The sequence below is a fragment of the Ascaphus truei genome, chromosome 4 (genome assembly GCF_040206685.1).
Source record: "Ascaphus truei isolate aAscTru1 chromosome 4, aAscTru1.hap1, whole genome shotgun sequence".
In the NCBI taxonomy this organism is placed as follows: Eukaryota; Metazoa; Chordata; class Amphibia; order Anura; family Ascaphidae; genus Ascaphus; species Ascaphus truei.
In genome coordinates, this window is record NC_134486.1 from 159,430,618 (window position 1) to 159,574,796 (window position 144,179).

The window sequence follows — 144,179 nt, forward strand, 5'->3', positions numbered from 1 at the left end:
AGACTAGAAAGGCATTGTGATAAGCGTATCCCCGGTATAGTCAGGGGTTAATGGGAGTCGTCCTCGTCCCCCCAGTATACGCCCAGAACCATGGACCCGGTACTTGTGGTTCGGACTGTCTCCAACCAGCCATAATGTTGTGAGAGTGAAATTATGTCTAACTCCAGCTTTGGTACATTAGAAGCAACTCTGAAACTTAACCTAAGCGTTTTTCGAAGCTACTTTTTGGCTAACTTCTTATTGGAAGGTCTAGGAGCTCTGAAAATGAACGTGCGCGTCTTACACTCTTCCCGAGGGACTTAGAAGAATTTTGTGATATTTTTTATTAAAATGGTGTATAAGGGTTTATATATAAATATATTTTATGCACTGTATATGAGCTGGCGATTTCTAAGTCTGTGGTTCCGAGAGGGGGTTTCCAGGCTCACTAATAAAGGTCAAGCCACTTGGCTGCCAGAATGCCCTGCTTCAGCACAGACCAGAAAGGCATTGTGATAAGCGTATCCCCGGTATAGTCAGGGGTTAATGGGAGTCGTCCCCGTCCCCCCAGTATACGCCCAGAACCATGGACCCGGTACTTGTGGTTCGGACTGTCTACAACCAGCCATAATGTTGTGAGAGTGAAATTATGTCTAAGTCCAGCTTTGGTACATTAGAAGCAACTCTGAAACTTAACCTAAGCGTTTTTCGAAGCTACTTTTTGGCTAACTTCTTATAGGAAGGTCTATGAGCTCTGAAAATGAACGTGCGCGTCTTTCACTCTTCCCTAGGGACATAGAAGAATTTTGTGATATTTTTTATTAAAATGGTGTATAAGGGTATATATATAAATATATTTTATGCACTGTATATGAGCTGGCGATTTCTAAGTCTGTGGTTCCGAGAGGGGGTAACCAGGCTCACTAATAAAGGTCAAGCCACTTGGATGCCAGAATGCCCTGCTTCAGCACAGACCAGAAAGGCATTGTGATAAGCGTATCCCCGGTATAGTCAGGGGTTAATGGGAGTCGTCCCTGTCCCCCCAGTATACGCCCAGAACCATGGACTCGGTACTTGTGGTTCGGACTGTCTCCAACCAGCCATAATGTTGTGAGAGTGAAATTATGTCTAAGTCCAGCTTTGGTACATTAGAAGCAACTCTGAAACTTAACCTAAGCGTTTTTCGAAGCTACTTTTTGGCTAACTTCTTATAGGAAGGTCTAGGAGCTCTGAAAATGAACGTGCGCGTCTTCCACTCTTCCCGAGGGACTTAGAACAATTTTGTGATATTTTTTATTAAAATGGTGTATAAGGGTATATATATAAATATATTTTTTGCACTGTATATGAGCTGGCGATTTCTAAGTCTGTGGTTCCGAGAGGGGGTAACCAGGCTCACTAATAAAGGTCAAGCCACTTGGCTGCCAGAATGCCCTGCTTCAGCACAGACCAGAAAGGCATTGTGATAAGCGTATCCCCGGTATAGTCAGGGGTTAATGGGAGTCGTCCCCGTCCCCCCAGTATACGCCCAAAATCATGGACTCGGTACTTGTGGTTCGGACTGTCTCCATCCAGCCATAATGTTGTGAGAGTGAAATTATGTCTAACTCCAGCTTTGGTACATTAGAAGCAACTCTGAAACTTAACCTAAGCGTTTTTCGAAGCTACTTTTTGGCTAACTTCTTATAGGAAGGTCTAGGAGCTCTGAAAATGAACGTGCGCGTCTTTCACTCTTCCCGAGGGACATAGAAGAATTTTGTGATATTTTTTATTAAAATGGTGTATAAGGGTATATATATAAATATATTTTATGCACTGTATATGAGCTGGCGATTTCTAAGTCTGTGGTTCCGAGAGGGGGTAACCAGGCTCACTAATAAAGGTCAAGCCACTTGGCTGCCAGAATGCCCTGCTTCAGCACAGACCAGAAAGGCATTGTGATAAGCGTATCCCCGGTATAGTCAGGGGTTAATGGGAGTCATCCCCGTCCCCCCAGTATACGCCCAGAACCATGGACTCGGTACTTGTGGTTCGGACTGTCTCCAACCAGCCATAATGTTGTGAGAGTGAAATTATGTCTAAGTCCAGCTTTGGTACATTAGAAGCAACTCTGAAACTTAACCTAAGCGTTTTTCGAAGCTACTTTTTGGCTAACTTCTTATAGGAAGGTCTAGGAGCTCTGAAAATGAACGTGCGCGTCTTTCACTCTTCCCGAGGGACTTAGAAGAATTTTGTGATATTTTTTATTAAAATGGTGTATAAGGGTGTATATATAAATATATTTTATGCACTGTATATGAGCTGGCGATTTATAAGTCTGTGGTTCCGAGAGGGGGTAACCAGGGTCACTAATAAAGGTCAAGCCACTTGGCTGCCAGAATGCCCTGCTTCAGCACAGACCAGAAAGCCATTGTGATAAGCGTATCCCCGGTATAGTCAGGGGTTAATGGGAGTCGTCCCCGTCCCCCCAGTATACGCCCAGAACCATGGACCCGGTACTTGTTGTTCGGACTGTCTCCAACCAGCCATAATGTTGTGAGAGTGAAATTATGTCTAAGTCCAGCTTTGGTACATTAGAAGCAACTCTGAAACTTAACCTAAGCGTTTTTCGAAGCTACTTTTTGGCTAACTTCTTATAGGAAGGTCTAGGAGCTCTGAAAATGAATGTGCGCGTCTTCCACTCTTCCCGAGGGACTTAGAACAATTTTGTGATATTTTTTATTAAAATGGTGTATAAAGGTATATATATAAATATATTTTTTGCACTGTATATGAGCTGGCGATTTCTAAGTCTGTGGTTCCGAGAGGGGGTAACCAGGCTCACTAATAAAGGTCAAGCCACTTGGCTGCCAGAATGCCCTGCTTCAGCACAGACTAGAAAGGCATTGTGATAAGCGTATCCCCGGTATAGTCAGGGGTTAATGGGAGTCGTCCTCGTCCCCCCAGTATACGCCCAGAACCATGGACCCGGTACTTGTGGTTCGGACTGTCTCCAACCAGCCATAATGTTGTGAGAGTGAAATTATGTCTAACTCCAGCTTTGGTACATTAGAAGCAACTCTGAAACTTAACCTAAGCGTTTTTCGAAGCTACTTTTTGGCTAACTTCTTATTGGAAGGTCTAGGAGCTCTGAAAATGAACGTGCGCGTCTTACACTCTTCCCGAGGGACTTAGAAGAATTTTGTGATATTTTTTATTAAAATGGTGTATAAGGGTTTATATATAAATATATTTTATGCACTGTATATGAGCTGGCGATTTCTAAGTCTGTGGTTCCGAGAGGGGGTTTCCAGGCTCACTAATAAACTTCAAGCCACTTGGCTGCCAGAATGCCCTGCTTCAGCACAGACCAGAAAGGCATTGTGATAAGCGTATCCCCGGTATAGTCAGGGGTTAATGGGAGTCGTCCCCGTCCCCCCAGTATACGCCCAGAACCATGGACCCGGTACTTGTGGTTCGGACTGTCTACAACCAGCCATAATGTTGTGAGAGTGAAATTATGTCTAAGTCCAGCTTTGGTACATTAGAAGCAACTCTGAAACTTAACCTAAGCGTTTTTCGAAGCTACTTTTTGGCTAACTTCTTATAGGAAGGTCTATGAGCTCTGAAAATGAACGTGCGCGTCTTTCACTCTTCCCTAGGGACATAGAAGAATTTTGTGATATTTTTTATTAAAATGGTGTATAAGGGTATATATATAAATATATTTTATGCACTGTATATGAGCTGGCGATTTCTAAGTCTGTGGTTCCGAGAGGGGGTAACCAGGCTCACTAATAAAGGTCAAGCCACTTGGATGCCAGAATGCCCTGCTTCAGCACAGACCAGAAAGGCATTGTGATAAGCGTATCCCCGGTATAGTCAGGGGTTAATGGGAGTCGTCCCTGTCCCCCCAGTATACGCCCAGAACCATGGACTCGGTACTTGTGGTTCGGACTGTCTCCAACCAGCCATAATGTTGTGAGAGTGAAATTATGTCTAAGTCCAGCTTTGGTACATTAGAAGCAACTCTGAAACTTAACCTAAGCGTTTTTCGAAGCTACTTTTTGGCTAACTTCTTATAGGAAGGTCTAGGAGCTCTGAAAATGAACGTGCGCGTCTTCCACTCTTCCCGAGGGACTTAGAACAATTTTGTGAAATTTTTTATTAAAATGGTGTATAAGGGTATATATATAAATATATTTTTTGCACTGTATATGAGCTGGCGATTTCTAAGTCTGTGGTTCCGAGAGGGGGTAACCAGGCTCACTAATAAAGGTCAAGCCACTTGGCTGCCAGAATGCCCTGCTTCAGCACAGACCAGAAAGGCATTGTGATAAGCGTATCCCCGGTATAGTCAGGGGTTAATGGGAGTCGTCCCCGTCCCCCCAGTATACGCCCAGAACCATGGACCCGGTACTTGTGGTTCGGACTGTCTCCAACCAGCCATAATGTTGTGAGAGTGAAATTATGTCTAAGTCCAGCTTTGGTACATTAGAAGCAACTCTGAAACTTAACCTAAGCGTTTTTCGAAGCTACTTTTTGGCTAACTTCTTATAGGAAGGTCTAGGAGCTCTGAAAATGAACGTGCGCGTCTTTCACTCTTCCCGAGGGACTTAGAAGAATTTTGTGATATTTTTTATTAAAATGGTGTATAAGGGTATATATATATAAATATATTATATAAATATATTTTATGCACTGTATATGAGCTGGCGATTTCTAAGTCTGTGGTTCCGAGAGGGGGTAACCAGGCTCACTAATAAAGGTCAAGCCACTTGGCTGCCAGAATGCCCTGCTTCAGCACAGACCAGAAAGGCATTGTGATAAGCGTATCACCGGTATAGTCAGGGGTTAATGGGAGTCGTCCCCGTCCCCCCAGTATACGGCCAGAACCATGGACCCGGTACTTGTGGTTCGGACTGTCTCCAACCAGCCATAATGTTGTGAGAGTGAAATTATGTCTAAGTCCAGATTTGGTACATTAGAAGCAACTCTGAAACTTAACCTAAGCGTTTTTCGAAGCTACTTTTTGGCTAACTTCTTATACAGTAGGAAGGTCTAGGAGCTCTGAAAATGAACGTGCGCGTCTTTCACTCTTCCCGAGGGACTTAGAAGAATTTTGTGATATTTTTTATTAAAATGGTGTATAAGGGTATATATATAAATACATTTTATGCACTGTATATGACCTGGCGATTTCTAAGTCTGTGGTTCCGAGAGGGGGTAACCAGGCTCACTAATAAAGGTCAAGCCACTTGGCTGCCAGAATGCCCTGCTTCAGCACAGACCAGAAAGGCATTGTGATAAGCGTATCCCCGGTATAGTCAGGGGTTAATGGGAGTCGTCCCCGTCCCCCCAGTATACGGCCAGAACCATGGACCCGGTACTTGTGGTTCGGACTGTCTCCAACCAGCCATAATGTTGTGAGAGTGAAATTATGTCTAAGTCCAGCTTTGGTACATTAGAAGCCACTCTGAAACTTAACCTAAGCGTTTTTCGAAGCTACTTTTTGGCTAACTTCTATAGGAAGGTCTAGGAGATCTGAAAATGAACGTGCGCGTCTTTCACTCTTCCCGAGGGACTTAGAAGAATTTTGTGATAGTTTTTATTAAAATGGTGTATAAGGGTATATATATAAATATATTTTATGCACTGTATATGAGCTGGCGATTTCTAAGTCTGTGGTTCCGAGAGGTGGTAACCAGGCTCACAAATAAAGGTCAAGCCACTTGGCTGCCAGAATGCCCTGCTTCAGCACAGACCAGAAAGGCATTGTGATAAGCGTATACCCGGTATAGTCAGGGGTTAATGGGAGTCGTCCCCGTCCCCCCAGTATACGGCCAGAACCATGGACCCGGTACTTGTGGTTCGGACTGTCTCCAACCAGCCATAATGTTGTGAGAGTGAAATTATGTCTAAGTCCAGCTTTGGTACATTAGAAGCAACTCTGAAACTTAACCTAAGCGTTTTTCGAAGCTACTTTTTGGCAAACTTCTTATACAGTAGGAAGGTCTAGGAGCTCTGAAAATGAACGTGCGCGTCTTTCACTCTTCCCGAGGGACATAGAAGAATTTTGTGATATTTTTTATTAAAATGGTGTATAAGGGTATATACTGTATATAAATATATTTTATGCACTGTATATGAGCTGGCGATTTCTAAGTCTGTGGTTCCGAGAGGGGGTAACCAGGCTCACTAATAAAGGTCAAGCCACTTGGCTGCCAGAATAACCTGCTTCAGCAAAGACCAGAAAGGCATTGTGATAAGCGTATCCCCGGTATAGTCAGGGGTTAATGGGATTTGTCCCCGTCCCCCCAGTATACGGCCAGAACCATGGACCCGGTACTTGTGGTTCGGACTGTCTCCAACCAGCCATAATGTTGTGAGAGTGAAATTATGTCTAAGTCCAGCTTTGGTACATTAGAAGCAACTCTGAAACTTAACCTAAGCGTTTTTCGAAGCTACTTTTTGGCTAACTTCTTATAGGAAGGTCTAGGAGCTCTGAAAATGAACGTGCGCGTCTTTCACTCTTCCCGAGGGACTTAGAAGAATTTTGTGATATTTTTTATTAAAATGGTGTATAAGGGTATATATATAAATATATTTTATGCACTGTATATGAGCTGGCGATTTCTAAGTCTGTGGTTCCGAGAGGGGGTAACCAGGCTCACTAATAAAGGTCAAGCCACTTGGCTGCCAGAATGCCCTGCTTCAGCACAGACCAGAAAGCCATTGTGATAAGCGTATCCCCGGTATAGTCAGGGGTTAATGGGAGTCGTCCCCGTCCCCCCAGTATACGCCCAGAACCATGGACTCGGTACTTGTTGTTCGGACTGTCTCCAACCAGCCATAATGTTGTGAGAGTGAAATTATGTCTAAGTCCAGCTTTGGTACATTAGAAGCAACTCTGAAACTTAACCTAAGCGTTTTTCGAAGCTACTTTTTGGCTAACTTCTTATAGGAAGGTCTAGGAGCTCTGAAAATGAACGTGCGCGTCTTCCACTCTTCCCGAGGGACTTAGATCAATTTTGTGATATTTTTTATTAAAATGGTGTATAAGGGTATATATATAAATATATTTTTTGCACTGTATATGAGCTGGCGATTTTTAAGTCTGTGGTTCCGAGAGGGGGTAACCAGGCTCACTAATAAAGGTCAAGCCACTTGGCTGACAGAATGCCCTGCTTCAGCACAGACTAGAAAGGCATTGTGATAAGCGTATCCCCGGTATAGTCAGGGGTTAATGGGAGTCGTCCTCGTCCCCCCAGTATACGCCCAGAACCATGGACCCGGTACTTGTGGTTCGGACTGTCTCCAACCAGCCATAATGTTGTGAGAGTGAAATTATGTCTAACTCCAGCTTTGGTACATTAGAAGCAACTCTGAAACTTAACCTAAGCGTTTTTCGAAGCTACTTTTTGGCTAACTTCTTATAGGAAGGTCTAGGAGCTCTGAAAATGAACGTGCGCGTCTGACACTCTTCCCGAGGGACTTAGAAGAATTTTGTGATATTTTTTATTAAAATGGTGTATAAGGGTATATATATAAATATATTTTATGCACTGTATATGAGCTGGCGATTTCTAAGTCTGTGGTTCCGAGAGGGGGTTTCCAGGCTCATTAATAAAGGTCAAGCCACTTGGCTGCCAGAATGCCCTGCTTCAGCACAGACCAGAAAGGCATTGTGATAAGCGTATCCCCGGTATAGTCAGGGGTTAATGGGAGTCGTCCCCGTCCCCCCAGTATACGCCCAGAACCATGGACCCGGTACTTGTGGTTCGGACTGTCTCCAACCAGCCATAATGTTGTGAGAGTGAAATTATGTCTAAGCCCAGCTTTGGTACATTAGAAGCAACTCTGAAACTTAACCTAAGCGTTTTTCGAAGCTACTTTTTGGCTAACTTCTTATAGGAAGGTCTAGGAGCTCTGAAAATGAACGTGCGCGTCTTCCACTCTTCCCGAGGGACTTAGAACAATTTTGTGATATTTTTTATTAAAATGGTGTATAAAGGTATATATATAAATATATTTTTTGCACTGTATATGAGCTGGCGATTTCTAAGTCTGTGGTTCCGAGAGGGGGTAACCAGGCTCACTAATAAAGGTCAAGCCACTTGGCTGCCAGAATGCCCTGCTTCAGCACAGACTAGAAAGGCATTGTGATAAGCGTATCCCCGGTATAGTCAGGGGTTAATGGGAGTCGTCCTCGTCCCCCCAGTATACGCCCAGAACCATGGACCCGGTACTTGTGGTTCGGACTGTCTCCAACCAGCCATAATGTTGTGAGAGTGAAATTATGTCTAACTCCAGCTTTGGTACATTAGAAGCAACTCTGAAACTTAACCTAAGCGTTTTTCGAAGCTACTTTTTGGCTAACTTCTTATTGGAAGGTCTAGGAGCTCTGAAAATGAACGTGCGCGTCTTACACTCTTCCCGAGGGACTTAGAAGAATTTTGTGATATTTTTTATTAAAATGGTGTATAAGGGTTTATATATAAATATATTTTATGCACTGTATATGAGCTGGCGATTTCTAAGTCTGTGGTTCCGAGAGGGGGTTTCCAGGCTCACTAATAAACTTCAAGCCACTTGGCTGCCAGAATGCCCTGCTTCAGCACAGACCAGAAAGGCATTGTGATAAGCGTATCCCCGGTATAGTCAGGGGTTAATGGGAGTCGTCCCGTCCCCCCAGTATACGCCCAGAACCATGGACCCGGTACTTGTGGTTCGGACTGTCTACAACCAGCCATAATGTTGTGAGAGTGAAATTATGTCTAAGTCCAGCTTTGGTACATTAGAAGCAACTCTGAAACTTAACCTAAGCGTTTTTCGAAGCTACTTTTTGGCTAACTTCTTATAGGAAGGTCTAGGAGCTCTGAAAATGAACGTGCGCGTCTTTCACTCTTCCCTAGGGACATAGAAGAATTTTGTGATATTTTTTATTAAAATGGTGTATAAGGGTATATATATAAATATATTTTATGCACTGTATATGAGCTGGCGATTTCTAAGTCTGTGGTTCCGAGAGGGGGTAACCAGGCTCACTAATAAAGGTCAAGCCACTTGGCTGCCAGAATGCCCTGCTTCAGCACAGACCAGAAAGGCATTGTGATAAGCGTATCCCCGGTATAGTCAGGGGTTAATGGGAGTCGTCCCCGTCCCCCCAGTATACGCCCAGAACCATGGACCCGGTACTTGTGGTTCGGACTGTCTCCAACCAGCCATAATGTTGTGAGAGTGAAATTATGTCTAAGTCCAGCTTTGGTACATTAGAAGCAACTCTGAAACTTAACCTAAGCGTTTTTCGAAGCTACTTTTTGGCTAACTTCTTATAGGAAGGTCTAGGAGCTCTGAAAATGAACGTGCGCGTCTTTCACTCTTCCCGAGGGACTTAGAAGAATTTTGTGATATTTTTTATTAAAATGGTGTATAAGGGTATATATATATAAATATATTATATAAATATATTTTATGCACTGTATATGAGCTGGCGATTTCTAAGTCTGTGGTTCCGAGAGGGGGTAACCAGGCTCACTAATAAAGGTCAATCCACTTGGCTGCCAGAATGCCCTGCTTCAGCACAGACCAGAAAGGCATTGTGATAAGCGTATCACCGGTATAGTCAGGGGTTAATGGGAGTCGTCCCCGTCCCCCCAGTATACGGCCAGAACCATGGACCCGGTACTTGTGGTTCGGACTGTCTCCAACCAGCCATAATGTTGTGAGAGTGAAATTATGTCTAAGTCCAGATTTGGTACATTAGAAGCAACTCTGAAACTTAACCTAAGCGTTTTTCGAAGCTACTTTTTGGCTAACTTCTTATACAGTAGGAAGGTCTAGGAGCTCTGAAAATGAACGTGCGCGTCTTTCACTCTTCCCGAGGGACTTAGAAGAATTTTGTGATATTTTTTATTAAAATGGTGTATAAGGGTATATATATAAATACATTTTATGCACTGTATATGACCTGGCGATTTCTAAGTCTGTGGTTCCGAGAGGGGGTAACCAGGCTCACTAATAAAGGTCAAGCCACTTGGCTGCCAGAATGCCCTGCTTCAGCACAGACCAGAAAGGCATTGTGATAAGCGTATCCCCGGTATAGTCAGGGGTTAATGGGAGTCGTCCCCGTCCCCCCAGTATACGGCCAGAACCATGGACCCGGTACTTGTGGTTCGGACTGTCTCCAACCAGCCATAATGTTGTGAGAGTGAAATTATGTCTAAGTCCAGCTTTGGTACATTAGAAGCCACTCTGAAACTTAACCTAAGCGTTTTTCGAAGCTACTTTTTGGCTAACTTCTTATAGGAAGGTCTAGGAGATCTGAAAATGAACGTGCGCGTCTTTCACTCTTCCCGAGGGACTTAGAAGAATTTTGTGATAGTTTTTATTAAAATGGTGTATAAGGGTATATATATAAATATATTTTATGCACTGTATATGAGCTGGCGATTTCTAAGTCTGTGGTTCCGAGAGGTGGTAACCAGGCTCACAAATAAAGGTCAAGCCACTTGGCTGCCAGAATGCCCTGCTTCAGCACAGACCAGAAAGGCATTGTGATAAGCGTATACCCGGTATAGTCAGGGGTTAATGGGAGTCGTCCCCGTCCCCCCAGTATACGGCCAGAACCATGGACCCGGTACTTGTGGTTCGGACTGTCTCCAACCAGCCATAATGTTGTGAGAGTGAAATTATGTCTAAGTCCAGCTTTGGTACATTAGAAGCAACTCTGAAACTTAACCTAAGCGTTTTTCGAAGCTACTTTTTGGCAAACTTCTTATACAGTAGGAAGGTCTAGGAGCTCTGAAAATGAACGTGCGCGTCTTTCACTCTTCCCGAGGGACATAGAAGAATTTTGTGATATTTTTTATTAAAATGGTGTATAAGGGTATATACTGTATATAAATATATTTTATGCACTGTATATGAGCTGGCGATTTCTAAGTCTGTGGTTCCGAGAGGGGGTAACCAGGCTCACTAATAAAGGCCAAGCCACTTGGCTGCCAGAATAACCTGCTTCAGCAAAGACCAGAAAGGCATTGTGATAAGCGTATCCCCGGTATAGTCAGGGGTTAATGGGAGTCGTCCCCGTCCCCCCAGTATACGCCCAGAACCAATGACTCGGTACTTGTGGTTCGGACTGTCTCCAACCAGCCATAATGTTGTGAGAGTGAAATTATGTCTAAGTCCAGCTTTGGTACATTAGAAGCAACTCTGAAACTTAACCTAAGCGTTTTTCGAAGCTACTTTTTTGCTAACTTCTTATAGGAAGGTCTAGGAGCTCTGAAAATGAACGTACGCGTCTTTCACTCTTCCCGAGGGACTTAGAAGAATTTTGTGATATTTTTTATTAAAATGGTATATAAGGGTATATATATAAATATATTTTATGCACTGTATATGAGCTGGCGATTTCTAAGTCTGTGGTTCCGAGAGGGGGTAACCAGGCTCACTAATAAAGGTCAAGCCACTTGGCTGCCAGAATAACCTGCTTCAGCAAAGACCAGAAAGGCATTGTGATAAGCGTATCCCCGGTATAGTCAGGGGTTAATGGGAGTCGTCCCCGTCCCCACAGTATACGCCCAGAATCATGGACTCGGTACTTGTGGTTCGGACTGTCTCCAACCAGCCATAATGTTGTGAGAGTGAAATTATGTCTAAGTCCAGCTTTGGTACATTAGAAGCAACTCTGAAACTTAACCTAAGCGTTTTTCGAAGCTACTTTTTGGCTAACTTCTTATAGGAAGGTCTAGGAGCTCTGAAAATGAACGTGCGCGTCTTTCACTCTTCCCGAGGGACTTAGAAGAATTTTGTGATATTTTTTATTAAAATGGTGTATAAGGGTATATATATATAAATATATTATATAAATATATTTTATGCACTGTATATGAGCTGGCGATTTCTAAGTCTGTGGTTCCGAGAGGGGGTAACCAGGCTCACTAATAAAGGTCAAGCCACTTGGCTGCCAGAATGCCCTGCTTCAGCACAGACCAGAAAGGCATTGTGATAAGCGTATCACCGGTATAGTCAGGGGTTAATGGGAGTCGTCCCCGTCCCCCCAGTATACGGCCAGAACCATGGACCCGGTACTTGTGGTTCGGACTGTCTCCAACCAGCCATAATGTTGTGAGAGTGAAATTATGTCTAAGTCCAGATTTGGTACATTAGAAGCAACTCTGAAACTTAACCTAAGCGTTTTTCGAAGCTACTTTTTGGCTAACTTCTTATACAGTAGGAAGGTCTAGGAGCTCTGAAAATGAACGTGCGCGTCTTTCACTCTTCCCGAGGGACTTAGAAGAATTTTGTGATATTTTTTATTAAAATGGTGTATAAGGGTATATATATAAATACATTTTATGCACTGTATATGACCTGGCGATTTCTAAGTCTGTGGTTCCGAGAGGGGGTAACCAGGCTCACTAATAAAGGTCAAGCCACTTGGCTGCCAGAATGCCCTGCTTCAGCACAGACCAGAAAGGCATTGTGATAAGCGTATCCCCGGTATAGTCAGGGGTTAATGGGAGTCGTCCCCGTCCCCCCAGTATACGGCCAGAACCATGGACCCGGTACTTGTGGTTCGGACTGTCTCCAACCAGCCATAATGTTGTGAGAGTGAAATTATGTCTAAGTCCAGCTTTGGTACATTAGAAGCCACTCTGAAACTTAACCTAAGCGTTTTTCGAAGCTACTTTTTGGCTAACTTCTTATAGGAAGGTCTAGGAGATCTGAAAATGAACGTGCGCGTCTTTCACTCTTCCCGAGGGACTTAGAAGAATTTTGTGATAGTTTTTATTAAAATGGTGTATAAGGGTATATATATAAATATATTTTATGCACTGTATATGAGCTGGCGATTTCTAAGTCTGTGGTTCCGAGAGGTGGTAACCAGGCTCACAAATAAAGGTCAAGCCACTTGGCTGCCAGAATGCCCTGCTTCAGCACAGACCAGAAAGGCATTGTGATAAGCGTATACCCGGTATAGTCAGGGGTTAATGGGAGTCGTCCCCGTCCCCCCAGTATACGGCCAGAACCATGGACCCGGTACTTGTGGTTCGGACTGTCTCCAACCAGCCATAATGTTGTGAGAGTGAAATTATGTCTAAGTCCAGCTTTGGTACATTAGAAGCAACTCTGAAACTTAACCTAAGCGTTTTTCGAAGCTACTTTTTGGCAAACTTCTTATACAGTAGGAAGGTCTAGGAGCTCTGAAAATGAACGTGCGCGTCTTTCACTCTTCCCGAGGGACATAGAAGAATTTTGTGATATTTTTTATTAAAATGGTGTATAAGGGTATATACTGTATATAAATATATTTTATGCACTGTATATGAGCTGGCGATTTCTAAGTCTGTGGTTCCGAGAGGGGGTAACCAGGCTCACTAATAAAGGCCAAGCCACTTGGCTGCCAGAATAACCTGCTTCAGCAAAGACCAGAAAGGCATTGTGATAAGCGTATCCCCGGTATAGTCAGGGGTTAATGGGAGTCGTCCCCGTCCCCCCAGTATACGCCCAGAACCAATGACTCGGTACTTGTGGTTCGGACTGTCTCCAACCAGCCATAATGTTGTGAGAGTGAAATTATGTCTAAGTCCAGCTTTGGTACATTAGAAGCAACTCTGAAACTTAACCTAAGCGTTTTTCGAAGCTACTTTTTTGCTAACTTCTTATAGGAAGGTCTAGGAGCTCTGAAAATGAACGTACGCGTCTTTCACTCTTCCCGAGGGACTTAGAAGAATTTTGTGATATTTTTTATTAAAATGGTATATAAGGGTATATATATAAATATATTTTATGCACTGTATATGAGCTGGCGATTTCTAAGTCTGTGGTTCCGAGAGGGGGTAACCAGGCTCACTAATAAAGGTCAAGCCACTTGGCTGCCAGAATAACCTGCTTCAGCAAAGACCAGAAAGGCATTGTGATAAGCGTATCCCCGGTATAGTCAGGGGTTAATGGGAGTCGTCCCCGTCCCCACAGTATACGCCCAGAATCATGGACTCGGTACTTGTGGTTCGGACTGTCTCCAACCAGCCATAATGTTGTGAGAGTGAAATTATGTCTAAGTCCAGCTTTGGTACATTAGAAGCAACTCTGAAACTTAACCTAAGCGTTTTTCGAAGCTACTTTTTGGCTAACTTCTTATAGGAAGGTCTAGGAGCTCTGAAAATGAACGTGCGCGTCTTTCACTCTTCCCGAGGGACTTAGAAGAATTTTGTGATATTTTTTATTAAAATGGTGTATAAGGGTATATATATATAAATATATTATATAAATATATTTTATGCACTGTATATGAGCTGGCGATTTCTAAGTCTGTGGTTCCGAGAGGGGGTAACCAGGCTCACTAATAAAGGTCAAGCCACTTGGCTGCCAGAATGCCCTGCTTCAGCACAGACCAGAAAGGCATTGTGATAAGCGTATCACCGGTATAGTCAGGGGTTAATGGGAGTCGTCCCCGTCCCCCCAGTATACGGCCAGAACCATGGACCCGGTACTTGTGGTTCGGACTGTCTCCAACCAGCCATAATGTTGTGAGAGTGAAATTATGTCTAAGTCCAGATTTGGTACATTAGAAGCAACTCTGAAACTTAACCTAAGCGTTTTTCGAAGCTACTTTTTGGCTAACTTCTTATACAGTAGGAAGGTCTAGGAGCTCTGAAAATGAACGTGCGCGTCTTTCACTCTTCCCGAGGGACTTAGAAGAATTTTGTGATATTTTTTATTAAAATGGTGTATAAGGGTATATATATAAATACATTTTATGCACTGTATATGACCTGGCGATTTCTAAGTCTGTGGTTCCGAGAGGGGGTAACCAGGCTCACTAATAAAGGTCAAGCCACTTGGCTGCCAGAATGCCCTGCTTCAGCACAGACCAGAAAGGCATTGTGATAAGCGTATCCCCGGTATAGTCAGGGGTTAATGGGAGTCGTCCCCGTCCCCCCAGTATACGGCCAGAACCATGGACCCGGTACTTGTGGTTCGGACTGTCTCCAACCAGCCATAATGTTGTGAGAGTGAAATTATGTCTAAGTCCAGCTTTGGTACATTAGAAGCCACTCTGAAACTTAACCTAAGCGTTTTTCGAAGCTACTTTTTGGCTAACTTCTTATAGGAAGGTCTAGGAGATCTGAAAATGAACGTGCGCGTCTTTCACTCTTCCCGAGGGACTTAGAAGAATTTTGTGATAGTTTTTATTAAAATGGTGTATAAGGGTATATATATAAATATATTTTATGCACTGTATATGAGCTGGCGATTTCTAAGTCTGTGGTTCCGAGAGGTGGTAACCAGGCTCACAAATAAAGGTCAAGCCACTTGGCTGCCAGAATGCCCTGCTTCAGCACAGACCAGAAAGGCATTGTGATAAGCGTATACCCGGTATAGTCAGGGGTTAATGGGAGTCGTCCCCGTCCCCCCAGTATACGGCCAGAACCATGGACCCGGTACTTGTGGTTCGGACTGTCTCCAACCAGCCATAATGTTGTGAGAGTGAAATTATGTCTAAGTCCAGCTTTGGTACATTAGAAGCAACTCTGAAACTTAACCTAAGCGTTTTTCGAAGCTACTTTTTGGCAAACTTCTTATACAGTAGGAAGGTCTAGGAGCTCTGAAAATGAACGTGCGCGTCTTTCACTCTTCCCGAGGGACATAGAAGAATTTTGTGATATTTTTTATTAAAATGGTGTATAAGGGTATATACTGTATATAAATATATTTTATGCACTGTATATGAGCTGGCGATTTCTAAGTCTGTGGTTCCGAGAGGGGGTAACCAGGCTCACTAATAAAGGCCAAGCCACTTGGCTGCCAGAATAACCTGCTTCAGCAAAGACCAGAAAGGCATTGTGATAAGCGTATCCCCGGTATAGTCAGGGGTTAATGGGAGTCGTCCCCGTCCCCCCAGTATACGCCCAGAACCAATGACTCGGTACTTGTGGTTCGGACTGTCTCCAACCAGCCATAATGTTGTGAGAGTGAAATTATGTCTAAGTCCAGCTTTGGTACATTAGAAGCAACTCTGAAACTTAACCTAAGCGTTTTTCGAAGCTACTTTTTTGCTAACTTCTTATAGGAAGGTCTAGGAGCTCTGAAAATGAACGTACGCGTCTTTCACTCTTCCCGAGGGACTTAGAAGAATTTTGTGATATTTTTTATTAAAATGGTATATAAGGGTATATATATAAATATATTTTATGCACTGTATATGAGCTGGCGATTTCTAAGTCTGTGGTTCCGAGAGGGGGTAACCAGGCTCACTAATAAAGGTCAAGCCACTTGGCTGCCAGAATAACCTGCTTCAGCAAAGACCAGAAAGGCATTGTGATAAGCGTATCCCCGGTATAGTCAGGGGTTAATGGGAGTCGTCCCCGTCCCCACAGTATACGCCCAGAATCATGGACTCGGTACTTGTGGTTCGGACTGTCTCCAACCAGCCATAATGTTGTGAGAGTGAAATTATGTCTAAGTCCAGCTTTGGTACATTAGAAGCAACTCTGAAACTTAACCTAAGCGTTTTTCGAAGCTACTTTTTGGCTAACTTCTTATAGGAAGGTCTAGGAGCTCTGAAAATGAACGTGCGCGTCTTTCACTCTTCCCGAGGGACTTAGAAGAATTTTGTGATATTTTTTATTAAAATGGTATATAAATATATTATATAAATATATTTTATGCACTGTATATGAGCTGGCGATTTCTAAGTCTGTGGTTCCGAGAGGGGGTAACCAGGCTCACTAATAAAGGTCAAGTCACTTGGCTGCCAGAATGCCCTGCTTCAGCACAGACCAGAAAGGCATTGTGATAAGCGTATCCCCGGTATAGTCAGGGGTTAATGGGATTTGTCCCCGTCCCCCCAGTATACGGCCAGAACCATGGACCCGGTACTTGTGGTTCGGACTGTCTCCAACCAGCCATAATGTTGTGAGAGTGAAATTATGTCTAAGTCCAGCTTTGGTACATTAGAAGCAACTCTGAAACTTAACCTAAGCGTTTTTCGAAGCTACTTTTTGGCTAACTTCTTATAGGAAGGTCTAGGAGCTCTGAAAATGAACGTGCGCGTCTTTCACTCTTCCCGAGGGACTTAGAAGAATTTTGTGATATTTTTTATTAAAATGGTGTATAAGGGTATATATATAAATATATTTTATGCACTGTATATGAGCTGGCGATTTCTAAGTCTGTGGTTCCGAGAGGGGGTAACCAGGCTCACTAATAAAGGTCAAGCCACTTGGCTGCCAGAATGCCCTGCTTCAGCACAGACCAGAAAGCCATTGTGATAAGCGTATCCCCGGTATAGTCAGGGGTTAATGGGAGTCGTCCCCGTCCCCCCAGTATACGCCCAGAACCATGGACTCGGTACTTGTTGTTCGGACTGTCTCCAACCAGCCATAATGTTGTGAGAGTGAAATTATGTCTAAGTCCAGCTTTGGTACATTAGAAGCAACTCTGAAACTTAACCTAAGCGTTTTTCGAAGCTACTTTTTGGCTAACTTCTTATAGGAAGGTCTAGGAGCTCTGAAAATGAACGTGCGCGTCTTCCACTCTTCCCGAGGGACTTAGATCAATTTTGTGATATTTTTTATTAAAATGGTGTATAAGGGTATATATATAAATATATTTTTTGCACTGTATATGAGCTGGCGATTTTTAAGTCTGTGGTTCCGAGAGGGGGTAACCAGGCTCACTAATAAAGGTCAAGCCACTTGGCTGACAGAATGCCCTGCTTCAGCACAGACTAGAAAGGCATTGTGATAAGCGTATCCCCGGTATAGTCAGGGGTTAATGGGAGTCGTCCTCGTCCCCCCAGTATACGCCCAGAACCATGGACCCGGTACTTGTGGTTCGGACTGTCTCCAACCAGCCATAATGTTGTGAGAGTGAAATTATGTCTAACTCCAGCTTTGGTACATTAGAAGCAACTCTGAAACTTAACCTAAGCGTTTTTCGAAGCTACTTTTTGGCTAACTTCTTATAGGAAGGTCTAGGAGCTCTGAAAATGAACGTGCGCGTCTTACACTCTTCCCGAGGGACTTAGAAGAATTTTGTGATATTTTTTATTAAAATGGTGTATAAGGGTATATATATAAATATATTTTATGCACTGTATATGAGCTGGCGATTTCTAAGTCTGTGGTTCCGAGAGGGGGTTTCCAGGCTCACTAATAAAGGTCAAGCCACTTGGCTGCCAGAATGCCCTGCTTCAGCACAGACCAGAAAGGCATTGTGATAAGCGTATCCCCGGTATAGTCAGGGGTTAATGGGAGTCGTCCTCGTCCCCCCAGTATACGCCCAGAACCATGGACCCGGTACTTGTGGTTCGGACTGTCTCCAACCAGCCATAATGTTGTGAGAGTGAAATTATGTCTAACTCCAGCTTTGGTACATTAGAAGCAACTCTGAAACTTAACCTAAGCGTTTTTCGAAGCTACTTTTTGGCTAACTTCTTATAGGAAGGTCTAGGAGCTCTGAAAATGAACGTGCGCGTCTTACACTCTTCCCGAGGGACTTAGAAGAATTTTGTGATATTTTTTATTAAAATGGTGTATAAGGGTATATATATAAATATATTTTATGCACTGTATATGAGCTGGCGATTTCTAAGTCTGTGGTTCCGAGAGGGGGTTTCCAGGCTCACTAATAAAGGTCAAGCCACTTGGCTGCCAGAATGCCCTGCTTCAGCACAGACCAGAAAGGCATTGTGATAAGCGTATCCCCGGTATAGTCAGGGGTTAATGGGAGTCGTCCCCGTCCCCCCAGTATACGCCCAGAACCATGGACCCGGTACTTGTGGTTCGGACTGTCTCCAACCAGCCATAATGTTGTGAGAGTGAAATTATGTCTAAGTCCAGCTTTGGTACATTAGAAGCAACTCTGAAACTTAACCTAAGCGTTTTTCGAAGCTACTTTTTGGCTAACTTCTTATAGGAAGGTCTAGGAGCTCTGAAAATGAACGTGCGCGTCTTTCACTCTTCCCGAGGGACTTAGAAGAATTTTGTGATATTTTTTATTAAAATGGTGTATAAGGGTATATATATAAATATATTTTATGCACTGTATATGAGCTGGCGATTTCTAAGTCTGTGGTTCCGAGAGGGGGTAACCAGGCTCACTAATAAAGGTCAAGCCACTTGGCTGCCAGAATGCCCTGCTTCAGCACAGACCAGAAAGCCATTGTGATAAGCGTATCCCCGGTATAGTCAGGGGTTAATGGGAGTCGTCCCCGTCCCCCCAGTATACGCCCAGAACCATGGACTCGGTACTTGTTGTTCGGACTGTCTCCAACCAGCCATAATGTTGTGAGAGTGAAATTATGTCTAAGTCCAGCTTTGGTACATTAGAAGCAACTCTGAAACTTAACCTAAGCGTTTTTCGAAGCTACTTTTTGGCTAACTTCTTATAGGAAGGTCTAGGAGCTCTGAAAATGAACGTGCGCGTCTTCCACTCTTCCCGAGGGACTTAGAACAATTTTGTGATATTTTTTATTAAAATGGTGTATAAGGGTATATATATAAATATATTTTTTGCACTGTATATGAGCTGGCGATTTCTAAGTCTGTGGTTCCGAGAGGGGGTAACCAGGCTCACTAATAAAGGTCAAGCCACTTGGCTGACAGAATGCCCTGCTTCAGCACAGACCAGAAAGTCATTGTGATAAGCGTATCCCCGGTATAGTCAGTGGTTAATGGGAGTCGTCCTCGTCCCCCCAGTATACGCCCAGAACCATGGACCCGGTACTTGTGGTTCGGACTGTCTCCAACCAGCCATAATGTTGTGAGAGTGAAATTATGTCTAACTCCAGCTTTGGTACATTAGAAGCAACTCTGAAACTTAACCTAAGCGTTTTTCGAAGCTACTTTTTGGCTAACTTCTTATAGGAAGGTCTAGGAGCTCTGAAAATGAACGTGCGCGTCTTACACTCTTCCCGAGGGACTTAGAAGAATTTTGTGATATTTTTTATTAAAATGGTGTATAAGGGTATATATATAAATATATTTTATGCACTGTATATGAGCTGGCGATTTCTAAGTCTGTGGTTCCGAGAGGGGGTTTCCAGGCTCACTAATAAAGGTCAAGCCACTTGGCTGCCAGAATGCCCTGCTTCAGCACAGACCAGAAAGGCATTGTGATAAGCGTATCCCCGGTATAGTCAGGGGTTAATGGGAGTCGTCCCCGTCCCCCCAGTATACGCCCAGAACCATGGACCCGGTACTTGTGGTTCGGACTGTCTCCAACCAGCCATAATGTTGTGAGAGTGAAATTATGTCTAACTCCAGCTTTGGTACATTAGAAGCAACTCTGAAACTTAACCTAAGCGTTTTTCGAAGCTACACTGGCGACACACTTTATTCGAGCTCGGCTAGTCCCACGAATTCGGGTATACCCGGGTGTATTGAGGTTTGTGACTGTTTTCTGCCCGAGTGCATTGAGTTATTTTCCAGCAGGGATTGAAGCATTTTATTCCCACTGGCTGCAATACTGCACAGTACATATATATATACTGCATTACAATTCATGAATTTATGCCATCTGGTAGACACGCGAAGCATTGCAGCCTATTAAATCCTAATCATTATCATTTAACAGATCAGCCGCCCATCAGCCAGGCATGAACCCAGGCTGGGAAGGCAAATGCAACGGGGCTTGTCAGAGGTGAGGAGCGGCGCATTCCAGGTATCTGCCAGGTACATACCCGGTATTTGCTCGAATAAAGTGTGTCGGTGCAGTACTTTTTGGCTAACTTCTTATAGGAAGGTCTAGGAGCTCTGAAAATGAACGTGCGCGTCTTCCACTCTTCCCGAGGGACTTAGAACAATTTTGTGATATTTTTTATTAAAATGGTGTATAAGGGTATATATATAAATATATTTTTTGCACTGTATATGAGCTGGCGATTTTTAAGTCTGTGGTTCCGAGAGGGGGTAACCAGGCTCACTAATAAAGGTCAAGCCACTTGGCTGACAGAATGCCCTGCTTCAGCACAGACTAGAAAGGCATTGTGATAAGCGTATCCCCGGTATAGTCAGGGGTTAATGGGAGTCGTCCTCGTCCCCCCAGTATACGCCCAGAACCATGGACCCGGTACTTGTGGTTCGGACTGTCTCCAACCAGCCATAATGTTGTGAGAGTGAAATTATGTCTAACTCCAGCTTTGGTACATTAGAAGCAACTCTGAAACTTAACCTAAGCGTTTTTCGAAGCTACTTTTTGGCTAACTTCTTATAGGAAGGTCTAGGAGCTCTGAAAATGAACGTGCGCGTCTTACACTCTTCCCGAGGGACTTAGAAGAATTTTGTGATATTTTTTATTAAAATGGTGTATAAGGGTATATATATAAATATATTTTATGCACTGTATATGAGCTGGCGATTTCTAAGTCTGTGGTTCCGAGAGGGGGTTTCCAGGCTCACTAATAAAGGTCAAGCCACTTGGCTGCCAGAATGCCCTGCTTCAGCACAGACCAGAAAGGCATTGTGATAAGCGTATCCCCGGTATAGTCAGGGGTTAATGGGAGTCGTCCCCGTCCCCCCAGTATACGCCCAGAACCATGGACCCGGTACTTGTGGTTCGGACTGTCTCCAACCAGCCATAATGTTGTGAGAGTGAAATTATGTCTAAGTCCAGCTTTGGTACATTAGAAGCAACTCTGAAACTTAACCTAAGCGTTTTTCGAAGCTACTTTTTGGCTAACTTCTTATAGGAAGGTCTAGAAGCTCTGAAAATGAACGTGCGCGTCTTTCACTCTTCCCGAGGGACTTAGAAGAATTTTGTGATATTTTTTATTAAAATGGTGTATAAGGGTATATATATAAATATATTTTATGCACTGTATATGAGCTGGCGATTTCTAAGTCTGTGGTTCCGAGAGGGGGTAACCAGGCTCACTAATAAAGGTCAAGCCACTTGGCTGCCAGAATGCCCTGCTTCAGCACAGACCAGAAAGCCATTGTGATAAGCGTATCCCCGGTATAGTCAGGGGTTAATGGGTGTCGTCCCCGTCCCCCCAGTATACGCCCAGAACCATGGACTCAGTACTTGTTGTTCGGACTGTCTCCAACCAGCCATAATGTTGTGAGAGTGAAATTATGTCTAAGTCCAGCTTTGGTACATTAGAAGCAACTCTGAAACTTAACCTAAGCGTTTTTCGAAGCTACTTTTTGGCTAACTTCTTATAGGAAGGTCTAGGAGCTCTGAAAATGAACGTGCGCGTCTTCCACTCTTCCCGAGGGACTTAGAACAATTTTGTGATATTTTTTATTAAAATGGTGTATAAGGGTATATATATATAAATATATTTTTTGCACTGTATATGAGCTGGCGATTTCTAAGTCTGTGGTTCCGAGAGGGGGTAACCAGGCACACTAATAAAGGTCAAGCCACTTGGCTGACAGAATGCCCTGCTTCAGCACAGACCAGAAAGTCATTGTGATAAGCGTATCCCCGGTATAGTCAGGGGTTAATGGGAGTCGTCCTCGTCCCCCCAGTATACGCCCAGAACCATGGACCCGGTACTTGTGGTTCGGACTGTCTCCAACCAGCCATAATGTTGTGAGAGTGAAATTATGTCTAACTCCAGCTTTGGTACATTAGAAGCAACTCTGAAACTTAACCTAAGCGTTTTTCGAAGCTACTTTTTGGCTAACTTCTTATAGGAAGGTCTAGGAGCTCTGAAAATGAACGTGCGCGTCTTACACTCTTCCCGAGGGACTTAGAAGAATTTTGTGATATTTTTTATTAAAATGGTGTATAAGGGTATATATATAAATATATTTTATGCACTGTATATGAGCTGGCGATTTCTAAGTCTGTGGTTCCGAGAGGGGGTTTCCAGGCTCACTAATAAAGGTCAAGCCACTTGGCTGCCAGAATGCCCTGCTTCAGCACAGACCAGAAAGGCATTGTGATAAGCGTATCCCCGGTATAGTCAGGGGTTAATGGGAGTCGTCCCCGTCCCCCCAGTATACGCCCAGAACCATGGACCCGGTACTTGTGGTTCGGACTGTCTCCAACCAGCCATAATGTTGTGAGAGTGAAATTATGTCTAAGTCCAGCTTTGGTACATTAGAAGCAACTCTGAAACTTAACCTAAGCGTTTTTCGAAGCTACTTTTTGGCTAACTTCTTATAGGAAGGTCTAGGAGCTCTGAAAATGAACGTGCGCGTCTTTCACTCTTCCCGAGGGACTTAGAAGAATTTTGTGATATTTTTTATTAAAATGGTGTATAAGGGTATATATATAAATATATTTTATGCACTGTATATGAGCTGGCGATTTCTAAGTCTGTGGTTCCGAGAGGGGGTAACCAGGCTCACTAATAAAGGTCAAGCCACTTGGCTGCCAGAATGCCCTGCTTCAGCACAGACCAGAAAGCCATTGTGATAAGCGTATCCCCGGTATAGTCAGGGGTTAATGGGAGTCGTCCCCGTCCCCCCAGTATACGCCCAGAACCATGGACTCGGTACTTGTTGTTCGGACTGTCTCCAACCAGCCATAATGTTGTGAGAGTGAAATTATGTCTAAGTCCAGCTTTGGTACATTAGAAGCCACTCTGAAACTTAACCTAAGCGTTTTTCGAAGCTACTTTTTGGCTAACTTCTTATAGGAAGGTCTAGGAGCTCTGAAAATGAACGTGCGCGTCTTCCACTCTTCCCGAGGGACTTAGAACAATTTTGTGATATTTTTTATTAAAATGGTGTATAAGGGTATATATATAAATATATTTTTTGCACTGTATATGAGCTGGCGATTTCTAAGTCTGTGGTTCCGAGAGGGGGTAACCAGGCACACTAATAAAGGTCAAGCCACTTGGCTGACAGAATGCCCTGCTTCAGCACAGACCAGAAAGTCATTGTGATAAGCGTATCCCCGGTATAGTCAGGGGTTAATGGGAGTCGTCCTCGTCCCCCCAGTATACGCCCAGAACCATGGACCCGGTACTTGTGGTTCGGACTGTCTCCAACCAGCCATAATGTTGTGAGAGTGAAATTATGTCTAACTCCAGCTTTGGTACATTAGAAGCAACTCTGAAACTTAACCTAAGCGTTTTTCGAAGCTACTTTTTGGCTAACTTCTTATAGGAAGGTCTAGGAGCTCTGAAAATGAACGTGCGCGTCTTACACTCTTCCCGAGGGACTTAGAAGAATTTTGTGATATTTTTTATTAAAATGGTGTATAAGGGTATATATATAAATATATTTTATGCACTGTATATGAGCTGGCGATTTCTAAGTCTGTGGTTCCGAGAGGGGGTTTCCAGGCTCACTAATAAAGGTCAAGCCACTTGGCTGCCAGAATGCCCTGCTTCAGCACAGACCAGAAAGGCATTGTGATAAGCGTATCCCCGGTATAGTCAGGGGTTAATGGGAGTCGTCCCCGTCCCCCCAGTATACGCCCAGAACCATGGACCCGGTACTTGTGGTTCGGACTGTCTACAACCAGCCATAATGTTGTGAGAGTGAAATTATGTCTAAGTCCAGCTTTGGTACATTAGAAGCAACTCTGAAACTTAACCTAAGCGTTTTTCGAAGCTACTTTTTGGCTAACTTCTTATAGGAAGGTCTAGGAGCTCTGAAAATGAACGTGCGCGTCTTTCACTCTTCCCGAGGGACTTAGAATAATTTTGTGATATTTTTTATTAAAATGGTGTATAAGGGTATATATATAAATATATTTTATGCACTGTATATGAGCTGGCGATTTATAAGTCTGTGGTTCCGAGAGGGGGTAACCAGGCTCACTAATAAAGGTCAAGCCACTTGGCTGCCAGAATGCCCTGCTTCAGCACAGACCAGAAAGCCATTGTGATAAGCGTATCCCCGGTATAGTCAGGGGTTAATGGGAGTCGTCCCCGTCCCCCCAGTATACGCCCAGAACCATGGACTCGGTACTTGTGGTTCGGACTGTCTCCAACCAGCCATAATGTTGTGAGAGTGAAATTATGTCTAAGTCCAGCTTTGGTACATTAGAAGCAACTCTGAAACTTAACCTAAGCGTTTTTCGAAGCTACTTTTTGGCTAACTTCTTATAGGAAGGTCTAGGAGCTCTGAAAATGAACGTGCGCGTCTTCCACTCTTCCCGAGGGACTTAGAACAATTTTGTGATATTTTTTATTAAAATGGTGTATAAGGGTATATATATAAATATATTTTTTGCACTGTATATGAGCTGGCGATTTCTAAGTCTGTGGTTCCGAGAGGGGGTAACCAGGCTCACTAATAAAGGTCAAGCCACTTGGCTGCCAGAATGCCCTGCTTCAGCACAGACCAGAAAGGCATTGTGATAAGCGTATCCCCGGTATAGTCAGGGGTTAATGGGAGTCGTCCCCGTCCCCCCAGTATACGCCCAGAACCATGGACCCGGTACTTGTGGTTCGGACTGTCTCCAACCAGCCATAATGTTGTGAGAGTGAAATTATGTCTAAGTCCAGCTTTGGTACATTAGAAGCAACTCTGAAACTTAACCTAAGTGTTTTTCGAAGCTACTTTTTTGCTAACTTCTTATAGGAAGGTCTAGGATCTCTTAAAATGAACGTGCGCGTCTTTCACTCTTCCCGAGGGACTTAGAAGAATTTTGTGATATTTTTTATTAAAATGGTGTATAAGGATATATATATATAAATATATTTTATGCACTGTATATGAGCTGGCGATTTCTAAGTCTGTGGTTCCGAGAGGGGGTAACCAGGCTCACTAATAAAGGTCAAGCCACTTGGCTGCCAGAATGCCCTGCTTCAGCACAGACCAGAAAGGCATTGTGATAAGCGTATCCCCGGTATAGTCAGGGGTTAATGGGAGTCGTCCCCGTCCCCCCAGTATACGGCCAGAACCATGGACCCGGTACTTGTGGTTCGGACTGTCTCCAACCAGCCATAATGTTGTGAGAGTGAAATTATGTCTAAGTCCAGCTTTGGTACATTAGAAGCAACTCTGAAACTTAACCTAAGCGTTTTTCGAAGCTACTTTTTGGCTAACTTCTTATAGGAAGGTCTAGGAGCTCTGAAAATGAACGTGCGCGTCTTACACTCTTCCCGAGGGACTTAGAAGAATTTTGTGATATTTTTTATTAAAATGGTGTATAAGGGTATATATATAAATATATTTTATGCACTGTATATGAGCAGGCGATTTCTAAGTATGTGGTTCCGAGAGGGGGTAACCAGGCTCACTAATAAAGGTCAAGCCACTTGGCTGCCAGAATGCCCTGCTTCAGCACAGACCAGAAAGCCATTGTGATAAGCGTATCCCCGGTATAGTCAGGGGTTAATGGGAGTCGTCCCCGTCCACCCAGTATACGCCCAGAACCATGGACTCGGTACTTGTGGTTCGGACTGTCTCCAACCAGCCATAATGTTGTGAGAGTGAAATTATGTCTAAGTCCAGCTTTGGTATATTAGAAGCAACTCTGAAACTTAACCTAAGCGTTTTTCGAAGCTACTTTTTGGCTAACTTCTTATAGGAAGGTCTAGGAGCTCTGAAAATGAACGTGCGCGTCTTCCACACTTCCCGAGGGACTTAGAACAATTTTGTGATATTTTTTATTAAAATGGTGTATAAGGGTATATATATAAATATATTTTTTGCACTGTATATGAGCTGGCGATTTCTAAGTCTGTGGTTCCGAGAGGGGGTAACCAGGCTTACTAATAAAGGTCAAGCCACTTGGCTGCCAGAATGCCCTGCTTCAGCACAGACCAGAAAGCCATTGTGATAAGCGTATCCCCGGTATAGTCAGGGGTTAATGGGAGTCGTCCCCGTCCCCCCAGTATACGCCCAGAACCATGGACTCGGTACTTGTGGTTCGGACTGTTTCCAACCAGCCATAATGTTGTGAGAGTGAAATTATGTCTAAGTCCAGCTTTGGTACATTAGAAGCAACTCTGAAACTTAACCTAAGCGTTTTTCGAAGCTACTTTTTGGCTAACTTCTTATAGGAAGGTCTAGGAGCTCTGAAAATGAACGTGCGCGTCTTCCACACTTCCCGAGGGACTTAGAACAATTTTGTGATATTTTTTATTAAAATGGTGTATAAGGGTATATATATAAATATATTTTTTGCACTGTATATGAGCTGGCGATTTCTAAGTCTGTGGTTCCGAGAGGGGGTAACCAGGCTCACTAATAAAGGTCAAGCCACTTGGCTGCCAGAATGCCCTGCTTCAGCACAGACTAGAAAAGCATTGTGATAAGCGTATCCCCGGTATAGTCAGGGGTTAATGGGAGTCGTCCTCGTCCCCCCAGTATACGCCCAGAACCATGGACCCGGTACTTGTGGTTCGGACTGTCTCCAACCAGCCATAATGTTGTGAGAGTGAAATTATGTCTAACTCCAGCTTTGGTACATTAGAAGCAACTCTGAAACTTAACCTAAGCGTTTTTCGAAGCTACTTTTTGGCTAACTTCTTATAGGAAGGTCTAGGAGCTCTGAAAATGAACGTGCGCGTCTTACACTCTTCCCGAGGGACTTAGAAGAATTTTGTGATATTTTTTATTAAAATGGTGTATAAGGATATATATATATAAATATATTTTATGCACTGTATATGAGCTGGCGATTTCTAAGTCTGTGGTTCCGAGAGGGGGTAACCAGGCTCACTAATAAAGGTCAAGCCACTTGGCTGCCAGAATGCCCTGCTTCAGCACAGACCAGAAAGGCATTGTGATAAGCGTATCCCCGGTATAGTCAGGAGTTAATGGGAGTCGTCCCCGTCCCCCCAGTATACGGCCAGAACCATGGACCCGGTACTTGTGGTTCGGACTGTCTCCAACCAGCCATAATGTTGTGAGAGTGAAATTATGTCTAAGTCCAGCTTTGGTACATTAGAAGCAACTCTGAAACTTAACCTAAGCGTTTTTCGAAGCTACTTTTTGGCTAACTTCTTATAGGAAGGTCTAGGAGCTCTAAAAATGAACGTGCGCGTCTTTCACTCTTCCCAAGGGACTTAGAAGAATTTTGTGATATTTTTTATTAAAATGGTGTATAAGGGTATATATATATAAATATATTATATAAATATATTTTATGCACTGTATATGAGCTGGCGATTTCTAAGTCTGTGGTTCCGAGAGGTGGTAACCAGGCTCACTAATAAAGGTCAAGCCACTTGGCTGCCAGAATGCCCTGCTTCAGCACAGACCAGAAAGGCATTGTGATAAGCGTATCCCCGGTATAGTCAGGGGTTAATGGGAGTCGTCCCCGTCCCCCCAGTATACGGCCAGAACCATGGACCCTGTACTTGTGGTTCGGACTGTCTCCAACCAGCCATAATGTTGTGAGAGTGAAATTATGTCTAAGTCCAGCTTTGGTACATTAGAAGCAACTCTGAAACTTAACCTAAGCGTTTTTCGAAGCTACTTTTTGGCAAACTTCTTATACAGTAGGAAGGTCTAGGAGCTCTGAAAATGAACGTGCGCGTCTTTCACTCTTCCCGAGGGACATAGAAGAATTTTGTGATATTTTTTATTAAAATGGTGTATAAGGGTATATACTGTATATAAATATATTTTATGCACTGTATATGAGCTGGCGATTTCTAAGTCTGTGGTTCCGAGAGGGGGTAACCAGGCTCACTAATAAAGGTCAAGCCACTTGGCTGCCAGAATGCCCTGCTTCAGCACAGACCAGAAAGGCATTGTGATAAGCGTATCCCCGGTATAGTCAGGGGTTAATGGGAGTCGTCCCCGTCCCCCCAGTATACGCCCAGAACCATTGACTCGGTACTTGTGGTTCGGACTGTCTCCAACCAGCCATAATGTTGTGAGAGTGAAATTATGTCTAAGTCCAGCTTTGGTACATTAGAAGCAACTCTGAAACTTAACCTAAGCGTTTTTCGAAGCTACTTTTTTGCTAACTTCTTATAGGAAGGTCTAGGAGCTCTTAAAATGAACGTACGCGTCTTTCACTCTTCCCGAGGGACTTAGAAGAATTTTGTGATATTTTTTATTAAAATGGTATATAAGGGTATATATATAAATATATTTTATGCACTGTATATGAGCTGGCGATTTCTAAGTCTGTGGTTCCGAGAGGGGGTAACCAGGCTCACTAATAAAGGTCAAGCCACTTGGCTGCCAGAATGCCCTGCTTCAGCACAGACCAGAAAGGCATTGTGATAAGCGTATCCCCGGTATAGTCAGGGGTTAATGGGATTTGTCCCCGTCCCCCCAGTATACGGCCAGAACCATGGACCCGGTACTTGTGGTTCGGACTGTCTCCAACCAGACATAATGTTGTGAGAGTGAAATTATGTCTAAGTCCAGCTTTGGTACATTAGAAGCAACTCTGAAACTTAACCTAAGCGTTTTTCGAAGCTACTTTTTGGCTAACTTCTTATAGGAAGGTCTACGAGCTCTGAAAATGAACGTGCGCGTCTTTCACTCTTCCCGAGGGACTTAGAAGAATTTTGTGATATTTTTTATTAAAATGGTGTATAAGGGTATATATATAAATATGTTTTATGCACTGTATATGAGCTGGCGATTTATAAGTCTGTGGTTCCGAGAGGGGGTAACCAGGCTCACTAATAAAGGTCAAGCCACTTGGCTGCCAGAATGCCCTGCTTCAGCACAGATTAGAAAGGCATTGTGATAAGCGTATCCCCGGTATAGTCAGGGGTTAATGGGAGTCGTCCCCGTCCCCCCAGTATACGCCCAGAACCATGGACTCTGTACTTGTGGTTCGGACTGTCTCCAACCAGCCATAATGTTGTGAGAGTGAAATTATGTCTAAGTCCAGCTTTGGTACATTAGAAGCAACTCTGAAACTTAACCTAAGCGTTTTTCGAAGCTACTTTTTGGCTAACTTCTTATAGGAAGGTCTAGGAGCTCTGAAAATGAACGTGCGCGTCTTTCACTCTTCCCGAGGGACTTAGAAGAATTTTGTGATATTTTTTATTAAAATGGTGTATAAGGGTATATATATAAATATATTTTATGCACTGTATATGAGCTGGCGATTTCTAAGTCTGTGGTTCCGAGAGGGGGTAACCAGGCTCACTAATAAAGGTCAAGCCACTTGGCTGCCAGAATGCCCTGCTTCAGCACAGACCAGAAAGGCCTTGTGATAAGCGTATCCCCGGTATAGTCAGGGGTTAATGGGAGTCGTCCCCGTCCCCCCAGTATACGGCCAGAACCATGGACCCGGTACTTGTGGTTCGGACTGTCTCCAACCAGCCATAATGTTGTGAGAGTGAAATTATGTCTAAGTCCAGCTTTGGTACATTAGAAGCAACTCTGAAACTTAACCTAAGCGTTTTTCGAAGCTACTTTTTGGCTAACTTCTTATAGGAAGGTCTAGGAGCTCTGAAAATGAACGTGCGCGTCTTCCACACTTCCCGAGGGACTTAGAACAATTTTGTGATATTTTTTATTAAAATGGTGTATAAGGGTATATATATAAATATATTTTTTGAACTGTATATGAGCTGGCGATTTCTAAGTCTGTGGTTCCGAGAGGGGGTAACCAGGCTTACTAATAAAGGTCAAGCCACTTGGCTGCCAGAATGCCCTGCTTCAGCACAGACCAGAAAGCCATTGTGATAAGCGTATCCCCGGTATAGTCAGGGGTTAATGGGAGTCGTCATCGTCCCCCCAGTATACGCCCAGAACCATGGACTCGGTACTTGTGGTTCGGACTGTCTCCAACCAGCCATAATGTTGTGAGAGTGAAATTATGTCTAAGTCCAGCTTTGGTACATTAGAAGCAACTCTGAAACTTAACCTAAGCGTTTTTCGAAGCTACTTTTTGGCTAACTTCTTATAGGAAGGTCTAGGAGCTCTGAAAATGAACGTGCGCGTCTTCCACACTTCCCGAGGGACTTAGAACAATTTTGTGATATTTTTTATTAAAATGGTGTATAAGGGTATATATATAAATATATTTTTTGCACTGTATATGAGCTGGCGATTTCTAAGTCTGTGGTTCCGAGAGGGGGTAACCAGGCTCACTAATAAAGGTCAAGCCACTTGGCTGCCAGAATGCCCTGCTTCAGCACAGACTAGAAAGGCATTGTGATAAGCGTATCCCCGGTATAGTCAGGGGTTAATGGGAGTCGTCCTCGTCCCCCCAGTATACGCCCAGAACCATGGACCCGGTACTTGTGGTTCGGACTGTCTCCAACCAGCCATAATGTTGTGAGAGTGAAATTATGTCTAAGTCCAGCTTTGGTACATTAGAAGCAACTCTGAAACTTAACCTAAGCGTTTTTCGAAGCTACTTTTTAGCTAACTTCTTATAGGAAGGTCTAGGAGCTCTGAAAATGAACATGCGCGTCTTACACTCTTCCCGAGGGACTTAGAAGAATTTTGTGATATTTTTTATTAAAATGGTGTATAAGGGTATATATATAAATATATTTTATGCACTGTATATGAGCTGGCGATTTCTAAGTCTGTGGTTCCGAGAGGGGGTAACCAGGCTCACTAATAAAGGTCAAGCCACTTGGCTGCCAGAATGCCCTGCTTCAGCACAGACCAGAAAGGCATTGTGATAAGCGTATCCCCGGTATAGTCAGGGGTTAATGGGAGTCGTCCCCGTCCCCCCAGTATACGGCCAGAACCATGGACCCGGTACTTGTGGTTCGGACTGTCTCCAACCAGCCATAATGTTGTGAGAGTGAAATTATGTCTAAGTCCAGCTTTGGTACATTAGAAGCAACTCTGAAACTTAACCTACGCGTTTTTCGAAGCTACTTTTTGGCTAACTTCTTATAGGAAGGTCTAGGAGCTCTGAAAATGAACGTGCGCGTCTTACACTCTTCCCGAGGGACTTAGAAGAATTTTGTGATATTTTTTATTAAAATGGTGTATAAGGGTATATATATAAATATATTTTACGCACTGTATATGAGCAGGCGATTTCTAAGTCTGTGGTTCCGAGAGGGGGTAACCAGGCTCACTAATAAAGGTCAAGCCACTTGGCTGCCAGAATGCCCTGCTTCAGCACAGACCAGAAAGCCATTGTGATAAGCGTATCCCCGGTATAGTCAGGGGTTAATGGGAGTCGTCCCCGTCCCCCCAGTATACGCCCAGAACCATGGACTCGGTACTTGTGGTTCGGACTGTCTCCAACCAGCCATAATGTTGTGAGAGTGAAATTATGTCTAAGTCCAGCTTTGGTACATTAGAAGCAACTCTGAAACTTAACCTAAGCGTTTTTCGAAGCTACTTTTTGGCTAACTTCTTATAGGAAGGTCTAGGAGCTCTGAAAATGAACGTGCGCGTCTTCCACACTTCCCGAGGGACTTAGAACAATTTTGTGATATTTTTTATTAAAATGGTGTATAAGGGTATATATATAAATATATTTTTTGCACTGTATATGAGCTGGCGATATCTAAGTCTGTGGTTCCGAGAGGGGGTAACCAGGCTCACTAATAAAGGTCAAGCCACTTGGCTGCCAGAATGCCCTGCTTCAGCACAGACCAGAAAGGCATTGTGATAAGCGTATCCCCGGTATAGTCAGGAGTTAATGGGAGTCGTCCCCGTCCCCCCAGTATACGGCCAGAACCATGGACCCGGTACTTGTGGTTCGGACTGTCTCCAACCAGCCATAATGTTGTGAGAGTGAAATTATGTCTAAGTCCAGCTTTGGTACATTAGAAGCAACTCTGAAACTTAACCTAAGCGTTTTTCGAAGCTACTTTTTGGCTAACTTCTTATAGGAAGGTCTAGGAGCTCTAAAAATGAACGTGCGCGTCTTTCACTCTTCCCGAGGGACTTAGAAGAATTTTGTGATATTTTTTATTAAAATGGTGTATAAGGGTATATATATATAAATATATTATATAAATATATTTTATGCACTGTATATGAGCTGGCGATTTCTAAGTCTGTGGTTCCGAGAGGGGGTAACCAGGCTCACTAATAAAGGTCAAGCCACTTGGCTGCCAGAATGCCCTGCTTCAGCACAGACCAGAAAGGCATTGTGATAAGCGTATCCCCGGTATAGTCAGGGGTTAATGGGAGTCGTCCCCGTCCCCCCAGTATACGGCCAGAACCATGGACCCGGTACTTGTGGTTCGGACTGTCTCCAACCAGCCATAATGTTGTGAGAGTGAAATTATGTCTAAGTCCAGCTTTGGTACATTAGAAGCAACTCTGAAACTTAACCTAAGCGTTTTTCGAAGCTACTTTTTGGCTAACTTCTTATAGGAAGGTCTAGGAGATCTGAAAATGAACGTGCGCGTCTTTCACTCTTCCCGAGGGACTTAGAAGAATTTTGTGATATTTTTTATTAAAATGGTGTATAAGGGTATATATATAAATATATTTTATGCACTGTATATGAGCTGGCGATTTCTAAGTCTGTGGTTCCGAGAGGTGGTAACCAGGCTCACTAATAAAGGTCAAGCCACTTGGCTGCCAGAATGCCCTGCTTCAGCACAGACCAGAAAGGCATTGTGATAAGCGTATCCCCGGTATAGTCAGGGGTTAATGGGAGTCGTCCCCGTCCCCCCAGTATACGGCCAGAACCATGGACCCGGTACTTGTGGTTCGGACTATCTCCAACCAGCCATAATGTTGTGAGAGTGAAATTATGTCTAAGTCCAGCTTTGGTACATTAGAAGCAACTCTGAAACTTAACCTAGGCGTTTTTCGAAGCTACTTTTTGGCAAACTTCTTATACAGTAGGAAGGTCTAGGAGCTCTGAAAATGAACGTGCGCGTCTTTCACTCTTCCCGAGGGACATAGAAGAATTTTGTGATATTTTTTATTAAAATGGTGTATAAGGGTATATACTGTATATAAATATATTTTATGCACTGTATATGAGCTGGCGATTTCTAAGTCTGTGGTTCCGAGAGGGGGTAACCAGGCTCACTAATAAAGGTCAAGCCACTTGGCTGCCAGAATAACCTGCTTCAGCAAAGACCAGAAAGGCATTGTGATAAGCGTATCCCCGGTATAGTCAGGGGTTAATGGGAGTCGTCCCCGTCCCCCCAGTATACGCCCAGAACCAATGACTCGGTACTTGTGGTTCGGACTGTCTCCAACCAGCCATAATGTTGTGAGAGTGAAATTATGTCTAAGTCCAGCTTCGGTACATTAGAAGCAACTCTGAAACTTAACCTAAGCGTTTTTCGAAGCTACTTTTTGGCTAACTTCTTATAGGAAGGTATACGAGCTCTGAAAATGAACGTGCGCGTCTTTCACTCTTCCCGAGGGACATAGAAGAATTTTGTGATATTTTTTATTAAAATGGTGTATAAGGGTATATATATAAATATATTTTATGCACTGTATATGAGCTGGCGATTTCAAAGTCGGTGGTTCCGAGAGGGGGTAACCAGGCTCACTAATAAAGGTCAAGCCACTTGGCTGCCAGAATGCCCTGCTTCAGCACAGACCAGAAAGCCATTGTGATAAGCGTATCCCCGGTATAGTCAGGGGTTAATGGGAGTCGTCCCCGTCCCCCCAGTATACGCCCAGAACCATGGACTCGGTACTTGTGGTTCGGACTGTCTCCAACCAGCCATAATGTTGTGAGAGTGAAATTATGTCTAAGTCCAGCTTTGGTACATTAGAAGCAACTCTGAAACTTAACCTAAGCGTTTTTCGAAGCTACTTTTTTGCTAACTTCTTATAGGAAGGTCTAGGAGCTCTTAAAATGAACGTACGCGTCTTTCACTCTTCCCGAGGGACTTAGAAGAATTTTGTGATATTTTTTATTAAAATGGTATATAAGGGTATATATATATAAATATATTTTATGCACTGTATATGAGCTGGCGATTTCTAAGTCTGTGGTTCCGAGAGGGGGTAACCAGGCTCACTAATAAAGGTCAAGCCACTTGGCTGCCAGAATGCCCTGCTTCAGCACAGACCAGAAAGGCATTGTGATAAGCGTATCCCCGGTATAGTCAGGGGTTAATGGGGGTCGTCCCCGTCCCCCCAGTATACGGCCAGAACCATGGACCCGGTACTTGTGGTTCGGACTGTCTCCAACCAGCCATAATGTTGTGAGAGTGAAATTATGTCTAAGTCCAGCTTTGGTACATTAGAAGCAACTCTGAAACTTAACCTAAGCGTTTTTCGAAGCTACTTTTTGGCTAACTTCTTATAGGAAGGTCTAGGAGATCTGAAAATGAACGTGCGCGTCTTTCACTCTTCCCGAGGGACTTAGAAGAATTTTGTGATATTTTTTATTAAAATGGTGTATAAGGGTATATACAGTATATAAATATATTTTATGCACTGTATATGAGCTGGCGATTTCTAAGTCTGTGGTTCCGAGAGGTGGTAACCAGGCTCACTAATAAAGGTCAAGCCACTTGGCTGCCAGAATGCCCTGCTTCAGCACAGACTAGAAAGGCATTGTGATAAGCGTATCCCCGGTATAGTCAGGGGTTAATGGGAGTCGTCCCCGTCCCCCCAGTATACGGCCAGAACCATGGACCCGGTACTTGTGGTTCGGACTGTCTCCAACCAGCCATAATGTTGTGAGAGTGAAATTATGTCTAAGTCCAGCTTTGGTACATTAGAAGCAACTCTGAAACTTAACCTAAGCGTTTTTCGAAGCTACTTTTTGGCTAACTTCTTATAGGAAGGTCTAGGAGCTCTGAAAATGAACGTGCGCGTCTCTCACTCTTCCCGAGGGACTTAGAAGAATTTTGTGATATTTTTTATTAAAATGGTGTATAAGGGTATATATATAAATATATTTTATGCACTGTATATGAGCTGGCGATTTCTAAGTCTGTGGTTCCGAGAGGGGGTAACCAGGCTCACTAATAAAGGTCAAGCCACTTGGCTGCCAGAATGCCCTGCTTCAGCACAGACTAGAAAGGCATTGTGATAAGCGTATCCCCGGTATAGTCAGGGGTTAATGGGAGTCGTCCCCGTCCCCCCAGTATACGGCCAGAACCATGGACCCGGTACTTGTGGTTCGGACTGTCTCCAACCAGCCATAATGTTGTGAGAGTGAAATTATGTCTAAGTCCAGCTTTGGTACATTAGAAGCAACTCTGAAACTTAACCTAAGCGTTTTTCGAAGCTACTTTTTGGCTAACTTCTTATAGGAAGGTCTAGGAGCTCTGAAAATGAACGTGCGCGTCTCTCACTCTTCCCGAGGGACTTAGAAGAATTTTGTGATATTTTTTATTAAAATGGTGTATAAGGGTATATATATAAATATATTTTATGCACTGTATATGAGCTGGCGATTTCTAAGTCTGTGGTTCCGAGAGGGGGTAACCAGGCTCACTAATAAAGGTCAAGCCACTTGGCTGCCAGAATGCCCTGCTTCAGCACAGACTAGAAAGGCATTGTGATAAGCGTATCCCCGGTATAGTCAGGGGTTAATGGGAGTCGTCCCCGTCCCCCCAGTATACGGCCAGAACCATGGACCCGGTACTTGTGGTTCGGACTGTCTCCAACCAGCCATAATGTTGTGAGAGTGAAATTATGTCTAAGTCCAGCTTTGGTACATTAGAAGCAACTCTGAAACTTAACCTAAGCGTTTTTCGAAGCTACTTTTTGGCTAACTTCTTATAGGAAGGTCTAGGAGCTCTGAAAATGAACGTGCGCGTCTCTCACTCTTCCCGAGGGACTTAGAAGAATTTTGTGATATTTTTTATTAAAATGGTGTATAAGGGTATATATATAAATATATTTTATGCACTGTATATGAGCTGGCGATTTCTAAGTCTGTGGTTCCGAGAGGGGGTAACCAGGCTCACTAATAAAGGTCAAGCCACTTGGCTGCCAGAATGCCCTGCTTCAGCACAGACTAGAAAGGCATTGTGATAAGCGTATCCCCGGTATAGTCAAGGGTTAATGGGAGTCGTCCCCGTCCCCCCAGTATACGCCCAGAACCATGGACTCGGTACTTGTGGTTCGGACTGTCTCCAACCAGCCATAATGTTGTGAGAGTGAAATTATGTCTAAGTCCAGCTTTGGTACATTAGAAGCAACTCTGAAACTTAACCTAAGCGTTTTTCGAAGCTACTTTTTGGCTAACTTCTTATAGGAAGGTCTAGGAGCTCTGAAAATGAACGTGCGCGTCTTTCACTCTTTCCGAGGGACTTAGAAGAATTTTGTGATATTTTTTATTAAAATGGTGTATAAGGGTATATATATAAATATATTTTATGCACTGTATATGAGCTGGCGATTTCTAAGTCTGTGGTTCCGAGAGGGGGTAACCAGGCTCACTAATAAAGGTCAAGCCACTTGGCTGCCAGAATGCCCTGCTTCAGCACAGACCAGAAAGGCATTGTGATAAGCGTATCCCCGGTATAGTCAGGGGTTAATGGGAGTCGTCCCCGTCCCCCCAGTATACGCCCAGAACCATTGACTCGGTACTTGTGGTTCGGACTGTCTCCAACCAGCCATAATGTTGTGAGAGTGAAATTATGTCTAAGTCCAGCTTTGGTACATTAGAAGCAACTCTGAAACTTAACCTAAGCGTTTTTCGAAGCTACTTTTTGGCTAACTTCTAATAGGAAGGTCTAGGAGCTCTGAAAATGAACGTGCGCGTCTTTCACTCTTCCCGAGGGACTTAGAAGAATTTTGTGATATTTTTTATTAAAATGGTGTATAAGGGTATATACTGTATATAAATATATTTTATGCACTGTATATGAGCTGGCGATTTCTAAGTCTGTGGTTCCGAGAGGGGGTAACCAGGCTCACTAATAAAGGTCAAGCCACTTGGCTGCCAGAATTCCCTGCTTCAGCACAGACTAGAAAGGCATTGTGATAAGCGTATCCCCGGTATAGTCAGGAGTTAATGGGAGTCGTCCCCGTCCCACCAGTATACGGCCAGAACCATGGACCCGGTACTTGTGGTTCGGACTGTCTCCAACCAGCCATAATGTTGTGAGAGTGAAATTATGTCTAAGTCCAGCTTTGGTACATTAGAAGCAACTCTGAAACTTAACCTAAGCGTTTTTCGAAGCTACTTTTTGGCTAACTTCTTATAGGAAGGTCTAAGAGCTCTGAAAATGAACGTACGCGTCTTTCACTCTTCCCGAGGGACTTAGAAGAATTTTGTGATATTTTTTATTAAAATGGTGTATAAGGGTATATATATAAATATATTTTATGCACTGTATATGAGCTGGCGATTTCTAAGTCTGTGGTTCCGAGAGGGGGTAACCAGGCTCACTAATAAAGGTCAAGCCACTTGGCTGCCAGAATGCCCTGCTTCAGCACAGACCAGAAAGTCATTGTGATAAGCGTATCCCCGGTATAGTCAGGGGTTAATGGGAGTCATCCCCGTCCCCCCAGTATACGCCCAGAACCATGGACCCGGTACTTGTGGTTCGGACTGTCTCCAACCAGCCATAATGTTGTGAGAGTGAAATTATGTCTAAGTCCAGCTTTGGTACATTAGAAGCAACTCTGAAACTTAACCTAAGCGTTTTTCGAAGCTACTTTTTGGCTAACTTCTTATAGGAAGGTCTAGGAGCTCTGAAAATGAACGTTCGCGTCTTTCACTCTTCCCGAGGGACTTAGAAGAATTTTGTGATATTTTTTATTAAAATGGTGTATAAGGGTATATATATAAATATATTTTATGCACTGTATATGAGCTGGCGATTTCTAAGTCTGTGGTTCCGAGAGGGGGTAACCAGGCTCACTAATAAAGGTCAAGCCACTTGGCTGCCAGAATGCCCTGCTTCAGCACAGACCAGAAAGCCATTGTGATAAGCGTATCCCCGGTATAGTCAGGGGTTAATGGGAGTCGTCCCCGTCCCCCCAGTATACGCCCAGAACCATGGACCCGGTACTTGTGGTTCGGACTGTCTCCAACCAGCCATAATGTTGTGAGAGTGAAATTATGTCGAAGTCCAGCTTTGGTACATTAGAAGCAACTCTGAAACTTAACCTAAGCGTTTTTCGAAGCTACTTTTTGGCTAACTTCTTATAGGAAGGTCTACGAGCTCTGAAAATGAACGTGCGCGTCTTTCACTCTTCCAGAGGGACATAGAAGAATTTTGTGATATTTTTTATTAAAATGGTGTATAAGGGTATATATATATAAATATATTTTATGCACTGTATATGAGCTGGCGATTTCTAAGTCTGTGGTTCCGAGAGGGGGTAACCAGGCTCACTAATAAAGGTCAAGCCACTTGGCTGACAGAATGCCCTGCTTCAGCACAGACTAGAAAGGCATTGTGATAAGCGTATCCCCGGTATAGTCAGGGGTTAATGGGAGTCGTCCCCGTCCCCCCAGTATACGGCCAGAACCATGGACCCGGTACTTGTGGTTCGGACTGTCTCCAACCAGCCATAATGTTGTGAGAGTGAAATTATGTCTAAGTCCAGCTTTGGTACATTAGAAGCAACTCTGAAACTTAACCTAAGCGTTTTTCGAAGCTACTTTTTGGCTAACTTCTTATAGGAAGGTCTAGGAGCTCTGAAAATGAACGTGCGCGTCTTTCACTCTTCCCGAGGGACATAGAAGAATTTTGTGATATTTTTTATTAAAATGGTGTATAAGGGTATATATATATAAATATATTTTATGCACTGTATATGAGCTGGCGATTTCTAAGTCTGTGGTTCCGAGAGGGGGTAACCAGGCTCACTAATAAAGGTCAAGCCACTTGGCTGCCAGAATGCCCTGCTTCAGCACAGACTAGAAAGGCATTGTGATAAGCGTATCCCCGGTATAGTCAGGGGTTAATGGGAGTCGTCCCCGTCCCCCCAGTATACGGCCAGAACCATGGACCCGGTACTTGTGGTTCGGACTGTCTCCAACCAGCCATAATGTTGTGAGAGTGAAATTATGTCTAAGTCCAGCTTTGGTACATTAGAAGCAACTCTGAAACTTAACCTAAGCGTTTTTCGAAGCTACTTTTTGGCTAACTTCTTATAGGAAGGTCTAGGAGCTCTGAAAATGAACGTGCGCGTCTCTCACTCTTCCTGAGGGACTTAGAAGAATTTTGTGATATTTTTTATTAAAATGGTGTATAAGGGTATATATATAAATATATTTTATGCACTGTATATGAGCTGGCGATTTCTAAGTCTGTGGTTCCGAGAGGGGGTAACCAGGCTCACTAATAAAGGTCAAGCCACTTGGCTGCCAGAATGCCCTGCTTCAGCACAGACCAGAAAGGCATTGTGATAAGCGTATCCCCGGTATAGTCAGGGGTTAATGGGAGTCGTCCCCGTCCCCCCAGTATACGCCCAGAACCATTGACTCGGTACTTGTGGTTCGGACTGTCTCCAACCAGCCATAATGTTGTGAGAGTGAAATTATGTCTAAGTCCAGCTTTGGTACATTAGAAGCAACTCTGAAACTTAACCTAAGCGTTTTTCGAAGCTACTTTTTGGCTAACTTCTAATAGGAAGGTCTAGGAGCTCTGAAAATGAACGTGCGCGTCTTTCACTCTTCCCGAGGGACTTAGAAGAATTTTGTGATATTTTTTATTAAAATGGTGTATAAGGGTATATACTGTATATAAATATATTTTATGCACTGTATATGAGCTGGCGATTTCTAAGTCTGTGGTTCCGAGAGGGGGTAACCAGGCTCACTAATAAAGGTCAAGCCACTTGGCTGCCAGAATTCCCTGCTTCAGCACAGACTAGAAAGGCATTGTGATAAGCGTATCCCCGGTATAGTCAGGAGTTAATGGGAGTCGTCCCCGTCCCACCAGTATACGGCCAGAACCATGGACCCGGTACTTGTGGTTCGGACTGTCTCCAACCAGCCATAATGTTGTGAGAGTGAAATTATGTCTAAGTCCAGCTTTGGTACATTAGAAGCAACTCTGAAACTTAACCTAAGCGTTTTTCGAAGCTACTTTTTGGCTAACTTCTTATAGGAAGGTCTAGGAGCTCTGAAAATGAACGTACGCGTCTTTCACTCTTCCCGAGGGACTTAGAAGAATTTTGTGATATTTTTTATTAAAATGGTGTATAAGGGTATATATATAAATATATTTTATGCACTGTATATGAGCTGGCGATTTCTAAGTCTGTGGTTCCGAGAGGGGGTAACCAGGCTCACTAATAAAGGTCAAGCCACTTGGCTGCCAGAATGCCCTGCTTCAGCACAGACCAGAAAGTCATTGTGATAAGCGTATCCCCGGTATAGTCAGGGGTTAATGGGAGTCATCCCCGTCCCCCCAGTATACGCCCAGAACCATGGACCCGGTACTTGTGGTTCGGACTGTCTCCAACCAGCCATAATGTTGTGAGAGTGAAATTATGTCTAAGTCCAGCTTTGGTACATTAGAAGCAACTCTGAAACTTAACCTAAGCGTTTTTCGAAGCTACTTTTTGGCTAACTTCTTATAGGAAGGTCTAGGAGCTCTGAAAATGAACGTTCGCGTCTTTCACTCTTCCCGAGGGACTTAGAAGAATTTTGTGATATTTTTTATTAAAATGGTGTATAAGGGTATATATATAAATATATTTTATGCACTGTATATGAGCTGGCGATTTCTAAGTCTGTGGTTCCGAGAGGGGGTAACCAGGCTCACTAATAAAGGTCAAGCCACTTGGCTGCCAGAATGCCCTGCTTCAGCACAGACTAGAAAGGCATTGTGATAAGCGTATCCCCGGTATAGTCAGGGGTTAATGGGAGTCGTCCCCGTCCCCCCAGTATACGGCCAGAACCATGGACCCGGTACTTGTGGTTCGGACTGTCTCCAACCAGCCATAATGTTGTGAGAGTGAAATTATGTCTAAGTCCAGCTTTGGTACATTAGAAGCAACTCTGAAACTTAACCTAAGCGTTTTTCGAAGCTACTTTTTGGCTAACTTCTTATAGGAAGGTTTAGGAGCTCTGAAAATGAACGTGCGCGTCTCTCACTCTTCCCGAGGGACTTAGAAGAATTTTGTGATATTTTTTATTAAAATGGTGTATAAGGGTATATATATAAATATATTTTATGCACTGTATATGAGCTGGCGATTTCTAAGTCTGTGGTTCCGAGAGGGGGTAACCAGGCTCACTAATAAAGGTCAAGCCACTTGGCTGCCAGAATGCCCTGCTTCAGCACAGACTAGAAAGGCATTGTGATAAGCGTATCCCCGGTATAGTCAGGGGTTAATGGGAGTCGTCCCCGTCCCCCCAGTATACGGCCAGAACCATGGACCCGGTACTTGTGGTTCGGACTGTCTCCAACCAGCCATAATGTTGTGAGAGTGAAATTATGTCTAAGTCCAGCTTTGGTACATTAGAAGCAACTCTGAAACTTAACCTAAGCGTTTTTCGAAGCTACTTTTTGGCTAACTTCTTATAGGAAGGTCTAGGAGCTCTGAAAATGAACGTGCGCGTCTCTCACTCTTCCCGAGGGACTTAGAAGAATTTTGTGATATTTTTTATTAAAATGGTGTATAAGGGTATATATATAAATATATTTTATGCACTGTATATGAGCTGGCGATTTCTAAGTCTGTGGTTCCGAGAGGGGGTAACCAGGCTCACTAATAAAGGTCAAGCCACTTGGCTGCCAGAATGCCCTGCTTCAGCACAGACTAGAAAGGCATTGTGATAAGCGTATCCCCGGTATAGTCAGGGGTTAATGGGAGTCGTCCCCGTCCCCCCAGTATACGGCCAGAACCATGGACCCGGTACTTGTGGTTCGGACTGTCTCCAACCAGCCATAATGTTGTGAGAGTGAAATTATGTCTAAGTCCAGCTTTGGTACATTAGAAGCAACTCTGAAACTTAACCTAAGCGTTTTTCGAAGCTACTTTTTGGCTAACTTCTTATAGGAAGGTCTAGGAGCTCTGAAAATGAACGTGCGCGTCTCTCACTCTTCCCGAGGGACTTAGAAGAATTTTGTGATATTTTTTATTAAAATGGTGTATAAGGGTATATATATAAATATATTTTATGCACTGTATATGAGCTGGCGATTTCTAAGTCTGTGGTTCCGAGAGGGGGTAACCAGGCTCACTAATAAAGGTCAAGCCACTTGGCTGCCAGAATGCCCTGCTTCAGCACAGACTAGAAAGGCATTGTGATAAGCGTATCCCCGGTATAGTCAGGGGTTAATGGGAGTCGTCCCCGTCCCCCCAGTATACGGCCAGAACCATGGACCCGGTACTTGTGGTTCGGACTGTCTCCAACCAGCCATAATGTTGTGAGAGTGAAATTATGTCTAAGTCCAGCTTTGGTACATTAGAAGCAACTCTGAAACTTAACCTAAGCGTTTTTCGAAGCTACTTTTTGGCTAACTTCTTATAGGAAGGTCTAGGAGCTCTGAAAATGAACGTGCGCGTCTCTCACTCTTCCCGAGGGACTTAGAAGAATTTTGTGATATTTTTTATTAAAATGGTGTATAAGGGTATATATATAAATATATTTTATGCACTGTATATGAGCTGGCGATTTCTAAGTCTGTGGTTCCGAGAGGGGGTAACCAGGCTCACTAATAAAGGTCAAGCCACTTGGCTGCCAGAATGCCCTGCTTCAGCACAGACTAGAAAGGCATTGTGATAAGCGTATCCCCGGTATAGTCAAGGGTTAATGGGAGTCGTCCCCGTCCCCCCAGTATACGCCCAGAACCATGGACTCGGTACTTGTGGTTCGGACTGTCTCCAACCAGCCATAATGTTGTGAGAGTGAAATTATGTCTAAGTCCAGCTTTGGTACATTAGAAGCAACTCTGAAACTTAACCTAAGCGTTTTTCGAAGCTACTTTTTGGCTAACTTCTTATAGGAAGGTCTAGGAGCTCTGAAAATGAACGTGCGCGTCTTTCACTCTTTCCGAGGGACTTAGAAGAATTTTGTGATATTTTTTATTAAAATGGTGTATAAGGGTATATATATAAATATATTTTATGCACTGTATATGAGCTGGCGATTTCTAAGTCTGTGGTTCCGAGAGGGGGTAACCAGGCTCACTAATAAAGGTCAAGCCACTTGGCTGCCAGAATGCCCTGCTTCAACACAGACTAGAAAGGCATTGTGATAAGCGTATCCCCGGTATAGTCAGGGGTTAATGGGAGTCGTCCCCGTCCCCCCAGTATACGGCCAGAACCATGGACCCGGTACTTGTGGTTCGGACTGTCTCCAACCAGCCATAATGTTGTGAGAGTGAAATTATGTCTAAGTCCAGCTTTGGTACATTAGAAGCAACTCTGAAACTTAACCTAAGCGTTTTTCGAAGCTACTTTTTGGCTAACTTCTTATAGGAAGGTCTAGGAGTTCTGAAAATGAACGTGCGCGTCTTTCACTCTTCCCGAGGGACTTAGAAGAATTTTGTGATATTTTTTATTAAAATGGTGTATAAGGGTATATATATAAATATATTTTATGCACTGTATATGAGCTGGCGATTTCTAAGTCTGTGGTTCCGAGAGGGGGTAACCAGGCTCACTAATAAAGGTCAAGCCACTTGGCTGCCAGAATGCCCTGCTTCAGCACAGACCAGAAAGGCATTGTGATAAGCGTATCCCCGGTATAGTCAGGGGTTAATGGGAGTCGTCCCCGTCCCCCCAGTATACGGCCAGAACCATGGACCCGGAACTTGTGGTTCGGACTGTCTCCAACCAGCCATAATGTTGTGAGAGTGAAATTATGTCTAAGTCCAGCTTTGGTACATTAGAAGCAACTCTGAAACTTAACCTAAGCGTTTTTCGAAGCTACTTTTTGGCTAACTTCTTATAGGAAGGTCTAGGAGTTCTGAAAATGAACGTGCGCGTCTTTCACTCTTCCCGAGGGACTTAGAAGAATTTTGTGATATTTTTTATTAAAATGGTGTATAAGGGTATATATATAAATATATTTTATGCACTGTATATGAGCTGGCGATTTCTAAGTCTGTGGTTCCGAGAGGGGGTAACCAGGCTCACTAATAAAGGTCAAGCCACTTGGCTGCCAGAATGCCCTGCTTCAGCACAGACCAGAAAGGCATTGTGATAAGCGTATCCCCGGTATAGTCAGGGGTTAATGGGAGTCGTCCCCGTCCCCCCAGTATACGCCCAGAACCATGGACTCGGTACTTGTGGTTCGGACTGTCTCCAACCAGCCATAATGTTGTGAGAGTGAAATTATGTCTAAGTCCAGCTTTGGTACATTAGAAGCAACTCTGAAACTTAACCTAAGCGTTTTTCGAAGCTACTTTTTGGCTAACTTCTTATAGGAAGGTCTAGGAGCTCTGAAAATGAACGTGCGCGTCTTTCACTCTTTCCGAGGGACTTAGAAGAATTTTGTGATATTTTTTATTAAAATGGTGTAAAAGGGTATATATATAAATATATTTTATGCACTGTATATGAGCTGGCGATTTCTAAGTCTGTGGTTCCGAGAGGGGGTAACCAGGCTCACTAATAAAGGTCAAGCCACTTGGCTGCCAGAATGCCCTGCTTCAACACAGACTAGAAAGGCATTGTGATAAGCGTATCCCCGGTATAGTCAGGGGTTAATGGGAGTCGTCCCCGTCCCCCCAGTATACGGCCAGAACCATGGACCCGGTACTTGTGGTTCGGACTGTCTCCAACCAGCCATAATGTTGTGAGAGTGAAATTATGTCTAAGTCCAGCTTTGGTACATTAGAAGCAACTCTGAAACTTAACCTAAGCGTTTTTCGAAGCTACTTTTTGGCTAACTTCTTATAGGAAGGTCTAGGAGTTCTGAAAATGAACGTGCGCGTCTTTCACTCTTCCCGAGGGACTTAGAAGAATTTTGTGATATTTTTTATTAAAATGGTGTATAAGGGTATATATATAAATATATTTTATGCACTGTATATGAGCTGGCGATTTCTAAGTCTGTGGTTCCGAGAGGGGGTAACCAGGCTCACTAATAAAGGTCAAGCCACTTGGCTGCCAGAATGCCCTGCTTCAACACAGACTAGAAAGGCATTGTGATAAGCGTATCCCCGGTATAGTCAGGGGTTAATGGGAGTCGTCCCCGTCCCCCCAGTATACGGCCAGAACCATGGACCCGGTACTTGTGGTTCGGACTGTCTCCAACCAGCCATAATGTTGTGAGAGTGAAATTATGTCTAAGTCCAGCTTTGGTACATTAGAAGCAACTCTGAAACTTAACCTAAGCGTTTTTCGAAGCTACTTTTTGGCTAACTTCTTATAGGAAGGTCTAGGAGTTCTGAAAATGAACGTGCGCGTCTTTCACTCTTCCCGAGGGACTTAGAAGAATTTTGTGATATTTTTTATTAAAATGGTGTATAAGGGTATATATATAAATATATTTTATGCACTGTATATGAGCTGGCGATTTCTAAGTCTGTGGTTCCGAGAGGGGGTAACCAGGCTCACTAATAAAGGTCAAGCCACTTGGCTGCCAGAATGCCCTGCTTCAGCACAGACCAGAAAGGCATTGTGATAAGCGTATACCCGGTATAGTCATGGGTTAATGGGAGTCGTCCTCCTTCCCCCAGTATACGGCCAGAACCATGGACCCGGAACTTGTGGTTCGGACTGTCTCCAACCAGCCATAATGTTGTGAGAGTGAAATTATGTCTAAGTCCAGCTTTGGTACATTAGAAGCAACTCTGAAACTTAACCTAAGCGTTTTTCGAAGCTACTTTTTGGCTAACTTCTTATAGGAAGGTCTAGGAGTTCTGAAAATGAACGTGCGCGTCTTTCACTCTTCCCGAGGGACTTAGAAGAATTTTGTGATATTTTTTATTAAAATGGTGTATAAGGGTATATATATAAATATATTTTATGCACTGTATATGAGCTGGCGATTTCTAAGTCTGTGGTTCCGAGAGGGGGTAACCAGGCTCACTAATAAAGGTCAAGCCACTTGGCTGCCAGAATGCCCTGCTTCAGCACAGACCAGAAAGGCATTGTGATAAGCGTATCCCCGGTATAGTCAGGGGTTAATGGGAGTCGTCCCCGTCCCCCCAGTATACGGCCAGAACCATGGACCCGGAACTTGTGGTTCGGACTGTCTCCAACCAGCCATAATGTTGTGAGAGTGAAATTATGTCTAAGTCCAGCTTTGGTACATTAGAAGCAACTCTGAAACTTAACCTAAGCGTTTTTCGAAGCTACTTTTTGGCTAACTTCTTATAGGAAGGTCTAGGAGCTCTGAAAATGAACGTGCGCGTCTCTCACTCTTCCCGAGGGACTTAGAAGAATTTTGTGATATTTTTTATTAAAATGGTGTATAAGGGTATATATATAAATATATTTTATGCACTGTATATGAGCTGGCGATTTCTAAGTCTGTGGTTCCGAGAGGGGGTAACCAGGCTCACTAATAAAGGTCAAGCCACTTGGCTGCCAGAATGCCCTGCTTCAGCACAGACTAGAAAGGCATTGTGATAAGCGTATCCCCGGTATAGTCAGGGGTTAATGGGAGTCGTCCCTGTCCCCCCAGTATACGCCCAGAACCATGGACTCGGTACTTGTGGTTCGGACTGTCTCCAACCAGCCATAATGTTGTGAGAGTAAAATTATGTCTAAGTCCAGCTTTGGTACATTAGAAGCAACTCTGAAACTTAACCTAAGCGTTTTTCGAAGCTACTTTTTGGCTAACTTCTTATAGGAAGGTCTAGGAGCTCTGAAAATGAACGTGCGCGTCTTTCACTCTTCCCGAGGGACTTAGAAGAATTTTGTGATATTTTTTATTAAAATGGTGTATAAGGGTATATATATAAATATATTTTATGCACTGTATATGAGCTGGCGATTTCTAAGTCTGTGGTTCCGAGAGGGGGTAACCAGGCTCACTAATAAAGGTCAAGCCACTTGGGTGCCAGAATGCCCTGCTTCAACACAGACTAGAAAGGCATTGTGATAAGCGTATCCCCGGTATAGTCAGGGGTTAATGGGAGTCGTCCCCGTCCCCCCAGTATACGGCCAGAACCATGGACCCGGTACTTGTGGTTCGGACTGTCTCCAACCAGCCATAATGTTGTGAGAGTGAAATTATGTCTAAGTCCAGCTTTGGTACATTAGAAGCAACTCTGAAACTTAACCTAAGCGTTTTTCGAAGCTACTTTTTGGCTAACTTCTTATAGGAAGGTCTAGGAGTTCTGAAAATGAACGTGCGCGTCTTTCACTCTTCCCGAGGGACTTAGAAGAATTTTGTGATATTTTTTATTAAAATGGTGTATAAGGGTATATATATAAATATATTTTATGCACTGTATATGAGCTGGCGATTTCTAAGTCTGTGGTTCCGAGAGGGGGTAACCAGGCTCACTAATAAAGGTCAAGCCACTTGGCTGCCAGAATGCCCTGCTTCAGCACAGACCAGAAAGGCATTGTGATAAGCGTATCCCCGGTATAGTCAGGGGTTAATGGGAGTCGTCCCCGTCCCCCCAGTATACGCCCAGAACCATGGACTCGGTACTTGTGGTTCGGACTGTCTCCAACCAGCCATAATGTTGTGAGAGTGAAATTATGTCTAAGTCCAGCTTTGGTACATTAGAAGCAACTCTGAAACTTAACCTAAGCGTTTTTCGAAGCTACTTTTTGGCTAACTTCTTATAGGAAGGTCTAGGAGCTCTGAAAATGAACGTGCGCGTCTTTCACTCTTTCCGAGGGACTTAGAAGAATTTTGTGATATTTTTTATTAAAATGGTGTATAAGGGTATATATATAAATATATTTTATGCACTGTATATGAGCTGGCGATTTCTAAGTCTGTGGTTCCGAGAGGGGGTAACCAGGCTCACTAATAAAGGTCAAGCCACTTGGCTGCCAGAATGCCCTGCTTCAACACAGACTAGAAAGGCATTGTGATAAGCGTATCCCCGGTATAGTCAGGGGTTAATGGGAGTCGTCCCCGTCCCCCCAGTATACGGCCAGAACCATGGACCCGGTACTTGTGGTTCGGACTGTCTCCAACCAGCCATAATGTTGTGAGAGTGAAATTATGTCTAAGTCCAGCTTTGGTACATTAGAAGCAACTCTGAAACTTAACCTAAGCGTTTTTCGAAGCTACTTTTTGGCTAACTTCTTATAGGAAGGTCTAGGAGTTCTGAAAATGAACGTGCGCGTCTTTCACTCTTCCCGAGGGACTTAGAAGAATTTTGTGATATTTTTTATTAAAATGGTGTATAAGGGTATATATATAAATATATTTTATGCACTGTATATGAGCTGGCGATTTCTAAGTCTGTGGTTCCGAGAGGGGGTAACCAGGCTCACTAATAAAGGTCAAGCCACTTGGCTGCCAGAATGCCCTGCTTCAACACAGACTAGAAAGGCATTGTGATAAGCGTATCCCCGGTATAGTCAGGGGTTAATGGGAGTCGTCCCCGTCCCCCCAGTATACGGCCAGAACCATGGACCCGGTACTTGTGGTTCGGACTGTCTCCAACCAGCCATAATGTTGTGAGAGTGAAATTATGTCTAAGTCCAGCTTTGGTACATTAGAAGCAACTCTGAAACTTAACCTAAGCGTTTTTCGAAGCTACTTTTTGGCTAACTTCTTATAGGAAGGTCTAGGAGTTCTGAAAATGAACGTGCGCGTCTTTCACTCTTCCCGAGGGACTTAGAAGAATTTTGTGATATTTTTTATTAAAATGGTGTATAAGGGTATATATATAAATATATTTTATGCACTGTATATGAGCTGGCGATTTCTAAGTCTGTGGTTCCGAGAGGGGGTAACCAGGCTCACTAATAAAGGTCAAGCCACTTGGGTGCCAGAATGCCCTGCTTCAACACAGACTAGAAAGGCATTGTGATAAGCGTATCCCCGGTATAGTCAGGGGTTAATGGGAGTCGTCCCCGTCCCCCCAGTATACGGCCAGAACCATGGACCCGGTACTTGTGGTTCGGACTGTCTCCAACCAGCCATAATGTTGTGAGAGTGAAATTATGTCTAAGTCCAGCTTTGGTACATTAGAAGCAACTCTGAAACTTAACCTAAGCGTTTTTCGAAGCTACTTTTTGGCTAACTTCTTATAGGAAGGTCTAGGAGTTCTGAAAATGAACGTGCGCGTCTTTCACTCTTCCCGAGGGACTTAGAAGAATTTTGTGATATTTTTTATTAAAATGGTGTATAAGGGTATATATATAAATATATTTTATGCACTGTATATGAGCTGGCGATTTCTAAGTCTGTGGTTCCGAGAGGGGGTAACCAGGCTCACTAATAAAGGTCAAGCCACTTGGCTGCCAGAATGCCCTGCTTCAGCACAGACCAGAAAGGCATTGTGATAAGCGTATCCCCGGTATAGTCAGGGGTTAATGGGAGTCGTCCCCGTCCCCCCAGTATACGCCCAGAACCATGGACTCGGTACTTGTGGTTCGGACTGTCTCCAACCAGCCATAATGTTGTGAGAGTGAAATTATGTCTAAGTCCAGCTTTGGTACATTAGAAGCAACTCTGAAACTTAACCTAAGCGTTTTTCGAAGCTACTTTTTGGCTAACTTCTTATAGGAAGGTCTAGGAGCTCTGAAAATGAACGTGCGCGTCTTTCACTCTTTCCGAGGGACTTAGAAGAATTTTGTGATATTTTTTATTAAAATGGTGTATAAGGGTATATATATAAATATATTTTATGCACTGTATATGAGCTGGCGATTTCTAAGTCTGTGGTTCCGAGAGGGGGTAACCAGGCTCACTAATAAAGGTCAAGCCACTTGGCTGCCAGAATGCCCTGCTTCAACACAGACTAGAAAGGCATTGTGATAAGCGTATCCCCGGTATAGTCAGGGGTTAATGGGAGTCGTCCCCGTCCCCCCAGTATACGGCCAGAACCATGGACCCGGTACTTGTGGTTCGGACTGTCTCCAACCAGCCATAATGTTGTGAGAGTGAAATTATGTCTAAGTCCAGCTTTGGTACATTAGAAGCAACTCTGAAACTTAACCTAAGCGTTTTTCGAAGCTACTTTTTGGCTAACTTCTTATAGGAAGGTCTAGGAGTTCTGAAAATGAACGTGCGCGTCTTTCACTCTTCCCGAGGGACTTAGAAGAATTTTGTGATATTTTTTATTAAAATGGTGTATAAGGGTATATATATAAATATATTTTATGCACTGTATATGAGCTGGCGATTTCTAAGTCTGTGGTTCCGAGAGGGGGTAACCAGGCTCACTAATAAAGGTCAAGCCACTTGGCTGCCAGAATGCCCTGCTTCAACACAGACTAGAAAGGCATTGTGATAAGCGTATCCCCGGTATAGTCAGGGGTTAATGGGAGTCGTCCCCGTCCCCCCAGTATACGGCCAGAACCATGGACCCGGTACTTGTGGTTCGGACTGTCTCCAACCAGCCATAATGTTGTGAGAGTGAAATTATGTCTAAGTCCAGCTTTGGTACATTAGAAGCAACTCTGAAACTTAACCTAAGCGTTTTTCGAAGCTACTTTTTGGCTAACTTCTTATAGGAAGGTCTAGGAGTTCTGAAAATGAACGTGCGCGTCTTTCACTCTTCCCGAGGGACTTAGAAGAATTTTGTGATATTTTTTATTAAAATGGTGTATAAGGGTATATATATAAATATATTTTATGCACTGTATATGAGCTGGCGATTTCTAAGTCTGTGGTTCCGAGAGGGGGTAACCAGGCTCACTAATAAAGGTCAAGCCACTTGGCTGCCAGAATGCCCTGCTTCAGCACAGACCAGAAAGGCATTGTGATAAGCGTATACCCGGTATAGTCATGGGTTAATGGGAGTCGTCCTCCTTCCCCCAGTATACGGCCAGAACCATGGACCCGGAACTTGTGGTTCGGACTGTCTCCAACCAGCCATAATGTTGTGAGAGTGAAATTATGTCTAAGTCCAGCTTTGGTACATTAGAAGCAACTCTGAAACTTAACCTAAGCGTTTTTCGAAGCTACTTTTTGGCTAACTTCTTATAGGAAGGTCTAGGAGCTCTGAAAATGAACGTGCGCGTCTTTCACTCTTCCCGAGGGACTTAGAAGAATTTTGTGATATTTTTTATTAAAATGGTGTATAAGGGTATATATATAAATATATTTTATGCACTGTATATGAGCTGGCGATTTCTAAGTCTGTGGTTCCGAGAGGGGGTAACCAGGCTCACTAATAAAGGTCAAGCCACTTGGCTGCCAGAATGCCCTGCTTCAGCACAGACTAGAAAGGCATTGTGATAAGCGTATCCCCGGTATAGTCAGGGGTTAATGGGAGTCGTCCCCGTCCCCCCAGTATACGCCCAGAACCATGGACTCTGTACTTGTGGTTCGGACTGTCTCCAACCAGCCATAATGTTGTGAAAGTGAAATTATGTCTAAGTCCAGCTTTGGTACATTAGAAGCAACTCTGAAACTTAACCTAAGCGTTTTTCGAAGCTACTTTTTGGCTAACTTCTTATAGGAAGGTCTAGGAGCTCTGAAAATGAACGTGCGCGTCTTTCACTCTTTCCGAGGGACTTAGAAGAATTTTGTGATATTTTTTATTAAAATGGTGTATAAGGGTATATATATAAATATATTTTATGCACTGTATATGAGCTGGCGATTTCTAAGTCTGTGGTTCCGAGAGGGGGTAACCAGGCTCACTAATAAAGGTCAAGCCACTTGGCTGCCAGAATGCCCTGCTTCAACACAGACTAGAAAGGCATTGTGATAAGCGTATCCCCGGTATAGTCAGGGGTTAATGGGAGTCGTCCCCGTCCCCCCAGTATACGGCCAGAACCATGGACCCGGTACTTGTGGTTCGGACTGTCTCCAACCAGCCATAATGTTGTGAGAGTGAAATTATGTCTAAGTCCAGCTTTGGTACATTAGAAGCAACTCTGAAACTTAACCTAAGCGTTTTTCGAAGCTACTTTTTGGCTAACTTCTTATAGGAAGGTCTAGGAGTTCTGAAAATGAACGTGCGCGTCTTTCACTCTTCCCGAGGGACTTAGAAGAATTTTGTGATATTTTTTATTAAAATGGTGTATAAGGGTATATATATAAATATATTTTATGCACTGTATATGAGCTGGCGATTTCTAAGTCTGTGGTTCCGAGAGGGGGTAACCAGGCTCACTAATAAAGGTCAAGCCACTTGGCTGCCAGAATGCCCTGCTTCAGCACAGACCAGAAAGGCATTGTGATAAGCGTATCCCCGGTATAGTCAGGGGTTAATGGGAGTCGTCCCCGTCCCCCCAGTATACGGCCAGAACCATGGACCCGGAACTTGTGGTTCGGACTGTCTCCAACCAGCCATAATGTTGTGAGAGTGAAATTATGTCTAAGTCCAGCTTTGGTACATTAGAAGCAACTCTGAAACTTAACCTAAGCGTTTTTCGAAGCTACTTTTTGGCTAACTTCTTATAGGAAGGTCTAGGAGCTCTGAAAATGAACGTGCGCGTCTCTCACTCTTCCCGAGGGACTTAGAAGAATTTTGTGATATTTTTTATTAAAATGGTGTATAAGGGTATATATATAAATATATTTTATGCACTGTATATGAGCTGGCGATTTCTAAGTCTGTGGTTCCGAGAGGGGGTAACCAGGCTCACTAATAAAGGTCAAGCCACTTGGCTGCCAGAATGCCCTGCTTCAACACAGACTAGAAAGGCATTGTGATAAGCGTATCCCCGGTATAGTCAGGGATTAATGGGAGTCGTCCCCGTCCCCCCAGTATACGGCCAGAACCATGGACCCGGAACTTGTGGTTCGGACTGTCTCCAACCAGCCATAATGTTGTGAGAGTGAAATTATGTCTAAGTCCAGCTTTGGTACATTAGAAGCAACTCTGAAACTTAACCTAAGCGTTTTTCGAAGCTACTTTTTGGCTAACTTCTTATAGGAAGGTCTAGGAGTTCTGAAAATGAACGTGCGCGTCTTTCACTCTTCCCGAGGGACTTAGAAGAATTTTGTGATATTTTTTATTAAAATGGTGTATAAGGGTATTATATATAAATATATTTTATGCACTGTATATGAGCTGGCGATTTCTAAGTCTGTGGTTCCGAGAGGGGGTAACCAGGCTCACTAATAAAGGTCAAGCCACTTGGCTGCCAGAATGCCCTGCTTCAGCACAGACCAGAAAGGCATTGTGATAAGCGTATACCCGGTATAGTCAGGGGTTAATGGGAGTCGTCCTCCTTCCCCCAGTATACGGCCAGAACCATGGACCCGGAACTTGTGGTTCGGACTGTCTCCAACCAGCCATAATGTTGTGAGAGTGAAATTATGTCTAAGTCCAGCTTTGGTACATTAGAAGCAACTCTGAAACTTAACCTAAGCGTTTTTCGAAGCTACTTTTTGGCTAACTTCTTATAGGAAGGTCTAGGAGCTCTGAAAATGAACGTGCGCGTCTTTCACTCTTCCCGAGGGACTTAGAAGAATTTTGTGATATTTTTTATTAAAATGGTGTATAAGGGTATATATATAAATATATTTTATGCACTGTATATGAGCTGGCGATTTCTAAGTCTGTGGTTCCGAGAGGGGGTAACCAGGCTCACTAATAAAGGTCAAGCCACTTGGCTGCCAGAATGCCCTGCTTCAGCACAGACTAGAAAGGCATTGTGATAAGCGTATCCCCGGTATAGTCAGGGGTTAATGGGAGTCGTCCCCGTCCCCCCAGTATACGGCCAGAACCATGGACCCGGTACTTGTGGTTCGGACTGTCTCCAACCAGCCATAATGTTGTGAGAGTGAAATTATGTCTAAGTCCAGCTTTGGTACATTAGAAGCAACTCTGAAACTTAACCTAAGCGTTTTTCGAAGCTACTTTTTGGCTAACTTCTTATAGGAAGGTCTAGGAGCTCTGAAAATGAACGTGCGCGTCTCTCACTCTTCCCGAGGGACTTAGAAGAATTTTGTGATATTTTTTATTAAAATGGTGTATAAGGGTATATATATAAATATATTTTATGCACTGTATATGAGCTGGCGATTTCTAAGTCTGTGGTTCCGAGAGGGGGTAACCAGGCTCACTAATAAAGGTCAAGCCACTTGGCTGCCAGAATGCCCTGCTTCAGCACAGACTAGAAAGGCATTGTGATAAGCGTATCCCCGGTATAGTCAGGGGTTAATGGGAGTCGTCCCCGTCCCCCCAGTATACGCCCAGAACCATGGACTCGGTACTTGTGGTTCGGACTGTCTCCAACCAGCCATAATGTTGTGAGAGTGAAATTATGTCTAAGTCCAGCTTTGGTACATTAGAAGCAACTCTGAAACTTAACCTAAGCGTTTTTCGAAGCTACTTTTTGGCTAACTTCTTATAGGAAGGTCTAGGAGCTCTGAAAATGAACGTGCGCGTCTTTCACTCTTTCCGAGGGACTTAGAAGAATTTTGTGATATTTTTTATTAAAATGGTGTATAAGGGTATATATATAAATATATTTTATGCACTGTATATGAGCTGGCGATTTCTAAGTCTGTGGTTCCGAGAGGGGGTAACCAGGCTCACTAATAAAGGTCAAGCCACTTGGCTGCCAGAATGCCCTGCTTCAACACAGACTAGAAAGGCATTGTGATAAGCGTATCCCCGGTATAGTCAGGGGTTAATGGGAGTCGTCCCCGTCCCCCCAGTATACGGCCAGAACCATGGACCCGGTACTTGTGGTTCGGACTGTCTCCAACCAGCCATAATGTTGTGAGAGTGAAATTATGTCTAAGTCCAGCTTTGGTACATTAGAAGCAACTCTGAAACTTAACCTAAGCGTTTTTCGAAGCTACTTTTTGGCTAACTTCTTATAGGAAGGTCTAGGAGTTCTGAAAATGAACGTGCGCGTCTTTCACTCTTCCCGAGGGACTTAGAAGAATTTTGTGATATTTTTTATTAAAATGGTGTATAAGTGTATATATATAAATATATTTTATGCACTGTATATGAGCTGGCGATTTCTAAGTCTGTGGTTCCGAGAGGGGGTAACCAGGCTCACTAATAAAGGTCAAGCCACTTGGCTGCCAGAATGCCCTGCTTCAGCACAGACTAGAAAGGCATTGTGATAAGCGTATCCCCGGTATAGTCAGGGGTTAATGGGAGTCGTCCCCGTCCCCCCAGTATACGCCCAGAACCATGGACTCGGTACTTGTGGTTCGGACTGTCTCCAACCAGCCATAATGTTGTGAGAGTGAAATTATGTCTAAGTCCAGCTTTGGTACATTAGAAGCAACTCTGAAACTTAACCTAAGCGTTTTTCGAAGCTACTTTTTGGCTAACTTCTTATAGGAAGGTCTAGGAGCTCTGAAAATGAACGTGCGCGTCTTTCACTCTTTCCGAGGGACTTAGAAGAATTTTGTGATATTTTTTATTAAAATGGTGTATAAGGGTATATATATAAATATATTTTATGCACTGTATATGAGCTGGCGATTTCTAAGTCTGTGGTTCCGAGAGGGGGTAACCAGGCTCACTAATAAAGGTCAAGCCACTTGGCTGCCAGAATGCCCTGCTTCAACACAGACTAGAAAGGCATTGTGATAAGCGTATCCCCGGTATAGTCAGGGGTTAATGGGAGTCGTCCCCGTCCCCCCAGTATACGGCCAGAACCATGGACCCGGTACTTGTGGTTCGGACTGTCTCCAACCAGCCATAATGTTGTGAGAGTGAAATTATGTCTAAGTCCAGCTTTGGTACATTAGAAGCAACTCTGAAACTTAACCTAAGCGTTTTTCGAAGCTACTTTTTGGCTAACTTCTTATAGGAAGGTCTAGGAGTTCTGAAAATGAACGTGCGCGTCTTTCACTCTTCCCGAGGGACTTAGAAGAATTTTGTGATATTTTTTATTAAAATGGTGTATAAGTGTATATATATAAATATATTTTATGCACTGTATATGAGCTGGCGATTTCTAAGTCTGTGGTTCCGAGAGGGGGTAACCAGGCTCACTAATAAAGGTCAAGCCACTTGGCTGCCAGAATGCCCTGCTTCAGCACAGACCAGAAAGGCATTGTGATAAGCGTATCCCCGGTATAGTCAGGGTTTAATGGGAGTCGTCCCCGTCCCCCCAGTATACGGCCAGAACCATGGACCCGGAACTTGTGGTTCGGACTGTCTCCAACCAGCCATAATGTTGTGAGAGTGAAATTATGTCTAAGTCCAGCTTTGGTACATTAGAAGCAACTCTGAAACTTAACCTAAGCGTTTTTCGAAGCTACTTTTTGGCTAACTTCTTATAGGAAGGTCTAGGAGCTCTGAAAATGAACGTGCGCGTCTTTCACTCTTCCCGAGGGACTTAGAAGAATTTTGTGATATTTTTTATTAAAATGGTGTATAAGGGTATATATATAAATATATTTTATGCACTGTATATGAGCTGGCGATTTCTAAGTCTGTGGTTCCGAGAGGGGGTAACCAGGCTCACTAATGAAGGTCAAGCCACTTGGCTGCCAGAATGCCCTGCTTCAGCACAGACTAGAAAGGCATTGTGATAAGCGTATCCCCGGTATAGTCAGGGGTTAATGGGAGTCGTCCCCGTCCCCCCAGTATACGCCCAGAACCATGGACTCGGTACTTGTGGTTCGGACTGTCTCCAACCAGCCATAATGTTGTGAGAGTGAAATTATGTCTAAGTCCAGCTTTGGTACATTAGAAGCAACTCTGAAACTTAACCTAAGCGTTTTTCGAAGCTACTTTTTGGCTAACTTCTTATAGGAAGGTCTAGGAGTTCTGAAAATGAACGTGCGCGTCTTTCACTCTTCCCGAGGGACTTAGAAGAATTTTGTGATATTTTTTATTAAAATGGTGTATAAGGGTATATATATAAATATATTTTATGCACTGTATATGAGCTGGCGATTTCTAAGTCTGTGGTTCCGAGAGGGGGTAACCAGGCTCACTAATAAAGGTCAAGCCACTTGGCTGCCAGAATGCCCTGCTTCAGCACAGACCAGAAAGGCATTGTGATAAGCGTATCCCCGGTATAGTCAGGGGTTAATGGGAGTCGTCCCCGTCCCCCCAGTATACGGCCAGAACCATGGACCCGGAACTTGTGGTTCGGACTGTCTCCAACCAGCCATAATGTTGTGAGAGTGAAATTATGTCTAAGTCCAGCTTTGGTACATTAGAAGCAACTCTGAAACTTAACCTAAGCGTTTTTCGAAGCTACTTTTTGGCTAACTTCTTATAGGAAGGTCTAGGAGCTCTGAAAATGAACGTGCGCGTCTCTCACTCTTCCCGAGGGACTTAGAAGAATTTTGTGATATTTTTTATTAAAATGGTGTATAAGGGTATATATATAAATATATTTTATGCACTGTATATGAGCTGGCGATTTCTAAGTCTGTGGTTCCGAGAGGGGGTAACCAGGCTCACTAATAAAGGTCAAGCCACTTGGCTGCCAGAATGCCCTGCTTCAGCACAGACTAGAAAGGCATTGTGATAAGCGTATCCCCGGTATAGTCAGGGGTTAATGGGAGTCGTCCCCGTCCCCCCAGTATACGGCCAGAACCATGGACCCGGTACTTGTGGTTCGGACTGTCTCCAACCAGCCATAATGTTGTGAGAGTGAAATTATGTCTAAGTCCAGCTTTGGTACATTAGAAGCAACTCTGAAACTTAACCTAAGCGTTTTTCGAAGCTACTTTTTGGCTAACTTCTTATAGGAAGGTCTAGGAGCTCTGAAAATGAACGTGCGCGTCTCTCACTCTTCCCGAGGGACTTAGAAGAATTTTGTGATATTTTTTATTAAAATGGTGTATAAGGGTATATATATAAATATATTTTATGCACTGTATATGAGCTGGCGATTTCTAAGTCTGTGGTTCCGAGAGGGGGTAACCAGGCTCACTAATAAAGGTCAAGCCACTTGGCTGCCAGAATGCCCTGCTTCAGCACAGACTAGAAAGGCATTGTGATAAGCGTATCCCCGGTATAGTCAAGGGTTAATGGGAGTCGTCCCCGTCCCCCCAGTATACGCCCAGAACCATGGACTCGGTACTTGTGGTTCGGACTGTCTCCAACCAGCCATAATGTTGTGAGAGTGAAATTATGTCTAAGTCCAGCTTTGGTACATTAGAAGCAACTCTGAAACTTAACCTAAGCGTTTTTCGAAGCTACTTTTTGGCTAACTTCTTATAGGAAGGTCTAGGAGCTCTGAAAATGAACGTGCGCGTCTTTCACTCTTTCCGAGGGACTTAGAAGAATTTTGTGATATTTTTTATTAAAATGGTGTATAAGGGTATATATATAAATATATTTTATGCACTGTATATGAGCTGGCGATTTCTAAGTCTGTGGTTCCGAGAGGGGGTAACCAGGCTCACTAATAAAGGTCAAGCCACTTGGCTGCCAGAATGCCCTGCTTCAACACAGACTAGAAAGGCATTGTGATAAGCGTATCCCCGGTATAGTCAGGGGTTAATGGGAGTCGTCCCCGTCCCCCCAGTATACGGCCAGAACCATGGACCCGGTACTTGTGGTTCGGACTGTCTCCAACCAGCCATAATGTTGTGAGAGTGAAATTATGTCTAAGTCCAGCTTTGGTACATTAGAAGCAACTCTGAAACTTAACCTAAGCATTTTTCGAAGCTACTTTTTGGCTAACTTCTTATAGGAAGGTCTAGGAGTTCTGAAAATGAACGTGCGCGTCTTTCACTCTTCCCGAGGGACTTAGAAGAATTTTGTGATATTTTTTATTAAAATGGTGTATAAGGGTATATATATAAATATATTTTATGCACTGTATATGAGCTGGCGATTTCTAAGTCTGTGGTTCCGAGAGGGGGTAACCAGGCTCACTAATAAAGGTCAAGCCACTTGGCTGCCAGAATGCCCTGCTTCAGCACAGACCAGAAAGGCATTGTGATAAGCGTATCCCCGGTATAGTCAGGGGTTAATGGGAGTCGTCCCCGTCCCCCCAGTATACGGCCAGAACCATGGACCCGGAACTTGTGGTTCGGACTGTCTCCAACCAGCCATAATGTTGTGAGAGTGAAATTATGTCTAAGTCCAGCTTTGGTACATTAGAAGCAACTCTGAAACTTAACCTAAGCGTTTTTCGAAGCTACTTTTTGGCTAACTTCTTATAGGAAGGTCTAGGAGCTCTGAAAATGAACGTGCGCGTCTCTCACTCTTCCCGAGGGACTTAGAAGAATTTTGTGATATTTTTTATTAAAATGGTGTATAAGGGTATATATATAAATATATTTTATGCACTGTATATGAGCTGGCGATTTCTAAGTCTGTGGTTCCGAGAGGGGGTAACCAGGCTCACTAATAAAGGTCAAGCCACTTGGCTGCCAGAATGCCCTGCTTCAACACAGACTAGAAAGGCATTGTGATAAGCGTATCCCCGGTATAGTCAGGGGTTAATGGGAGTCGTCCCCGTCCCCCCAGTATACGGCCAGAACCATGGACCCGGTACTTGTGGTTCGGACTGTCTCCAACCAGCCATAATGTTGTGAGAGTGAAATTATGTCTAAGTCCAGCTTTGGTACATTAGAAGCAACTCTGAAACTTAACCTAAGCGTTTTTCGAAGCTACTTTTTGGCTAACTTCTTATAGGAAGGTCTAGGAGTTCTGAAAATGAACGTGCGCGTCTTTCACTCTTCCCGAGGGACTTAGAAGAATTTTGTGATATTTTTTATTAAAATGGTGTATAAGGGTATATATATAAATATATTTTATGCACTGTATATGAGCTGGCGATTTCTAAGTCTGTGGTTCCGAGAGGGGGTAACCAGGCTCACTAATAAAGGTCAAGCCACTTGGCTGCCAGAATGCCCTGCTTCAGCACAGACCAGAAAGGCATTGTGATAAGCGTATCCCCGGTATAGTCAGGGGTTAATGGGAGTCGTCCCCGTCCCCCCAGTATACGCCCAGAACCATGGACTCGGTACTTGTGGTTCGGACTGTCTCCAACCAGCCATAATGTTGTGAGAGTGAAATTATGTCTAAGTCCAGCTTTGGTACATTAGAAGCAACTCTGAAACTTAACCTAAGCGTTTTTCGAAGCTACTTTTTGGCTAACTTCTTATAGGAAGGTCTAGGAGCTCTGAAAATGAACGTGCGCGTCTTTCACTCTTTCCGAGGGACTTAGAAGAATTTTGTGATATTTTTTATTAAAATGGTGTAAAAGGGTATATATATAAATATATTTTATGCACTGTATATGAGCTGGCGATTTCTAAGTCTGTGGTTCCGAGAGGGGGTAACCAGGCTCACTAATAAAGGTCAAGCCACTTGGCTGCCAGAATGCCCTGCTTCAACACAGACTAGAAAGGCATTGTGATAAGCGTATCCCCGGTATAGTCAGGGGTTAATGGGAGTCGTCCCCGTCCCCCCAGTATACGGCCAGAACCATGGACCCGGTACTTGTGGTTCGGACTGTCTCCAACCAGCCATAATGTTGTGAGAGTGAAATTATGTCTAAGTCCAGCTTTGGTACATTAGAAGCAACTCTGAAACTTAACCTAAGCGTTTTTCGAAGCTACTTTTTGGCTAACTTCTTATAGGAAGGTCTAGGAGTTCTGAAAATGAACGTGCGCGTCTTTCACTCTTCCCGAGGGACTTAGAAGAATTTTGTGATATTTTTTATTAAAATGGTGTATAAGGGTATATATATAAATATATTTTATGCACTGTATATGAGCTGGCGATTTCTAAGTCTGTGGTTCCGAGAGGGGGTAACCAGGCTCACTAATAAAGGTCAAGCCACTTGGCTGCCAGAATGCCCTGCTTCAACACAGACTAGAAAGGCATTGTGATAAGCGTATCCCCGGTATAGTCAGGGGTTAATGGGAGTCGTCCCCGTCCCCCCAGTATACGGCCAGAACCATGGACCCGGTACTTGTGGTTCGGACTGTCTCCAACCAGCCATAATGTTGTGAGAGTGAAATTATGTCTAAGTCCAGCTTTGGTACATTAGAAGCAACTCTGAAACTTAACCTAAGCGTTTTTCGAAGCTACTTTTTGGCTAACTTCTTATAGGAAGGTCTAGGAGTTCTGAAAATGAACGTGCGCGTCTTTCACTCTTCCCGAGGGACTTAGAAGAATTTTGTGATATTTTTTATTAAAATGGTGTATAAGGGTATATATATAAATATATTTTATGCACTGTATATGAGCTGGCGATTTCTAAGTCTGTGGTTCCGAGAGGGGGTAACCAGGCTCACTAATAAAGGTCAAGCCACTTGGCTGCCAGAATGCCCTGCTTCAGCACAGACCAGAAAGGCATTGTGATAAGCGTATACCCGGTATAGTCATGGGTTAATGGGAGTCGTCCTCCTTCCCCCAGTATACGGCCAGAACCATGGACCCGGAACTTGTGGTTCGGACTGTCTCCAACCAGCCATAATGTTGTGAGAGTGAAATTATGTCTAAGTCCAGCTTTGGTACATTAGAAGCAACTCTGAAACTTAACCTAAGCGTTTTTCGAAGCTACTTTTTGGCTAACTTCTTATAGGAAGGTCTAGGAGTTCTGAAAATGAACGTGCGCGTCTTTCACTCTTCCCGAGGGACTTAGAAGAATTTTGTGATATTTTTTATTAAAATGGTGTATAAGGGTATATATATAAATATATTTTATGCACTGTATATGAGCTGGCGATTTCTAAGTCTGTGGTTCCGAGAGGGGGTAACCAGGCTCACTAATAAAGGTCAAGCCACTTGGCTGCCAGAATGCCCTGCTTCAGCACAGACCAGAAAGGCATTGTGATAAGCGTATCCCCGGTATAGTCAGGGGTTAATGGGAGTCGTCCCCGTCCCCCCAGTATACGGCCAGAACCATGGACCCGGAACTTGTGGTTCGGACTGTCTCCAACCAGCCATAATGTTGTGAGAGTGAAATTATGTCTAAGTCCAGCTTTGGTACATTAGAAGCAACTCTGAAACTTAACCTAAGCGTTTTTCGAAGCTACTTTTTGGCTAACTTCTTATAGGAAGGTCTAGGAGCTCTGAAAATGAACGTGCGCGTCTTTCACTCTTTCCGAGGGACTTAGAAGAATTTTGTGATATTTTTTATTAAAATGGTGTATAAGGGTATATATATAAATATATTTTATGCACTGTATATGAGCTGGCGATTTCTAAGTCTGTGGTTCCGAGAGGGGGTAACCAGGCTCACTAATAAAGGTCAAGCCACTTGGGTGCCAGAATGCCCTGCTTCAACACAGACTAGAAAGGCATTGTGATAAGCGTATCCCCGGTATAGTCAGGGGTTAATGGGAGTCGTCCCCGTCCCCCCAGTATACGGCCAGAACCATGGACCCGGTACTTGTGGTTCGGACTGTCTCCAACCAGCCATAATGTTGTGAGAGTGAAATTATGTCTAAGTCCAGCTTTGGTACATTAGAAGCAACTCTGAAACTTAACCTAAGCGTTTTTCGAAGCTACTTTTTGGCTAACTTCTTATAGGAAGGTCTAGGAGTTCTGAAAATGAACGTGCGCGTCTTTCACTCTTCCCGAGGGACTTAGAAGAATTTTGTGATATTTTTTATTAAAATGGTGTATAAGGGTATATATATAAATATATTTTATGCACTGTATATGAGCTGGCGATTTCTAAGTCTGTGGTTCCGAGAGGGGGTAACCAGGCTCACTAATAAAGGTCAAGCCACTTGGCTGCCAGAATGCCCTGCTTCAGCACAGACCAGAAAGGCATTGTGATAAGCGTATCCCCGGTATAGTCAGGGGTTAATGGGAGTCGTCCCCGTCCCCCCAGTATACGCCCAGAACCATGGACTCGGTACTTGTGGTTCGGACTGTCTCCAACCAGCCATAATGTTGTGAGAGTGAAATTATGTCTAAGTCCAGCTTTGGTACATTAGAAGCAACTCTGAAACTTAACCTAAGCGTTTTTCGAAGCTACTTTTTGGCTAACTTCTTATAGGAAGGTCTAGGAGCTCTGAAAATGAACGTGCGCGTCTTTCACTCTTTCCGAGGGACTTAGAAGAATTTTGTGATATTTTTTATTAAAATGGTGTATAAGGGTATATATATAAATATATTTTATGCACTGTATATGAGCTGGCGATTTCTAAGTCTGTGGTTCCGAGAGGGGGTAACCAGGCTCACTAATAAAGGTCAAGCCACTTGGCTGCCAGAATGCCCTGCTTCAACACAGACTAGAAAGGCATTGTGATAAGCGTATCCCCGGTATAGTCAGGGGTTAATGGGAGTCGTCCCCGTCCCCCCAGTATACGGCCAGAACCATGGACCCGGTACTTGTGGTTCGGACTGTCTCCAACCAGCCATAATGTTGTGAGAGTGAAATTATGTCTAAGTCCAGCTTTGGTACATTAGAAGCAACTCTGAAACTTAACCTAAGCGTTTTTCGAAGCTACTTTTTGGCTAACTTCTTATAGGAAGGTCTAGGAGTTCTGAAAATGAACGTGCGCGTCTTTCACTCTTCCCGAGGGACTTAGAAGAATTTTGTGATATTTTTTATTAAAATGGTGTATAAGGGTATATATATAAATATATTTTATGCACTGTATATGAGCTGGCGATTTCTAAGTCTGTGGTTCCGAGAGGGGGTAACCAGGCTCACTAATAAAGGTCAAGCCACTTGGCTGCCAGAATGCCCTGCTTCAACACAGACTAGAAAGGCATTGTGATAAGCGTATCCCCGGTATAGTCAGGGGTTAATGGGAGTCGTCCCCGTCCCCCCAGTATACGGCCAGAACCATGGACCCGGTACTTGTGGTTCGGACTGTCTCCAACCAGCCATAATGTTGTGAGAGTGAAATTATGTCTAAGTCCAGCTTTGGTACATTAGAAGCAACTCTGAAACTTAACCTAAGCGTTTTTCGAAGCTACTTTTTGGCTAACTTCTTATAGGAAGGTCTAGGAGTTCTGAAAATGAACGTGCGCGTCTTTCACTCTTCCCGAGGGACTTAGAAGAATTTTGTGATATTTTTTATTAAAATGGTGTATAAGGGTATATATATAAATATATTTTATGCACTGTATATGAGCTGGCGATTTCTAAGTCTGTGGTTCCGAGAGGGGGTAACCAGGCTCACTAATAAAGGTCAAGCCACTTGGCTGCCAGAATGCCCTGCTTCAGCACAGACCAGAAAGGCATTGTGATAAGCGTATACCCGGTATAGTCATGGGTTAATGGGAGTCGTCCTCCTTCCCCCAGTATACGGCCAGAACCATGGACCCGGAACTTGTGGTTCGGACTGTCTCCAACCAGCCATAATGTTGTGAGAGTGAAATTATGTCTAAGTCCAGCTTTGGTACATTAGAAGCAACTCTGAAACTTAACCTAAGCGTTTTTCGAAGCTACTTTTTGGCTAACTTCTTATAGGAAGGTCTAGGAGCTCTGAAAATGAACGTGCGCGTCTTTCACTCTTCCCGAGGGACTTAGAAGAATTTTGTGATATTTTTTATTAAAATGGTGTATAAGGGTATATATATAAATATATTTTATGCACTGTATATGAGCTGGCGATTTCTAAGTCTGTGGTTCCGAGAGGGGGTAACCAGGCTCACTAATAAAGGTCAAGCCACTTGGCTGCCAGAATGCCCTGCTTCAGCACAGACTAGAAAGGCATTGTGATAAGCGTATCCCCGGTATAGTCAGGGGTTAATGGGAGTCGTCCCCGTCCCCCCAGTATACGCCCAGAACCATGGACTCTGTACTTGTGGTTCGGACTGTCTCCAACCAGCCATAATGTTGTGAAAGTGAAATTATGTCTAAGTCCAGCTTTGGTACATTAGAAGCAACTCTGAAACTTAACCTAAGCGTTTTTCGAAGCTACTTTTTGGCTAACTTCTTATAGGAAGGTCTAGGAGCTCTGAAAATGAACGTGCGCGTCTTTCACTCTTTCCGAGGGACTTAGAAGAATTTTGTGATATTTTTTATTAAAATGGTGTATAAGGGTATATATATAAATATATTTTATGCACTGTATATGAGCTGGCGATTTCTAAGTCTGTGGTTCCGAGAGGGGGTAACCAGGCTCACTAATAAAGGTCAAGCCACTTGGCTGCCAGAATGCCCTGCTTCAACACAGACTAGAAAGGCATTGTGATAAGCGTATCCCCGGTATAGTCAGGGGTTAATGGGAGTCGTCCCCGTCCCCCCAGTATACGGCCAGAACCATGGACCCGGTACTTGTGGTTCGGACTGTCTCCAACCAGCCATAATGTTGTGAGAGTGAAATTATGTCTAAGTCCAGCTTTGGTACATTAGAAGCAACTCTGAAACTTAACCTAAGCGTTTTTCGAAGCTACTTTTTGGCTAACTTCTTATAGGAAGGTCTAGGAGTTCTGAAAATGAACGTGCGCGTCTTTCACTCTTCCCGAGGGACTTAGAAGAATTTTGTGATATTTTTTATTAAAATGGTGTATAAGGGTATATATATAAATATATTTTATGCACTGTATATGAGCTGGCGATTTCTAAGTCTGTGGTTCCGAGAGGGGGTAACCAGGCTCACTAATAAAGGTCAAGCCACTTGGCTGCCAGAATGCCCTGCTTCAGCACAGACCAGAAAGGCATTGTGATAAGCGTATCCCCGGTATAGTCAGGGGTTAATGGGAGTCGTCCCCGTCCCCCCAGTATACGGCCAGAACCATGGACCCGGAACTTGTGGTTCGGACTGTCTCCAACCAGCCATAATGTTGTGAGAGTGAAATTATGTCTAAGTCCAGCTTTGGTACATTAGAAGCAACTCTGAAACTTAACCTAAGCGTTTTTCGAAGCTACTTTTTGGCTAACTTCTTATAGGAAGGTCTAGGAGCTCTGAAAATGAACGTGCGCGTCTCTCACTCTTCCCGAGGGACTTAGAAGAATTTTGTGATATTTTTTATTAAAATGGTGTATAAGGGTATATATATAAATATATTTTATGCACTGTATATGAGCTGGCGATTTCTAAGTCTGTGGTTCCGAGAGGGGGTAACCAGGCTCACTAATAAAGGTCAAGCCACTTGGCTGCCAGAATGCCCTGCTTCAACACAGACTAGAAAGGCATTGTGATAAGCGTATCCCCGGTATAGTCAGGGATTAATGGGAGTCGTCCCCGTCCCCCCAGTATACGGCCAGAACCATGGACCCGGTACTTGTGGTTCGGACTGTCTCCAACCAGCCATAATGTTGTGAGAGTGAAATTATGTCTAAGTCCAGCTTTGGTACATTAGAAGCAACTCTGAAACTTAACCTAAGCGTTTTTCGAAGCTACTTTTTGGCTAACTTCTTATAGGAAGGTCTAGGAGTTCTGAAAATGAACGTGCGCGTCTTTCACTCTTCCCGAGGGACTTAGAAGAATTTTGTGATATTTTTTATTAAAATGGTGTATAAGGGTATTATATATAAATATATTTTATGCACTGTATATGAGCTGGCGATTTCTAAGTCTGTGGTTCCGAGAGGGGGTAACCAGGCTCACTAATAAAGGTCAAGCCACTTGGCTGCCAGAATGCCCTGCTTCAGCACAGACCAGAAAGGCATTGTGATAAGCGTATACCCGGTATAGTCAGGGGTTAATGGGAGTCGTCCTCCTTCCCCCAGTATACGGCCAGAACCATGGACCCGGAACTTGTGGTTCGGACTGTCTCCAACCAGCCATAATGTTGTGAGAGTGAAATTATGTCTAAGTCCAGCTTTGGTACATTAGAAGCAACTCTGAAACTTAACCTAAGCGTTTTTCGAAGCTACTTTTTGGCTAACTTCTTATAGGAAGGTCTAGGAGCTCTGAAAATGAACGTGCGCGTCTTTCACTCTTCCCGAGGGACTTAGAAGAATTTTGTGATATTTTTTATTAAAATGGTGTATAAGGGTATATATATAAATATATTTTATGCACTGTATATGAGCTGGCGATTTCTAAGTCTGTGGTTCCGAGAGGGGGTAACCAGGCTCACTAATAAAGGTCAAGCCACTTGGCTGCCAGAATGCCCTGCTTCAGCACAGACTAGAAAGGCATTGTGATAAGCGTATCCCCGGTATAGTCAGGGGTTAATGGGAGTCGTCCCCGTCCCCCCAGTATACGGCCAGAACCATGGACCCGGTACTTGTGGTTCGGACTGTCTCCAACCAGCCATAATGTTGTGAGAGTGAAATTATGTCTAAGTCCAGCTTTGGTACATTAGAAGCAACTCTGAAACTTAACCTAAGCGTTTTTCGAAGCTACTTTTTGGCTAACTTCTTATAGGAAGGTCTAGGAGCTCTGAAAATGAACGTGCGCGTCTCTCACTCTTCCCGAGGGACTTAGAAGAATTTTGTGATATTTTTTATTAAAATGGTGTATAAGGGTATATATATAAATATATTTTATGCACTGTATATGAGCTGGCGATTTCTAAGTCTGTGGTTCCGAGAGGGGGTAACCAGGCTCACTAATAAAGGTCAAGCCACTTGGCTGCCAGAATGCCCTGCTTCAGCACAGACTAGAAAGGCATTGTGATAAGCGTATCCCCGGTATAGTCAGGGGTTAATGGGAGTCGTCCCCGTCCCCCCAGTATACGCCCAGAACCATGGACTCGGTACTTGTGGTTCGGACTGTCTCCAACCAGCCATAATGTTGTGAGAGTGAAATTATGTCTAAGTCCAGCTTTGGTACATTAGAAGCAACTCTGAAACTTAACCTAAGCGTTTTTCGAAGCTACTTTTTGGCTAACTTCTTATAGGAAGGTCTAGGAGCTCTGAAAATGAACGTGCGCGTCTTTCACTCTTTCCGAGGGACTTAGAAGAATTTTGTGATATTTTTTATTAAAATGGTGTATAAGGGTATATATATAAATATATTTTATGCACTGTATATGAGCTGGCGATTTCTAAGTCTGTGGTTCCGAGAGGGGGTAACCAGGCTCACTAATAAAGGTCAAGCCACTTGGCTGCCAGAATGCCCTGCTTCAACACAGACTAGAAAGGCATTGTGATAAGCGTATCCCCGGTATAGTCAGGGGTTAATGGGAGTCGTCCCCGTCCCCCCAGTATACGGCCAGAACCATGGACCCGGTACTTGTGGTTCGGACTGTCTCCAACCAGCCATAATGTTGTGAGAGTGAAATTATGTCTAAGTCCAGCTTTGGTACATTAGAAGCAACTCTGAAACTTAACCTAAGCGTTTTTCGAAGCTACTTTTTGGCTAACTTCTTATAGGAAGGTCTAGGAGTTCTGAAAATGAACGTGCGCGTCTTTCACTCTTCCCGAGGGACTTAGAAGAATTTTGTGATATTTTTTATTAAAATGGTGTATAAGTGTATATATATAAATATATTTTATGCACTGTATATGAGCTGGCGATTTCTAAGTCTGTGGTTCCGAGAGGGGGTAACCAGGCTCACTAATAAAGGTCAAGCCACTTGGCTGCCAGAATGCCCTGCTTCAGCACAGACTAGAAAGGCATTGTGATAAGCGTATCCCCGGTATAGTCAGGGGTTAATGGGAGTCGTCCCCGTCCCCCCAGTATACGCCCAGAACCATGGACTCGGTACTTGTGGTTCGGACTGTCTCCAACCAGCCATAATGTTGTGAGAGTGAAATTATGTCTAAGTCCAGCTTTGGTACATTAGAAGCAACTCTGAAACTTAACCTAAGCGTTTTTCGAAGCTACTTTTTGGCTAACTTCTTATAGGAAGGTCTAGGAGCTCTGAAAATGAACGTGCGCGTCTTTCACTCTTCCCGAGGGACTTAGAAGAATTTTGTGATATTTTTTATTAAAATGGTGTATAAGTGTATATATATAAATATATTTTATGCACTGTATATGAGCTGGCGATTTCTAAGTCTGTGGTTCCGAGAGGGGGTAACCAGGCTCACTAATAAAGGTCAAGCCACTTGGCTGCCAGAATGCCCTGCTTCAGCACAGACCAGAAAGGCATTGTGATAAGCGTATCCCCGGTATAGTCAGGGTTTAATGGGAGTCGTCCCCGTCCCCCCAGTATACGGCCAGAACCATGGACCCGGAACTTGTGGTTCGGACTGTCTCCAACCAGCCATAATGTTGTGAGAGTGAAATTATGTCTAAGTCCAGCTTTGGTACATTAGAAGCAACTCTGAAACTTAACCTAAGCGTTTTTCGAAGCTACTTTTTGGCTAACTTCTTATAGGAAGGTCTAGGAGCTCTGAAAATGAACGTGCGCGTCTTTCACTCTTCCCGAGGGACTTAGAAGAATTTTGTGATATTTTTTATTAAAATGGTGTATAAGGGTATATATATAAATATATTTTATGCACTGTATATGAGCTGGCGATTTCTAAGTCTGTGGTTCCGAGAGGGGGTAACCAGGCTCACTAATGAAGGTCAAGCCACTTGGCTGCCAGAATGCCCTGCTTCAGCACAGACTAGAAAGGCATTGTGATAAGCGTATCCCCGGTATAGTCAGGGGTTAATGGGAGTCGTCCCCGTCCCCCCAGTATACGCCCAGAACCATGGACTCGGTACTTGTGGTTCGGACTGTCTCCAACCAGCCATAATGTTGTGAGAGTGAAATTATGTCTAAGTCCAGCTTTGGTACATTAGAAGCAACTCTGAAACTTAACCTAAGCGTTTTTCGAAGCTACTTTTTGGCTAACTTCTTATAGGAAGGTCTAGGAGTTCTGAAAATGAACGTGCGCGTCTTTCACTCTTCCCGAGGGACTTAGAAGAATTTTGTGATATTTTTTATTAAAATGGTGTATAAGGGTATATATATAAATATATTTTATGCACTGTATATGAGCTGGCGATTTCTAAGTCTGTGGTTCCGAGAGGGGGTAACCAGGCTCACTAATAAAGGTCAAGCCACTTGGCTGCCAGAATGCCCTGCTTCAGCACAGACCAGAAAGGCATTGTGATAAGCGTATCCCCGGTATAGTCAGGGGTTAATGGGAGTCGTCCCCGTCCCCCCAGTATACGGCCAGAACCATGGACCCGGAACTTGTGGTTCGGACTGTCTCCAACCAGCCATAATGTTGTGAGAGTGAAATTATGTCTAAGTCCAGCTTTGGTACATTAGAAGCAACTCTGAAACTTAACCTAAGCGTTTTTCGAAGCTACTTTTTGGCTAACTTCTTATAGGAAGGTCTAGGAGCTCTGAAAATGAACGTGCGCGTCTTTCACTCTTCCCGAGGGACTTAGAAGAATTTTGTGATATTTTTTATTAAAATGGTGTATAAGGGTATATATATAAATATATTTTATGCACTGTATATGAGCTGGCGATTTCTAAGTCTGTGGTTCCGAGAGGGGGTAACCAGGCTCACTAATAAAGGTCAAGCCACTTGGCTGCCAGAATGCCCTGCTTCAGCACAGACTAGAAAGGCATTGTGATAAGCGTATCCCCGGTATAGTCAGGGGTTAATGGGAGTCGTCCCCGTCCCCCCAGTATACGGCCAGAACCATGGACCCGGTACTTGTGGTTCGGACTGTCTCCAACCAGCCATAATGTTGTGAGAGTGAAATTATGTCTAAGTCCAGCTTTGGTACATTAGAAGCAACTCTGAAACTTAACCTAAGCGTTTTTCGAAGCTACTTTTTGGCTAACTTCTTATAGGAAGGTCTAGGAGCTCTGAAAATGAACGTGCGCGTCTCTCACTCTTCCCGAGGGACATAGAAGAATTTTGTGATATTTTTTATTAAAATGGTGTATAAGGGTATATATATAAATATATTTTATGCACTGTATATGAGCTGGCGATTTCTAAGTCTGTGGTTCCGAGAGGGGGTAACCAGGCTCACTAATAAAGGTCAAGCCACTTGGCTGCCAGAATGCCCTGCTTCAACACAGACTAGAAAGGCATTGTGATAAGCGTATCCCCGGTATAGTCAGGGGTTAATGGGAGTCGTCCCCGTCCCCCCAGTATACGGCCAGAACCATGGACCCGGTACTTGTGGTTCGGACTGTCTCCAACCAGCCATAATGTTGTGAGAGTGAAATTATGTCTAAGTCCAGCTTTGGTACATTAGAAGCAACTCTGAAACTTAACCTAAGCGTTTTTCGAAGCTACTTTTTGGCTAACTTCTTATAGGAAGGTCTAGGAGCTCTGAAAATGAACGTGCGCGTCTCTCACTCTTCCCGAGGGACTTAGAAGAATTTTGTGATATTTTTTATTAAAATGGTGTATAAGGGTATATATATAAATATATTTTATGCACTGTATATGAGCTGGCGATTTCTAAGTCTGTGGTTCCGAGAGGGGGTAACCAGGCTCACTAATAAAGGTCAAGCCACTTGGCTGCCAGAATGCCCTGCTTCAGCACAGACTAGAAAGGCATTGTGATAAGCGTATCCCCGGTATAGTCAGGGGTTAATGGGAGTCGTCCCCGTCCCCCCAGTATACGCCCAGAACCATGGACTCGGTACTTGTGGTTCGGACTGTCTCCAACCAGCCATAATGTTGTGAGAGTGAAATTATGTCTAAGTCCAGCTTTGGTACATTAGAAGCAACTCTGAAACTTAACCTAAGCGTTTTTCGAAGCTACTTTTTGGCTAACTTCTTATAGGAAGGTCTAGGAGCTCTGAAAATGAACGTGCGCGTCTTTCACTCTTTCCGAGGGACTTAGAAGAATTTTGTGATATTTTTTATTAAAATGGTGTATAAGGGTATATATATAAATATATTTTATGCACTGTATATGAGCTGGCGATTTCTAAGTCTGTGGTTCCGAGAGGGGTAACCAGGCTCACTAATAAAGGTCAAGCCACTTGGCTGCCAGAATGCCCTGCTTCAACACAGACTAGAAAGGCATTGTGATAAGCGTATCCCCGGTATAGTCAGGGGTTAATGGGAGTCGTCCCCGTCCCCCCAGTATACGGCCAGAACCATGGACCCGGTACTTGTGGTTCGGACTGTCTCCAACCAGCCATAATGTTGTGAGAGTGAAATTATGTCTAAGTCCAGCTTTGGTACATTAGAAGCAACTCTGAAACTTAACCTAAGCGTTTTTCGAAGCTACTTTTTGGCTAACTTCTTATAGGAAGGTCTAGGAGTTCTGAAAATGAACGTGCGCGTCTTTCACTCTTCCCGAGGGACTTAGAAGAATTTTGTGATATTTTTTATTAAAATGGTGTATAAGGGTATATATATAAATATATTTTATGCACTGTATATGAGCTGGCGATTTCTAAGTCTGTGGTTCCGAGAGGGGGTAACCAGGCTCACTAATAAAGGTCAAGCCACTTGGCTGCCAGAATGCCCTGCTTCAGCACAGACCAGAAAGGCATTGTGATAAGCGTATCCCCGGTATAGTCAGGGGTTAATGGGAGACGTCCCCGTCCCCCCAGTATACGGCCAGAACCATGGACCCGGAACTTGTGGTTCGGACTGTCTCCAACCAGCCATAATGTTGTGAGAGTGAAATTATGTCTAAGTCCAGCTTTGGTACATTAGAAGCAACTCTGAAACTTAACCTAAGCGTTTTTCGAAGCTACTTTTTGGCTAACTTCTTATAGGAAGGTCTAGGAGTTCTGAAAATGAACGTGCGCGTCTTTCACTCTTCCCGAGGGACTTAGAAGAATTTTGTGATATTTTTTATTAAAATGGTGTATAAGGGTATATATATAAATATATTTTATGCACTGTATATGAGCTGGCGATTTCTAAGTCTGTGGTTCCGAGAGGGGGTAACCAGGCTCACTAATAAAGGTCAAGCCACTTGGCTGCCAGAATGCCCTGCTTCAGCACAGACCAGAAAGGCATTGTGATAAGCGTATCCCCGGTATAGTCAGGGGTTAATGGGAGTCGTCCCCGTCCCCCCAGTATACGGCCAGAACCATGGACCCGGAACTTGTGGTTCGGACTGTCTCCAACCAGCCATAATGTTGTGAGAGTGAAATTATGTCTAAGTCCAGCTTTGGTACATTAGAAGCAACTCTGAAACTTAACCTAAGCGTTTTTCGAAGCTACTTTTTGGCTAACTTCTTATAGGAAGGTCTAGGAGCTCTGAAAATGAACGTGCGCGTCTTTCACTCTTCCCGAGGGACTTAGAAGAATTTTGTGATATTTTTTATTAAAATGGTGTATAAGGGTATATATATAAATATATTTTATGCACTGTATATGAGCTGGCGATTTCTAAGTCTGTGGTTCCGAGAGGGGGTAACCAGGCTCACTAATAAAGGTCAAGCCACTTGGCTGCCAGAATGCCCTGCTTCAGCACAGACCAGAAAGGCATTGTGATAAGCGTATCCCCGGTATAGTCAGGGGTTAATGGGAGTCGTCCCCGTCCCCCCAGTATACGGCCAGAACCATGGACCCGGAACTTGTGGTTCGGACTGTCTCCAACCAGCCATAATGTTGTGAGAGTGAAATTATGTCTAAGTCCAGCTTTGGTACATTAGAAGCAACTCTGAAACTTAACCTAAGCGTTTTTCGAAGCTACTTTTTGGCTAACTTCTTATAGGAAGGTCTAGGAGTTCTGAAAATGAACGTGCGCGTCTTTCACTCTTCCCGAGGGACTTAGAAGAATTTTGTGATATTTTTTATTAAAATGGTGTATAAGGGTATATATATAAATATATTTTATGCACTGTATATGAGCTGGCGATTTCTAAGTCTGTGGTTCCGAGAGGGGGTAACCAGGCTCACTAATAAAGGTCAAGCCACTTGGCTGCCAGAATGCCCTGCTTCAGCACAGACCAGAAAGGCATTGTGATAAGCGTATCCCCGGTATAGTCAGGGGTTAATGGGAGTCGTCCCCGTCCCCCCAGTATACGGCCAGAACCATGGACCCGGAACTTGTGGTTCGGACTGTCTCCAACCAGCCATAATGTTGTGAGAGTGAAATTATGTCTAAGTCCAGCTTTGGTACATTAGAAGCAACTCTGAAACTTAACCTAAGCGTTTTTCGAAGCTACTTTTTGGCTAACTTCTTATAGGAAGGTCTAGGAGCTCTGAAAATGAACGTGCGCGTCTTTCACTCTTCCCGAGGGACTTAGAAGAATTTTGTGATATTTTTTATTAAAATGGTGTATAAGGGTATATATATAAATATATTTTATGCACTGTATATGAGCTGGCGATTTCTAAGTCTGTGGTTCCGAGAGGGGGTAACCAGGCTCACTAATAAAGGTCAAGCCACTTGGCTGCCAGAATGCCCTGCTTCAGCACAGACCAGAAAGGCATTGTGATAAGCGTATCCCCGGTATAGTCAGGGGTTAATGGGAGTCATCCCCGTCCCCCCAGTATACGCCCAGAACCATGGACCCGGTACTTGTGGTTCGGACTGTCTCCAACCAGCCATAATGTTGTGAGAGTGAAATTATGTCTAAGTCCAGCTTTGGTACATTAGAAGCAACTCTGAAACTTAACCTAAGCGTTTTTCGAAGCTACTTTTTGGCTAACTTCTTATAGGAAGGTGTAGGAGCTCTGAAAATGAACGTGCGCGTCTTTCACTCTTCCCGAGGGACTTAGAAGAATTTTGTGATATTTTTTATTAAAATGGTGTATAAGGGTATATATATAAATATATTTTATGCACTGTATATGAGCTGGCGATTTCTAAGTCTGTGGTTCCGAGAGGGGGTAACCAGGCTCACTAATAAAGGTCAAGCCACTTGGCTGCCAGAATGCCCTGCTTCAGCACAGACCAGAAAGGCATTGTGATAAGCGTATCCCCGGTATAGTCAGGGGTTAATGGGAGTCATCCCCGTCCCCCCAGTATACGCCCAGAACCATGGACCCGGTACTTGTGGTTCGGACTGTCTCCAACCAGCCATAATGTTGTGAGAGTGAAATTATGTCTAAGTCCAGCTTTGGTTCATTAGAAGCAACTCTGAAACTTAACCTAAGCGTTTTTCGAAGCTACTTTTTGGCTAACTTCTTATAGGAAGGTCTAGGAGCTCTGAAAATGAACGTGCGCTTCTTTCACTCTTCCCGAGGGACATAGAAGAATTTTGTTATATTTTTTATTAAAATGGTGTATAAGGGTATATATATATAAATATATTTTATGCACTGTATATGAGCTGGCGATTTCTAAGTCTGTGGTTCCGAGAGGGGGTAACCAGGCTCACTAATACAGGTCAAGCCACTTGGCTGCCAGAATGCCCTGCTTCAGCACAGACAAGAAAGGCATTGTGATAAGCGTATCCCCGATATAGTCAGGGGTTAATGGGAGTCGTCCCCGTCCCCTCAGTATACGGCCAGAACCATGGACCCGGTACTTGTGGTTCGGACTGTCTCCAACCAGCCATAATGTTGTGAGAGTGAAATTATGTCTAAGTCCAGCTTTGGTACATTAGAAGCAACTCTGAAACTTAACCTAAGCGTTTTTCGAAGCTACTTTTTGGCTAACTTCTTATAGGAAGGTCTAGGAGCTCTGAAAATGAACGTGCGCGTCTCTCACTCTTCCCGAGGGACTTAGAAGAATTTTGTGATATTTTTTATTAAAATGGTGTATAAGGGTATATATATAAATATATTTTATGCACTGTATATGAGCTGGCGATTTCTAAGTCTGTGGTTCCGAGAGGGGGTAACCAGGCTCACTAATAAAGGTCAAGCCACTTGGCTGCCAGAATGCCCTGCTTCAGCACAGACCAGAAAGGCATTGTGATAAGCGTATCCCCGGTATAGGCAGGGGTTAATGGGAGTCGTCCCCGTCCCCCCAGTATACGCCCAGAACCATGGACTCGGTACTTGTGGTTCGGACTGTCTCCAACCAGCCATAATGTTGTGAGAGTGAAATTATGTCTAAGTCCAGCTTTGGTACATTAGAAGCAACTCTGAAACTTAACCTAAGCGTTTTTCGAAGCTACTTTTTGGCTAACTTCTTATAGGAAGGTCTAGGAGCTCTGAAAATGAACGTGCGCGTCTTTCACTCTTCCCGAGGGACTTAGAAGAATTTTGTGATATTTTTTATTAAAATGGTGTATAAGGGTATATATATAAATATATTTTATGCACTGTATATGAGCTGGCGATTTCTAAGTCTGTGGTTCCGAGAGGGGGTAACCAGGCTCACTAATAAAGGTCAAGCCACTTGGCTGCCAGAATGCCCTGCTTCAGCACAGACCAGAAAGGCATTGTGATAAGCGTATCCCCGGTATAGTCAGGGGTTAATGGGAGTCATCCCCGTCCCCCCAGTATACGCCCAGAACCATGGACCCGGTACTTGTGGTTCGGACTGTCTCCAACCAGCCATAATGTTGTGAGAGTGAAATTATGTCTAAGTCCAGCTTTGGTTCATTAGAAGCAACTCTGAAACTTAACCTAAGCGTTTTTCGAAGCTACTTTTTGGCTAACTTCTTATAGGAAGGTCTAGGAGCTCTGAAAATGAACGTGCGCGTCTTTCACTCTTCCCGAGGGACATAGAAGAATTTTGTTATATTTTTTATTAAAATGGTGTATAAGGGTATATATATATAAATATATTTTATGCACTGTATATGAGCTGGCGATTTCTAAGTCTGTGGTTCCGAGAGGGGGTAACCAGGCTCACTAATACAGGTCAAGCCACTTGGCTGCCAGAATGCCCTGCTTCAGCACAGACAAGAAAGGCATTGTGATAAGCGTATCCCCGGTATAGTCAGGGGTTAATGGGAGTCGTCCCCGTCCCCTCAGTATACGGCCAGAACCATGGACCCGGTACTTGTGGTTCGGACTGTCTCCAACCAGCCATAATGTTGTGAGAGTGAAATTATGTCTAAGTCCAGCTTTGGTACATTAGAAGCAACTCTGAAACTTAACCTAAGCGTTTTTCGAAGCTACTTTTTGGCTAACTTCTTATAGGAAGGTCTAGGAGCTCTGAAAATGAACGTGCGCGTCTCTCACTCTTCCCGAGGGACTTAGAAGAATTTTGTGATATTTTTTATTAAAATGGTGTATAAGGGTATATATATAAATATATTTTATGCACTGTATATGAGCTGGCGATTTCTAAGTCTGTGGTTCCGAGAGGGGGTAACCAGGCTCACTAATAAAGGTCAAGCCACTTGGCTGCCAGAATGCCCTGCTTCAGCACAGACCAGAAAGGCATTGTGATAAGCGTATCCCCGGTATAGTCAGGGGTTAATGGGAGTCGTCCCCGTCCCCCCAGTATACGCCCAGAACCATGGACTCGGTACTTGTGGTTCGGACTGTCTCCAACCAGCCATAATGTTGTGAGAGTGAAATTATGTCTAAGTCCAGCTTTGGTACATTAGAAGCAACTCTGAAACTTAACCTAAGCGTTTTTCGAAGATACTTTTAGGCTAACTTCTTATAGGAAGGTCTAGGAGTTCTGAAAATGAACGTGCGCGTCTTTCACTCTTCCCGAGGGACTTAGAAGAATTTTGTGATATTTTTTATTAAAATGGTGTATAAGGGTATATATATAAATATATTTTATGCACTGTATATGAGCTGGCGATTTCTAAGTCTGTGGTTCCGAGAGGGGGTAACCAGGCTCACTAATAAAGGTCAAGCCACTTGGCTGCCAGAATGCCCTGCTTCAGCACAGACTAGAAAGGCATTGTGATAAGCGTATCCCCGGTATAGTCAGGGGTTAATGGGAGTCGTCCCCGTCCCCCCAGTATACGGCCAGAACCATGGACCCGGTACTTGTGGTTCGGACTGTCTCCAACCAGCCATAATGTTGTGAGAGTGAAATTATGTCTAAGTCCAGCTTTGGTACATTAGAAGCAACTCTGAAACTTAACCTAAGCGTTTTTCGAAGCTACTTTTTGGCTAACTTCTTATAGGAAGGTCTAGGAGTTCTGAAAATGAACGTGCGCGTCTTTCACTCTTCCCGAGGGACTTAGAAGAATTTTGTGATATTTTTTATTAAAATGGTGTATAAGGGTATATATATATAAATATATTTTAAGCACTGTATATGAGCTGGCGATTTCTAAGTCTGTGGTTCCGAGAGGGGGTAACCAGGCTCACTAATAAAGGTCAAGCCACTTGGCTGCCAGAATGCCCTGCTTCAGCACAGACTAGAAAGGCATTGTGATAAGCGTATCCCCGGTATAGTCAGGGGTTAATGGGAGTCGTCCCCGTCCCCCCAGTATACGCCCAGAACCATGGACCCGCTACTTGTGGTTCGGACTGTCTCCAACCAGCCATAATGTTGTGAGAGTGAAATTATGTCTAAGTCCAGCTTTGGTACATTAGAAGCAACTCTGAAACTTAACCTAAGCGTTTTTCGAAGCTACTTTTTGGCTAACTTCTTATAGGAAGGTCTAGGAGTTCTGAAAATGAACGTGCGCGTCTTTCACTCTTCCCGAGGGACTTAGAAGAATTTTGTGATATTTTTTATTAAAATGGTGTATAAGGGTATATATATAAATATATTTTATGCACTGTATATGAGCTGGCGATTTCTAAGTCTGTGGTTCCGAGAGGGGGTAACCAGGCTCACTAATAAAGGTCAAGCCACTTGGCTGCCAGAATGCCCTGCTTCAGCACAGACCAGAAAGGCATTGTGATAAGCGTATCCCCGGTATAGTCAGGGGTTAATGGGAGTCGTCCCCGTCCCCCCAGTATACGGCCAGAACCATGGACCCGGAACTTGTGGTTCGGACTGTCTCCAACCAGCCATAATGTTGTGAGAGTGAAATTATGTCTAAGTCCAGCTTTGGTACATTAGAAGCAACTCTGAAACTTAACCTAAGCGTTTTTCGAAGATACTTTTAGGCTAACTTCTTATAGGAAGGTCTAGGAGTTCTGAAAATGAACGTGCGCGTCTTTCACTCTTCCCGAGGGACTTAGAAGAATTTTGTGATATTTTTTATTAAAATGGTGTATAAGGGTATATATATAAATATATTTTATGCACTGTATATGAGCTGGCGATTTCTAAGTCTGTGGTTCCGAGAGGGGGTAACCAGGCTCACTAATAAAGGTCAAGCCACTTGGCTGCCAGAATGCCCTGCTTCAGCACAGACTAGAAAGGCATTGTGATAAGCGTATCCCCGGTATAGTCAGGGGTTAATGGGAGTCGTCCCCGTCCCCCCAGTATACGGCCAGAACCATGGACCCGGTACTTGTGGTTCGGACTGTCTCCAACCAGCCATAATGTTGTGAGAGTGAAATTATGTCTAAGTCCAGCTTTGGTACATTAGAAGCAACTCTGAAACTTAACCTAAGCGTTTTTCGAAGCTACTTTTTGGCTAACTTCTTATAGGAAGGTCTAGGAGTTCTGAAAATGAACGTGCGCGTCTTTCACTCTTCCCGAGGGACTTAGAAGAATTTTGTGATATTTTTTATTAAAATGGTGTATAAGGGTATATATATATAAATATATTTTAAGCACTGTATATGAGCTGGCGATTTCTAAGTCTGTGGTTCCGAGAGGGGGTAACCAGGCTCACTAATAAAGGTCAAGCCACTTGGCTGCCAGAATGCCCTGCTTCAGCACAGACTAGAAAGGCATTGTGATAAGCGTATCCCCGGTATAGTCAGGGGTTAATGGGAGTCGTCCCCGTCCCCCCAGTATACGCCCAGAACCATGGACCCGCTACTTGTGGTTCGGACTGTCTCCAACCAGCCATAATGTTGTGAGAGTGAAATTATGTCTAAGTCCAGCTTTGGTACATTAGAAGCAACTCTGAAACTTAACCTAAGCGTTTTTCGAAGCTACTTTTTGGCTAACTTCTTATAGGAAGGTCTAGGAGTTCTGAAAATGAACGTGCGCGTCTTTCACTCTTCCCGAGGGACTTAGAAGAATTTTGTGATATTTTTTATTAAAATGGTGTATAAGGGTATATATATAAATATATTTTATGCACTGTATATGAGCTGGCGATTTCTAAGTCTGTGGTTCCGAGAGGGGGTAACCAGGCTCACTAATAAAGGTCAAGCCACTTGGCTGCCAGAATGCCCTGCTTCAGCACAGACCAGAAAGGCATTGTGATAAGCGTATCCCCGGTATAGTCAGGGGTTAATGGGAGTCGTCCCCGTCCCCCCAGTATACGGCCAGAACCATGGACCCGGAACTTGTGGTTCGGACTGTCTCCAACCAGCCATAATGTTGTGAGAGTGAAATTATGTCTAAGTCCAGCTTTGGTACATTAGAAGCAACTCTGAAACTTAACCTAAGCGTTTTTCGAAGCTACTTTTTGGCTAACTTCTTATAGGAAGGTCTAGGAGCTCTGAAAATGAACGTGCGCGTCTTTCACTCTTCCCGAGGGACTTAGAAGAATTTTGTGATATTTTTTATTAAAATGGTGTATAAGGGTATATATATAAATAAATTTTATGCACTGTATATGAGCTGGCGATTTCTAAGTCTGTGGTTCCGAGAGGGGGTAACCAGGCTCACTAATAAAGGTCAAGCCACTTGGCTGCCAGAATGCCCTGCTTCAGCACAGACCAGAAAGGCATTGTGATAAGCGTATCCCCGGTATAGTCAGGGGTTAATGGGAGTCATCCCCGTCCCCCCAGTATACGCCCAGAACCATGGACCCGGTACTTGTGGTTCGGACTGTCTCCAACCAGCCATAATGTTGTGAGAGTGAAATTATGTCTAAGTCCAGCTTTGGTACATTAGAAGCAACTCTGAAACTTAACCTAAGCGTTTTTCGAAGCTACTTTTTGGCTAACTTCTTATAGGAAGGTCTAGGAGTTCTGAAAATGAACGTGCGCGTCTTTCACTCTTCCCGAGGGACTTAGAAGAATTTTGTGATATTTTTTATTAAAATGGTGTATAAGGGTATATATATAAATATATTTTATGCACTGTATATGAGCTGGCGATTTCTAAGTCTGTGGTTCCGAGAGGGGGTAACCAGGCTCACTAATAAAGGTCAAGCCACTTGGCTGCCAGAATGCCCTGCTTCAGCACAGACCAGAAAGGCATTGTGATAAGCGTATCCCCGGTATAGTCAGGGGTTAATGGGAGTCGTCCCCGTCCCCCCAGTATACGGCCAGAACCATGGACCCGGAACTTGTGGTTCGGACTGTCTCCAACCAGCCATAATGTTGTGAGAGTGAAATTATGTCTAAGTCCAGCTTTGGTACATTAGAAGCAACTCTGAAACTTAACCTAAGCGTTTTTCGAAGCTACTTTTTGGCTAACTTCTTATAGGAAGGTCTAGGAGCTCTGAAAATGAACGTGCGCGTCTTTCACTCTTCCCGAGGGACTTAGAAGAATTTTGTGATATTTTTTATTAAAATGGTGTATAAGGGTATATATATAAATATATTTTATGCACTGTATATGAGCTGGCGATTTCTAAGTCTGTGGTTCCGAGAGGGGGTAACCAGGCTCACTAATAAAGGTCAAGCCACTTGGCTGCCAGAATGCCCTGCTTCAGCACAGACCAGAAAGGCATTGTGATAAGCGTATCCCCGGTATAGTCAGGGGTTAATGGGAGTCATCCCCGTCCCCCCAGTATACGCCCAGAACCATGGACCCGGTACTTGTGGTTCGGACTGTCTCCAACCAGCCATAATGTTGTGAGAGTGAAATTATGTCTAAGTCCAGCTTTGGTACATTAGAAGCAACTCTGAAACTTAACCTAAGCGTTTTTCGAAGCTACTTTTTGGCTAACTTCTTATAGGAAGGTGTAGGAGCTCTGAAAATGAACGTGCGCGTCTTTCACTCTTCCCGAGGGACTTAGAAGAATTTTGTGATATTTTTTATTAAAATGGTGTATAAGGGTATATATATAAATATATTTTATGCACTGTATATGAGCTGGCGATTTCTAAGTCTGTGGTTCCGAGAGGGGGTAACCAGGCTCACTAATAAAGGTCAAGCCACTTGGCTGCCAGAATGCCCTGCTTCAGCACAGACCAGAAAGGCATTGTGATAAGCGTATCCCCGGTATAGTCAGGGGTTAATGGGAGTCATCCCCGTCCCCCCAGTATACGCCCAGAACCATGGACCCGGTACTTGTGGTTCGGACTGTCTCCAACCAGCCATAATGTTGTGAGAGTGAAATTATGTCTAAGTCCAGCTTTGGTTCATTAGAAGCAACTCTGAAACTTAACCTAAGCGTTTTTCGAAGCTACTTTTTGGCTAACTTCTTATAGGAAGGTCTAGGAGCTCTGAAAATGAACGTGCGCGTCTTTCTCTCTTTCCGAGGGACATAGAAGAATTTTGTTATATTTTTTATTAAAATGGTGTATAAGGGTATATATATATAAATATATTTTATGCACTGTATATGAGCTGGCGATTTCTAAGTCTGTGGTTCCGAGAGGGGGTAACCAGGCTCACTAATACAGGTCAAGCCACTTGGCTGCCAGAATGCCCTGCTTCAGCACAGACAAGAAAGGCATTGTGATAAGCGTATCCCCGGTATAGTCAGGGGTTAATGGGAGTCGTCCCCGTCCCCTCAGTATACGGCCAGAAACATGGACCCGGTACTTGTGGTTCGGACTGTCTCCAACCAGCCATAATGTTGTGAGAGTGAAATTATGTCTAAGTCCAGCTTTGGTACATTAGAAGCAACTCTGAAACTTAACCTAAGCGTTTTTCGAAGCTACTTTTTGGCTAACTTCTTATAGGAAGGTCTAGGAGCTCTGAAAATGAACGTGCGCGTCTCTCACTCTTCCCGAGGGACTTAGAAGAATTTTGTGATATTTTTTATTAAAATGGTGTATAAGGGTATATATATAAATATATTTTATGCACTGTATATGAGCTGGCGATTTCTAAGTCTGTGGTTCCGAGAGGGGGTAACCAGGCTCACTAATAAAGGTCAAGCCACTTGGCTGCCAGAATGCCCTGCTTCAGCACAGACCAGAAAGGCATTGTGATAAGCGTATCCCCGGTATAGTCAGGGGTTAATGGGAGTCGTCCCCGTCCCCCCAGTATACGCCCAGAACCATGGACTCGGTACTTGTGGTTCGGACTGTCTCCAACCAGCCATAATGTTGTGAGAGTGAAATTATGTCTAATTCCAGCTTTGGTACATTAGAAGCAACTCTGAAACTTAACCTAAGCGTTTTTCGAAGCTACTTTTTGGCTAACTTCTTATAGGAAGGTCTAGGAGCTCTGAAAATGAACGTGCGCGTCTTTCACTCTTCCCGAGGGACTTAGAAGAATTTTGTGATATTTTTTATTAAAATGGTGTATAAGGGTATATATATAAATATATTTTATGCACTGTATATGAGCTGGCGATTTCTAAGTCTGTGGTTCCGAGAGGGGGTAACCAGGCTCACTAATAAAGGTCAAGCCACTTGGCTGCCAGAATGCCCTGCTTCAGCACAGACTAGAAAGGCATTGTGATAAGCGTATCCCCGGTATAGTCAGGGGTAAATGGGAGTCGTCCCCGTCCCCCCAGTATACGGCCAGAACCATGGACCCGGTACTTGTGGTTCGGACAGTCTCCAACCAGCCATAATGTTGTGAGAGTGAAATTATGTCTAAGTCCAGCTTTGGTACATTAGAAGCAACTCTGAAACTTAACCTAAGCGTTTTTCGAAGCTACTTTTAGGCTAACTTCTTATAGGAAGGTCTAGGAGTTCTGAAAATGAACGTGCGCGTCTTTCACTCTTCCCGAGGGACTTAGAAGAATTTTGTGATATTTTTTATTAAAATGGTGTATAAGGGTATATATATAAATATATTTTATGCACTGTATATGAGCTGGCGATTTCTAAGTCTGTGGTTCCGAGAGGGGGTAACCAGGCTCACTAATAAAGGTCAAGCCACTTGGCTGCCAGAATGCCCTGCTTCAGCACAGACTAGAAAGGCATTGTGATAAGCGTATCCCCGGTATAGTCAGGGGTTAATGGGAGTCGTCCCCGTCCCCCCAGTATACGGCCAGAACCATGGACCCGGTACTTGTGGTTCGGACTGTCTCCAACCAGCCATAATGTTGTGAGAGTGAAATTATGTCTAAGTCCAGCTTTGGTACATTAGAAGCAACTCTGAAACTTAACCTAAGCGTTTTTCGAAGCTACTATTTGGCTAACTTCTTATAGGAAGGTCTACGAGCTCTGAAAATGAACGTGCGCGTCTTTCACTCTTCCCGAGGTACATAGAAGAATTTTGTGATATTTTTTATGAAAATGGTGTATAAGGGTATATATATATAAATATATTTTATGCACTGTATATGAGCTGGCGATTTCTAAGTTTGTGGTTCCGAGAGGGGGTAACCAGGCTCACTAATAAAGGTCAAGCCACTTGGCTGCCAGAATGCCCTGCTTCAGCACAGACCAGAAAGGCATTGTGATAAGCGTATCCCCGGTATAGTCAGGGGTTAATGGGAGTCGTCCCCGTCCCCCCAGTATACGGCCAGAACCATGGACCCGGTACTTGTGGTTCGGACTGTCTCCAACCAGCCATAATGTTGTGAGAGTGAAATTATGTCTAAGTCCAGCTTTGGAACATTAGAAGCAACTCTGAAACTTAACCTAAGCGTTTTTCGAAGCTACTTTTTGGCTAACTTCTTATAGGAAGGTCTAGGAGTTCTGAAAATGAACGTGCGCGTCTTTCACTCTTCCCGAGGGACTTAGAAGAATTTTGTGATATTTTTTATTAAAATGGTGTATAAGGGTATATATATAAATATATTTTATGCACTGTATATGAGCTGGCGATTTCTAAGTCTGTGGTTCCGAGAGGGGGTAACCAGGCTCACTAATAAAGGTCAAGCCACTTGGCTGCCAGAATGCCCTGCTTCAGCACAGACCAGAAAGGCATTGTGATAAGCGTATCCCCGGTATAGTCAGGGGTTAATGGGAGTCGTCCCCGTCCCCCCAGTATACAGCCAGAACCATGGACCCGGAACTTGTGGTTCGGACTGTCTCCAACCAGCCATAATGTTGTGAGAGTGAAATTATGTCTAAGTCCAGCTTTGGTACATTAGAAGCAACTCTGAAACTTAACCTAAGCGTTTTTCGAAGCTACTTTTTGGCTAACTTCTTATAGGAAGGTCTAGGAGCTCTGAAAATGAACGTGCGCGTCTTTCACTCTTCCCGAGGGACTTAGAAGAATTTTGTGATATTTTTTATTAAAATGGTGTATAAGGGTATATATATAAATATATTTTATGCACTGTATATGAGCTGGCGATTTCTAAGTCTGTGGTTCCGAGAGGGGGTAACCAGGCTCACTAATAAAGGTCAAGCCACTTGGCTGCCAGAATGCCCTGCTTCAGCACAGACTAGAAAGGCATTGTGATAAGCGTATCCCCGGTATAGTCAGGGGTTAATGGGAGTCGTCCCCGTCCCCCCAGTATACGGCCAGAACCATGGACCCGGTACTTGTGGTTCGGACAGTCTCCAACCAGCCATAATGTTGTGAGAGTGAAATTATGTCTAAGTCCAGCTTTGGTACATTAGAAGCAACTCTGAAACTTAACCTAAGCGTTTTTCGAAGCTACTTTTAGGCTAACTTCTTATAGGAAGGTCTAGGAGTTCTGAAAATGAACGTGCGCGTCTTTCACTCTTCCCGAGGGACTTAGAAGAATTTTGTGATATTTTTTATTAAAATGGTGTATAAGGGTATATATATAAATATATTTTATGCACTGTATATGAGCTGGCGATTTCTAAGTCTGTGGTTCCGAGAGGGGGTAACCAGGCTCACTAATAAAGGTCAAGCCACTTGGCTGCCAGAATGCCCTGCTTCAGCACAGACTAGAAAGGCATTGTGATAAGCGTATCCCCGGTATAGTCAGGGGTTAATGGGAGTCGTCCCCGTCCCCCCAGTATACGGCCAGAACCATGGACCCGGTACTTGTGGTTCGGACTGTCTCCAACCAGCCATAATGTTGTGAGAGTGAAATTATGTCTAAGTCCAGCTTTGGTACATTAGAAGCAACTCTGAAACTTAACCTAAGCGTTTTTCGAAGCTACTTTTTGGCTAACTTCTTATAGGAAGGTCTAGGAGTTCTGAAAATGAACGTGCGCGTCTTTCACTCTTCCCGAGGGACTTAGAAGAATTTTGTGATATTTTTTATTAAAATGGTGTATAAGGGTATATATATAAATATATTTTATGCACTGTATATGAGCTGGCGATTTCTAAGTCTGTGGTTCCGAGAGGGGGTAACCAGGCTCACTAATAAAGGTCAAGCCACTTGGCTGCCAGAATGCCCTGCTTCAGCACAGACCAGAAAGGCATTGTGATAAGCGTATCCCCGGTATAGTCAGGGGTTAATGGGAGTCGTCCCCGTCCCCCCAGTATACGGCCAGAACCATGGACCCGGTACTTGTGGTTCGGACTGTCTCCAACCAGCCATAATGTTGTGAGAGTGAAATTATGTCTAAGTCCAGCTTTGGAACATTAGAAGCAACTCTGAAACTTAACCTAAGCGTTTTTCGAAGCTACTTTTTGGCTAACTTCTTATAGGAAGGTCTAGGAGTTCTGAAAATGAACGTGCGCGTCTTTCACTCTTCCCGAGGGACTTAGAAGAATTTTGTGATATTTTTTATTAAAATGGTGTATAAGGGTATATATATAAATATATTTTATGCACTGTATATGAGCTGGCGATTTCTAAGTCTGTGGTTCCGAGAGGGGGTAACCAGGCTCACTAATAAAGGTCAAGCCACTTGGCTGCCAGAATGCCCTGCTTCAGCACAGACCAGAAAGGCATTGTGATAAGCGTATCCCCGGTATAGTCAGGGGTTAATGGGAGTCGTCCCCGTCCCCCCAGTATACAGCCAGAACCATGGACCCGGAACTTGTGGTTCGGACTGTCTCCAACCAGCCATAATGTTGTGAGAGTGAAATTATGTCTAAGTCCAGCTTTGGTACATTAGAAGCAACTCTGAAACTTAACCTAAGCGTTTTTCGAAGCTACTTTTTGGCTAACTTCTTATAGGAAGGTCTAGGAGCTCTGAAAATGAACGTGCGCGTCTTTCACTCTTCCCGAGGGACTTAGAAGAATTTTGTGATATTTTTTATTAAAATGGTGTATAAGGGTATATATATAAATATATTTTATGCACTGTATATGAGCTGGCGATTTCTAAGTCTGTGGTTCCGAGAGGGGGTAACCAGGCTCACTAATAAAGGTCAAGCCACTTGGCTGCCAGAATGCCCTGCTTCAGCACAGACTAGAAAGGCATTGTGATAAGCGTATCCCCGGTATAGTCAGGGGTTAATGGGAGTCGTCCCCGTCCCCCCAGTATACGGCCAGAACCATGGACCCGGTACTTGTGGTTCGGACAGTCTCCAACCAGCCATAATGTTGTGAGAGTGAAATTATGTCTAAGTCCAGCTTTGGTACATTAGAAGCAACTCTGAAACTTAACCTAAGCGTTTTTCGAAGCTACTTTTAGGCTAACTTCTTATAGGAAGGTCTAGGAGTTCTGAAAATGAACGTGCGCGTCTTTCACTCTTCCCGAGGGACTTAGAAGAATTTTGTGATATTTTTTATTAAAATGGTGTATAAGGGTATATATATAAATATATTTTATGCACTGTATATGAGCTGGCGATTTCTAAGTCTGTGGTTCCGAGAGGGGGTAACCAGGCTCACTAATAAAGGTCAAGCCACTTGGCTGCCAGAATGCCCTGCTTCAGCACAGACTAGAAAGGCATTGTGATAAGCGTATCCCCGGTATAGTCAGGGGTTAATGGGAGTCGTCCCCGTCCCCCCAGTATACGGCCAGAACCATGGACCCGGTACTTGTGGTTCGGACTGTCTCCAACCAGCCATAATGTTGTGAGAGTGAAATTATGTCTAAGTCCAGCTTTGGTACATTAGAAGCAACTCTGAAACTTAACCTAAGCGTTTTTCGAAGCTACTTTTTGGCTAACTTCTTATAGGAAGGTCTAGGAGTTCTGAAAATGAACGTGCGCGTCTTTCACTCTTCCCGAGGGACTTAGAAGAATTTTGTGATATTTTTTATTAAAATGGTGTATAAGGGTATATATATAAATATATTTTATGCACTGTATATGAGCTGGCGATTTCTAAGTCTGTGGTTCCGAGAGGGGGTAACCAGGCTCACTAATAAAGGTCAAGCCACTTGGCTGCCAGAATGCCCTGCTTCAGCACAGACCAGAAAGGCATTGTGATAAGCGTATCCCCGGTATAGTCAGGGGTTAATGGGAGTCGTCCCCGTCCCCCCAGTATACGGCCAGAACCATGGACCCGGAACTTGTGGTTCGGACTGTCTCCAACCAGCCATAATGTTGTGAGAGTGAAATTATGTCTAAGTCCAGCTTTGGTACATTAGAAGCAACTCTGAAACTTAACCTAAGCGTTTTTCGAAGCTACTTTTAGGCTAACTTCTTATAGGAAGGTCTAGGAGTTCTGAAAATGAACGTGCGCGTCTTTCACTCTTCCCGAGGGACTTAGAAGAATTTTGTGATATTTTTTATTAAAATGGTGTATAAGGGTATATATATATAAATATATTTTAAGCACTGTATATGAGCTGGCGATTTCTAAGTCTGTGGTTCCGAGAGGGGGTAACCAGGCTCACTAATAAAGGTCAAGCCACTTGGCTGCCAGAATGCCCTGCTTCAGCACAGACTAGAAAGGCATTGTGATAAGCGTATCCCCGGTATAGTCAGGGGTTAATGGGAGTCGTCCCCGTCCCCCCAGTATACGCCCAGAACCATGGACCCGCTACTTGTGGTTCGGACTGTCTCCAACCAGCCATAATGTTGTGAGAGTGAAATTATGTCTAAGTCCAGCTTTGGTACATTAGAAGCAACTCTGAAACTTAACCTAAGCGTTTTTCGAAGCTACTTTTTGGCTAACTTCTTATAGGAAGGTCTAGGAGTTCTGAAAATGAACGTGCGCGTCTTTCACTCTTCCCGAGGGACTTAGAAGAATTTTGTGATATTTTTTATTAAAATGGTGTATAAGGGTATATATATAAATATATTTTATGCACTGTATATGAGCTGGCGATTTCTAAGTCTGTGGTTCCGAGAGGGGGTAACCAGGCTCACTAATAAAGGTCAAGCCACTTGGCTGCCAGAATGCCCTGCTTCAGCACAGACCAGAAAGGCATTGTGATAAGCGTATCCCCGGTATAGTCAGGGGTTAATGGGAGTCGTCCCCGTCCCCCCAGTATACGGCCAGAACCATGGACCCGGAACTTGTGGTTCGGACTGTCTCCAACCAGCCATAATGTTGTGAGAGTGAAATTATGTCTAAGTCCAGCTTTGGTACATTAGAAGCAACTCTGAAACTTAACCTAAGCGTTTTTCGAAGCTACTTTTTGGCTAACTTCTTATAGGAAGGTCTAGGAGCTCTGAAAATGAACGTGCGCGTCTTTCACTCTTCCCGAGGGACTTAGAAGAATTTTGTGATATTTTTTATTAAAATGGTGTATAAGGGTATATATATAAATATATTTTATGCACTGTATATGAGCTGGCGATTTCTAAGTCTGTGGTTCCGAGAGGGGGTAACCAGGCTCACTAATAAAGGTCAAGCCACTTGGCTGCCAGAATGCCCTGCTTCAGCACAGACCAGAAAGGCATTGTGATAAGCGTATCCCCGGTATAGTCAGGGGTTAATGGGAGTCATCCCCGTCCCCCCAGTATACGCCCAGAACCATGGACCCGGTACTTGTGGTTCGGACTGTCTCCAACCAGCCATAATGTTGTGAGAGTGAAATTATGTCTAAGTCCAGCTTTGGTACATTAGAAGCAACTCTGAAACTTAACCTAAGCGTTTTTCGAAGCTACTTTTTGGCTAACTTCTTATAGGAAGGTCTAGGAGCTCTGAAAATGAACGTGCGCGTCTTTCACTCTTCCCGAGGGACTTAGAAGAATTTTGTGATATTTTTTATTAAAATGGTGTATAAGGGTATATATATAAATATATTTTATGCACTGTATATGAGCTGGCGATTTCTAAGTCTGTGGTTCCGAGAGGGGGTAACCAGGCTCACTAATAAAGGTCAAGCCACTTGGCAGCCAGAATGCCCTGCTTCAGCACAGACCAGAAAGGCATTGTGATAAGCGTATCCCCGGTATAGTCAGGGGTTAATGGGAGTCATCCCCGTCCCCCCAGTATACGCCCAGAACCATGGACCCGCTACTTGTGGTTCGGACTGTCTCCAACCAGCCATAATGTTGTGAGAGTGAAATTATGTCTAAGTCCAGCTTTGGTACATTAGAAGCAACTCTGAAACTTAACCTAAGCGTTTTTCGAAGCTACTTTTTGGCTAACTTCTTATAGGAAGGTCTAGGAGTTCTGAAAATGAACGTGCGCGTCTTTCACTCTTCCCGAGGGACTTAGAAGAATTTTGTGATATTTTTTATTAAAATGGTGTATAAGGGTATATATATAAATATATTTTATGCACTGTATATGAGCTGGCGATTTCTAAGTCTGTGGTTCCGAGAGGGGGTAACCAGGCTCACTAATAAAGGTCAAGCCACTTGGCTGCCAGAATGCCCTGCATCAGCACAGACCAGAAAGGCATTGTGATAAGCGTATCCCCGGTATAGTCAGGGGTTAATGGGAGTCGTCCCCGTCCCCCCAGTATACGGCCAGAACCATGGACCCGGAACTTGTGGTTCGGACTGTCTCCAACCAGCCATAATGTTGTGAGAGTGAAATTATGTCTAAGTCCAGCTTTGGTACATTAGAAGCAACTCTGAAACTTAACCTAAGCGTTTTTCGAAGCTACTTTTTGGCTAACTTCTTATAGGAAGGTCTAGGAGCTCTGAAAATGAACGTGCGCGTCTTTCACTCTTCCCGAGGGACTTAGAAGAATTTTGTGATATTTTTTATTAAAATGGTGTATAAGGGTATATATATAAATATATTTTATGCACTGTATATGAGCTGGCGATTTCTAAGTCTGTGGTTCCGAGAGGGGGTAACCAGGCTCACTAATAAAGGTCAAGCCACTTGGCTGCCAGAATGCCCTGCTTCAGCACAGACCAGAAAGGCATTGTGATAAGCGTATCCCCGGTATAGTCAGGGGTTAATGGGAGTCATCCCCGTCCCCCCAGTATACGCCCAGAACCATGGACCCGGTACTTGTGGTTCGGACTGTCTCCAACCAGCCATAATGTTGTGAGAGTGAAATTATGTCTAAGTCCAGCTTTGGTACATTAGAAGCAACTCTGAAACTTAACCTAAGCGTTTTTCGAAGCTACTTTTTGGCTAACTTCTTATAGGAAGGTGTAGGAGCTCTGAAAATGAACGTGCGCGTCTTTCACTCTTCCCGAGGGACTTAGAAGAATTTTGTGATATTTTTTATTAAAATGGTGTATAAGGGTATATATATAAATATATTTTATGCACTGTATATGAGCTGGCGATTTCTAAGTCTGTGGTTCCGAGAGGGGGTAACCAGGCTCACTAATAAAGGTCAAGCCACTTGGCTGCCAGAATGCCCTGCTTCAGCACAGACCAGAAAGGCATTGTGATAAGCGTATCCCCGGTATAGTCAGGGGTTAATGGGAGTCATCCCCGTCCCCCCAGTATACGCCCAGAACCATGGACCCGGTACTTGTGGTTCGGACTGTCTCCAACCAGCCATAATGTTGTGAGAGTGAAATTATGTCTAAGTCCAGCTTTGGTTCATTAGAAGCAACTCTGAAACTTAACCTAAGCGTTTTTCGAAGCTACTTTTTGGCTAACTTCTTATAGGAAGGTCTAGGAGCTCTGAAAATGAACGTGCGCGTCTTTCACTCTTCCCGAGGGACATAGAAGAATTTTGTTATATTTTTTATTAAAATGGTGTATAAGGGTATATATATATAAATATATTTTATGCACTGTATATGAGCTGGCGATTTCTAAGTCTGTGGTTCCGAGAGGGGGTAACCAGGCTCACTAATACAGGTCAAGCCACTTGGCTGCCAGAATGCCCTGCTTCAGCACAGACAAGAAAGGCATTGTGATAAGCGTATCCCCGGTATAGTCAGGGGTTAATGGGAGTCGTCCCCGTCCCCTCAGTATACGGCCAGAACCATGGACCCGGTACTTGTGGTTCGGACTGTCTCCAACCAGCCATAATGTTGTGAGAGTGAAATTATGTCTAAGTCCAGCTTTGGTACATTAGAAGCAACTCTGAAACTTAACCTAAGCGTTTTTCGAAGCTACTTTTTGGCTAACTTCTTATAGGAAGGTCTAGGAGCTCTGAAAATGAACGTGCGCGTCTCTCACTCTTCCCGAGGGACTTAGAAGAATTTTGTGATATTTTTTATTAAAATGGTGTATAAGGGTATATATATAAATATATTTTATGCACTGTATATGAGCTGGCGATTTCTAAGTCTGTGGTTCCGAGAGGGGGTAACCAGGCTCACTAATAAAGGTCAAGCCACTTGGCTGCCAGAATGCCCTGCTTCAGCACAGACCAGAAAGGCATTGTGATAAGCGTATCCCCGGTATAGTCAGGGGTTAATGGGAGTCGTCCCCGTCCCCCCAGTATACGCCCAGAACCATGGACTCGGTACTTGTGGTTCGGACTGTCTCCAACCAGCCATAATGTTGTGAGAGTGAAATTATGTCTAAGTCCAGCTTTGGTACATTAGAAGCAACTCTGAAACTTAACCTAAGCGTTTTTCGAAGCTACTTTTTGGCTAACTTCTATAGGAAGGTCTAGGAGCTCTGAAAATGAACGTGCGCGTCTTTCACTCTTCCCGAGGGACTTAGAAGAATTTTGTGATATTTTTTATTGAAATGGTGTATAAGGGTATATATATAAATATATTTTATGCACTGTATATGAGCTGGCGATTTCTAAGTCTGTGGTTCCGAGAGGGGGTAACCAGGCTCACTAATAAAGGTCAAGCCACTTGGCTGCCAGAATGCCCTGCTTCAGCACAGACTAGAAAGGCATTGTGATAAGCGTATCCCCGGTATAGTCAGGGGTTAATGGGAGTCGTCCCCGTCCCCCCAGTATACGGCCAGAACCATGGACCCGGTACTTGTGGTTCGGACAGTCTCCAACCAGCCATAATGTTGTGAGAGTGAAATTATGTCTAAGTCCAGCTTTGGTACATTAGAAGCAACTCTGAAACTTAACCTAAGCGTTTTTCGAAGCTACTTTTAGGCTAACTTCTTATAGGAAGGTCTAGGAGTTCTGAAAATGAACGTGCGCGTCTTTCACTCTTCCCGAGGGACTTAGAAGAATTTTGTGATATTTTTTATTAAAATGGTGTATAAGGGTATATATATAAATATATTTTATGCACTGTATATGAGCTGGCGATTTCTAAGTCTGTGGTTCCGAGAGGGGGTAACCAGGCTCACTAATAAAGGTCAAGCCACTTGGCTGCCAGAATGCCCTGCTTCAGCACAGACAAGAAAGGCATTGTGATAAGCGTATCCCCGGTATAGTCAGGGGTTAATGGGAGTCGTCCCCGTCCCCTCAGTATACGGCCAGAACCATGGACCCGGTACTTGTGGTTCGGACAGTCTCCAACCAGCCATAATGTTGTGAGAGTGAAATTATGTCTAAGTCCAGCTTTGGTTCATTAGAAGCAACTCTGAAACTTAACCTAAGCGTTTTTCGAAGCTACTTTTTGGCTAACTTCTTATAGGAAGGTCTAGGAGCTCTGAAAATGAACGTGCGCGTCTTTCACTCTTCCCGAGGGACATAGAAGAATTTTGTTATATTTTTTATTAAAATGGTGTATAAGGGTATATATATATAAATATATTTTATGCACTGTATATGAGCTGGCGATTTCTAAGTCTGTGGTTCCGAGAGGGGGTAACCAGGCTCACTAATACAGGTCAAGCCACTTGGCTGCCAGAATGCCCTGCTTCAGCACAGACAAGAAAGGCATTGTGATAAGCGTATCCCCGGTATAGTCAGGGGTTAATGGGAGTCGTCCCCGTCCCCTCAGTATACGGCCAGAACCATGGACCCGGTACTTGTGGTTCGGACTGTCTCCAACCAGCCATAATGTTGTGAGAGTGAAATTATGTCTAAGTCCAGCTTTGGTACATTAGAAGCAACTCTGAAACTTAACCTAAGCGTTTTTCGAAGCTACTTTTTGGCTAACTTCTTATAGGAAGGTCTAGGAGCTCTGAAAATGAACGTGCGCGTCTCTCACTCTTCCCGAGGGACTTAGAAGAATTTTGTGATATTTTTTATTAAAATGGTGTATAAGGGTATATATATAAATATATTTTATGCACTGTATATGAGCTGGCGATTTCTAAGTCTGTGGTTCCGAGAGGGGGTAACCAGGCTCACTAATAAAGGTCAAGCCACTTGGCTGCCAGAATGCCCTGCTTCAGCACAGACCAGAAAGGCATTGTGATAAGCGTATCCCCGGTATAGTCAGGGGTTAATGGGAGTCGTCCCCGTCCCCCCAGTATACGCCCAGAACCATGGACTCGGTACTTGTGGTTCGGACTGTCTCCAACCAGCCATAATGTTGTGAGAGTGAAATTATGTCTAAGTCCAGCTTTGGTACATTAGAAGCAACTCTGAAACTTAACCTAAGCGTTTTTCGAAGCTACTTTTTGGCTAACTTCTATAGGAAGGTCTAGGAGCTCTGAAAATGAACGTGCGCGTCTTTCACTCTTCCCGAGGGACTTAGAAGAATTTTGTGATATTTTTTATTGAAATGGTGTATAAGGGTATATATATAAATATATTTTATGCACTGTATATGAGCTGGCGATTTCTAAGTCTGTGGTTCCGAGAGGGGGTAACCAGGCTCACTAATAAAGGTCAAGCCACTTGGCTGCCAGAATGCCCTGCTTCAGCACAGACTAGAAAGGCATTGTGATAAGCGTATCCCCGGTATAGTCAGGGGTTAATGGGAGTCGTCCCCGTCCCCCCAGTATACGGCCAGAACCATGGACCCGGTACTTGTGGTTCGGACAGTCTCCAACCAGCCATAATGTTGTGAGAGTGAAATTATGTCTAAGTCCAGCTTTGGTACATTAGAAGCAACTCTGAAACTTAACCTAAGCGTTTTTCGAAGCTACTTTTAGGCTAACTTCTTATAGGAAGGTCTAGGAGTTCTGAAAATGAACGTGCGCGTCTTTCACTCTTCCCGAGGGACTTAGAAGAATTTTGTGATATTTTTTATTAAAATGGTGTATAAGGGTATATATATAAATATATTTTATGCACTGTATATGAGCTGGCGATTTCTAAGTCTGTGGTTCCGAGAGGGGGTAACCAGGCTCACTAATAAAGGTCAAGCCACTTGGCTGCCAGAATGCCCTGCTTCAGCACAGACTAGAAAGGCATTGTGATAAGCGTATCCCCGGTATAGTCAGGGGTTAATGGGAGTCGTCCCCGTCCCCCCAGTATACGGCCAGAACCATGGACCCGGTACTTGTGGTTCGGACTGTCTCCAACCAGCCATAATGTTGTGAGAGTGAAATTATGTCTAAGTCCAGCTTTGGTACATTAGAAGCAACTCTGAAACTTAACCTAAGCGTTTTTCGAAGCTACTTTTTGGCTAACTTCTTATAGGAAGGTCTAGGAGTTCTGAAAATGAACGTGCGCGTCTTTCACTCTTCCCGAGGGACTTAGAAGAATTTTGTGATATTTTTTATTAAAATGGTGTATAAGGGTATATATATAAATATATTTTATGCACTGTATATGAGCTGGCGATTTCTAAGTCTGTGGTTCCGAGAGGGGGTAACCAGGCTCACTAATAAAGGTCAAGCCACTTGGCTGCCAGAATGCCCTGCTTCAGCACAGACCAGAAAGGCATTGTGATAAGCGTATCCCCGGTATAGTCAGGGGTTAATGGGAGTCGTCCCCGTCCCCCCAGTATACGGCCAGAACCATGGACCCGGAACTTGTGGTTCGGACTGTCTCCAACCAGCCATAATGTTGTGAGAGTGAAATTATGTCTAAGTCCAGCTTTGGTACATTAGAAGCAACTCTGAAACTTAACCTAAGCGTTTTTCGAAGCTACTTTTAGGCTAACTTCTTATAGGAAGGTCTAGGAGTTCTGAAAATGAACGTGCGCGTCTTTCACTCTTCCCGAGGGACTTAGAAGAATTTTGTGATATTTTTTATTAAAATGGTGTATAAGGGTATATATATATAAATATATTTTAAGCACTGTATATGAGCTGGCGATTTCTAAGTCTGTGGTTCCGAGAGGGGGTAACCAGGCTCACTAATAAAGGTCAAGCCACTTGGCTGCCAGAATGCCCTGCTTCAGCACAGACTAGAAAGGCATTGTGATAAGCGTATCCCCGGTATAGTCAGGGGTTAATGGGAGTCGTCCCCGTCCCCCCAGTATACGGCCAGAACCATGGACCCGGTACTTGTGGTTCGGACTGTCTCCAACCAGCCATAATGTTGTGAGAGTGAAATTATGTCTAAGTCCAGCTTTGGTACATTAGAAGCAACTCTGAAACTTAACCTAAGCGTTTTTCGAAGCTACTTTTTGGCTTACTTCTTATAGGAAGGTCTAGGAGTTCTGAAAATGAACGTGCGCGTCTTTCACTCTTCCCGAGGGACTTAGAAGAATTTTGTGATATTTTTTATTAAAATGGTGTATAAGGGTTATATATAAATATATTTTATGCACTGTATATGAGCTGGCGATTTCTAAGTCTGTGGTTCCGAGAGGGGGTAACCAGGCTCACTAATAAAGGTCAAGCCACTTGGCTGCCAGAATGCCCTGCTTCAGCACAGACTAGAAAGGCATTGTGATAAGCGTATCCCCGGTATAGTCAGGGGTTAATGGGAGTCGTCCCCGTCCCCCCAGTATACGGCCAGAACCATGGACCCGGTACTTGTGGTTCGGACTGTCTCCAACCAGCCATAATGTTGTGAGAGTGAAATTATGTCTAAGTCCAGCTTTGGTACATTAGAAGCAACTCTGAAACTTAACCTAAGCGTTTTTCGAAGCTACTTTTAGGCTAACTTCTTATAGGAAGGTCTAGGAGTTCTGAAAATGAACGTGCGCGTCTTTCACTCTTCCCGAGGGACTTAGAAGAATTTTGTGATATTTTTTATTAAAATGGTGTATAAGGGTATATCTATAAATATATTTTATGCACTGTATATGAGCTGGCGATTTCTAAGTCTGTGGTTCCGAGAGGGGGTAACCAGGCTCACTAATAAAGGTCAAGCCACTTGGCTGCCAGAATGCCCTGCTTCAGCACAGACTAGAAAGGTATTGTGATAAGCGTATCCCCGGTATAGTCAGGGGTTAATGGGAGTCGTCCCCGTCCCCCCAGTATACGGCCAGAACCATGGACCCGGTACTTGTGGTTCGGACTGTCTCCAACCAGCCATAATGTTGTGAGAGTGAAATTATGTCTAAGTCCAGCTTTGGTACATTAGAAGCAACTCTGAAACTTAACCTAAGCGTTTTTCGAAGCTACTTTTTGGCTAACTTCTTATAGGAAGGTCTAGGAGTTCTGAAAATGAACGTGCGCGTCTTTCACTATTCCCGAGGGACTTAGAAGAATTTTGTGATATTTTTTATTAAAATGGTGTATAAGGGTATATATATAAATATATTTTATGCACTGTATATGAGCTGGCGATTTCTAAGTCTGTGGTTCCGAGAGGGGGTAACCAGGCTCACTAATAAAGGTCAAGCCACTTGGCTGCCAGAATGCCCTGCTTCAGCACAGACCAGAAAGGCATTGTGATAAGCGTATCCCCGGTATAGTCAGGGGTTAATGGGAGTCGTCCCCGTCCCCCCAGTATACGGCCAGAACCATGGACCCGGAACTTGTGGTTCGGACTGTCTCCAACCAGCCATAATGTTGTGAGAGTGAAATTATGTCTAAGTCCAGCTTTGGTACATTAGAAGCAACTCTGAAACTTAACCTAAGCGTTTTTCGAAGCTACTTTTTGGCTATCTTCTTATAGGAAGGTCTAGGAGCTCTGAAAATGAACGTGCGCGTCTTTCACTCTTCCCGAGGGACTTAGAAGAATTTTGTGATATTTTTTATTAAAATGGTGTATAAGGGTATATATATAAATATATTTTATGCACTGTATATGAGCTGGCGATTTCTAAGTCTGTGGTTCCGAGAGGGGGTAACCAGGCTCACTAATAAAGGTCAAGCCACTTGGCTGCCAGAATGCCCTGCTTCAGCACAGACTAGAAAGGCATTGTGATAAGCGTATCCCCGGTATAGTCAGGGGTTAATGGGAGTCGTCCCCGTCCCCCCAGTATACGGCCAGAACCATGGACCCGGTACTTGTGGTTCGGACTGTCTCCAACCAGCCATAATGTTGTGAGAGTGAAATTATGTCTAAGTCCAGCTTTGGTACATTAGAAGCAACTCTGAAACTTAACCTAAGCGTTTTTCGAAGCTACTTTTAGGCTAACTTCTTATAGGAAGGTCTAGGAGTTCTGAAAATGAACATGCGCGTCTTTCACTCTTCCCGAGGGACTTAGAAGAATTTTGTGATATTTTTTATTAAAATGGTGTATAAGGGTATATATATAAATATATTTTATGCACTGTATATGAGCTGGCGATTTCTAAGTCTGTGGTTCCGAGAGGGGGTAACCAGGCTCACTAATAAAGGTCAAGCCACTTGGCTGCCAGAATGCCCTGCTTCAGCACAGACTAGAAAGGCATTGTGATAAGCGTATCCCCGGTATAGTCAGGGGTTAATGGGAGTCGTCCCCGTCCCCCCAGTATACGGCCAGAACCATGGACCCGGAACTTGTGGTTCGGACTGTCTCCAACCAGCCATAATGTTGTGAGAGTGAAATTATGTCTAAGTCCAGCTTTGGTACATTAGAAGCAACTCTGAAACTTAACCTAAGCGTTTTTCGAAGCTACTTTTTGGCTAACTTCTTATTGGAAGGTCTAGGAGCTCTGAAAATGAACGTGCGCGTCTTTCACTCTTCCCGAGGGACTTAGAAGAATTTTGTGATATTTTTTATTAAAATGGTGTATAAGGGTATATATATAAATATATTTTATGCACTGTATATGAGCTGGCGATTTCTAAGTCTGTGGTTCCGAGAGGGGGTAACCAGGCTCACTAATAAAGGTCAAGCCACTTGGCTGCCAGAATGCCCTGCTTCAGCACAGACCAGAAAGGCATTGTGATAAGCGTATCCCCGGTATAGTCAGGGGTTAATGGGAGTCGTCCCCGTCCCCCCAGTATACGGCCAGAACCATGGACCCGGAACTTGTGGTTCGGACTGTCTCCAACCAGCCATAATGTTGTGAGAGTGAAATTATGTCTAAGTCCAGCTTTGGTACATTAGAAGCAACTCTGAAACTTAACCTAAGCGTTTTTCGAAGCTACTTTTTGGCTAACTTCTTATAGGAAGGTCTAGGAGCTCTGTAAATGAACGTGCGCGTCTTTCACTCTTCCCGAGGGACATAGAAGAATTTTGTGATATTTTTTATTAAAATGGTGTATAAGGGTATATATATATAAATATATTTTATGCACTGTATATGAGCTGGCGATTTCTAAGTCTGTGGTTCCGAGAGGGGGTAACCAGGCTCACTAATAAAGGTCAAGCCACTTGGCTGCCAGAATGCCCTGCTTCAGCACAGACCAGAAAGGCATTGTGATAAGCGTATCCCCGGTATAGTCAGGGGTTAATGGGAGTCATCCCCGTCCCCCCAGTATACGCCCAGAACCATGGACCCGGTACTTGTGGTTCGGACTGTCTCCAACCAGCCATAATGTTGTGAGAGTGAAATTATGTCTAAGTCCAGCTTTGGTTCATTAGAAGCAACTCTGAAACTTAACCTAAGCGTTTTTCGAAGCTACTTTTTGGCTAACTTCTTATAGGAAGGTCTAGGAGCTCTGAAAATGAACGTGCGCGTCTATCACTCTTCCCGAGGGACATAGAAGAATTTTGTGATATTTTTTATTAAAATGGTGTATAAGGGTATACATATATAAATATATTTTATGCACTGTATATGAGCTGGCGATTTCTAAGTCTGTGGTTCCGAGAGGGGGTAACCAGGCTCACTAATAAAGGTCAAGCCACTTGGCTGCCAGAATGCCCTGCTTCAGCACAGACTAGAAAGGCATTGTGATAAGCGTATCCCCGGTATAGTCAGGGGTTAATGGGAGTCGTCCCCGTCCCCCCAGTATACGGCCAGAACCATGGACCCGGTACTTGTGGTTCGGACTGTCTCCAACCAGCCATAATGTTGTGAGAGTGAAATTATGTCTAAGTCCAGCTTTGGTACATTAGAAGCAACTCTGAAACTTAACCTAAGCGTTTTTCGAAGCTACTTTTTGGCTAACTTCTTATAGGAAGGTCTAGGAGTTCTGAAAATGAACGTGCGCGTCTCTCACTCTTCCCGAGGGACTTAGAAGAATTTTGTGATATTTTTTATTAAAATGGTGTATAAGGGTATATATATAAATATATTTTATGCACTGTATATGAGCTGGCGATTTCTAAGTCTGTGGTTCCGAGAGGGGGTAACCAGGCTCACTAATAAAGGTCAAGCCACTTGGCTGCCAGAATGCCCTGCTTCAGCACAGACCAGAAAGGCATTGTGATAAGCGTATCCCCGGTATAGTCAGGGGTTAATGGGAGTCGTCCCCGTCCCCCCAGTATACGCCCAGAACCATGGACTCGGTACTTGTGGTTCGGACTGTCTCCAACCAGCCATAATGTTGTGAGAGTGAAATTATGTCTAAGTCCAGCTTTGGTACATTAGAAGCAACTCTGAAACTTAACCTAAGCGTTTTTCGAAGCTACTTTTTGGCTAACTTCTATAGGAAGGTCTAGGAGCTCTGAAAATGAACGTGCGCGTCTTTCACTCTTCCAGAGGGACTTAGAAGAATTTTGTGATATTTTTTATTGAAATGGTGTATAAGGGTATATATATAAATATATTTTATGCACTGTATATGAGCTGGCGATTTCTAAGTCTGTGGTTCCGAGAGGGGGTAACCAGGCTCACTAATAAAGGTCAAGCCACTTGGCTGCCAGAATGCCCTGCTTCAGCACAGACTAGAAAGGCATTGTGATAAGCGTATCCCCGGTATAGTCAGGGGTTAATGGGAGTCGTCCCCGTCCCCCCAGTATACGGCCAGAACCATGGACCCGGTACTTGTGGTTCGGACAGTCTCCAACCAGCCATAATGTTGTGAGAGTGAAATTATGTCTAAGTCCAGCTTTGGTACATTAGAAGCAACTCTGAAACTTAACCTAAGCGTTTTTCGAAGCTACTTTTAGGCTAACTTCTTATAGGAAGGTCTAGGAGTTCTGAAAATGAACGTGCGCGTCTTTCACTCTTCCCGAGGGACTTAGAAGAATTTTGTGATATTTTTTATTAAAATGGTGTATAAGGGTATATATATAAATATATTTTATGCACTGTATATGAGCTGGCGATTTCTAAGTCTGTGGTTCCGAGAGGGGGTAACCAGGCTCACTAATAAAGGTCAAGCCACTTGGCTGCCAGAATGCCCTGCTTCAGCACAGACTAGAAAGGCATTGTGATAAGCGTATCCCCGGTATAGTCAGGGGTTAATGGGAGTCGTCCCCGTCCCCCCAGTATACGGCCAGAACCATGGACCCGGTACTTGTGGTTCGGACTGTCTCCAACCAGCCATAATGTTGTGAGAGTGAAATTATGTCTAAGTCCAGCTTTGGTACATTAGAAGCAACTCTGAAACTTAACCTAAGCGTTTTTCGAAGCTACTTTTTGGCTAACTTCTTATAGGAAGGTCTAGGAGTTCTGAAAATGAACGTGCGCGTCTTTCACTCTTCCCGAGGGACTTAGAAGAATTTTGTGATATTTTTTATTAAAATGGTGTATAAGGGTATATATATAAATATATTTTATGCACTGTATATGAGCTGGCGATTTATAAGTCTGTGGTTCCGAGAGGGGGTAACCAGGCTCACTAATAAAGGTCAAGCCACTTGGCTGCCAGAATGCCCTGCTTCAGCACAGACCAGAAAGGCATTGTGATAAGCGTATCCCCGGTATAGTCAGGGGTTAATGGGAGTCGTCCCCGTCCCCCCAGTATACGGCCAGAACCATGGACCCGGAACTTGTGGTTCGGACTGTCTCCAACCAGCCATAATGTTGTGAGAGTGAAATTATGTCTAAGTCCAGCTTTGGTACATTAGAAGCAACTCTGAAACTTAACCTAAGCGTTTTTCGAAGCTACTTTTAGGCTAACTTCTTATAGGAAGGTCTAGGAGTTCTGAAAATGAACGTGCGCGTCTTTCACTCTTCCCGAGGGACTTAGAAGAATTTTGTGATATTTTTTATTAAAATGGTGTATAAGGGTATATATATATAAATATATTTTAAGCACTGTATATGAGCTGGCGATTTCTAAGTCTGTGGTTCCGAGAGGGGGTAACCAGGCTCACTAATAAAGGTCAAGCCACTTGGCTGCCAGAATGCCCTGCTTCAGCACAGACTAGAAAGGCATTGTGATAAGCGTATCCCCGGTATAGTCAGGGGTTAATGGGAGTCGTCCCCGTCCCCCCAGTATACGGCCAGAACCATGGACCCGGTACTTGTGGTTCGGACTGTCTCCAACCAGCCATAATGTTGTGAGAGTGAAATTATGTCTAAGTCCAGCTTTGGTACATTAGAAGCAACTCTGAAACTTAACCTAAGCGTTTTTCGAAGCTACTTTTTGGCTTACTTCTTATAGGAAGGTCTAGGAGTTCTGAAAATGAACGTGCGCGTCTTTCACTCTTCCCGAGGGACTTAGAAGAATTTTGTGATATTTTTTATTAAAATGGTGTATAAGGGTTATATATAAATATATTTTATGCACTGTATATGAGCTGGCGATTTCTAAGTCTGTGGTTCCGAGAGGGGGTAACCAGGCTCACTAATAAAGGTCAAGCCACTTGGCTGCCAGAATGCCCTGCTTCAGCACAGACTAGAAAGGCATTGTGATAAGCGTATCCCCGGTATAGTCAGGGGTTAATGGGAGTCGTCCCCGTCCCCCCAGTATACGGCCAGAACCATGGACCCGGTACTTGTGGTTCGGACTGTCTCCAACCAGCCATAATGTTGTGAGAGTGAAATTATGTCTAAGTCCAGCTTTGGTACATTAGAAGCAACTCTGAAACTTAACCTAAGCGTTTTTCGAAGCTACTTTTAGGCTAACTTCTTATAGGAAGGTCTAGGAGTTCTGAAAATGAACGTGCGCGTCTTTCACTCTTCCCGAGGGACTTAGAAGAATTTTGTGATATTTTTTATTAAAATGGTGTATAAGGGTATATCTATAAATATATTTTATGCACTGTATATGAGCTGGCGATTTCTAAGTCTGTGGTTCCGAGAGGGGGTAACCAGGCTCACTAATAAAGGTCAAGCCACTTGGCTGCCAGAATGCCCTGCTTCAGCACAGACTAGAAAGGTATTGTGATAAGCGTATCCCCGGTATAGTCAGGGGTGAATGGGAGTCGTCCCCGTCCCCCCAGTATACGGCCAGAACCATGGACCCGGTACTTGTGGTTCGGACTGTCTCCAACCAGCCATAATGTTGTGAGAGTGAAATTATGTCTAAGTCCAGCTTTGGTACATTAGAAGCAACTCTGAAACTTAACCTAAGCGTTTTTCGAAGCTACTTTTTGGCTAACTTCTTATAGGAAGGTCTAGGAGTTCTGAAAATGAACGTGCGCGTCTTTCACTATTCCCGAGGGACTTAGAAGAATTTTGTGATATTTTTTATTAAAATGGTGTATAAGGGTATATATATAAATATATTTTATGCACTGTATATGAGCTGGCGATTTCTAAGTCTGTGGTTCCGAGAGGGGGTAACCAGGCTCACTAATAAAGGTCAAGCCACTTGGCTGCCAGAATGCCCTGCTTCAGCACAGACCAGAAAGGCATTGTGATAAGCGTATCCCCGGTATAGTCAGGGGTTAATGGGAGTCGTCCCCGTCCCCCCAGTATACGGCCAGAACCATGGACCCGGAACTTGTGGTTCGGACTGTCTCCAACCAGCCATAATGTTGTGAGAGTGAAATTATGTCTAAGTCCAGCTTTGGTACATTAGAAGCAACTCTGAAACTTAACCTAAGCGTTTTTCGAAGCTACTTTTTGGCTATCTTCTTATAGGAAGGTCTAGGAGCTCTGAAAATGAACGTGCGCGTCTTTCACTCTTCCCGAGGGACTTAGAAGAATTTTGTGATATTTTTTATTAAAATGGTGTATAAGGGTATATATATAAATATATTTTATGCACTGTATATGAGCTGGCGATTTCTAAGTCTGTGGTTCCGAGAGGGGGTAACCAGGCTCACTAATAAAGGTCAAGCCACTTGGCTGCCAGAATGCCCTGCTTCAGCACAGACTAGAAAGGCATTGTGATAAGCGTATCCCCGGTATAGTCAGGGGTTAATGGGAGTCGTCCCCGTCCCCCCAGTATACGGCCAGAACCATGGACCCGGTACTTGTGGTTCGGACTGTCTCCAACCAGCCATAATGTTGTGAGAGTGAAATTATGTCTAAGTCCAGCTTTGGTACATTAGAAGCAACTCTGAAACTTAACCTAAGCGTTTTTCGAAGCTACTTTTAGGCTAACTTCTTATAGGAAGGTCTAGGAGTTCTGAAAATGAACATGCGCGTCTTTCACTCTTCCCGAGGGACTTAGAAGAATTTTGTGATATTTTTTATTAAAATGGTGTATAAGGGTATATATATAAATATATTTTATGCACTGTATATGAGCTGGCGATTTCTAAGTCTGTGGTTCCGAGAGGGGGTAACCAGGCTCACTAATAAAGGTCAAGCCACTTGGCTGCCAGAATGCCCTGCTTCAGCACAGACTAGAAAGGCATTGTGATAAGCGTATCCCCGGTATAGTCAGGGGTTAATGGGAGTCGTCCCCGTCCCCCCAGTATACGGCCAGAACCATGGACCCGGAACTTGTGGTTCGGACTGTCTCCAACCAGCCATAATGTTGTGAGAGTGAAATTATGTCTAAGTCCAGCTTTGGTACATTAGAAGCAACTCTGAAACTTAACCTAAGCGTTTTTCGAAGCTACTTTTTGGCTAACTTCTTATAGGAAGGTCTAGGAGCTCTGAAAATGAACGTGCGCGTCTTTCACTCTTCCCGAGGGACTTAGAAGAATTTTGTGATATTTTTTATTAAAATGGTGTATAAGGGTATATATATAAATATATTTTATGCACTGTATATGAGCTGGCGATTTCTAAGTCTGTGGTTCCGAGAGGGGGTAACCAGGCTCACTAATAAAGGTCAAGCCACTTGGCTGCCAGAATGCCCTGCTTCAGCACAGACCAGAAAGGCATTGTGATAAGCGTATCCCCGGTATAGTCAGGGGTTAATGGGAGTCGTCCCCGTCCCCCCAGTATACGGCCAGAACCATGGACCCGGAACTTGTGGTTCGGACTGTCTCCAACCAGCCATAATGTTGTGAGAGTGAAATTATGTCTAAGTCCAGCTTTGGTACATTAGAAGCAACTCTGAAACTTAACCTAAGCGTTTTTCGAAGCTACTTTTTGGCTAACTTCTTATAGGAAGGTCTAGGAGCTCTGTAAATGAACGTGCGCGTCTTTCACTCTTCCCGAGGGACATAGAAGAATTTTGTGATATTTTTTATTAAAATGGTGTATAAGGGTATATATATATAAATATATTTTATGCACTGTATATGAGCTGGCGATTTCTAAGTCTGTGGTTCCGAGAGGGGGTAACCAGGCTCACTAATAAAGGTCAAGCCACTTGGCTGCCAGAATGCCCTGCTTCAGCACAGACCAGAAAGGCATTGTGATAAGCGTATCCCCGGTATAGTCAGGGGTTAATGGGAGTCATCCCCGTCCCCCCAGTATACGCCCAGAACCATGGACCCGGTACTTGTGGTTCGGACTGTCTCCAACCAGCCATAATGTTGTGAGAGTGAAATTATGTCTAAGTCCAGCTTTGGTTCATTAGAAGCAACTCTGAAACTTAACCTAAGCGTTTTTCGAAGCTACTTTTTGGCTAACTTCTTATAGGAAGGTCTAGGAGCTCTGAAAATGAACGTGCGCGTCTATCACTCTTCCCGAGGGACATAGAAGAATTTTGTGATATTTTTTATTAAAATGGTGTATAAGGGTATATATATATAAATATATTTTATGCACTGTATATGAGCTGGCGATTTCTAAGTCTGTGGTTCCGAGAGGGGGTAACCAGGCTCACTAATAAAGGTCAAGCCACTTGGCTGCCAGAATGCCCTGCTTCAGCACAGACTAGAAAGGCATTGTGATAAGCGTATCCCCGGTATAGTCAGGGGTTAATGGGAGTCGTCCCCGTCCCCCCAGTATACGGCCAGAACCATGGACCCGGTACTTGTGGTTCGGACTGTCTCCAACCAGCCATAATGTTGTGAGAGTGAAATTATGTCTAAGTCCAGCTTTGGTACATTAGAAGCAACTCTGAAACTTAACCTAAGCGTTTTTCGAAGCTACTTTTTGGCTAACTTCTTATAGGAAGGTCTAGGAGTTCTGAAAATGAACGTGCGCGTCTTTCACTCTTCCCGAGGGACTTAGAAGAATTTTGTGATATTTTTTATTAAAATGGTGTATAAGGGTATATATATAAATATATTTTATGCACTGTATATGAGCTGGCGATTTCTAAGTCTGTGGTTCCGAGAGGGGGTAACCAGGCTCACTAATAAAGGTCAAGCCACTTGGCTGCCAGAATGCCCTGCTTCAGCACAGACCAGAAAGGCATTGTGATAAGCGTATCCCCGGTATAGTCAGGGGTTAATGGGAGTCGTCCCCGTCCCCCCAGTATACGGCCAGAACCATGGACCCGGTACTTGTGGTTCGGACTGTCTCCAACCAGCCATAATGTTGTGAGAGTGAAATTATGTCTAAGTCCAGCTTTGGTTCATTAGAAGCAACTCTGAAACTTAACCTATGCGTTTTTCGAAGCTACTTTTTGGCTAACTTCTTATAGGAAGGTCTAGGAGCTCTGAAAATGAACGTGCGCGTCTTTCACTCTTCCCGAGGGACATAGAAGAATTTTGTGATATTTTTTATTAAAATGGTGTATAAGGGTATATATATATAAATATATTTTATGCACTGTATATGAGCTGGCGATTTCTAAGTCTGTGGTTCCGAGAGGGGGTAACCAGGCTCACTAATAAAGGTCAAGCCACTTGGCTGCCAGAATGCCCTGCTTCAGCACAGACCAGAAAGGCATTGTGATAAGCGTATCCCCGGTATAGTCAGGGGTTAATGGGAGTCATCCCCGTCCCCCCAGTATACGCCCAGAACCATGGACCCGGTACTTGTGGTTCGGACTGTCTCCAACCAGCCATAATGTTGTGAGAGTGAAATTATGTCTAAGTCCAGCTTTGGTTCATTAGAAGCAACTCTGAAACTTAACCTAAGCGTTTTTCGAAGCTACTTTTTGGCTAACTTCTTATAGGAAGGTCTAGGAGCTCTGAAAATGAACGTGCGCGTCTTTCACTCTTCCCGAGGGACATAGAAGAATTTTGTGATATTTTTTATTAAAATGGTGTATAAGGGTATATATATATAAATATATTTTATGCACTGTATATGAGCTGGCGATTTCTAAGTCTGTGGTTCCGAGAGGGGGTAACCAGGCTCACTAATAAAGGTCAAGCCACTTGGCTGCCAGAATGCCCTGCTTCAGCACAGACTAGAAAGGCATTGTGATAAGCGTATCCCCGGTATAGTCAGGGGTTAATGGGAGTCGTCCCCGTCCCCCCAGTATACGGCCAGAACCATGGACCCGGTACTTGTGGTTCGGACTGTCTCCAACCAGCCATAATGTTGTGAGAGTGAAATTATGTCTAAGTCCAGCTTTGGTACATTAGAAGCAACTCTGAAACTTAACCTAAGCGTTTTTCGAAGCTACTTTTTGGCTAACTTCTTATAGGAAGGTCTAGGAGTTCTGAAAATGAACGTGCGCGTCTTTCACTCTTCCCGAGGGACTTAGAAGAATTTTGTGATATTTTTTATTAAAATGGTGTATAAGGGTATATATATAAATATATTTTATGCACTGTATATGAGCTGGCGATTTCTAAGTCTGTGGTTCCGAGAGGGGGTAACCAGGCTCACTAATAAAGGTCAAGCCACTTGGCTGCCAGAATGCCCTGCTTCAGCACAGACCAGAAAGGCATTGTGATAAGCGTATCCCCGGTATAGTCAGGGGTTAATGGGAGTCATCCCCGTCCCCCCAGTATACGCCCAGAACCATGGACCCGGTACTTGTGGTTCGGACTGTCTCCAACCAGCCATAATGTTGTGAGAGTGAAATTATGTCTAAGTCCAGCTTTGGTTCATTAGAAGCAACTCTGAAACTTAACCTAAGCGTTTTTCGAAGCTACTTTTTGGCTAACTTCTTATAGGAAGGTCTAGGAGCTCTGAAAATGAACGTGCGCGTCTTTCACTCTTCCCGAGGGACATAGAAGAATTTTGTGATATTTTTTATTAAAATGGTGTATAAGGGTATATATATATAAATATATTTTATGCACTGTATATGAGCTGGCGATTTCTAAGTCTGTGGTTCCGAGAGGGGGTAACCAGGCTCACTAATAAAGGTCAAGCCACTTGGCTGCCAGAATGCCCTGCTTCAGCACAGACTAGAAAGGCATTGTGATAAGCGTATCCCCGGTATAGTCAGGGGTTAATGGGAGTCGTCCCCGTCCCCCCAGTATACGGCCAGAACCATGGACCCGGTACTTGTGGTTCGGACTGTCTCCAACCAGCCATAATGTTGTGAGAGTGAAATTATGTCTAAGTCCAGCTTTGGTACATTAGAAGCAACTCTGAAACTTAACCTAAGCGTTTTTCGAAGCTACTTTTTGGCTAACTTCTTATAGGAAGGTCTAGGAGTTCTGAAAATGAACGTGCGCGTCTTTCACTCTTCCCGAGGGACTTAGAAGAATTTTGTGATATTTTTTATTAAAATGGTGTATAAGGGTATATATATAAATATATTTTATGCACTGTATATGAGCTGGCGATTTCTAAGTCTGTGGTTCCGAGAGGGGGTAACCAGGCTCACTAATAAAGGTCAAGCCACTTGGCTGCCAGAATGCCCTGCTTCAGCACAGACAAGAAAGGCATTGTGATAAGCGTATCCCCGGTATAGTCAGGGGTTAATGGGAGTCGTCCCCGTCCCCCCAGTATACGGCCAGAACCATGGACCCGGAACTTGTGGTTCGGACTGTCTCCAACCAGCCATAATGTTGTGAGAGTGAAATTATGTCTAAGTCCAGCTTTGGTACATTAGAAGCAACTCTGAAACTTAACCTAAGCGTTTTTCGAAGCTACTTTTTGGCTAACTTCTTATAGGAAGGTCTAGGAGTTCTGAAAATGAACGTGCGCGTCTTTCACTCTTCCCGAGGGACTTAGAAGAATTTTGTGATATTTTTTATTAAAATGGTGTATAAGGGTATATATATAAATATATTTTATGCACTGTATATGAGCTGGCGATTTCTAAGTCTGTGGTTCCGAGAGGGGGTAACCAGGCTCACTAATAAAGGTCAAGCCACTTGGCTGCCAGAATGCCCTGCTTCAGCACAGACCAGAAAGGCATTGTGATAAGCGTATCCCCGGTATAGTCAGGGGTTAATGGGAGTCGTCCCCGTCCCCCCAGTATACGGCCAGAACCATGGACCCGGAACTTGTGGTTCGGACTGTCTCCAACCAGCCATAATGTTGTGAGAGTGAAATTATGTCTAAGTCCAGCTTTGGTACATTAGAAGCAACTCTGAAACTTAACCTAAGCGTTTTTCGAAGCTACTTTTTGGCTAACTTCTTATAGGAAGGTCTAGGAGCTCTGAAAATGAACGTGCGCGTCGTTCACTCTTCCCGAGGGACTTAGAAGAATTTTGTGATATTTTTTATTAAAATGGTGTATAAGGGTATATATATAAATATATTTTATGCACTGTATATGAGCTGGCGATTTCTAAGTCTGTGGTTCCGAGAGGGGGTAACCAGGCTCACTAATAAAGGTCAAGCCACTTGGCTGCCAGAATGCCCTGCTTCAGCACAGACCAGAAAGGCATTGTGATAAGCGTATCCCCGGTATAGTCAGGGGTTAATGGGAGTCATCCCCGTCCCCCCAGTATACGCCCAGAACCATGGACCCGGTACTTGTGGTTCGGACTGTCTCCAACCAGCCATAATGTTGTGAGAGTGAAATTATGTCTAAGTCCAGCTTTGGTTCATTAGAAGCAACTCTGAAACTTAACCTAAGCGTTTTTCGAAGCTACTTTTTGGCTAACTTCTTATAGGAAGGTCTAGGAGCTCTGAAAATGAACGTGCGCGTCTTTCACTCTTCCCGAGGGACATAGAAGAATTTTGTGATATTTTTTATTAAAATGGTGTATAAGGGTATATATATATAAATATATTTTATGCACTGTATATGAACTGGCGATTTCTAAGTCTGTGGTTCCGAGAGGGGGTAATCAGGCTCACTAATAAAGGTCAAGCCACTTGGCTGCCAGAATGCCCTGCTTCAGCACAGACTAGAAAGGCATTGTGATAAGCGTATCCCCAGTATAGTCAGGGGTTAATGGGAGTCGTCCCCGTCCCCCCAGTATACGGCCAGAACCATGGACCCGGAACTTGTGGTTCGGACTGTCTCCAACCAGCCATAATGTTGTGAGAGTGAAATTATGTCTAAGTCCAGCTTTGGTACATTAGAAGCAACTCTGAAACTTAACCTAAGCGTTTTTCGAAGCTACTTTTTGGCTAACTTCTTATAGGAAGGTCTAGGAGTTCTGAAAATGAACGTGCGCGTCTTTCACTCTTCCCGAGGGACTTAGAAGAATTTTGTGATATTTTTTATTAAAATGGTGTATAAGGGTATATATATAAATATATTTTATGCACTGTATATGAGCTGGCGATTTCTAAGTCTGTGGTTCCGAGAGGGGGTAACCAGGCTCACTAATAAAGGTCAAGCCACTTGGCTGCCAGAATGCCCTGCTTCAGCACAGACCAGAAAGGCATTGTGATAAGCGTATCCCCGGTATAGTCAGGGGTTAATGGGAGTCGTCCCCGTCCCCCCAGTATACGGCCAGAACCATGGACCCGGAACTTGTGGTTCGGACTGTCTCCAACCAGCCATAATGTTGTGAGAGTGAAATTATGTCTAAGTCCAGCTTTGGTACATTAGAAGCAACTCTGAAACTTAACCTAAGCGTTTTTCGAAGCTACTTTTTGGCTAACTTCTTATAGGAAGGTCTAGGAGCTCTGAAAATGAACGTGCGCGTCGTTCACTCTTCCCGAGGGACTTAGAAGAATTTTGTGATATTTTTTATTAAAATGGTGTATAAGGGTATATATATAAATATATTTTATGCACTGTATATGAGCTGGCGATTTCTAAGTCTGTGGTTCCGAGAGGGGGTAACCAGGCTCACTAATAAAGGTCAAGCCACTTGGCTGCCAGAATGCCCTGCTTCAGCACAGACCAGAAAGGCATTGTGATAAGCGTATCCCCGGTATAGTCAGGGGTTAATGGGAGTCATCCCCGTCCCCCCAGTATACGCCCAGAACCATGGACCCGGTACTTGTGGTTCGGACTGTCTCCAACCAGCCATAATGTTGTGAGAGTGAAATTATGTCTAAGTCCAGCTTTGGTTCATTAGAAGCAACTCTGAAACTTAACCTAAGCGTTTTTCGAAGCTACTTTTTGGCTAACTTCTTATAGGAAGGTCTAGGAGCTCTGAAAATGAACGTGCGCGTCTTTCACTCTTCCCGAGGGACATAGAAGAATTTTGTGATATTTTTTATTAAAATGGTGTATAAGGGTATATATATATAAATATATTTTATGCACTGTATATGAACTGGCGATTTCTAAGTCTGTGGTTCCGAGAGGGGGTAATCAGGCTCACTAATAAAGGTCAAGCCACTTGGCTGCCAGAATGCCCTGCTTCAGCACAGACTAGAAAGGCATTGTGATAAGCGTATCCCCAGTATAGTCAGGGGTTAATGGGAGTCGTCCCCGTCCCCCCAGTATACGGCCAGAACCATGGACCCGGTACTTGTGGTTCGGACTGTCTCCAACCAGCCATATTGTTGTGAGAGTGAAATTATGTCTAAGTCCAGCTTTGGTACATTAGAAGCAACTCTGAAACTTAACCTAAGCGTTTTTCGAAGCTACTTTTTGGCTAACTTCTTATAGGAAGGTCTAGGAGCTCTGAAAATGAACGTGCGCGTCTTTCACTCTTCCCGAGGGACTTAGAAGAATTTTGTGATATTTTTTTATTAAAATGGTGTATAAGGGTATATATATAAATATATTTTATGCACTGTATATGAGCTGGCGATTTCTAAGTCTGTGGTTCCGAGAGGGGGTAACCAGGCTCACTAATAAAGGTCAAGCCACTTGGCTGCCAGAATGCCCTGCTTCAGCACAGACCAGAAAGGCATTGTGATAAGCGTATCCCCGGTATAGTCAGGGGTTAATGGGAGTAATCCCCGTCCCCCCAGTATACGCCCAGAACCATGGACCCGGTACTTGTGGTTCGGACTGTCTCCAACCAGCCATAATGTTGTGAGAGTGAAATTATGTCTAAGTCCAGCTTTGGTTCATTAGAAGCAACTCTGAAACTTAACCTAAGCGTTTTTCGAAGCTACTTTTTGGCTAACTTCTTATAGGAAGGTCTAGGAGCTCTGAAAATGAACGTGCGCGTCTTTCACTCTTCCCGAGGGACATAGAAGAATTTTGTGATATTTTTTATTAAAATGGTGTATAAGGGTATATATATATAAATATATTTTATGCACTGTATATGAGCTGGCGATTTCTAAGTCTGTGGTTCCGAGAGGGGGTAACCAGGCTCACTAATAAAGGTCAAGCCACTTGGCTGCCAGAATGCCCTGCTTCAGCACAGACCAGAAAGGCATTGTGATAAGCGTATCCCCGGTATAGTCAGGGGTTAATGGGAGTCGTCCCCGTCCCCCCAGTATACGGCCAGAACCATGGACCCGGAACTTGTGGTTCGAACTGTCTCCAACCAGCCATAATGTTGTGAGAGTGAAATTATGTCTAAGTCCAGCTTTGGTACATTAGAAGCAACTCTGAAACTTAACCTAAGCGTTTTTCGAAGCTACTTTTTGGCTAACTTCTTATAGGAAGGTCTAGGAGTTCTGAAAATGAACGTGCGCGTCTTTCACTCTTCCCGAGGGACTTAGAAGAATTTTGTGATATTTTTTATTAAAATGGTGTATAAGGGTATATATATAAATATATTTTATGCACTGTATATGAGCTGGCGATTTCTAAGTCTGTGGTTCCGAGAGGGGGTAACCAGGCTCACTAATAAAGGTCAAGCCAGTTGGCTGCCTTGATGCCCTGCTTCAGCACAGACCAGAAAGGCATTGTGATAAGCGTATCCCCGGTATAGTCAGGGGTTAATGGGAGTCGTCCCCGTCCCCCCAGTATACGGCCAGAACCATGGACCCGGAACTTGTGGTTCGGACTGTCTCAAACCAGCCATAATGTTGTGAGAGTGAAATTATGTCTACAGTAAGTCCAGCTTTGGTACATTAGAAGCAACTCTGAAACTTAACCTAAGCGTTTTTCGAAGCTACTTTTTGGCTAACTTCTTATAGGAAGGTCTAGGAGCTCTGAAAATGAACGTGCGCGTCTTTCACTCTTCCCGAGGGACTTAGAAGAATTTTGTGATATTTTTTATTAAAATGGTGTATAAGGGTATATATATAAATATATTTTATGCACTGTATATGAGCTGGCGATTTCTAAGTCTGTGGTTCCGAGAGGGGGTAACCAGGCTCACTAATAAAGGTCAAGCCACTTGGCTGCCAGAATGCCCTGCTTCAGCACAGACCAGAAAGGCATTGTGATAAGCGTATCCCCGGTATAGTCAGGGGTTAATGGGAGTCATCCCCGTCCCCCCAGTATACGCCCAGAACCATGGACCCGGTACTTGTGGTTCGGACTGTTTCCAACCAGCCATAATGTTGTGAGAGTGAAATTATGTCTAAGTCCAGCTTTGGTTCATTAGAAGCAACTCTGAAACTTAACCTAAGCGTTTTTCGAAGCTACTTTTTGGCTAACTTCTTATAGGAAGGTCTAGGAGATCTGAAAATGAACGTGCGCGTCTTTCACTCTTCCCGAGGGACATAGAAGAATTTTGTGATATTTTTTATTAAAATGGTGTATAAGGGTATATATATATATATATATATTTTATGCACTGTATATGAGCTGGCGATTTCTAAGTCTGTGGTTCCGAGAGGGGGTAACCAGGCTCACTAATAAAGGTCAAGCCACTTGGCTGCCAGAATGCCCTGCTTCAGCACAGACCAGAAAGGCATTGTGATAAGCGTATCCCCGGTATAGTCAGGGGTTAATGGGAGTCATCCCCGTCCCCCCAGTATACGCCCAGAACCATGGACCCGGTACTTGTGGTTCGGACTGTCTCCAACCAGCCATAATGTTGTGAGAGTGAAATTATGTCTAAGTCCAGCTTTGGTTCATTAGAAGCAACTCTGAAACTTAACCTAAGCGTTTTTCGAAGCTACTTTTTGGCTAACTTCTTATAGGAAGGTCTAGGAGCTCTGAAAATGAACGTGCGCGTCTTTCACTCTTCCCGAGGGACATAGAAGAATTTTGTGATATTTTTTATTAAAATGGTGTATAAGGGTATATATATATAAATATATTTTATGCACTGTATATGAACTGGCGATTTCTAAGTCTGTGGTTCCGAGAGGGGGTAACCAGGCTCACTAATAAAGGTCAAGCCACTTGGCTGCAAGAATGCCCTGCTTCAGCACAGACTAGAAAGGCATTGTGATAAGCGTATCCCCGGTATAGTCAGGGGTTAATGGGAGTCGTCCCCGTCCCCCCAGTATACGGCCAGAACCATGGACCCGGTACTTGTGGTTCGGACTGTCTCCAACCAGCCATATTGTTGTGAGAGTGAAATTATGTCTAAGTCCAGCTTTGGTACATTAGAAGCAACTCTGAAACTTAACCTAAGCGTTTTTCGAAGCTACTTTTTGGCTAACTTCTTATAGGAAGGTCTAGGAGCTCTGAAAATGAACGTGCGCGTCTTTCACTCTTCCCGAGGGACTTAGAAGAATTTTGTGATATTTTTTTATTAAAATGGTGTATAAGGGTATATATATAAATATATTTTATGCACTGTATATGAGCTGGCGATTTCTAAGTCTGTGGTTCCGAGAGGGGGTAACCAGGCTCACTAATAAAGGTCAAGCCACTTGGCTGCCAGAATGCCCTGCTTCAGCACAGACTAGAAAGGCATTGTGATAAGCGTATCCCCGGTATAGTCAGGGGTTAATGGGAGTCGTCCCCGTCCCCCCAGTATACGGCCAGAACCATGGACCCGGAACTTGTGGTTCGGACTGTCTCCAACCAGCCATAATGTTGTGAGAGTGAAATTATGTCTACAGTAAGTCCAGCTTTGGTACATTAGAAGCAACTCTGAAACTTAACCTAAGCGTTTTTCGAAGCTACTTTTTGGCTAACTTCTTATAGGAAGGTCTAGGAGCTCTGAAAATGAACGTGCGCGTCTTTCAGTCTTCCCGAGGGACTTAGAAGAATTTTGTGATATTTTTTATTAAAATGGTGTATAAGGGTATATATATAAATATATTTTATGTACTGTATATGAGCTGGCGATTTCTAAGTCTGTGGTTCCGAGAGGGGGTAACCAGGCTCACTAATAAAGGTCAAGCCACTTGGCTGCCAGAATGCCCTGCTTCAGCACAGACCAGAAAGGCATTGTGATAAGCGTATCCCCGGTATAGTCAGGGGTTAATGGGAGTCGTCCCCGTCCCCCCAGTATACGGCCAGAACCATGGACCCGGAACTTGTGGTTCGGACTGTCTCCAACCAGCCATAATGTTGTGAGAGTGAAATTATGTCTAAGTCCAGCTTTGGTACATTAGAAGCAACTCTGAAACTTAACCTAAGCGTTTTTCGAAGCTACTTTTTGGCTAACTTCTTATAGGAAGGTCTAGGAGCTCTGAAAATGAACGTGCGCGTCTTTCACTCTTCCCGAGGGACTTAGAAGAATTTTGTGATATTTTTTATTAAAATGGTGTATAAGGGTATATATATAAATATATTTTATGCACTGTATATGAGCTGGCGATTTCTAAGTCTGTGGTTCCGAGAGGGGGTAACCAGGCTCACTAATAAAGGTCAAGCCACTTGGCTGCCAGAATGCCCTGCTTCAGCACAGACCAGAAAGGCATTGTGATAAGCGTATCCCCGGTATAGTCAGGGGTTAATGGGAGTCATCCCCGTCCCCCCAGTATACGCCCAGAACCATGGACCCGGTACTTGTGGTTCGGACTGTCTCCAACCAGCCATAATGTTGTGAGAGTGAAATTATGTCTAAGTCCAGCTTTGGTTCATTAGAAGCAACTCTGAAACTTAACCTAAGCGTTTTTCGAAGCTACTTTTTGGCTAACTTCTTATAGGAAGGTCTAGGAGCTCTGAAAATGAACGTGCGCGTCTTTCACTCTTCCCGAGGGACATAGAAGAATTTTGTGATATTTTTTATTAAAATGGTGTATAAGGGTATATATATATAAATATATTTTATGCACTGTATATGAGCTGGCGATTTCTAAGTCTGTGGTTCCGAGAGGGGGTAACCAGGCTCACTAATAAAGGTCAAGCCACTTGGCTGCCAGAATGCCCTGCTTCAGCACAGACCAGAAAGGCATTGTGATAAGCGTATCCCCGGTATAGTCAGGGGTTAATGGGAGTCGTCCCCGTCCCCCCAGTATACGGCCAGAACCATGGACCCGGAACTTGTGGTTCGGACTGTCTCCAACCAGCCATAATGTTGTGAGAGTGAAATTATGTCTAAGTCCAGCTTTGGTACATTAGAAGCAACTCTGAAACTTAACCTAAGCGTTTTTCGAAGCTACTTTTTGGCTAACTTCTTATAGGAAGGTCTAGGAGTTCTGAAAATGAACGTGCGCGTCTTTCACTCTTCCCGAGGGACTTAGAAGAATTTTGTGATATTTTTTATTAAAATGGTGTATAAGGGTATATATATAAATATATTTTATGCACTGTATATGAGCTGGCGATTTCTAAGTCTGTGGTTCCGAGAGGGGGTAACCAGGCTCACTAATAAAGGTCAAGCCACTTGGCTGCCAGAATGCCCTGCTTCAGCACAGACCAGAAAGGCATTGTGATAAGCGTATCCCCGGTATAGTCAGGGGTTAATGGGAGTCGTCCCCGTCCCCCCAGTATACGGCCAGAACCATGGACCCGGAACTTGTGGTTCGGACTGTCTCAAACCAGCCATAATGTTGTGAGAGTGAAATTATGTCTACAGTAAGTCCAGCTTTGGTACATTAGAAGCAACTCTGAAACTTAACCTAAGCGTTTTTCGAAGCTACTTTTTGGCTAACTTCTTATAGGAAGGTCTAGGAGCTCTGAAAATGAACGTGCGCGTCTTTCACTCTTCCCGAGGGACTTAGAAGAATTTTGTGATATTTTTTATTAAAATGGTGTATAAGGGTATATATATAAATATATTTTATGCACTGTATATGAGCTGGCGATTTCTAAGTCTGTGGTTCCGAGAGGGGGTAACCAGGCTCACTAATAAAGGTCAAGCCACTTGGCTGCCATAATGCCCTGCTTCAGCACAGACCAGAAAGGCATTGTGATAAGCGTATCCCCGGTATAGTCAGGGGTTAATGGGAGTCGTCCCCGTCCCCCCAGTATACGGCCAGAACCATGGACCCGGAACTTGTGGTTCGGACTGTCTCAAACCAGCCATAATGTTGTGAGAGTGAAATTATGTCTACAGTAAGTCCAGCTTTTGTACATTAGAAGCAACTCTGAAACTTAACCTAAGCGTTTTTCGAAGCTACTTTTTGGCTAACTTCTTATAGGAAGGTCTAGGAGCTCTGAAAATGAACGTGCGCGTCTTTCACTCTTCCCGAGGGACTTAGAAGAATTTTGTGATATTTTTTATTAAAATGGTGTATAAGGGTATATATATAAATATATTTTATGCACTGTATATGAGCTGGCGATTTCTAAGTCTGTGGTTCCGAGAGGGGGTAACCAGGCTCACTAATAAAGGTCAAGCCACTTGGCTGCCATAATGCCCTGCTTCAGCACAGACCAGAAAGGCATTGTGATAAGCGTATCCCCGGTATAGTCAGGGGTTAATGGGAGTCGTCCCCGTCCCCCCAGTATACGGCCAGAACCATGGACCCGGAACTTGTGGTTCGGACTGTCTCAAACCAGCCATAATGTTGTGAGAGTGAAATTATGTCTACAGTAAGTCCAGCTTTTGTACATTAGAAGCAACTCTGAAACTTAACCTAAGCGTTTTTCGAAGCTACTTTTTGGCTAACTTCTTATAGGAAGGTCTAGGAGCTCTGAAAATGAACGTGCGCGTCTTTCACTCTTCCCGAGGGACTTAGAAGAATTTTGTGATATTTTTTATTAAAATGGTGTATAAGGGTATATATATAAATATATTTTATGCACTGTATATGAGCTGGCGATTTCTAAGTCTGTGGTTCCGAGAGGGGGTAACCAGGCTCACTAATAAAGGTCAAGCCACTTGGCTGCCAGAATGCCCTGCTTCAGCACAGACCAGAAAGGCATTGTGATAAGCGTATCCCCGGTATAGTCAGGGGTTAATGGGAGTCATCCCCGTCCCCCCAGTATACGCCCAGAACCATGGACCCGGTACTTGTGGTTCGGACTGTCTCCAACCAGCCATAATGTTGTGAGAGTGAAATTATGTCTAAGTCCAGCTTTGGTTCATTAGAAGCAACTCTGAAACTTAACCTAAGCGTTTTTCGAAGCTACTTTTTGGCTAACTTCTTATAGGAAGGTCTAGGAGCTCTGAAAATGAACGTGCGCGTCTTTCACTCTTCCCGAGGGACTTAGAAGAATTTTGTGATATTTTTTATTAAAATGGTGTATAAGGGTATATATATAAATATATTTTATGCACTGTATATGAGCTGGCGATTTCTAAGTCTGTGGTTCCGAGAGGGGGTAACCAGGCTCACTAATAAAGGTCAAGCCACTTGGCTGCCAGAATGCCCTGCTTCAGCACAGACCAGAAAGGCATTGTGATAAGCGTATCCCCGGTATAGTCAGGGGTTAATGGGAGTCGTCCCCGTCCCCCCAGTATACGGCCAGAACCATGGACCCGGAACTTGTGGTTCGGACTGTCTCAAACCAGCCATAATGTTGTGAGAGTGAAATTATGTCTACAGTAAGTCCAGCTTTGGTACATTAGAAGCAACTCTGAAACTTAACCTAAGCGTTTTTCGAAGCTACTTTTTGGCTAACTTCTTATAGGAAGGTCTAGGAGCTCTGAAAATGAACGTGCGCGTCTTTCACTCTTCCCGAGGGACATAGAAGAATTTTGTGATATTTTTTATTAAAATGGTGTATAAGGGTATATATATATAAATATATTTTATGCACTGTATATGAGCTGGCGATTTCTAAGTCTGTGGTTCCGAGAGGGGGTAACCAGGCTCACTAATAAAGGTCAAGCCACTTGGCTGCCAGAATGCCCTGCTTCAGCACAGACTAGAAAGGCATTGTGATAAGCGTATCCCCGGTATAGTCAGGGGTTAATGGGAGTCGTCCCCGTCCCCCCAGTATACGGCCAGAACCATGGACCCGGTACTTGTGGTTCGGACTGTCTCCAACCAGCCATATTGTTGTGAGAGTGAAATTATGTCTAAGTCCAGCTTTGGTACATTAGAAGCAACTCTGAAACTTAACCTAAGCGTTTTTCGAAGCTACTTTTTGGCTAACTTCTTATAGGAAGGTCTAGGAGCTCTGAAAATGAACGTGCGCGTCTTTCACTCTTCCCGAGGGACTTAGAAGAATTTTGTGATATTTTTTATTAAAATGGTGTATAAGGGTATATATATAAATATATTTTATGCACTGTATATGAGCTGGCGATTTCTAAGTCTGTGGTTCCGAGAGGGGGTAACCAGGCTCACTAATAAAGGTCAAGCCACTTGGCTGCCAGAATGCCCTGCTTCAGCACAGACCAGAAAGGCATTGTGATAAGCGTATCCCCGGTATAGTCAGGGGTTAATGGGAGTCATCCCCGTCCCCCCAGTATACGCCCAGAACCATGGACCCGGTACTTGTGGTTCGGACTGTCTCCAACCAGCCATAATGTTGTGAGAGTGAAATTATGTCTAAGTCCAGCTTTGGTTCATTAGAAGCAACTCTGAAACTTAACCTAAGCGTTTTTCGAAGCTACTTTTTGGCTAACTTCTTATAGGAAGGTCTAGGAGCTCTGAAAATGAACGTGCGCGTCTTTCACTCTTCCCGAGGGACTTAGAAGAATTTTGTGATATTTTTTATTAAAATGGTGTATAAGGGTATATATATAAATATATTTTATGCACTGTATATGAGCTGGCGATTTCTAAGTCTGTGGTTCCGAGAGGGGGTAACCAGGCTCACTAATAAAGGTCAAGCCACTTGGCTGCCAGAATGCCCTGCTTCAGCACAGACCAGAAAGGCATTGTGATAAGCGTATCCCCGGTATAGTCAGGGGTTAATGGGAGTCGTCCCCGTCCCCCCAGTATACGGCCAGAACCATGGACCCGGAACTTGTGGTTCGGACTGTCTCAAACCAGCCATAATGTTGTGAGAGTGAAATTATGTCTACAGTAAGTCCAGCTTTGGTACATTAGAAGCAACTCTGAAACTTAACCTAAGCGTTTTTCGAAGCTACTTTTTGGCTAACTTCTTATAGGAAGGTCTAGGAGCTCTGAAAATGAACGTGCGCGTCTGTCACTCTTCCCGAGGGACATAGAAGAATTTTGTGATATTTTTTATTAAAATGGTGTATAAGGGTATATATATATAAATATATTTTATGCACTGTATATGAGCTGGCGATCTCTAAGTCTGTGGTTCCGAGAGGGGGTAACCAGGCTCACTAATAAAGGTCAAGCCACTTGGCTGCCAGAATGCCCTGCTTCAGCACAGACCAGAAAGGCATTGTGATAAGCGTATCCCCGGTATAGTCAGGGGTTAATGGGAGTCATCCCCGTCCCCCCAGTATACGCCCAGAACCATGGACCCGGTACTTGTGGTTCGGACTGTCTCCAACCAGCCATAATGTTGTGAGAGTGAAATTATGTCTAAGTCCAGCTTTGGTTCATTAGAAGCAACTCTGAAACTTAACCTAAGCGTTTTTCGAAGCTACTTTTTGGCTAACTTCTTATAGGAAGGTCTAGGAGCTCTGAAAATGAACGTGCGCGTCTTTCACTCTTCCCGAGGGACTTAGAAGAATTTTGTGATATTTTTTATTAAAATGGTGTATAAGGGTATATATATAAATATATTTTATGCACTGTATATGAGCTGGCGATTTCTAAGTCTGTGGTTCCGAGAGGGGGTAACCAGGCTCACTAATAAAGGTCAAGCCACTTGGCTGCCAGAATGCCCTGCTTCAGCACAGACCAGAAAGGCATTGTGATAAGCGTATCCCCGGTATAGTCAGGGGTTAATGGGAGTCGTCCCCGTCCCCCCAGTATACGGCCAGAACCATGGACCCGGAACTTGTGGTTCGGACTGTCTCAAACCAGCCATAATGTTGTGAGAGTGAAATTATGTCTACAGTAAGTCCAGCTTTGGTACATTAGAAGCAACTCTGAAACTTAACCTAAGCGTTTTTCGAAGCTACTTTTTGGCTAACTTCTTATAGGAAGGTCTAGGAGCTCTGAAAATGAACGTGCGCGTCTTTCACTCTTCCCGAGGGACATAGAAGAATTTTGTGATATTTTTTATTAAAATGGTGTATAAGGGTATATATATATAAATATATTTTATGCACTGTATATGAGCTGGCGATTTCTAAGTCTGTGGTTCCGAGAGGGGGTAACCAGGCTCACTAATAAAGGTCAAGCCACTTGGCTGCCAGAATGCCCTGCTTCAGCACAGACTAGAAAGGCATTGTGATAAGCGTATCCCCGGTATAGTCAGGGGTTAATGGGAGTCGTCCCCGTCCCCCCAGTATACGGCCAGAACCATGGACCCGGTACTTGTGGTTCGGACTGTCTCCAACCAGCCATATTGTTGTGAGAGTGAAATTATGTCTAAGTCCAGCTTTGGTACATTAGAAGCAACTCTGAAACTTAACCTAAGCGTTTTTCGAAGCTACTTTTTGGCTAACTTCTTATAGGAAGGTCTAGGAGCTATGAAAATGAACGTGCGCGTCTTTCACTCTTCCCGAGGGACTTAGAAGAATTTTGTGATATTTTTTATTAAAATGGTGTATAAGGGTATATATATAAATATATTTTATGCACTGTATATGAGCTGGCGATTTCTAAGTCTGTGGTTCCGAGAGGGGGTAACCAGGCTCACTAATAAAGGTCAAGCCACTTGGCTGCCAGAATGCCCTGCTTCAGCACAGACCAGAAAGGCATTGTGATAAGCGTATCCCCGGTATAGTCAGGGGTTAATGGGAGTCATCCCCGTCCCCCCAGTATACGCCCAGAACCATGGACCCGGTACTTGTGGTTCGGACTGTCTCCAACCAGCCATAATGTTGTGAGAGTGAAATTATGTCTAAGTCCAGCTTTGGTTCATTAGAAGCAACTCTGAAACTTAACCTAAGCGTTTTTCGAAGCTACTTTTTGGCTAACTTCTTATAGGAAGGTCTAGGAGCTCTGAAAATGAACGTGCGCGTCTTTCACTCTTCCCGAGGGACTTAGAAGAATTTTGTGATATTTTTTATTAAAATGGTGTATAAGGGTATATATATATAAATATATTTTATGCACTGTATATGAGCTGGCGATTTCTAAGTCTGTGGTTCCGAGAGGGGGTAACCAGGCTCACTAATAAAGGTCAAGCCACTTGGCTGCCAGAATGCCCTGCTTCAGCACAGACCAGAAAGGCATTGTGATAAGCGTATCCCCGGTATAGTCAGGGGTTAATGGGAGTCGTCCCCGTCCCCCCAGTATACGGCCAGAACCATGGACCCGGAACTTGTGGTTCGGACTGTCTCCAACCAGCCATAATGTTGTGAGAGTGAAATTATGTCTAAGTCCAGCTTTGGTACATTAGAAGCAACTCTGAAACTTAACCTAAGCGTTTTTCGAAGCTACTTTTTGGCTAACTTCTTATAGGAAGGTCTAGGAGTTCTGAAAATGAACGTGCGCGTCTTTCACTCTTCCCGAGGGACTTAGAAGAATTTTGTGATATTTTTTATTAAAATGGTGTATAAGGGTATATATATAAATATATTTTATGCACTGTATATGAGCTGGCGATTTCTAAGTCTGTGGTTCCGAGAGGGGGTAACCAGGCTCACTAATAAAGGTCAAGCCACTTGGCTGCCAGAATGCCCTGCTTCAGCACAGACTAGAAAGGCATTGTGATAAGCGTATCCCCGGTATAGTCAGGGGTTAATGGGAGTCGTCCCCGTCCCCCCAGTATACGGCCAGAACCATGGACCCGGAACTTGTGGTTCGGACTGTCTCAAACCAGCCATAATGTTGTGAGAGTGAAATTATGTCTACAGTAAGTCCAGCTTTGGTACATTAGAAGCAACTCTGAAACTTAACCTAAGCGTTTTTCGAAGCTACTTTTTGGCTAACTTCTTATAGGAAGGTCTAGGAGCTCTGAAAATGAACGTGCGCGTCTTTCACTCTTCCCGAGGGACTTAGAAGAATTTTGTGATATTTTTTATTAAAATGGTGTATAAGGGTATATATATAAATATATTTTATGCACTGTATATGAGCTGGCGATTTCTAAGTCTGTGGTTCCGAGAGGGGGTAACCAGGCTCACTAATAAAGGTCAAGCCACTTGGCTGCCAGAATGCCCTGCTTCAGCACAGACCAGAAAGGCATTGTGATAAGCGTATCCCCGGTATAGTCAGGGGTTAATGGGAGTCGTCCCCGTCCCCCCAGTATACGGCCAGAACCATGGACCCGGAACTTGTGGTTCGGACTGTCTCAAACCAGCCATAATGTTGTGAGAGTGAAATTATGTCTACAGTAAGTCCAGCTTTGGTACATTAGAAGCAACTCTGAAACTTAACCTAAGCGTTTTTCGAAGCTACTTTTTGGCTAACTTCTTAAAGGAAGGTCTAGGAGCTCGGAAAATGAACGTGCGCGTCTTTCACTCTTCCCGAGGGACTTAGAAGAATTTTGTGATATTTTTTATTAAAATGGTGTATAAGGGTATATATACAGTATAAATATATTTTATGCACTGTATATGAGCTGGCGATTTCTAAGTCTGTGGTTCCGAGTGGGGGTAACCAGGCTCACTAATAAAGGTCAAGCCACTTGGCTGCCAGAATGCCCTGCTTCAGCACAGACCAGAAAGGCATTGTGATAAGCGTATCCCCGGTATAGTCAGGGGTTAATGGGAGTCATCCCCGTCCCCCCAGTATACGCCCAGAACCATGGACCCGGTACTTGTGGTTCGGACTGTCTCCAACCAGCCATAATGTTGTGAGAGTGAAATTATGTCTAAGTCCAGCTTTGGTTCATTAGAAGCAACTCTGAAACTTAACCTAAGCGTTTTTCGAAGCTACTTTTTGGCTAACTTCTTATAGGAAGGTCTAGGAGCTCTGAAAATGAACGTGCGCGTCTTTCACTCTTCCCGAGGGACATAGAAGAATTTTGTGATATTTTTTATTAAAATGGTGTATAAGGGTATATATATATATAAATATATTTTATGCACTGTATATGAGCTGGCGATTTCTAAGTCTGTGGTTCCGAGAGGGGGTAACCAGGCTCACTAATAAAGGTCAAGCCACTTGGCTGCCAGAATGCCCTGCTTCAGCACAGACCAGAAAGGCATTGTGATAAGCGTATCCCCGGTATAGTCAGGGGTTAATGGGAGTCATCCCCGTCCCCCCAGTATACGCCCAGAACCATGGACCCGGTACTTGTGGTTCGGACTGTCTCCAACCAGCCATAATGTTGTGAGAGTGAAATTATGTCTAAGTCCAGCTTTGGTTCATTAGAAGCAACTCTGAAACTTAACCTAAGCGTTTTTCGAAGCTACTTTTTGGCTAACTTCTTATAGGAAGGTCTAGGAGCTCTGAAAATGAACGTGCGCGTCTTTCACTCTTCCCGAGGGACATAGAAGAATTTTGTGATATTTTTTATTAAAATGGTGTATAAGGGTATATATATATAAATATATTTTATGCACTGTATATGAGCTGGCGATTTCTAAGTCTGTGGTTCCGAGAGGGGGTAACCAGGCTCACTAATAAAGGTCAAGCCACTTGGCTGCCAGAATGCCCTGCTTCAGCACAGACTAGAAAGGCATTGTGATAAGCGTATCCCCGGTATAGTCAGGGGTTAATGGGAGTCGTCCCCGTCCCCCCAGTATACGGCCAGAACCATGGACCCGGTACTTGTGGTTCGGACTGTCTCCAACCAGCCATATTGTTGTGAGAGTGAAATTATGTCTAAGTCCAGCTTTGGTACATTAGAAGCAACTCTGAAACTTAACCTAAGCGTTTTTCGAAGCTACTTTTTGGCTAACTTCTTATAGGAAAGTCTAGGAGCTCTGAAAATGAACGTGCGCGTCTTTCACTCTTCCCGAGGGACTTAGAAGAATTTTGTGATATTTTTTATTAAAATGGTGTATAAGGGTATATATATAAATATATTTTATGCACTGTATATGAGCTGGCGATTTCTAAGTCTGTGGTTCCGAGAGGGGGTAACCAGGCTCACTAATAAAGGTCAAGCCACTTGGCTGCCAGAATGCCCTGCTTCAGCACAGACTAGAAAGGCATTGTGATAAGCGTATCCCCGGTATAGTCAGGGGTTAATGGGAGTCGTCCCCGTCCCCCCAGTATACGGCCAGAACCATGGACCCGGTACTTGTGGTTCGGACTGTCTCCAACCAGCCATAATGTTGTGAGAGTGAAATTATGTCTAAGTCCAGCTTTGGTACATTAGAAGCAACTCTGAAACTTTACCTAAGCGTTTTTCGAAGCTACTTTTTGGCTAACTTCTTATAGGAAGGTCTAGGAGTTCTGAAAATGAACGTGCGCGTCTTTCACTCTTCCCGAGGGACTTAGAAGAATTTTGTGATATTTTTTATTAAAATGGTGTATAAGGGTATATATATAAATATATTTTATGCACTGTATATGAGCTGGCGATTTCTAAGTCTGTGGTTCCGAGAGGGGGTAACCAGGCTCACTAATAAAGGTCAAGCCACTTGGCTGCCAGAATGCCCTGCTTCAGCACAGACCAGAAAGGCATTGTGATAAGCGTATCCCCGGTATAGTCAGGGGTTAATGGGAGTCGTCCCCGTCCCCCCAGTATACGGCCAGAACCATGGACCCGGAACTTGTGGTTCGGACTGTCTCCAACCAGCCATAATGTTGTGAGAGTGAAATTATGTCTAAGTCCAGCTTTGGTACATTAGAAGCAACTCTGAAACTTAACCTAAGCGTTTTTCGAAGCTACTTTTTGGCTAACTTCTTATAGGAAGGTCTAGGAGCTCTGAAAATGAACGTGCGCGTCTTTCACTCTTCCCGAGGGACTTAGAAGAATTTTGTGATATTTTTTATTAAAATGGTGTATAAGGGTATATATATATAAATATATTTTATGCACTGTATATGAGCTGGCGATTTCTAAGTCTGTGGTTCCGAGAGGGGGTAACCAGGCTCACTAATAAAGGTCAAGCCACTTGGCTGCCAGAATGCCCTGCTTCAGCACAGACTAGAAAGGCATTGTGATAAGCGTATCCCCGGTATAGTCAGGGGTTAATGGGAGTCGTCCCCGTCCCCCCAGTATACGCCCAGAACCATGGACTCGGTACTTGTGGTTCGGACTGTCTCCAACCAGCCATAATGTTGTGAGAGTGAAATTATGTCTAAGTCCAGCTTTGGTACATTAGAAGCAACTCTGAAACTTAACCTAAGCGTTTTTCGAAGCTACTTTTTGGCTAACTTCTTATAGGAAGGTCTAGGAGCTCTGAAAATGAACGTGCGCGTCTTTCACTCTTCCCGAGGGACTTAGAAGAATTTTGTGATATTTTTTATTAAAATGGTGTATAAGGGTATATATATAAATATATTTTATGCACTGTATATGAGCTGGCGATTTCTAAGTCTGTGGTTCCGAGAGGGGGTAACCAGGCTCACTAATAAAGGTCAAGCCACTTGGCTGCCAGAATGCCCTGCTTCAGCACAGACCAGAAAGGCATTGTGATAAGCGTATCCCCGGTATAGTCAGGGGTTAATGGGAGTCGTCCCCGTCCCCCCAGTATACGGCCAGAACCATGGACCCGGAACTTGTGGTTCGGACTGTCTCCAACCAGCCATAATGTTGTGAGAGTGAAATTATGTCTAAGTCCAGCTTTGGTACATAAGAAGCAACTCTGAAACTTTACCTAAGCGTTTTTCGAAGCTACTTTTTGGCTAACTTCTTATAGGAAGGTCTAGGAGCTCTGAAAATGAACGTGCGCGTCTCTCACTCTTCCCGAGGGACTTAGAAGAATTTTGTGATATTTTTTATTAAAATGGTGTATAAGGGTATATATATATAAATATATTTTATGCACTGTATATGAGCTGGCGATTTCTAAGTCTGTGGTTCCGAGAGGGGGTAACCAGGCTCACTAATAAAGGTCAAGCCACTTGGCTGCCAGAATGCCCTGCTTCAGCACAGACCAGAAAGGCATTGTGATAAGCGTATCCCCGGTATAGTCAGGGGTTAATGGGAGTCGTCCCCGTCCCCCCAGTATACGCCCAGAACCATGGACTCGGTACTTGTGGTTCGGACTGTCTCCAACCAGCCATAATGTTGTGAGAGTGAAATTATGTCTAAGTCCAGCTTTGGTACATTAGAAGCAACTCTGAAACTTAACCTAAGCGTTTTTCGAAGCTACTTTTTGGCTAACTTCTTATAGGAAGGTCTAGGAGCTCTGAAAATGAACGTGCGCGTCTTTCACTCTTCCCGAGGGACTTAGAAGATTTTTGTGATATTTTTTATTAAAATGGTGTATAAGGGTATATATATAAATATATTTTATGCACTGTATATGAGCTGGCGATTTCTAAGTCTGTGGTTCCGAGAGGGGGTAACCAGGCTCACTAATAAAGGTCAAGCCACTTGGCTGCCAGAATGCCCTGCTTCAGCACAGACCAGAAAGGCATTGTGATAAGCGTATCCCCGGTATAGTCAGGGGTTAATGGGAGTCGTCCCCGTCCCCCCAGTATACGGCCAGAACCATGGACCCGGTACTTGTGGTTCGGACTGTCTCCAACCAGCCATAATGTTGTGAGAGTGAAATTATGTCTAAGTCCAGCTTTGGTACATTAGAAGCAACTCTGAAACTTAACCTAAGCGTTTTTCGAAGCTACTTTTTGGCTAACTTCTTATAGGAAGGTCTAGGAGCTCTGAAAATGAACGTGCGCGTCTTTCACTCTTCCCGAGGGACTTAGAAGAATTTTGTGATATTTTTTATTAAAATGGTGTATAAGGGTATATATATATAAATATATTTCATGCACTGTATATGAGCTGGCGATTTCTAAGTCTGTGGTTCCGAGAGGGGGTAACCAGGCTCACTAATAAAGGTCAAGCCACTTGGCTGCCAGAATGCCCTGCTTCAGCACAGACCAGAAAGCCATTGTGATAAGCGTATCCCCGGTATAGTCAGGGGTTAATGGGAGTCGTCCCCGTCCCCCCAGTATACGCCCAGAACCATGGACTCGGTACTTGTGGTTCGGACTGTCTCCAACCAGCCATAATGTTGTGAGAGTGAAATTATGTCTAAGTCCAGCTTTGGTACATTAGAAGCAACTCTGAAACTTAACCTAAGCGTTTTTCGAATCTACTTTTTGGCTAACTTCTTATAGGAAGGTCTAGGAGCTCTGAAAATGAACGTGCGCGTCTTTCACTCTTCCCGAGGGACTTAGAAGAATTTTGTGATATTTTTTATTAAAATGGTGTATAAGGGTATATATATAAATATATTTTATGCACTGTATATGAGCTGGCGATTTCTAAGTCTGTGGTTCCGAGAGGGGGTAACCAGGCTCACTAATAAAGGTCAAGCCACTTGGCTGCCAGAATGCCCTGCTTCAGCACAGACCAGAAAGGCATTGTGATAAGCGTATCCCCGGTATAGTCAGGGGTTAATGGGAGTCGTCCCCGTCCCCCCAGTATACGGCCAGAACCATGGACCCGGAACTTGTGGTTCGGACTGTCTCCAACCAGCCATAATGTTGTGAGAGTGAAATTATGTCTAAGTCCAGCTTTGGTACATTAGAAGCAACTCTGAAACTTAACCTAAGCGTTTTTCGAAGCTACTTTTTGGCTAACTTCTTATAGGAAGGTCTAGGAGCTCTGAAAATGAACGTGCGCGTCTTTCACTCTTCCCGAGGGACTTAGAAGAATTTTGTGATATTTTTTATTAAAATGGTGTATAAGGGTATATATATATAAATATATTTTATGCACTGTATATGAGCTGGCGATTTCTAAGTCTGTGGTTCCGAGAGGGGGTAACCAGGCTCACTAATAAAGGTCAAGCCACTTGGCTGCCAGAATGCCCTGCTTCAGCACAGACTAGAAAGGCATTGTGATAAGCGTATCCCCGGTATAGTCAGGGGTTAATGGGAGTCGTCCCCGTCCCCCCAGTATACGGCCAGAACCATGGACCCGGTACTTGTGGTTCGGACTGTCTCCAACCAGCCATAATGTTGTGAGAGTGAAATTATGTCTAAGTCCAGCTTTGGTACATTAGAAGCAACTCTGAAACTTAACCTACGCGTTTTTCGAAGCTACTTTTTGGCTAACTTCTTATAGGAAGGTCTAGGAGCTCTGAAAATGAACGTGCGCGTCTCTCACTCTTCCCGAGGGACTTAGAAGAATTTTGTGATATTTTTTATTAAAATGGTGTATAAGGGTATATATATAAATATATTTTATGCACTGTATATGAGCTGGCGATTTCTAAGTCTGTGGTTCCGAGAGGGGGTAACCAGGCTCACTAATAAAGGTCAAGCCACTTGGCTGCCAGAATGCCCTGCTTCAGCACAGACCAGAAAGGCATTGTGATAAGCGTATCCCCGGTATAGTCAGGGGTTAATGGGAGTCGTCCCCGTCCCCCCAGTATACGCCCAGAACCATGGACTCGGTACTTGTGGTTCGGACTGTCTCCAACCAGCCATAATGTTGTGAGAGTGAAATTATGTCTAAGTCCAGCTTTGGTACATTAGAAGCAACTCTGAAACTTAACCTAAGCGTTTTTCGAAGCTACTTTTTGGCTAACTTCTTATAGGAAGGTCTAGGAGCTCTGAAAATGAACGTGCGCGTCTTTCACTCTTCCCGAGGGACTTAGAAGAATTTTGTGATATTTTTTATTAAAATGGTGTATAAGGGTATATATATAAATATATTTTATGCACTGTATATGAGCTGGCGATTTCTAAGTCTGTGGTTCCGAGAGGGGGTAACCAGGCTCACTAATAAAGGTCAAGCCACTTGGCTGCCAGAATGCCCTGCTTCAGCACAGACCAGAAAGGCATTGTGATAAGCGTATCCCCGGTATAGTCAGGGGTTAATGGGAGTCGTCCCCGTCCCCCCAGTATACGGCCAGAACCATGGACCCGGTACTTGTGGTTCGGACTGTCTCCAACCAGCCATAATGTTGTGAGAGTGAAATTATGTCTAAGTCCAGCTTTGGTACATTAGAAGCAACTCTGAAACTTAACCTAAGCGTTTTTCGAAGCTACTTTTTGGCTAACTTCTTATAGGAAGGTCTAGGAGCTCTGAAAATGAACGTGCGCGTCTTTCACTCTTCCCGAGGGACTTAGAAGAATTTTGTGATATTTTTTATTAAAATGGTGTATAAGGGTATATATATATAAATATATTTTATGCACTGTATATGAGCTGGCGATTTCTAAGTCTGTGGTTCCGAGAGGGGGTAACCAGGCTCACTAATAAAGGTCAAGCCACTTGGCTGCCAGAATGCCCTGCTTCAGCACAGACCAGAAAGGCATTGTGATAAGCGTATCCCCGGTATAGTCAGGGGTTAATGGGAGTCGTCCCCGTCCCCCCAGTATACGCCCAGAACCATGGACTCGGTACTTGTGGTTCGGACTGTCTCCAACCAGCCATAATGTTGTGAGAGTGAAATTATGTCTAAGTCCAGCTTTGGTACATTAGAAGCAACTCTGAAACTTAACCTAAGCGTTTTTCGAATCTACTTTTTGGCTAACTTCTTATAGGAAGGTCTAGGAGCTCTGAAAATGAACGTGCGCGTCTTTCACTCTTCCCGAGGGACTTAGAAGAATTTTGTGATATTTTTTATTAAAATGGTGTATAAGGGTATATATATACATATATTTTATGCACTGTATATGAGCTGGCGATTTCTAAGTCTGTGGTTCCGAGAGGGGGTAACCAGGCTCACTAATAAAGGTCAAGCCACTTGGCTGCCAGAATGCCCTGCTTCAGCACAGACCAGAAAGGCATTATGATAAGCGTATCCCCGGTATAGTCAGGGGTTAATGGGAGTCGTCCCCGTCCCCCCAGTATACGGCCAGAACCATGGACCCGGAACTTGTGGTTCGGACTGTCTCCAACCAGCCATAATGTTGTGAGAGTGAAATTATGTCTAAGTCCAGCTTTGGTACATTAGAAGCAACTCTGAAACTTAACCTAAGCGTTTTTCGAAGCTACTTTTTGGCTAACTTCTTATAGGAAGGTCTAGGAGCTCTGAAAATGAACGTGCGCGTCTTTCACTCTTCCCGAGGGACTTAGAAGAATTTTGTGATATTTTTTATTAAAATGGTGTATAAGGGTATATATATATAAATATATTTTATGCACTGTATATGAGCTGGCGATTTCTAAGTATGTGGTTCCGAGAGGGGGTAACCAGGCTCACTAATAAAGGTCAAGCCACTTGGCTGCCAGAATGCCCTGCTTCAGCACAGACTAGAAAGGCATTGTGATAAGCGTATCCCCGGTATAGTCAGGGGTTAATGGGAGTCGTCCCCGTCCCCCCAGTATACGGCCAGAACCATGGACCCGGTACTTGTGGTTCGGACTGTCTCCAACCAGCCATAATGTTGTGAGAGTGAAATTATGTCTAAGTCCAGATTTGGTACATTAGAAGCAACTCTGAAACTTAACCTACGCGTTTTTCGAAGCTACTTTTTGGCTAACTTCTTATAGGAAGGTCTAGGAGCTCTGAAAATGAACGTGCGCGTCTCTCACTCTTCCCGAGGGACTTAGAAGAATTTTGTGATATTTTTTATTAAAATGGTGTATAAGGGTATATATATAAATATATTTTATGCACTGTATATGAGCTGGCGATTTCTAAGTCTGTGGTTCCGAGAGGGGGTAACCAGGCTCACTAATAAAGGTCAAGCCACTTGGCTGCCAGAATGCCCTGCTTCAGCACAGACCAGAAAGGCATTGTGATAAGCGTATCCCCGGTATAGTCAGGGGTTAATGGGAGTCGTCCCCGTCCCCCCAGTATACGGCCAGAACCATGGACCCGGAACTTGTGGTTCGGACTGTCTCCAACCAGCCATAATGTTGTGAGAGTGAAATTATGTCTAAGTCCAGCTTTGGTACATTAGAAGCAACTCTGAAACTTAACCTAAGCGTTTTTCGAAGCTACTTTTTGGCTAACTTCTTATAGGAAGGTCTAGGAGTTCTGAAAATGAACGTGCGCATCTTTCACTCTTCCCGAGGGACTTAGAAGAATTTTGTGATATTTTTTATTAAAATGGTGTATAAGGGTATATATATAAATATATTTTATGCACTGTATATGAGCTGGCGATTTCTAAGTCTGTGGTTCCGAGAGGGGGTAACCAGGCTCACTAATAAAGGTCAAGCCACTTGGCTGCCAGAATGCCCTGCTTCAGCACAGACCAGAAAGGCATTGTGATAAGCGTATCCCCGGTATAGTCAGGGGTTAATGGGAGTCGTCCCCGTCCCCCCAGTATACGCCCAGAACCATGGACTCGGTACTTGTGGTTCGGACTGTCTCCAACCAGCCATAATGTTGTGAGAGTGAAATTATGTCTAAGTCCAGCTTTGGTACATTAGAAGCCACTCTGAAACTTAACCTAAGCGTTTTTCGAAGCTACTTTTTGGCTAACTTCTTATAGGAAGGTCTAGGAGCTCTGAAAATGAACGTGCGCGTCTTTCACTCTTCCCGAGGGACTTAGAAGAATTTTGTGATATTTTTTATTAAAATGGTGTATAAGGGTATATATATAAATATATTTTATGCACTGTATATGAGCTGGCGATTTCTAAGTCTGTGGTTCCGAGAGGGGGTAACCAGGCTCACTAATAAAGGTCAAGCCACTTGGCTGCCAGAATGCCCTGCTTCAGCACAGACCAGAAAGGCATTGTGATAAGCGTATCCCCGGTATAGTCAGGGGTTAATGGGAGTCGTCCCCGTCCCCCCAGTATACGGCCAGAACCATGGACCCGGAACTTGTGGTTCGGACTGTCTCCAACCAGCCATAATGTTGTGAGAGTGAAATTATGTCTAAGTCCAGCTTTGGTACATTAGAAGCAACTCTGAAACTTAACCTAAGCGTTTTTCGAAGCTACTTTTTGGCTAACTTCTTATAGGAAGGTCTAGGAGTTCTGAAAATGAACGTGCGCGTCTTTCACTCTTCCCGAGGGACTTAGAAGAATTTTGTGATATTTTTTATTAAAATGGTGTATAAGGGTATATATATAAATATATTTTATGCACTGTATATGAGCTGGCGATTTCTAAGTCTGTGGTTCCGAGAGGGGGTAACCAGGCTCACTAATAAAGGTCAAGCCACTTGGCTGCCAGAATGCCCTGCTTCAGCACAGACCAGAAAGGCATTGTGATAAGCGTATCCCCGGTATAGTCAGGGGTTAATGGGAGTCGTCCCCGTCCCCCCAGTATACGGCCAGAACCATGGACCCGGAACTTGTGGTTCGGACTGTCTCCAACCAGCCATAATGTTGTGAGAGTGAAATTATGTCTAAGTCCAGCTTTGGTACATTAGAAGCAACTCTGAAACTTAACCTAAGCGTTTTTCGAAGCTACTTTTTGGCTAACTTCTTATAGGAAGGTTTAGGAGCTCTGAAAATGAACGTGCGCGTCTTTCACTCTTCCCGAGGGACTTAGAAGAATTTTGTGATATTTTTTATTAAAATGGTGTATAAGGGTATATATATATAAATATATTTTATGCACTGTATATGAGCTGGCGATTTCTAAGTCTGTGGTTCCGAGAGGGGGTAACCAGGCTCACTAATAAAGGTCAAGCCACTTGGCTGCCAGAATGCCCTGCTTCAGCACAGACTAGAAAGGCATTGTGATAAGCGTATCCCCGGTATAGTCAGGGGTTAATGGGAGTCGTCCCCGTCCCCCCAGTATACGGCCAGAACCATGGACCCGGTACTTGTGGTTCGGACTGTCTCCAACCAGCCATAATGTTGTGAGAGTGAAATTATGTCTAAGTCCAGCTTTGGTACATTAGAAGCAACTCTGAAACTTAACCTACGCGTTTTTCGAAGCTTCTTTTTGGCTAACTTCTTATAGGAAGGTCTAGGAGCTTTGAAAATGAACGTGCGCGTCTCTCACTCTTCCCGAGGGACTTAGAAGAATTTTGTGATATTTTTTATTAAAATGGTGTATAAGGGTATATATATAAATATATTTTATGCACTGTATATGAGCTGGCGATTTCTAAGTCTGTGGTTCCGAGAGGGGGTAACCAGGCTCACTAATAAAGGTCAAGCCACTTGGCTGCCAGAATGCCCTGCTTCAGCACAGACCAGAAAGGCATTGTGATAAGCGTATCCCCGGTATAGTCAGGGGTTAATGGGAGTCGTCCCCGTCCCCCCAGTATACGCCCAGAACCATGGACTCGGTACTTGTGGTTCGGACTGTTTCCAACCAGCCATAATGTTGTGAGAGTGAAATTATGTCTAAGTCCAGCTTTGGTACATTAGAAGCAACTCTGAAACTTCACCTAAGCGTTTTTCGAAGCTACTTTTTGGCTAACTTCTTATAGGAAGGTCTAGGATCTCTGAAAATGAACGTGCGCGTCTTTCACTCTTCCCGAGGGACTTAGAAGAATTTTGTGATATTTTTTATTAAAATGGTGTATAAGGGTATATATATATAAATATATTTTATGCACTGTATATGAGCTGGCGATTTCTAAGTCTGTGGTTCCGAGAGGGGTAACCAGGCTCACTAATAAAGGTCAAGCCACTTGGCTGCCAGAATGCCCTGCTTCAGCACAGACCAGAAAGGCATTGTGATAAGCGTATCCCCGGTATAGTCAGGGGTTAATGGGAGTCGTCCCCGTCCCCCCAGTATACGGCCAGAACCATGGACCCGGAACTTGTGGTTCGGACTGTCTCCAACCAGCCATAATGTTGTGAGAGTGAAATTATGTCTAAGTCCAGCTTTGGTACATTAGAAGCAACTCTGAAACTTAACCTAAGCGTTTTTCGAAGCTACTTTTTGGCTAACTTCTTATAGGAAGGTCTCGGAGTTCTGAAAATGAACGTGCGCGTCTTTCACTCTTCCCGAGGGACTTAGAAGAATTTTGTGATATTTTTTATTAAAATGGTGTATAAGGGTATATATATAAATATATTTTATGCACTGTATATGAGCTGGCGATTTCTAAGTCTGTGGTTCCGAGAGGGGGTAACCAGGCTCACTAATAAAGGTCAAGCCACTTGGCTGCCAGAATGCCCTGCTTCAGCACAGACCAGAAAGGCATTGTGATAAGCGTATCCCCGGTATAGTCAGGGGTTAATGGGAGTCGTCCCCGTCCCCCCAGTATACGGCCAGAACCATGGACCCGGAACTTGTGGTTCGGACTGTCTCCAACCAGCCATAATGTTGTGAGAGTGAAATTATGTCTAAGTCCAGCTTTGGTACATTAGAAGCAACTCTGAAACTTAACCTAAGCGTTTTTCGAAGCTACTTTTTGGCTAACTTCTTATAGGAAGGTCTAGGAGTTCTGAAAATGAACGTGCGCGTCTTTCACTCTTCCCGAGGGACTTAGAAGAATTTTGTGATATTTTTTATTAAAATGGTGTATAAGGGTATATATATAAATATATTTTATGCACTGTATATGAGCTGGCGATTTCTAAGTCTGTGGTTACGAGAGGGGGTAACCAGGCTCACTAATAAAGGTCAAGCCACTTGGCTGCCAGAATGCCCTGCTTCAGCACAGACCAGAAAGGCATTGTGATAAGCGTATCCCCGGTATAGTCAGGGGTTAATGGGAGTCGTCCCCGTCCCCCCAGTATACGCCCAGAACCATGGACCCGGAACTTGTGGTTCGGACTGTCTCCAACCAGCCATAATGTTGTGAGAGTGAAATTATGTCTAAGTCCAGCTTTGGTACATTAGAAGCAACTCTGAAACTTAACCTAAGCGTTTTTCGAAGCTACTTTTTGGCTAACTTCTTATAGGAAGGTTTAGGAGCTCTGAAAATGAACGTGCGCGTCTTTCACTCTTCCCGAGGGACTTAGAAGAATTTTGTGATATTTTTTATTAAAATGGTGTATAAGGGTATATATATATAAATATATTTTATGCACTGTATATGAGCTGGCGATTTCTAAGTCTGTGGTTCCGAGAGGGGGTAACCAGGCTCACTAATAAAGGTCAAGCCACTTGGCTGCCAGAATGCCCTGCTTCAGCACAGACCAGAAAGGCATTGTGATAAGCGTATCCCCGGTATAGTCAGGGGTTAATGGGAGTCGTCCCCGTCCCCCCAGTATACGCCCAGAACCATGGACTCGGTACTTGTGGTTCGGACTGTCTCCAACCAGCCATAATGTTGTGAGAGTGAAATTATGTCTAAGTCCAGCTTTGGTACATTAGAAGCAACTCTGAAACATCACCTAAGCGTTTTTCGAAGCTACTTTTTGGCTAACTTCTTATAGGAAGGTCTAGGATCTCTGAAAATGAACGTGCGCGTCTTTCACTCTTCCCGAGGGACTTAGAAGAATTTTGTGATATTTTTTATTAAAATGGTGTATAAGGGTATATATATATAAATATATTTTATGCACTGTATATGAGCTGGCGATTTCTAAGTCTGTGGTTCCGAGAGGGGGTAACCAGGCTCACTAATAAAGGTCAAGCCACTTGGCTGCCAGAATGCCCTGCTTCAGCACAGACCAGAAAGGCATTGTGATAAGCGTATCCCCGGTATAGTCAGGGGTTAATGGGAGTCGTCCCCGTCCCCCCAGTATACGGCCAGAACCATGGACCCGGAACTTGTGGTTCGGACTGTCTCCAACCAGCCATAATGTTGTGAGAGTGAAATTATGTCTAAGTCCAGCTTTGGTACATTAGAAGCAACTCTGAAACTTAACCTAAGCGTTTTTCGAAGCTACTTTTTGGCTAACTTCTTATAGGAAGGTCTAGGAGTTCTGAAAATGAACGTGCGCGTCTTTCACTCTTCCCGAGGGACTTAGAAGAATTTTGTGATATTTTTTATTAAAATGGTGTATAAGGGTATATATATAAATATATTTTATGCACTGTATATGAGCTGGCGATTTCTAAGTCTGTGGTTCCGAGAGGGGGTAACCAGGCTCACTAATAAAGGTCAAGCCACTTGGCTGCCAGAATGCCCTGCTTCAGCACAGACCAGAAAGGCATTGTGATAAGCGTATCCCCGGTATAGTCAGGGGTTAATGGGAGTCGTCCCCGTCCCCCCAGTATACGGCCAGAACCATGGACCCGGAACTTGTGGTTCGGACTGTCTCCAACCAGCCATAATGTTGTGAGAGTGAAATTATGTCTAAGTCCAGCTTTGGTACATTAGAAGCAACTCTGAAACTTAACCTAAGCGTTTTTCGAAGCTACTTTTTGACTAACTTCTTATAGGAAGGTTTAGGAGCTCTGAAAATGAACGTGCGCGTCTTTCACTCTTCCCGAGGGACTTAGAAGAATTTTGTGATATTTTTTATTAAAATGGTGTATAAGGGTATATATATATAAATATATTTTATGCACTGTATATGAGCTGGCGATTTCTAAGTCTGTGGTTCCGAGAGGGGGTAACCAGGCTCACTAATAAAGGTCAAGCCACTTGGCTGCCAGAATGCCCTGCTTCAGCACAGACCAGAAAGGCATTGTGATAAGCGTATCCCCGGTATAGTCAGGGGTTAATGGGAGTCGTCCCCGTCCCCCCAGTATACGCCCAGAACCATGGACTCGGTACTTGTGGTTCGGACTGTCTCCAACCAGCCATAATGTTGTGAGAGTGAAATTATGTCTAAGTCCAGCTTTGGTACATTAGAAGCAACTCTGAAACTTCACCTAAGCGTTTTTCGAAGCTACTTTTTGGCTAACTTCTTATAGGAAGGTCTAGGATCTCTGAAAATGAACGTGCGCGTCTTTCACTCTTCCCGAGGGACTTAGAAGAATTTTGTGATATTTTTTATTAAAATGGTGTATAAGGGTATATATATAAATATATTTTATGCACTGTATATGAGCTGGCGATTTCTAAGTCTGTGGTTCCGAGAGGGGGTAACCAGGCTCACTAATAAAGGTCAAGCCACTTGGCTGCCAGAATGCCCTGCTTCAGCACAGACCAGAAAGGCATTGTGATAAGCGTATCCCCGGTATAGTCAGGGGTTAATGGGAGTCGTCCCCGTCCCCCCAGTATACGGCCAGAACCATGGACCCGGAACTTGTGGTTCGGACTGTCTCCAACCAGCCATAATGTTGTGAGAGTGAAATTATGTCTAAGTCCAGCTTTGGTACATTAGAAGCAACTCTGAAACTTAACCTAAGCGTTTTTCGAAGCTACTTTTTGGCTAACTTCTTATAGGAAGGTCTAGGAGTTCTGAAAATGAACGTGCGCGTCTTTCACTCTTCCCGAGGGACTTAGAAGAATTTTGTGATATTTTTTATTAAAATGGTGTATAAGGGTATATATATAAATATATTTTATGCACTGTATATGAGCTGGCGATTTCTAAGTCTGTGGTTCCGAGAGGGGGTAACCAGGCTCACTAATAAAGGTCAAGCCACTTGGCTGCCAGAATGCCCTGCTTCAGCACAGACCAGAAAGGCATTGTGATAAGCGTATCCCCGGTATAGTCAGGGGTTAATGGGAGTCGTCCCCGTCCCCCCAGTATACGGCCAGAACCATGGACCCGGAACTTGTGGTTCGGACTGTCTCCAACCAGCCATAATGTTGTGAGAGTGAAATTATGTCTAAGTCCAGCTTTGGTACATTAGAAGCAACTCTGAAACTTAACCTAAGCGTTTTTCGAAGCTACTTTTTGGCTAACTTCTTATAGGAAGGTTTAGGAGCTCTGAAAATGAACGTGCGCGTCTTTCACTCTTCCCGAGGGACTTAGAAGAATTTTGTGATATTTTTTATTAAAATGGTGTATAAGGGTATATATATATAAATATATTTTATGCACTGTATATGAGCTGGCGATTTCTAAGTCTGTGGTTCCGAGAGGGGGTAACCAGGCTCACTAATAAAGGTCAAGCCACTTGGCTGCCAGAATGCCCTGCTTCAGCACAGACCAGAAAGGCATTGTGATAAGCGTATCCCCGGTATAGTCAGGGGTTAATGGGAGTCGTCCCCGTCCCCCCAGTATACGCCCAGAACCATGGACTCGGTACTTGTGGTTCGGACTGTCTCCAACCAGCCATAATGTTGTGAGAGTGAAATTATGTCTAAGTCCAGCTTTGGTACATTAGAAGCAACTCTGAAACTTCACCTAAGCGTTTTTCGAAGCTACTTTTTGGCTAACTTCTTATAGGAAGGTCTAGGATCTCTGAAAATGAACGTGCGCGTCTTTCACTCTTCCCGAGGGACTTAGAAGAATTTTGTGATATTTTTTATTAAAATGGTGTATAAGGGTATATATATAAATATATTTTATGCACTGTATATGAGCTGGCGATTTCTAAGTCTGTGGTTCCGAGAGGGGGTAACCAGGCTCACTAATAAAGGTCAAGCCACTTGGCTGCCAGAATGCCCTGCTTCAGCACAGACCAGAAAGGCATTGTGATAAGCGTATCCCCGGTATAGTCAGGGGTTAATGGGAGTCGTCCCCGTCCCCCCAGTATACGGCCAGAACCATGGACCCGGAACTTGTGGTTCGGACTGTCTCCAACCAGCCATAATGTTGTGAGAGTGAAATTATGTCTAAGTCCAGCTTTGGTACATTAGAAGCAACTCTGAAACTTAACCTAAGCGTTTTTCGAAGCTACTTTTTGGCTAACTTCTTATAGGAAGGTTTAGGAGCTCTGAAAATGAACGTGCGCGTCTTTCACTCTTCCCGAGGGACTTAGAAGAATTTTGTGATATTTTTTATTAAAATGGTGTATAAGGGTATATATATATAAATATATTTTATGCACTGTATATGAGCTGGCGATTTCTAAGTCTGTGGTTCCGAGAGGGGGTAACCAGGCTCACTAATAAAGGTCAAGCCACTTGGCTGCCAGAATGCCCTGCTTCAGCACAGACCAGAAAGGCATTGTGATAAGCGTATCCCCGGTATAGTCAGGGGTTAATGGGAGTCGTCCCCGTCCCCCCAGTATACGCCCAGAACCATGGACTCGGTACTTGTGGTTCGGACTGTCTCCAACCAGCCATAATGTTGTGAGAGTGAAATTATGTCTAAGTCCAGCTTTGGTACATTAGAAGCAACTCTGAAACTTCACCTAAGCGTTTTTCGAAGCTACTTTTTGGCTAACTTCTTATAGGAAGGTCTAGGATCTCTGAAAATGAACGTGCGCGTCTTTCACTCTTCCCGAGGGACTTAGAAGAATTTTGTGATATTTTTTATTAAAATGGTGTATAAGGGTATATATATAAATATATTTTATGCACTGTATATGAGCTGGCGATTTCTAAGTCTGTGGTTCCGAGAGGGGGTAACCAGGCTCACTAATAAAGGTCAAGCCACTTGGCTGCCAGAATGCCCTGCTTCAGCACAGACCAGAAAGGCATTGTGATAAGCGTATCCCCGGTATAGTCAGGGGTTAATGGGAGTCGTCCCCGTCCCCCCAGTATACGGCCAGAACCATGGACCCGGAACTTGTGGTTCGGACTGTCTCCAACCAGCCATAATGTTGTGAGAGTGAAATTATGTCTAAGTCCAGCTTTGGTACATTAGAAGCAACTCTGAAACTTAACCTAAGCGTTTTTCGAAGCTACTTTTTGGCTAACTTCTTATAGGAAGGTCTAGGAGTTCTGAAAATGAACGTGCGCGTCTTTCACTCTTCCCGAGGGACTTAGAAGAATTTTGTGATATTTTTTATTAAAATGGTGTATAAGGGTATATATATAAATATATTTTATGCACTGTATATGAGCTGGCGATTTCTAAGTCTGTGGTTCCGAGAGGGGGTAACCAGGCTCACTAATAAAGGTCAAGCCACTTGGCTGCCAGAATGCCCTGCTTCAGCACAGACCAGAAAGGCATTGTGATAAGCGTATCCCCGGTATAGTCAGGGGTTAATGGGAGTCGTCCCCGTCCCCCCAGTATACGGCCAGAACCATGGACCCGGAACTTGTGGTTCGGAATGTCTCCAACCAGCCATAATGTTGTGAGAGTGAAATTATGTCTAAGTCCAGCTTTGGTACATTAGAAGCAACTCTGAAACTTAACCTAAGCGTTTTTCGAAGCTACTTTTTGGCTAACTTCTTATAGGAAGGTTTAGGAGCTCTGAAAATGAACGTGCGCGTCTTTCACTCTTCCCGAGGGACTTAGAAGAATTTTGTGATATTTTTTATTAAAATGGTGTATAAGGGTATATATATATAAATATATTTTATGCACTGTATATGAGCTGGCGATTTCTAAGTCTGTGGTTCCGAGAGGGGGTAACCAGGCTCACTAATAAAGGTCAAGCCACTTGGCTGCCAGAATGCCCTGCTTCAGCACAGACCAGAAAGGCATTGTGATAAGCGTATCCCCGGTATAGTCAGGGGTTAATGGGAGTCGTCCCCGTCCCCCCAGTATACGCCCAGAACCATGGACTCGGTACTTGTGGTTCGGACTGTCTCCAACCAGCCATAATGTTGTGAGAGTGAAATTATGTCTAAGTCCAGCTTTGGTACATTAGAAGCAACTCTGAAACTTCACCTAAGCGTTTTTCGAAGCTACTTTTTGGCTAACTTCTTATAGGAAGGTCTAGGATCTCTGAAAATGAACGTGCGCGTCTTTCACTCTTCCCGAGGGACTTAGAAGAATTTTGTGATATTTTTTATTAAAATGGTGTATAAGGGTATATATATAAATATATTTTATGCACTGTATATGAGCTGGCGATTTCTAAGTCTGTGGTTCCGAGAGGGGGTAACCAGGCTCACTAATAAAGGTCAAGCCACTTGGCTGCCAGAATGCCCTGCTTCAGCACAGACCAGAAAGGCATTGTGATAAGCGTATCCCCGGTATAGTCAGGGGTTAATGGGAGTCGTCCCCGTCCCCCCAGTATACGGCCAGAACCATGGACCCGGAACTTGTGGTTCGGACTGTCTCCAACCAGCCATAATGTTGTGAGAGTGAAATTATGTCTAAGTCCAGCTTTGGTACATTAGAAGCAACTCTGAAACTTAACCTAAGCGTTTTTCGAAGCTACTTTTTGGCTAACTTCTTATAGGAAGGTCTAGGAGTTCTGAAAATGAACGTGCGCGTCTTTCACTCTTCCCGAGGGACTTAGAAGAATTTTGTGATATTTTTTATTAAAATGGTGTATAAGGGTATATATATAAATATATTTTATGCACTGTATATGAGCTGGCGATTTCTAAGTCTGTGGTTCCGAGAGGGGGTAACCAGGCTCACTAATAAAGGTCAAGCCACTTGGCTGCCAGAATGCCCTGCTTCAGCACAGACCAGAAAGGCATTGTGATAAGCGTATCCCCGGTATAGTCAGGGGTTAATGGGAGTCGTCCCCGTCCCCCCAGTATACGGCCAGAACCATGGACCCGGAACTTGTGGTTCGGACTGTCTCCAACCAGCCATAATGTTGTGAGAGTGAAATTATGTCTAAGTCCAGCTTTGGTACATTAGAAGCAACTCTGAAACTTAACCTAAGCGTTTTTCGAAGCTACTTTTTGGCTAACTTCTTATAGGAAGGTTTAGGAGCTCTGAAAATGAACGTGCGCGTCTTTCACTCTTCCCGAGGGACTTAGAAGAATTTTGTGATATTTTTTATTAAAATGGTGTATAAGGGTATATATATATAAATATATTTTATGCACTGTATATGAGCTGGCGATTTCTAAGTCTGTGGTTCCGAGAGGGGGTAACCAGGCTCACTAATAAAGGTCAAGCCACTTGGCTGCCAGAATGCCCTGCTTCAGCACAGACCAGAAAGGCATTGTGATAAGCGTATCCCCGGTATAGTCAGGGGTTAATGGGTGTCATCCCCGTCCCCCCAGTATACGCCCAGAACCATGGACCCGGTACTTGTTGTTCGGAATGTCTCCAACCAGCCATAATGTTGTGAGAGTGAAATTATGTCTAAGTCCAGCTTTGGTACATTAGAAGCAACTCTGAAACTTAACCTAAGCGTTTTTCGAAGCTACTTTTTGGCTAACTTCTTATAGGAAGGTCTAGGAGTTCTGAAAATGAACGTGCGCATCTTTCACTCTTCCCGAGGGACTTAGAAGAATTTTGTGATATTTTTTATTAAAATGGTGTATAAGGGTATATATATAAATATATTTTATGCACTGTATATGAGCTGGCGATTTCTAAGTCTGTGGTTCCGAGAGGGGGTAAACAGGCTCACTAATAAAGGTCAAGCCACTTGGCTGCCAGAATGCCCTG